The sequence below is a fragment of the Patella vulgata genome, chromosome 8, assembly GCF_932274485.2.
Source record: "Patella vulgata chromosome 8, xgPatVulg1.2, whole genome shotgun sequence".
Lineage (NCBI taxonomy): Eukaryota > Metazoa > Mollusca > Gastropoda > Patellidae > Patella > Patella vulgata.
The window spans coordinates 7,895,260-8,017,155 of NC_065886.2; the positions used below are offsets into that span (position 1 = coordinate 7,895,260).

At 38.4% G+C, this 121,896-nt stretch overlaps 5 protein-coding genes and 1 long non-coding RNA gene across 8 annotated transcripts; 2 read left to right on the forward strand and 4 right to left on the reverse strand.

The window, feature by feature from the left end:
- Nucleotides 1-53,259: 53,259 nt before the first annotated feature.
- On the reverse strand, nucleotides 53,260-58,054 carry LOC126831012 (uncharacterized). The gene is made up of 2 exons (XM_050561637.2): nucleotides 57,841-58,054; nucleotides 53,260-54,804 (listed from the first exon to the last, which is right to left on the reverse strand). Exons 1-2 carry the CDS (start codon nucleotides 57,954-57,956, stop codon nucleotides 54,531-54,533), a joined length of 390 nt encoding a protein of 129 aa, XP_050417594.2. The 5' UTR covers nucleotides 57,957-58,054; the 3' UTR covers nucleotides 53,260-54,530.
- Nucleotides 58,055-58,215: 161 nt separating this feature from the next.
- On the forward strand, nucleotides 58,216-82,844 carry LOC126831001 (transmembrane protein 272). 3 transcript variants are annotated; one of them, XM_050561618.2, is made up of 8 exons: nucleotides 58,216-58,362; nucleotides 60,598-60,914; nucleotides 61,729-61,839; nucleotides 62,820-62,879; nucleotides 63,887-64,105; nucleotides 79,448-79,609; nucleotides 81,181-81,360; nucleotides 82,160-82,844. In XM_050561618.2, exons 2-8 carry the CDS (start codon nucleotides 60,719-60,721, stop codon nucleotides 82,378-82,380), a joined length of 1,149 nt encoding a protein of 382 aa, XP_050417575.2. In that variant the 5' UTR covers nucleotides 58,216-58,362; nucleotides 60,598-60,718; the 3' UTR covers nucleotides 82,381-82,844. The 3 variants fall into 3 exon arrangements, with proteins under 3 accessions (XP_050417575.2, XP_050417576.2, XP_050417577.2); XM_050561619.2 differs by lacking the exon at nucleotides 79,448-79,609; XM_050561620.2 differs by lacking the exons at nucleotides 79,448-79,609; nucleotides 81,181-81,360; nucleotides 82,160-82,844 and adding an exon at nucleotides 66,181-68,636.
- On the reverse strand, nucleotides 71,441-76,865 carry LOC126831019 (uncharacterized). Its single transcript, XR_007684092.2, has 3 exons — nucleotides 76,705-76,865; nucleotides 73,670-73,873; nucleotides 71,441-72,094 (listed from the first exon to the last, which is right to left on the reverse strand). It is a non-coding gene; the product is annotated as an uncharacterized LOC126831019 (long non-coding RNA).
- A 1,574-nt stretch (nucleotides 82,845-84,418) lies between the features above and the next one.
- Nucleotides 84,419-85,843, reverse strand: LOC126830581 (neuronal acetylcholine receptor subunit alpha-6-like). Its single transcript, XM_056102809.1, has 2 exons — nucleotides 85,676-85,843; nucleotides 84,419-85,528 (listed from the first exon to the last, which is right to left on the reverse strand). Exons 1-2 carry the CDS (start codon nucleotides 85,841-85,843, stop codon nucleotides 85,001-85,003), a joined length of 696 nt encoding a protein of 231 aa, XP_055958784.1. The 3' UTR covers nucleotides 84,419-85,000.
- An 11,959-nt stretch (nucleotides 85,844-97,802) lies between these two features.
- Nucleotides 97,803-121,200, forward strand: LOC126831011 (transmembrane protein 272). Its single transcript, XM_050561636.2, has 7 exons — nucleotides 97,803-97,862; nucleotides 106,636-106,677; nucleotides 112,357-112,486; nucleotides 113,583-113,693; nucleotides 115,899-115,958; nucleotides 118,162-118,380; nucleotides 119,678-121,200. Exons 1-7 carry the CDS (start codon nucleotides 97,809-97,811, stop codon nucleotides 119,857-119,859), a joined length of 798 nt encoding a protein of 265 aa, XP_050417593.2. The 5' UTR covers nucleotides 97,803-97,808; the 3' UTR covers nucleotides 119,860-121,200.
- LOC126818136 (uncharacterized) lies at nucleotides 100,808-105,446 on the reverse strand. The gene is made up of 2 exons (XM_050545357.2): nucleotides 103,603-105,446; nucleotides 100,808-101,891 (listed from the first exon to the last, which is right to left on the reverse strand). Exons 1-2 carry the CDS (start codon nucleotides 103,990-103,992, stop codon nucleotides 101,055-101,057), a joined length of 1,227 nt encoding a protein of 408 aa, XP_050401314.2. The 5' UTR covers nucleotides 103,993-105,446; the 3' UTR covers nucleotides 100,808-101,054.
- Nucleotides 121,201-121,896: the final 696 nt, after the last annotated feature.

The window sequence follows — 121,896 nt, forward strand, 5'->3', positions numbered from 1 at the left end:
TCTTTTTGGGGTCGGTTATAGGAAGGCCTCTTTTTGTTGGGCATGTTTCAATTGTTGCACCACAGTAAATCCGACACCGTAATGGAGTCCAACGGGCTCTTTGTTTATCTTTTTTTATTTTATTTGTTCTATTTTTCTTTTCTTTTTTTTACTTAATGGTCAGTCTAGAACTTGATCGAAGGTTGTATGAGTATTCTAGCTTTTAGATACATCAATGACTGTTCTGTTCTGATACAGACTCTTTCTTCTATACTGGTAGAGCTTTATAACTCAGGTTATTCTTAATGGCGGTGATTGACTGAAGGGTTAGAATAACACACCTGAATGAAAAGAAGAGAATTGTCCAGGTATCGAGTTTTTACCTGTCTGTAAACTATGTTATTTTTACCTGAAGAATCGAGAACCTTTTAACTGATTCTCAATGAAAACAGGTATGTTATAGCTTTAGGTTAGAATAGTAACTTTTATTGTAGCCAGGTTTTCTATTTTCTTAACTTTATGGTAGCTAATGTTTTAGTGGTTATTCGAGTAGCGGAATACACAGGTCACAATTATATGAAATACAATTACTGGAGCGAATTGTCCAATAGGCGGGGAGCCACGATGGCTCAGTGAGTAAGACGCTGGCTCGCTAGCCTGGAGATTGCGGGTTTGCTCATTGTCATTTCCCGGTGTCTAGTCGTTTGGATAGTACGAAAAACCGAGGTCCTTTGTACACATTGGGGTACACGTAAAAGATCTCTTGTTGGTTGGAATTCGATATAAGAGTAGGCCGTAGCGCCGTTTTCCGGGTACATTTCCCTCATAGCACATTGCATGGCGTATGCCCGTCTTCATTATCTTCAGTTGGAGTAAAGCAGTAGGACGTTAAACCCCAATTCTTTTCATTGCATTTCGACTAGGCGTTACAATTCATTACTTAACACTGTTTGATAAAGACAAGATAAGTCTAGTAGAAACGTCACTCAGTAATAAACAGAAATTGTATTCCATGGAATATAAAAATTCATAGATACTGAACAATCCATCAGAGATACGGAATACCTGGACATTGCAAGCAACACAGGTATATTATCAAATCAAATGAATGGATCCGGTGATCGCCTGTAAGCGCTCAAAGCCCTAAACGGTTCCGGACCTTCATCCCAACCAGACGTATAGTTGGAATCAAGATCTGTGCACTGCAGTTCACAGTCCTAGTGGAATATCACCTCCTTTGATCTTGTTGTGGTTTCAGGAATTGTTGTTATAGTTTTCTGTATAAATTAGCCTCATTATTTTGTATTACTGTATTAGCTTGATAACGTTGAGAGAATACTCTACGAAACGTCGGCCAAATAAATAAGTAGCAGCTGTTTTTCTATACGTATGAGAAGAAATTTTAAAATGTTTAGGAGCTTTTGTATACATTTCGTTCATGTCTTTAAGTTGTGTATCTTTGTATAATTATGTACATGTATCCTTTGTTTGTTTTATGTATATTTCTATTATTTTTTATTTGTATATACACATAAACTTGTAAGGTTTTTTCATGCAATAAACTTTCTTCTTCTTCTATAGTTTATTTTATCATTCGTTCCTCGAAAAATATCCTTGATTCAAAATCCATTTAAGGTTACATTCCGTCTACAAACATTATATTTTAACACCATTAATATTGTATATTTTGTCAACAGAGTATTACACATGTATAAACATTCTTTCATCACCATAATTACCAGTTTATCTCTTCTAAATAAAGTGCATGGTGGCTGAAACGGAATGTGTGAACAATATGTAATCGAGTTCACGTAATTATAACTACTGTCTGGACGACTGTGTCTATCTGCTGGTCTGGTGGAATCTGACAAACTGTAGGCGCCGTTGACTACTGTCTGGACGACTGTGTCTAGCTGATGGTCTTGTGATGGAATCTGACAAACTGTAGCACTTTGCGAGACAATGTTGATTAACAAGAAAGTCTAAGAAAGGCTGATCTGTGATGGATTCTGAGAGAATGTGGCACTGTTTAACAACAAAGTAGACTTTGAAATATTAGAAATTATTTTAATTTTGACAGAGATGTAAATCATAAAAACTGCTTCCATTTTTTAACGTCTAAAATCAGCCTTGAAACAGTTGTTTGAAAACTGATGTTGAAAGTTTGTTTGACATAAAGATTGTCAGGTTGATGACGTAAACGTGTTCTTTAGATTCAGATTCATAGAAGAGTTGACATTTTGTAGCCCCAAACCTCCCTTCATGCATTCATCTACCCACCCATCCATTCATCCATCTCTTGACAATATATGGAAATTTTAAACTTTGAAAGAACATTCCCACCATAACCTCATAGAGATATTTTTAGAATCGGAATGCGTGAAGACCTTGGCACCTTGTTAGTATTATTACCAACACGTCACCGTGGCTCTATTACAGTATTACATATCTTATATACCCTGGGAAACACGCTCCAGGTGGAATATACACCCGTATGAACTTTGACCTGTCAATCATTAACACGTCATCTGGTGGAAGGGAAGCTAGAACACGTCTACTGCTGAAAGACAGGATCGCACCAAGGTTCAAATGGCGTCATCTGAGATCTGATGCCTTGCCCTTTTTTTCTCTCTAAACTGCTCCAATCTTTTAAAACCAACCACGCCCATATTATGGTCATCTACAAACTATATAATCCACAAATGCATCGTTTGAAAACTCGAATTCTTAAATTGGTTTTCCGGCGTGGTTTCCCCTTGTCAGTGATGCAGGACGGAGGGCCTGACAAGGACAGCTGTCTAGTCGTTCGGATGGGACGAAAAACCGAGGTCCTGTGTACATATTGGCATGCACGTAAAAGATCCCATGGCAGTTGGAATTCGATATAAGAGTGGGCCGTAGCGCCGCTGCCTGGGCAAAATTTCCCTAATAGCACACTGTATGGCATATGCCCGTCTTCATTAGCCCAGTTTATGAGCAGAACAGTAGGACGTTAAACCCCATTTCATTTCTTAAATTGGTTGACTACTAAAATAAGGTTTGTTTACAGGAAGGGATCTGGTATTGTCGCTTTAACTATTTAGTAAGAACGCAATCTCCGAACAAAATGAAATAAGATTCTTCTTTGTAAGTCTCACTTTTGACACTGGACACATTGGGTTCAAGGTTCAAGGTTCAAGAGTCGTAATCTGTTTGTCGGGTGTATCGGTTATAATAATTACATTCTCTTCAGTTAGAATTAAAACTAAGTAAATGACTCCAAGAAGACAGACATGAGAGACGGCGATGATAGACATACCCACACCAGACCTTCTAGATCTGTTTTATCAACTTCTCAAACAATTTGTCATCCATATTGTTGTCTATTGAAATTTATCTATCTTATGTTACCAATATAATCCTGCAAACTGACATAATGTTTCATCATTAAAAAGTTCAGAAAAGTGAAATTCTCTTACACATTGGTTCCTGGGTTAATGCATTGTTACGTTACAAAAGCTGTGGGATTGTTTAAAATAGTGATAGACGTATTTCCTTTCTTAAAATGTGTCATCTAATTTCAATAGAGCGTCTTTGATATTGTCTCGCGACTAAAGGCGTGGTGGCATTAAAACAAAGCATCGAGATAAATGGGATTTAACTTCCACTCGACACAAACTAGGTCATTTCGGGACTAACACATGGTTCAATTTTATTTCAATAATTCGCTTGCGTGTAGGGTCTTTAGCAGTGGGAGGAAACTGGAGGACCCGGAGAAAACCCACGAGGTTGGACAGGCGACCCTACTCCTTGTCACCGGGGAATCGAAACCACACCAGTTAACTCAATGACAGGCCTTATGATACAGCCCCTTATGATACGTGCTAACCAGTCGGTCATCCCCCCCCCCTCTCCGTCCCCTGCCACAAAAACCACCTACTACACTGTAGAACATATGCTTCTTTGTTATTTAAGATTTTTGAAAAATAAAAACGTGAGTAAATCACTGGTAACTATTCCAGGAAATCTAGTCAAAAGAAAACTGAACATGTGGGTTGGGTAGCCGAATGATTTAACCTGCCGCCTGTCCAACCTCGTGGATTTTCTCCGGGTCCTCCGGTTTACTCCCACCGCTAAAGACACCTACGCGGCAAGCGAATTATTGAAGTGAAATTGAACCATACATAAGTCCCTAAATTACCAAGTTTGTGTCGAATGGACTTTAACCCCCCCCCCCCTCTCTCTCTCTCTCTCTCTCTCTCTTTGGGAACTGCGAAATAAATTAAACCAACAAGTCCCTAGAAACAGATACCTAATAAACCTTTCCACCTCATCAAAGTCGTAAAAAATAACGACTTGAGACAGCTCCACCTTTTTATGGCAGTATTAAGCCTTTTTACGGCAGCTAATTGGGTGATAAGGATGAGAGATGTAAAGTATTTATCTGACGTGAGTGGCTACTAGTAGGGGACTAGTTGGTTATTATCATCATACAATCAGATCTTCTCCTATCATCTTTATACAGGTTGGTATATGGCAAAAACTTACTCAACACTGTAAAAAACATATTGTTTAGGAAATAAGAGAGAGGGGGTTTAACGTCCACTCGACACAAACTAGGTCATTTCGGGACTAACGTGAGGTTTAATTTTATTTCAATAATTCGCTTGCGCGTAGGGGTCTTTAGCAGTGGGAGGAAACCGGAGGACCCAGAGAAAACCCACGAGGTTGGACCGGCGACCCTACTCCTTGTCACGTACAACCGGGGATTCGAAACCAAGGAAATGATGATTTTCAGTAATACGAAATGAAATGAAATGGGGTTTAACGTCCTACTGTTCTGCTCCTACTAGGCTAATGAAGACGGGCTTACACCTTAAAGTGTGCTATAAGGGAAATTTTGCCCGGACAGCGGCACTACCGCCTACTGGTATATCGAATTCCAACTGTCAAGGAATCTTTTACGTGCACGCCGATGTGTACACGGGACCTCGGTTTTTCGTCCAACCCGAACGACTGACTAATAGAGGTGACCATACGCCATGCAGTGAACCGAGGGAAATTTCTCCGGCAGCGGCGTGTCCGTCAAAATTTCAATTGCCTCTTGTATGCCCGTCTTCAGTAGCCCTGTCGGAGCAGAACAGTAGGGCTAAATCCCATTTCATTTTATTTCATTATTCATTTTTGTATTCAGCAACCACAGATAAAATGAAATGAGGTTTCACGTCCTACTGTTCTGCTCTAATGTAGACGGGCATACGCCATACAGTGGGCGATGAGGGAAATTTTGCCCGGGCAGCGGAACTATGGCCTTCTCTTATATCGAATTCCAACTGCCAAGGGATCTTTTACGTACACGCCAAAGTGTTCACGATGCCTCGGTTTTCCGTCCCATCCGAACGACTAGACAGCTGACTTTGTCAGGCCCTCCGTCCTGCACCACTGTCAAGGGGAAACCATGTTGGAAAATACCGATGAACTTTCTTGGCTAAAAAACAAACAATATTATGTATTTTAATACATAAATAATTATATATTGAAATATATAATTATTTAGTTATGAACCCTGAAGGAAGTTTAAAACAAAATTCCGTGTAATTTGACATGAATTATTTCTACAGTGTAGACGATAACGCGGCTAATTCTATCATATCAAATCTGTTGTAGATCATTTTTAATTGGTTTATTTGAGAAGCTTATATGATCTGTTAGCTTTCTTCTCAATCTGGATTCAGTTTCATGATCAAATAAAATAACAACAACCCGAGACGATTGAAATAAATTTCTTGTTGATTTATTTTAGGTACTAGATCATGCTATTCGGCCATTCTCTGGTCCGATGTTTCTATGTATTCCATCCCAATGAGTGGGTTGGATGGCCGAATGGTTCGCACGTGCGTGCTGTATTATGAGATCTGTCATTGAGTCAACTGGCGTGGTTTCGATTCCCCGGTTGTATTTGGCAAAGAGTAGGGTCGCCTGTTCAACCTCGTGGGTTTTTTTCCAGGTCCTCCGGTTTCCACGCACTGTTAAAGACTCCTACGCGCAAGCGAATTGTTGAAATAAAATTGAATCATGTGTTAGTCCCGATATGACCTAGTTTGTGTCGAGTGGACGTAAAACGCCATATCTCTCGATGCTTTTTTTAAATGCCACCACGCCTTTAGTCGCGAGACAATATCAAAGACGCTCTATTGAAATTAGATGACACATTTTAAGAAAGGAATGTTGCTATGTATTTCATTTGATTGTCTTACTCACTGATTCACCGTGGCTAATTGAAACAGAACTTAGTTAAAAACTGGTAAACGTAGGAAATAGTAAATCAAACATGGGTAACTGATATCAGGAAGTAATATGATCGTGAGCAGATTAGTATATTAAGGATATGAACATAGGTAATTACTGTAAGGGTATTTAAAGGGATTAGATAGGGGGTGTATATAATGATCATTTATTATAGATAACAATAGTAAACAATAAGATAGGGGATTATACAGTTAGGGTATAGAATATATATGTTTGTGTCATGTGTCAAGGGTTTTTTGTTTTGTATGTTTAAATGACTCGACATGATAAACAACCAATTATTATAACTAGAAATGTTAAAACTAACAATATATCATGCTTCTCTTTCTTTTACAAAAACACCCATTCTACAGCTTATTTGCAAAAACAGGGATTTTAGAAAACACAATTTTTATGGGAAACAATCACTGGTTTTGTTCTAAAAGTACGACGTTTCGACAAATATCCTTTTTTTAAAATTTTATTACGGGATTTTAGAGTCTGTCTATAAAAACAGGAATTATATATATAGGGTTGATTTACTAGCAGAAGGTGTTGATTTACAATTTCCTCTAATACAACAGTTTCGTACACTCTACAAATGGAAGTCGTATCTGGTATTCCAGGAAGAGTAACCACATCCTGCCCCATTCACGACACCCGTCTCTATTAAGATGGACGAGTTTGGCAAGGAATATCGTCTAGTTGTTCAGATGGGCCGAACGCCGGTTTTTCCTCCCATCGGAACAATTAGACACTGCTTTTGTTGCCAAGCTCACAGGCTTCCCCATAGAACTAAGAACCGTGTTCTGCCCAAATTCCAAAGCGAGATTCGAATCGGGGACAATCTAGTCAAGGGTCCAGTCCAGTGTCCATGCCGCTCGATTAGTCCCTTTTTTCATAAGCCGGAATCCGCGCGTGTAGATATATAATACATGTATATAGTATAATAGATAATAAAAATTTGAAGACCTCGATATATAAATGTTTTTAATAATAAATCATCATAATTTATATCGGGTATTGAATTTAATTTTTTAATTAAAATATTCTACACCGACTTAATATACAATAAATAATAATACAAATTTACAGACAACGATATATAAATGTTTTTGATAATAAATCATCATAATTTTTATCGGATATTGAATTTAATTTTTTAATTAAAATATTGTGCAATAAAATATTTGAACAATTATAAAAGACGATATTGCTATCCGTGAAGTTTGTTATATCAGTTGATTTGATCACATTAGTCAGAATAACAATAGAAGTTAGAACTGTATTAAAATATGTTATGTCAATAACAATAGAACTGTATTAAAATATAGAACTTATCGACCATCGTAACCTGTTTAATATTCATAGATAAAATAATCTCGATCTACCTGAAGTTATTTATATAACAATAACACTCTCATATTTCATATCGTATTGGGAGTCGAGGTGGCTCAGTGCGTAAGATACTGGCTCGCAAGCCAGGTGGTTTCAGGTTCGCCCTCCCGATGTGGTATCCGTGGGCCATGAAGTAAGACCTGAGAGAGAAAGAGAGAGAGAGAGAGAGTTTAAAGTCCACACGCCACAAACTAGAGAGAGTTTAAAGTTCACTCGCCACCAACTAGGTAATTTAGGACTAACGTATGGTTCAATTTTACTTCAGTAAGGGTTTTTTAGCGGTTGGAGGAAACAGGAGGACCCGGAGAAAAACGCACGAGGTTAGACAGGCGACAGGCTAAACCATTCGGCCACCCATCCCACATGTTCAGTTTTCTTTTGACTAGAGTTTGGTGTTGGTGTTGAATAAGAAAGTTCATCAGTATTTTTCAGTCGGAATTCCCATTGTCAGCGGTGCCGGAAGGAAGGCCTAGCAAAGAAAAACGTCTTGTTGTTCGAGTGGGACAACATACCGAGGTCCCATTTACACATTGGCGTGCACGTAAAAGATCCCTTGGCATAGACGTAAACCCCCGATGTCCGTACAGACCTGTATTCAGACTTTAATCTGTAACTAGAATTCAGCCGCCTTAACTAAATTTCGGCTAAATAAACGCCAAACCCTTAAAAGATGTGTACTTGAATAAGGCCCGGCAAATTTTTTGTCAGGATATCTGAATGGAACTTGGTAACGGTGCGTAAGACGCTGGCTCGCTAGTCTAGAGGTCGGGTGTTCGATCCCTGTATTGGCCGAGAAAGTTCATCCAGATTTTCCGGCGTGGTTTCCCGTTGTCAGTGATGCAGGACCCTCCTGAAAAGGAGAGCTGTTTAGTCGTTCGGATAGGTCGAAAAACAGAGGTCCCGTGTACACATTGGAATGCACGTAAAAGATTTTCCTCATAGCTCACTGTAAGGCGTATGCCCGTCTTCATTAGCCGAGTTCGGGACAGAACAGTAGGACGTTAAACCCCATTTCATTTAATTTCAGGGATTTGGGAAACAGGTTTAGCCTATGTAAAACCCCTCTCCCGAAATAAGGACCGATACCTGCATTCTTGTTAAACAAACATGCTACGAATGTTAATATTATACCGACTAGTGAATTGATGATGATGCTAACTGGTCATGTATCACAATTAACAAGCGGTAAACACTATCTTTATATCCACTGATAAATCGTTATTTAGTTCGATACACTTAATAAGACCCTCTTTCAAATCATCTTTAGGGTCATGACCTCCAGGTGTAAACCAAAATGACCTGCCTAATTATAGGTCCGGGGTTTCTGGTATTAGAGAGATGTTGTTGATGAGTAATTATTTGTGTCGACACCGCCTCGGTTGCAGAAAGTAAATTGCCGTCCTACGATTACTGATGTATCGTTAATTCCGGTTTAACCACGAGGTAAAGGTTACCGGACACCGGTCAGCTGAGATTAGAGAGTCGGTGATGAAAGTCTGGATGAAATTAATTCCCTTTTTAAAAACAATTAATTCGAGTTAGAGGTAAGGTGATGAAAGCCCATCTTCTCTCATCTTCAATTACTGACAAAAACTACAAGTAGAAAAAAAAAACGGGACAATGGAATTAAGTGTGATGAGGGACTAAGATGGATTAAGGCCAGGAAGATTAATCTACCTAAATCTGATAGCCTACACCTAAGTGGATGGTATAAATTTTAGCACACAGTATACAGCTGTCACACGATTCAAGATTGTAATTTAAAAATTAAATTAAAGGGACATTATGAGATATTGGATAAAGAGTTGACAGTTCTCGCTATACTAGATAAAAATAGATAACGTAAATAGAATATGCTGAAAATTTCAGTCAAATTGATCCACTCTGAACCAAGATATTAGCTATTGAATTTCAGGCTAGCTTCGATCATCATTACTAAAGTCGGTACGACAAAAAACAATGTCTCGATTATTCATTTTTACGTTTAAGTATTTTTTTAAAAAATCCGCTAAATAGCGCAGGCTAGCGATGACATCGGGTGTTGATTACAGTCTGGATAAGTTAATAAATGTATGTTTAATAATTTATATAACATTTGAGGCCTAAAGAAAGACCTGCAATTGGCAGATTTAGCTCTTGCATAATGTATGTTTAATTACGGTGAATATTAACTAGTACTGTAAGACGTAATAGCAGGTGGAAATCAGTCGTGTAAGGATAAAAAAAACTACGAATCACTCTCGGATTTATCAGTCTTTTGTCAACACTTTAAATATAAAAAAAAAGTTGTCTAAATCTATCCCAATTAATACCCAGTACTATATAATGGGGCGGTTAACGTCCGTTTTCAACTAGGATATCTAGACGTTCGGATGGGACAAAACGAAATCGCGGGTCTGTGTAGATATTGCCGTGTACGTAAAATATCCTCGAGAACTGGAATTCGATGAAGAGTAGCCACTGTCCGGGCCAGATTTCAACTATAGTACCCTGAAGGGCGCATACGTCCACTGTCTTCATTATCCCGGTTGGTGCAAAAACGTGGGGACGTTAAACCCCATTTATGTCTGTCCTGTTCTTCTCCCAACCCCCTCTCGTGTCACCCCTGTTCTGTCACCCATATCTATGACAAATAGCAATTCTAACAATTGAGCCAAATCAATTAGTCAAAAGAGACGCGTGTCAAAACATTTTTCATATCACATCTGACAGTTGACGACAAAAAAACACGGCAAATCTTGTTAAACAAACAGCCGAGGCACCTGCCCGCCATCTTGGTTGCTATGGTATGTAGCAGATCCGCACCAAATATACAAGAGAACAACTGTCTCGCAGCTAATAAAAAGGCATTGATTGATTGGAAGTAAGACTTATTGTGTTAATTTGATTGACATGTGCCAGGCTCGAATTTCTAGTTTCAACCTGCAAAATAAACAAAGATTCATTTTTTACAAACAAAGTGAATAATGGTCCCATTTCTTTTATTCGTAATCTTTTTGTTCCCGAGTGATGGTTGATACTTCTTGTAACAAATCCTTCTAATGTTCATTTATTTTAACTGCAAATATGTTTTGAAAATTAAAGTAAATATTTAGAAAATATAGACAGAAAGTCATTTATTTGTGGTGAGATTGTGTAAAAGTAAATAAAAACCGTGTGTTGTCATGGCAATACAGTATCTAATGATAAGTTGGTGGACAAGGCGGTCTTTATATTTCTCTATCAGAAATTATTCAAATATCGTAGACATTGTTTTTACACAGTTATAACAAGAAACACCCTGTTAAAGAAACTGATAATCAGGATCAATGAACTATACTTAAGGACGAACAATTACTCAAATATTTTAAACATACATTATACAAGAGCTAAATCTGCCTTTTACAGGTCTTTCTTTAGGCTTCAGATGTTATAGAAATTATTAATTAGACATTAATTAACTTATCCAGACCATAATCAACTCTAGATGGTATCGCTAGTCTGCGATATTTACTGCATTAGGATCCGATTTGCTACTCAACTTTCATTCATGATTAAATCATGAAATGGATAATCGAAACTAAGTTTTAGTAATGATGATCGAGACTAGGCAGAAAATTCAATCCCTAAATTCTCGGTTCAGAGTGGATCAATTTGACTGAAATTTTCAGTGAGAACTGCCAGCTCTCTATCTAATCTCCCATAATGTATCTTTAAGCGACGTATTCACGATTAACACACGGAACTTAAATTCTATCTAAATGTTGGTTTTTATTTTATAATACACTAAAAAGTAAGTAAACAATACTGGGATAATGAAAACGGGCATACACCATATACAATTTCCTATTGGGGCAATTTTGCCAGGGCAGCGGCTCTATGGCCTACTCTTAATATCGAATAAACAATACAAATCTATCAAGATAATTAATGAATCTAGTATTCCACTGTTAGGTATAAGACAGTTTAAAATAGGCACACTTGTACAAACAATTATAGGGCACCATATCTGAGTAGATTTGAGTTGACTGTGCAGACAATCATGGCACTATCCTTTCAATTTGAGTTGACTGGCAGTTCAAGCTGTAACCCTTTAAAGACGACCACTTGAATGAGATCCCTGGTAAAAGTCAATCAATGTTATAATAAACTGTCTGTTTAAACAGTTCAAGACCTCTATCTGATCCCTACATAAAACCCTACTTCACTTGCAGGCTCCGGTTAAAGAGGGCGGATTCTATAATTTAAGATAAGAGAGAGAGAGAGAGAGAGAGAGAGAGAGAGGGGAAATGGGGTTTAACGTCCACTTGACTCAAGCTAGGTCATTTAGGGACTAACATATGGTTTAATTTTATGTCAATCAATCGATTGTCCGTAGGGTCTTTAGAAATGGATGGAAACCGGAGGACCCGGAAAAAATCCACGAGGTTGGATACATGTAACCTTTACTCCTTGTCACGTACAATCGGGGAATCGAAACTACACCACTTGACTCAACGACAGACCTTATGGTCTAAAGAACACGCGTTAGACCACCCAGGTTCTGTACGTGGGTCTATCTGTATTTACAATTCTAAAAAATTATTAACTTGCCTGTTTTTAATTCAAAATATTTAAGACATGTATGAGAGAGAGAGAGAGAGAGAGAGAGAGAGAGATCCATTTTTTGCCCCATCCGAACGACTAGACGCTGCTTCATGCCACGCCGGAAATTCCCATTTTTATGTGCCAACACGGGGAGAGAGAGAGAGAGATGAAATGAAATGAAATGGGGTTTAACGTCCTACTGTTTTGCTCCGAACTGGGCTAATGAAGACGGGCATACGCCATACAGTGTGCTATGAGGGTAATTTTGCCCGGACAGCGGCACTACGGCCTACTCTTATATCGAATTCCAACTGTCAAGGGATCTTTTACGTGCACGCCAATGTGTACACGGGACCTCGATTTTTCGTCTCATCCGAATAACTAGACAGCTGTCCTTGTCAGGCCCTCCGTCCTGCATCACTGACAAGGAGGAACCACGCCGGAAAATCTGGATGAACTTTCTCGGCCAATGCAGGGATCGAACACCTGACCTCCAGACTAGCGAGCCAGCGCCTGGAGAGAGAGAGAGAGAGAGAGAGAGAAATGGTGTTTAACGTCCACTCGACACAAACTAGGTCATTTCGGGACTAACATATGGTTTTTAATTTTATTTCAATAATTCGCTTGCGCGTAGGGGTCTTTAGCAGTGGGAGGAAACCGGAGGACCCGGAGAAAACCCACGAGGTTGGACAGGCGACCCTACTCCTTGTCACGTACAACCGGGGATTCGAAACCACGCCAGTGGACTCAATGACAGACTTTATGATACAGTGCGCTCATGCTAACCATTCAGCCATCCAACCCCCCAAGACATGTATGAAAAGCCGTTGATGGGAAATATTCGGTTTATTATTCATTACATAAAAAAGCTATACCAACGGAAGCTCGTACAAAGTACTTTACTTAAAGGGGCATTATGTAAGCTTTAAATACATAGCTGATTCGGATGGGACGAAAAACCGAGGTCCCGTGTACACATTGGCGTGCACGTAAAAGATCCCTCGGCAGTTGGAATTCGATATAGGAGTAGGCCGTAGTGACGCTGTCATTAGCCCAGTTCGGAGCTGACACGTCTCGCTAAAATAGGAAAATATAGATACTGGAAAGGGAATAAGCTGAAAATTTCAGTCAAATTTCATTTTTATCGGCGTTATAAAAACAGTTTAGTCTCGACTGCCATTGCTACTGTTGTTACAATGATAGATAAACAAAGTCTCGATTATCCATTTTTAAATTAAACTATTAACCGTCAATCGTATTTAAATCTGTTGAAAATCTCGGGGATCCGATGGCATCGAGGGCTGTTTATGGTCTTTGTAAGTTAATTAATGTCTAATTAATAATTAATATAATATTTAAGGCCTAAAGAAAGACCTGCAATAGGCAGATTTATCGCTTGCATAATGCCCCTTTATAATAGACCAAAAGAATATTTTAAAATACATTTATTGTCTTTCTGACAGCGATAACGCCACTTCAAATTGATAAAAATAAATTCTCTTGAGTTTAAAAGCAAATTGAATTCAGTGCCTGAAAAAATAAATTTACATTATATGTCACGAATATTCTGGAGAGAAGCATCCATTGTCTTTTATAAATGATTGGCCTTTGACAAATTATCATCCCATCTCTCCACTTGAACTCATAGATCCGTCGCCATTGATAAAACCAAATTGACAGGAACTAAAATAACTTGATTATTTTAACAAATCTCGTTCTGTTGAAAGACTTGAAGGAGTTCCTTCTCGTAAAATCAAGGGGCCAGATGGTCATTGAAGAAGACTGACCATCAGTCATATGGTCAAGACATGCCCCTAATTAACAGACCCTAATTAGTCCTTTCTCAATTAAACATTTCACATGATGGACGAGCTGCCATTTTGTTTCCAATCTCGTCGTTTCCACCTCATTCATCAAGTTTCTATAATTATATCCTGATGTTTATCAACATCAATTTGTAGCCAGATGAAATTTGATAATTTATGGTATTTCGTTTGTGTTTCTTGGTATTTGTCATCCACCCACAACATGTGGAATCTAGAATTTGTAATATTCTCGTATCTATGGTAACGCCGTCTTGACAATTACTTTGATGCCGGTGACGTAATGGAGACACATACATTCCTTTTGTAGACATTGATAATTTAATTTGGGATATTTATTGTCTAGCAACAGTTTTCCCAGTATATCATTATGTACTAACTATCTGGTTCCAGCAGTGTCATGGTTTGGCTAGGTATAAAATTTAATTTAAAAGATTTATTGTCTAGTAACAGTGGTCCCAGTATATCACTGTACATGGAACCATTATGTACCAACTATCTAGTTCCCCAGTTATATTTTTAGGTCTACTTTGGTTTCGCCTGTCCAACCTCGTGCTTTTTCTCCGGGTCCTCCGCTTTACTCCCACTGCTAAAGACCCCTACGCGCATGCGAATTATTGAAATAAAATTGAACCATATGTTAGTCCCGAAATGACCTCGTTTCTGTCGAGTGGACGTTAAACCCATTTCTCTCTTTCTCGTTCTCTCTACTTAGGTCTGTTGGGCATTTACTGTAATTTTATTTATTAATAATTTTTAAGTTTTGGTCACATTTTTTGTAACTAAAAAAAAAATAAGTTACTGAGACGATACACGTTCTTATAACTACTGTTACTTGATTTTTCAGATTTTGTCTACCAATTATATTATTGTATGTTTATATCTCTGTCTACCTACATATGTATATATCTTTGTAGAAATATTAAAATATTTAGAAGATTATGTATATATGAATTATTTATGTCATTGTAAGTGTATATCTCTGTGTATTTATGTTTGTAGAAATATTAAAATGTTTAGAAGATTTTGTATATCAATTATATCGATTATTGTAAGTGTATATCTCTGTGTACCTATAATTATGTTTGTATCTTTGTAGAATATGTTTATAAGATTTTGTATATCTATTATGTAATCGTAAGTTTATATCCGTGTACCTCCAGTTATTTTTGTTTGTTGTATTGTTTATTATTCATATATGGACATAAACTTGTAAGGTTTTATATATGCAATACAGTTTCCTCTTTCCTCATTTTTTAGATTTTGTATATGTTATTGTAAGTTTATATCCGTGTGTACCTATAGTTATCTTTGTTTATTATTCATTATGCACATAACCTTGTTAGTTTTTATATGCAATAAAGTTTCTTCTTCCTCACTTTGTCTGCTTACTGTATTATTCATATATTTACATGTGTATTTTATGCAATAAAGTTTCTTACGTTCTTCTATATGTCTATGTATATTACGTGTCATGTCCGGAGGTTTCGTTTGTGTGTGTTGCGGTCCTCCTGTTCTTACTAATAAAGTAGACAAAGATATTCCTTTTGTAGACGATGGAATTTTAATTGGTGAGTTACGGTCTACTGACAGTACTCTCGGTATATTACAGAATTACTGTAACAGAAACATTTATAATGGGTTGCTATAACGCACATAAATTGAAAATTGAAACCGGGAGATATTTAAAATTAGATGTAAACGATCGTCTGTGTAATATATTCGCACGTCAGGAGGTAGAAGACGAAAATCATTTTTTAACACTGCTAAAGACACCTACGGGCAAGCGAATTATTGAAATAAATTTGAACCATATCTTAATCGATTGGACGTTAAACCCCATTTCTCTCTCTCTCTCCATTCAGTTTTGTACGGCCCATCATCAATTTTATAATTCAATATGCAAATTCGCCAACGGTTTGAAAGTAATATCAACATCAGTGGTAGTGTCTTCAGTTAAATAACGATCATGTAAATCAAGTTTACGTGACATGTATTGGTCGTATTTAATGTTATTGTTCTGAAGACCAATTAACATTATAGACGGGGGTTAGGACAAGTCATACATCATTTATATGGACGTGTAAATTGACTGTCTATAACTGTAAATGACTGTACTTAAACCAAGACACGATTTATGGGGATTTCGACGGATTTAATTTAAGTGGTTTACTTTGCTCTGAACAAGGGCAATAACTGTTCAAGCGATTTAACCTAGAAGAAGAAGAATATGATTGGTATACAAAATCTAAGAATTTTAATATTTCTATATTTTTATTCTGCATCAATATTTTTAATTGTTTGGGAATCGTTTCATTCACAATCTAATTAAAACACAGATCTATATTTCGTTTCGTTTTTTATACTTTCGATGGCCTACACTACATGAAGATCTGACAAGTTGTACTATAAGGTCGTGTCAGGGGTCGTACGAGCGGCTTTTGACCCTACGACGTTAGACATTGATTAATCAATCAGCGTTGACGTTTCTAGTGGTTAACCCACAGTTCCGTGCATGGCACCCCAAGAAGTCACCGCAACAGTCCGTTTCATTGGTTATCCCTCACTTCAACCAGAACGTCGGTAATATAACAACTCTTCCAGATCCTAGTGTAGTAAAGACAAGTAAAACGAAATTTTGTACTATAAAAAAAGAAATGAAATAAGATCTGTATTTTAATCAGATTGGTTTAATTCGTTGAAATTTGGGGGGGGGGGGGGTGGATGGCTGAACGGTTAGCGTGCGCGCGCTGTATCATAAAGTCTGTCATTGAGTCGACTGGCGTGGTTTCGAATCCCCGGTTGTACGTGACAAGGAGCAGGGTCGCCTGTCCAACCTCGTGGGTTTTCTCCGGGTCCTCCGGTTTCCTCCCACTGCTAAAGACCCCTATGCGCAAGCAAATTATTGAAATAAAATTAAAACCATATGTTAGTCCTAGTTTGTGTCGAGTGGACGTTAAACCCAATTTCTCTCTCTCTCTCTCTATTAGTATTTATATAGCTTTCTGCAATGTGCTTCGATGGCAAGTAAATGAATGTCAGTTGACAGCCTGGAATAATAAATTGGTTTTTCAATTAAAAAGAAAACAAAAACAAACAAGAAACTACAGCTTAATTTGATCGTCTAAAGTTAAAGGAGCGGTTTTTTCATAGTTTTGGATGCTGTGCACTATAAGATGGCCTCTTGTCGTATGATTTAAAACACTTTATTTTAGAGACATCTGTATGGTGAATACAATATGTCATCCACTGTAGAACATTGATTAGCTTTAAGTAAATGTTTTAATTTCGAGATTCATTTGTTAATATTTAAATGGCATGGCACCATATTATTTAACTGGCCAAGACGTGGTAGGTTCGATCCCGATGTTGGCCGAGAAAGTTCCTCAGGATTGTACAACTTGATTTATTCTCAACAGTGCGGTGGGCCTGACAAGGAACAGCATCAAATCGATGGGAGGTCCAGTACACGTTAAAGACTCCCTGGCAGCTGGAATTCGATATAAGAGTAAGCCGTATAGTGCCGCTGCCCGTGCATAATTTCCCCCAAAACACCCTGTAGAACGTTAAACCCAATTTCAATTGATTTCCTTTCCATCTGTTAGATATTCTAACTTTAAAAGAAGAAGAAAAAAAGAAGTGAAATGTGTTCATGTCACGGGTCTGAGTATTTACGTTTGATATGATCTACGTGACAATAAATTAATAAAGGTGTCGAATTAAAGGTATGACTACCCATAAATTGACACCTATCAAAGTAAATGTTAAGATGTGTGAAATTATAATAGATCTGTCATGTCCAGTTTCTTTCTAATGTCCATCTTGTAAATAATACATGGTCATTGTCCATTAAATAATCATATCTTCACATTGTCGTGGCCATGTTCATCTTAAATATTTTCACGGTTCTTTCACTCACAGCCATTAATAGGCCAAAATACAAGTTGGTCTTGTTTCGTTTTGTTCACTAATGGCGATGTCGTCTGCTAGACTAGCCAATATTTCTTAATGTCATTTCTGGTTGGTCAGCGCCTTTTGTCACGGCGTAGACACTGATGTACAAAGCCCCTACATGGCTCCCTACAGTTAAACCCTTGAGGCTGATATTATATCCGCTCCGCCTCCTGCCGGTAACCTTAAAGCCCTCTTTGTTTGGGTAGGGATTAGCCCTTTAGAAGCGGTAATGTGTGACAAATGAAACCTCTCCAGCCCCCTTTAACAAATCATTCCGATCTTATAACAGATCAAGCGATGACATTTGATCAAGTTTAAGTGATGTTCGGGGTCGTTTCAATTCTTCTTCTTCGATTGGGAGCCACGTTGGCTCAGTGAGTAAGACGCTGGTTCTCTAGCCTGGAGGTCACGTGTTCGATCCCTGCATCGGCCGAGAAAGTTAATCGGGATTTTCCGACGTGGTTTCCCCTCGTCAGTGGTGCAGAACGGAGGGGCTGACGAGGGGAGCTGTCTAGCCGTTCGGATGGTACGAAAAACCGAGGTCCTGTGTATACATTTGAATGCACGTAAAAGATCCCTTGGAAGTTGGAATTCGATATAAGAGTAGCCGTAGTGCCGTTGCCCGGGCAAAATGTCCCTCATAACAACTGTATGACGAATGTCCGTCTTCATTAGCCCAGTATAGGAGCAGAACAGTAGGACGTTAAACCTCATTTCACTTCATTTCATTTCATTTCTTCTTCTATTAGTGTTCAACGTCCGCTTCCAACGAAGGTGATATCGCAGACAAGTTGTCTTCTTTCATTATAATGCCAGAGTAACCAGAGTAACCACACGCGATTGAGAAGGTGCCCCTACCTCCAGGGATCGAAAAAACGACCGCAAGCCACAGGTGACCAGCCAGCTAGCCCTCGAAGCGTATAGGCAAAATAGTGTAATCAGAATATGGACTGTTCACCATATACAAAATACACGACAAACAGTGGTAACAGGTGTCCGGAAGAGTAAGCTTACCCTGCCCCCACCCCCATCCCCGACTTATGAATTCATATCTTTGAAATTGGATACCCTTGAACCTACTCCCCAGGTATACACAGGTGTACATATAATATGAAAGACAATTGATGGGATGTCTGATTATCATACACAATAATTCAGGTAAATGAAAAGATTTACCTTTCAAATATATTCAAATTCATTCTAACTAATCACACGGATTATTCACCAGAAGTCGGCTCGTTTGTAATTCTGTGTTTAGTCATGAATATGTAAATTATGATCACGTGATTTTGATTGATGGGGTGTAATTTACTATGTTTTAACCAGTTTTTTATATTTATGAATAGAATATATCTTTGAATATCGCACGGGATTATTTAAATGATGAATTTATATATTAATATTGTATTGGATTGTTTAGTTGATGGATTGGGTTGATTTGTGATGTTTGAAATCTAGTGGTGTTTTTCCAGTGATTAGATGCGAACAGTGGGTGTAAATAAAGTTCCGTCCTTTGATCTGTAGAGTCAGGCCATGTTGATCACATCGGGGGGTTTCCTTTCAGCGAGTTCGATCTCCTGACGTTAAAATGTCATGGCTACTTTGATATGCCTTTTAGGACACAGAGTGATGTTTTTATGCTATTTTGACTTGCAGGGATCATCGGAATATTAGGGAGAACAGCTTTAATCGTTTTTGTTGAGAAAGGCGAGAGTTCAATGGGAGATAAGATCAAGAGCTGACAGTTTTCACTATAATACTTAAAAACGCGATAATGTAAAGGGAATATTTCAATCAAATTGCTCCATTAAGCCGAGAAAACCTTAGCCTCGATTGTCATTGTTAACGCTGTCACGAAAAATAACAAAGTCTTGATTATCCAGTTTTGCGTTTAATCATCAACGGACGTTGAACAGTAGATCAGAGTCAAATCCAATGAAAATCGAACAGATTAGTTTGAATCGAGAGTTGATTATGGTCTTTTCATGTTCATAAATGTCTAATTAATAGTTTATATAACATTTTAGGCCTAAAGAAAGACCTGCATTTAGCTCTTGTGTAAGGCGTATTTAATAAACAAGTAATTGTTATTCCATAATTGGATTTGAGTGAGCTTTAATTGTTAAATGGTTGGAAATGGGAAAACAAACATCTTATCGGAAGGTTGACACCAGATCTTCACAAAAGGAGAAAACATGTACTGCAACTGTAGCCGCGAGTGGTCTTAGAATACTCATGATATGCCCTGATGAGTTGCAGTAGAACTATTTCCTGATCAAATTCCACGAGAAGTTTGATTATAATATACACAGTGTAACCACGAGCTCAGAAATGAAATGACAGTGGCAGTACGACCTACTCTTATATCGAAGTCCATCTGTCACGGGATCTTTTACGTGCACGACAATGTGTACACGGGAAATCGATGTTTTGGCGCCGTTGCTTGCCATTACCCCTCCCCCCTCCCCACACACACACATACAGACCCTTGGATAACACATAACAAGCATGGGGACACCAACCTGGAAAATCTCGAGGAACGTCCTTGGCCAACACGGGACGTCCTTCTCAGTGCGTCAACTCCATAAACACTTAATCTGGTTAAAACACAGATCCTATTTTGTTTCGTTTTTATAGTTCAAAATTTAGTTTTACTTGTCTTTACTACACTAGGATCTGGAAGAGTTGTTATCATTGACGTGTTCTGGCTGATGTGAGGGATTAGCCAATGAAACGGTCTGTTACGGCGAGCCTTTGGCCTTTTGATGCACGGAACTGTGGGTAAACCACTAGAAACGTCAACGCTTATTGAATAATTAATATCTGACGTCATAGGGTCAAAAGCCGCTCGTATGACGCCGGGTGCGACCTCCCACTACAACTGGTCAGATCTTCGTGTAGTGTAGGCCATCGAAAGTATAAAAAATGAAATGAAATATAGATGTGTATTTTAATCAGATTGATGAACACTGAGCCACCGTGGTCCCCTCTCAGATTCAGATGTAGTCAGACATATTCAGATTTCTATTCCAGATTTAAACATATATCATACCACGATGTGTTATTAATGTATTGTTTTCACTGGACGAACACCAACAAGATGTTTTAAACAGAACACAGAGCAGAGGTCATCAATATTGGTCCAGAAAGGGGTCAGCAATAATCGTTTTCCGCTTCGTCAGACGTCTGGACCCCAGGTGGTCAGACAAACTGACCAGATCATAACAAATAAAAACAGGATAAATTTATATTTTATTATAATGGGTTTGACGGGTGGTCAGTTAAAATAAATCAGATCATCAAAGTTTCCTTTTCATCTGTGTTGTATTTTGTATAACATGCTCTTTTGAACCCCTATTTGTACCTGTCCCCTATTTATCAAACCCCGACATGCTTCATACTATTGTTGTTATCATGATAGCCATGATCATTCGACTTGAATCGGGAGGGTGGGTGGGGTGGATGGTTAGTGCGTGTGCGTTGTATCCTAAGGTCTGTCATTGAGTCAACTGACACGGTTTCGATTTCCTGCTTGTACGTGACAAGGAGTAGGTTCGCCTGTCCAACCTCGTGGGTTTTCTCCGGGTTCTTCGATTTCATCCCACTGCTAAAGACCCCTACGCGCAAGCGAATTATTGAAATAAAATTAAACCATATATTAGTAAACTCCATTTCTCTCTCTCTCTCTCTCTCTCTCTCTCTCTCTCAAAGAAAGGTCTAACAATCCGAAAACAAAGAAATTTGGTGTAAGACGATACTGTAATTGAAATAAAATTGAACCATGTGTTAGTCCCGAATTGACCTGGTTTGTGTCGAGTGGACGTTAAACCCTCTCTATCACACACACACTCTTTCTCTCTATCTCTCTCACAACAAAAGTAAGGGGAAATCATATCAATCCCGATATTATTAACGACAGTTGATGACAGTTTACAATTAACTATATATAGAATCCTTATCTGACTGGGATTTAACCAAAACACGGATTGTGTGGAAGGACTGTCCTGATCATTTTTAAAAGTTCAAAGTAATAATGTCAGCTTCAGAAAAGCTTTCACTTTCTTCATTTTCTAAAAACAAAAATTCTTTATTGGCGGAAACAAATCTCATAAAAGGCCACCGACATTTTACAAGAATCTCCCCTTAAGCCCTTCGTCAATCTCCTAACTCATTAGCCATAGACAACAATCGGTATTCATATCTCATTAGCATCTTTTACTTTCAATTTAAACCGTTTTAAATCTGTCTCGACAAACAACACAGATCGGGGTGTATTCAATAATTCACGGTGTATTCAACGACAGATATATTTATAATTTATAACCCGTGAATCTCACCTGTCGATGTACACCTTATACAATAGACGAGATGTCATAACTCATCTGTCCTGTCAAACATCCCAGACCGTCACCATGGAAGATTTATATTTATCATGCATCGAATTATTTTTTTTTTAATCTGGAGGTTTAATAGAAAGAGAAGGGACTAAAATAAGGATAACTTCAAACACTTTTTATATTTTAAAAGTTCATCAAAAGATTAAATTTTCTGTTGTCGGCTTCGGTCAGAATTCTTACAAATCGTTGTCGGCTTCGGTCAGAATTCTTACAAATCGATATTTAATCCACCTGAAATATTTGAGTCTTTAGATGAATTTAAATAAAGGGAAGAGTTTTGTTCTGGAATAGCCGATTCATAGATGTTTAAAATGAAATGAAATGGGGTTTAACATCCTACTTGTCTGCACGAACCGGGATAATGACATGAGACAGTGTGTGTTATAAGGAAGCGTCTGTCCTGACAGCGGGTCTACGGTCTGCTCTTAGTTCGATGTCCAACTGTCAGGGGATCTTTAACGTCCTGCCAATGGTTTACACGTTTTTGCGCTTCCCTACCTATCCCGGCAGAAGGCTGGGTTATCTAGTAATTTAACGCGTGTGCGTGAAATCATAAATGCTGCCATTGAGTCAAGTGGCGTGGTTTTGATTCCCTGCTTGTACGGGACAAGGAGTAGGATCGCCTGTCCAACTTCGTGGGTCCTCCGGTTTTCTACCACTACTAGAAATAAACAAAATTGAAACATAATGTTAATGTCGTAATTACTAAAGTTGTTTCGAGTGGACGAAACAGATACCATTCAGGGGAACATTCTCGGCCAAGACCAGAATTGAACCTGGGCGCACCTCCTGGTTAGTTAGTCAACGCTAGTCCTCAAACCACTTTGGGCCCATAGAAGTTTAAAGCAGTGGCACGCTAATACGTATTGTAATTGTACGACGCAACACGTTTTTTAATGAGTACAAATTAAACAACAATAAGTGTATAATGTCTGAAACTGGTGTTGGTGCAGGCCTTTGATCTTGTTGTTGTCAAGTATGGTTTCGGTTATGTTGTTGTATTTTGTCTATATATATTTGCCTCATACCTGTTTTACTGTATTAGCTTGATAACGTTGAGAGAGAATAATCTTCGAAACGTCGCCTTAAAATACACTAGTAGCTGTTTTTCAATAAGTATGTGTTTTTGTTGATAGATGTCTACCTAGGGTATAAAACATCGGGGTATATTTGTGTAATGCGTTATTTTCAAGTGCTTTTGTCGGGAATATAGAGAAATATGCCTCTTCATTGTTTTGACAAACAGATGATCTGTTAGAAATCATAATTAAAAATATTGAACATCGAGTCAAGAAGAATCATCTCAAATAGACAATAAAACTTTTAACGAGATCAGATAAAAATACATGGACAGCCGGTCCTTCATATTCCATCAAATCACATCTTAAATACAGACAATTATACTCAAGGTAAATCAACTGAAAACAAAACACAAAGACACCGCACAAAATACAAAAAAACAAGTGTCCAGAAGTCATCACTACAAAACAAAGGAGTCAGTTTGTGAATTCCCAAAGACAAGGGTTTAAAAAAATATGAATCAATTTATGAAAAAATTGAGGAGCGTGAAACAGGATTATTTTGAAAACAAATATAAATGTTATGGACAAAGGGAAGACAAGTCTCGAGGGCCAATAAAGGGGGGTAATTAACAGATCTGTTCTTGTGTGAAAGAGGTACAAATGGTGTTAATAATGCGATCTTTGGTCTCTAGAGGTGAGATTGTTTGATAGAAGCAGATGGTTTTAAGTGGACAACTTGTTGATTCGCTGGTTCGTGATAATTGTCCTCTAGAATTTGCTGAATGGCGATTGATATGTAAGCCATTATCACTTGTTCATGGAAGTAATTAAAAGAAATAAACTGCATGCAATATATTACTTCGAAAATGAGTTTATTATTTCTGGAGTTCGACTTTTATAACGTCGTCCTTGTATCAATCGGAGGTAGACCTAATGTTTGTTGTAGGTGGAGCTACGATGACTCAGTGTCTAGGGTGCTGGCGCGTTAACCACGAGAGATCTCAGAATTGCCCAGTCTGGTTTCCCCCTCTGTCGTTCGGATGGGACGCAAAATCGAGGTCATGCATATAAGTACCGCAGTGTAAACCGAACGTCTTTGCAAAAGCCTTACGCCGTTTCGACAAGCTACTCGGCTCCTCGTCACCATGGTAGCAAATGTTGTAATTAGATTTCTGTTGAACTAATTATAAATCATTATCATTGTACAAATCATCTGTTGACCTCTGACCTGACACGTCAACAAGTCATCACCTACGTCATCTGAAATATCGACATTGTATCAATGTTCACTTCATTTCATTGGATAAGTAGACAAGCACCTGCTGCTGTGAAATAAACATCCGATATCCGATAAAATGAAACCCTTTGATCTTTTACCGCCCTCACGTGACTTATAGTTTTAAATCCATGATGGCTGTTATCACCTCACGTGCACTTCACTTTAATCTTTTTAAATCTTATTGTCGAGTGTTTTAAACTTGGGGTCGGCATGTTCCTAAAGTTGTAAAGATCTTGAGAATCAATCCACGGTATGCATCTAGTCATGTTCAAGTTTGTCTTATCTTGACGAGTTCTTGTTAGTTGTAAATTATTTGAAATAAGAAGAATTCGACAATCCTAAAAGATGATAAAATGCTGATAATGAAGCCATGAAAGATAGAGTTGGTATACTGGAAGAATTAAAAGCGATTAAGGTTGTCCAACTTTCAAGGTAGCGGAGAAAATATGTACGTGTCTGAGAAAAACATATTTAGCCCCCGCCCCCCCCCCCCACCCCACCTTCTCTCACACCTGTACAAGGCCATAAGGACTATAACATAGACTACAATACATTTATGTTTAACAATCTTTCTTAATAACTGAAATATGCTTACTCGCACTGCCAGAGTAGGGCCTGGTCGTATTATTTGTAGTAAGCAACATCCCTTAATAGCCTCTACGAAGCTGTTCTTCAAAGGTTTGAGCGCGGTGACTTACCGTTTCGTAGAATTGAAATGGAGTTTAACTTCCTTTTCTGCACCGACTGGGATAATAAAGACGGGAATACGTCATACGGTTTGCTATGAAGGTCACCTCACCTAAACAGCGGCGTTTTCAAATGCTAATGGTTCTAGCTTTTACGTGCACGCCAACATGTACAAGGGAGCTAAGTGAGAGGGACGCAATGACGCCCTATGCTTCATGGTTTTGAGTTTTTGTGCCGTCTTGAGTTTTTGTGGCCCAGTTGAAAATCGCAAAAATTACGCAGTTTCAATGCGGGTTTTAACATTATAATCATAATCATAATGCTTAACCATTGTCAAACATATACCGTGGGTCAGTCGTTATGCTATAAGTCGACTCTAGCATGTTCCACACAGCCCAATATTACTCGGCGGCACTGGGAGCGGCCCTCCCCTTCCCCGCATACACATATAAATATTGTTTTTTGGGGCCCGGACCGGTTCTTATTCCTCATGCAACTTCATGGGTCACCACGTCCCCAACCCATTTTCTTCACTTTTCCACTTGTCAGGCCCTCCGTCCCACGCCACTGACAAGGGAAACCAGGCTAGAAAACCAGAACTATCTGGGTCAACACTGAGATCGGTCACAGGAACTCATGGTTAATGTGCCAACGTGACTCCTCGTTTCGTAAGCTATTAAACAGATTGACGCTGTGGTTCAGTGAGTAAAACGTTGGCTCGCCAACCTTGAGGTTCTGTGTTCGACCCCTGAGTTGGCCAAGAAAGTTCATCTGATTTTCTGCCGTGGTACCACCTTGTCAGTTGTTCAGGACGAAGGGCCTGGCAAGCACAGTGTCTAGTTGTTCGGATGGAACAAAAAAACCGAGGTGTAAGCAGTTGAAATTCTGAATAAGAGTAGCCGTAGCACACTGTATGGCGTATACCCGTCTTCATTAGCCCAGTCGGTGCAGGAAAGTAGGGAATTAAACTCCATTTCATTTCATTTCATTTTTATTGAAAAGAGAGGGATAGAAAATGAGGTTTAACGTCCACTCGACACAAACTAGGTCATTTCGGGACTAAACCATGGTTCAGTTTTATTTCAATAATTCGCTTGCGCGTAGGGGTCTTTAGCAGTGTCAGGAAACCGGAGGAACCGCAGAAAACCCACGAAATTGGACATGCTACCCTACTCCTTGTCACGCACAACCGGGGAATCGAAACCACGCCAGTTGACTCAATGATAGACCTCATGATACAACGCATATGCACTAACCATCCGACCCTCATTTTTATTGGACATTCTTGTGATAAGACTGGCCCGTCAAGTTTGAAGTTATTCCTATAAACCGTTTCACAACTACGTCTTTATTTTTATGACTTAAAAGACAAACGAATCTTCTCATAGTAAAACAAACACATAAAACGCTGCTGTGGTATAATGTTGTATAACACATAGATAACAAAACAAACACATAAAACGCTGCTGTGGTCTAATGTTGTATAATACATAGATAACAAAAGTATTTAAATCATTTAATAGGTTTATGGTAAGTATTTAAACTTACAAAAAACCATGGATATATAGATTTACTGGCGACAATGAACCTATATAAAAATAAACTGGGTCATTAGTAAATATATTAGTGAACTCGTTTCCCTTCCATTTGGAGGCAGACCATCAATATAGACAGAGAAACAAATGGTCATGTCTTTGCACTAAAATTTGTGTGAGGTTGACAACCAAACAAAAGTTTGAGATATACAAACTTGAAGAAGCATACTAAAAACATAGAACTATTCGCCGTACCAACCTGATAACTCTTTTATCCTTCCGCCTCAAAATCCTGAGTATTTACCAAAACCTTAATACCAAATGTTAATTCAAACCCTTTCCGTCCATTTTAGACCCGTGTCAGTGGCACCAGTCGGGTGTGGGAATGTTGTGGAGTTGGAGGGGGGGGGGGGCATAATTCGGATGGGAAGCCAACCCGAGGCCCCGTGTACACATTGGTGTGCAAGTAATATAATAATTGCCAGTTGAAATTCGACAGAGAATAGACAGAAACGGCGCTGTCCGGAACAATGGCATTTAGTAATTGAACCTTATATACATACATATGATATCCAATTATATCTGGGGGAGTTGGGTGGTCGAATGGTTAGCACGTGCGCGTTGTGTCATAAGGCCTGTCATTGAGTCAACTGGCGTGGTTTCGAATCCTTGGTTGTACAAAGATTAGGGTCGCCTGTCAAACCTCGTGGGTTTTCTCCGGGTCCTCCGCCCCCCCCCCACACACACACTGTACGTGACAAGGAGAAGGGTCGCCTGTCCAACCTCGTGGGTTTTCTCCGGGTCCTCCGCTTTCCTCCCACTGCTAATGACCCATACGTGCATGCGAATTATTGAAATAAAATTAAACCATATGTTAGTCCCGAAATGTCCTAGGTTGTGTCGAGTGGACGTTAAACCAAATTTCTCTCTCTCTCTCTCTCTCTCTCTCTCTCTCTCTCTCTCTCTCTCCCCAATTATGTCTGTGCGATAGAACTATATATCTGTAATTATGATACACAGGTACCCATTATATGAAATATAATCACTGTTTATTACGCGAGAACACTAGGCCAAACGTTGCTCAGTAATAAACAATAATAGTATATTCCATATTCTTGTGTATCATAATTACAGATACCTTATATATTTGTATGTATACAGATACCCAAAGGACCAGGCCGAGGAAGTTCATCGAGATTTTCCGGAGTGGTTTCCCCTTGTCAGTGGTGCAGGACGGAGGGTCTGACGAGGACAGCTGTCTAGTCGTTCGGATGGGACGAAAAAGCCGACATCCCATGTACACATTGGCGTGCACGTAAAAGATCCCTTGGCAGTCGTAATTCGATATAAGAGTAGGCCAGGTAATATTTCCCTCACAGCACACTGCATGGAGTAGGTTCGTCTTCATTGGCCCAGTCGGGGCAGAACAGTAGAAAGTTAAACCACATTTCATTTCATTTCCAAAAACCAATTTTTCAAAATCCTTAATTAAATTGGGGATATATATATTTCGGTCATTTCTCGCCGTATTAGATGCATTGGAATATATTTCATTTTTTAAATAAAGTCACTGGCAACCTATTACGGAAACCGAGATCACATCGGTATATTTGGTTTTAATGAGAGGACATATAATTTATTGACACAAACAGGTATTCTTAAACCAACCCCAACAGATGTGGTACTTTATTAACGTCAGTGCCTCGTGGGGCTGAAGATTTTTAATAGTCAAGTTTTATTTACTAAGGATGACCGGCAAATTAACCCTTCAGAGGACATAACACTTCACAAAAAATAGGAAATAAAAAATACCGAACGCCCACCAGGAGGCCTGATAATGGGTGCTATACCTTTTTAAACCACAGCTAGCGGCCATTAGTACAGAATTAACCCCTACTGTGTAATTACAAGCCTATAAACCATGTCCATTTCACGATAAGTTACGTCACAGCATGGATGACGTGCAGATTGAAAGGGTTAATAAGAGTTTATTTGGACATATTCGTCACTTCTTCTATCCTCATTAGGTTTGACGGTCATTGTTGTTTATGAATGAAAGTACTAACATCAAGGGTATTAATTTTACGACTAGAGCAGGGTGAGAAAATTAGTGCTTTAATATGACTCACATAAATCAGTGGGCCCTTTCCTGCCAGTGACTGGACAAAGACCACCATTTATACACAACCAGAGATATACGAACTTTAACAACAGATTAAATTGATGGGGGTCAGTCATCAAATATATTCATATTCCGTCCAGAGAGAATGACTAGACACGCCAAACTTAATGCATAATCATAATCAATAATGGTCACCTGTGTATGAATACATTTTGCTCCTGTGATTTACCAGTAGAAGCAGGGTGTGTTTGTGTGTGTGTGTGGGGGGGGGGGGGGTCATATTATTTTTGATATTCACGAATCCTGTCGTATGAATGACATACTGGGATAGATGGGTCAGGGTTTGATGAGTGAGCGGATGGGAATAACGTATATCCGAAAGTTTTAAAGAAGGGGTCATATGTCGAGGTGTTCATTTGTGGCGTATGTACTTGTTATACGCGAACAGGAAGGTGTAGGTGTTTAGTTTGTCTTTCGCGGATATAAGATAGAGTAAATACAAATAAGTATGATCGCACTATGGACCAGGAACTGACCATGTTTTTGGATGAAATTCAAAAATCTAATTGACCAAATCGATACAGAATTGTTCAAAGAAGAAGCATGCCAATTTTCATGCTGATCGGGCTTGAATTAGCGGAGCTTTAGGCTTTTTCGAAGAACAAGAACAAGATGAGCAGCCATAATGTTAGCTGTTTAATTTTTTTATTTTTTATTTATTTTTTTTGTTGTTGTTTAAATCACGTTTAACCAAACTGTATTTTTAGATTCCTTCCTTCCTCTTTATTTTATCCCGGGGGCATTTACACTTGGGATATAAATTACTACAATCGGGTATTTGCCTTATAGGCGATAGACGATCTTAGTCCTTGGGACTCAGTGACAGGTCACCGTAAGATCCATGGCCCATGCATAACCGATACCCCCCACCCTCTTTCGCATCATATATGTAGCGTATGCTGTTTTCCTTTCAATGAGTCTGTTATGGTGCATATATTGTCCACCTAGCCCCCCCCCCCTGTGAAAAAGTTGTCGACCATAACAATAGATATACATTGTCCGTCAATTTTACAGCACCCTTGAGAGCACCCCCCCCCCCCTAGTTACGGCCCCGTGTCCACCCAAGTCCAATTTCTCTCGGTTCAAAACAAAAATAGGTACGCGCACCAAGGACATTCACATATACACATTAACAGGTTGTGGGTCAGGCCTATTGTGGTATTTGGGGATAGGAAAATTAATTCTACAGTGATGACGAATCGGAATATCTTTCCGCTACTTCTTAAACCATGAAAACACCTTAAATAAACATTGAAACTAAAGATAAAATTATCCACATGAATTACGAACTAATTCCTATCCAAGTCTGACCTCCATTAAATTAGTCGATTATGCTTTGTGCGTCTTGGACGGCCATCTTGCCCGAGGCTGTTAATCTGAACTGGGATTGTGGGACGGGTCAACTAACATTGTACATATTAAATAAATACAAGTTAGAGTTTCTGTATGATTAATTTCGTACTATTGTACCTGTTTATTTAATTAATAAATCAACCAGGTACAAAATACCAGGTAATACCTGTACAAACAAAGGTCAAGGTTATAGAACGTCATCACCTTCAGGCAATGTTAATTATCCCCCTTGTTTTTGTAAGAATTAATGCGTTGGTGTAATATTTGGCACTCAATCACATAAATTTGTATGCGAATAAAATCAGAGAACCCAAATCATGACTTTATCCAAGAATCTATGTTGGAATTAAACGCCCAATAATTTTCTGTGAACCTATGTTCGACCTTAACCCAGTGTTTCTCCAGGAATCTATGTTCAACATTAAAGCTTTTTTTTGGGGGGTATCTATGTTCGGCATTAGAGAACCTAGTGTTTTCTCTGGGAACCGTTAGTTCCATAAACTAGGAAAATTCCCTTCGGATTGGACCAGAAACGGGGGTTAACACTGACGTACGCTTGAAAGAACGCTTGCCATTTGGAGTAAGAAGGTGATAGTGTGGAAACATCGATGTGCCGACAAATTACTACCACGCTGCATTCTATACCCATGCTACATAAATATCAAGTCATTATTTTAAGGAGCGGAAAATATTAGACATTAAACCCCGTCCCTTTTCCCTTTCCCTCGATTTCCATTCCCTCCTCTACTTCCCCATTCACCCTCCCCCTTCCCTTTCATTTCCATTCCCTCATCTCCTTCCCCTTCCCTTTCCTTTCATTTCCATTCCCCCTCCTTCCCCCTTTCCTTCCTTTCTTTTTCCTTCCCCGTCGTCCCATACCCTTCCCTTCCCTTCCATTCTGTACCCACGCTATATAAATATCACTCTACAAGACACTATTTAAAGGAGTAGGAAATATTTTCCCATATTCGTTAATTAATTGAATCTCTCTCATATAGTTTTATTATTAATATCTGTTCAAGTGGTCAATTATTGTCATTCAGCTACCCCCTTTTTTACACCATTTTCTGTCTAAAATCCATCCGAGTAGGATCAAAGCCTACTTAGTTCAATGATGCGTACATAAGATAAATATTATAAATGTTATAATCATTTTACTTCAAAAAACATGATCGAATATTTACCTTTAAGATTATAGCGCAGGTGTTTAACTTTCGTGGTATTGAACAAGTCCCGACTTGTAAGCAAATACTTAGGATCTTTATTTCAACAAACTGAGATAAATACATATTAGTATAAATTAATGACGATAATTGTGTTCCGGACAAGGACAATATAAATTAATAAATACAGTGCCAATACTTAAAAGATAATAGATACATTCGTCTCCCTCTACACCGCCTACAAGGTAAATACTCGACCCTAGCAATTTGTATCCCAAGTGTATATGCCCCGGGGTAAAATAAAGAGGGGTTAAGAAATCTGAACATATAGTTTGGTCAAAGATCATCATATTTTGTTTTTAAATGAAGCATCTGATATTCTGAATAGTATTCCGACTAATGCTCATCTTGATACAGAATTATTATTAACTGTTTGAATGAATGGAAGAGTGTTGGGTGGCCGAATAGTTTAATGTGTCCGCTTTAGGTCATAAGGTTTGCCATTGAGTCAAGGGGAGGTGTCCTCCCAGTGCTAAAGACACATATGAGGAAAATGAATTATTTAAATTAAAAAGGAATCACAGGTTTGTCTGGAAATGACCCCATCTCTCTTTTCGTCTCACCGTGTCTCAATTGCAGTCCGGAAAAAATATCCCGCAACCCAATAGCACACATCTCATCTCGACTCATCTCGTCCGGAAAAATATCCCTCTCCCTCATAGCACACTATATAGCGCATGTCCGTCTTCATTATCCCGGTTGGTGCAGAAAAGTAGGACGTTAAACCCCATTCCATTTTTATTGGATATTCTTGTGATAAAATGGAACCGTCAAATTAAAGTTATTTCGATATACGTCTTTATTTTATGATCAGTAGTGGAATACCACGTTTTATCAGTGAAATAAAAGTGTTATTCCACTGGCTAGCTGTTTTTACCTAAAATGATTGTAAAATCATAAAATAAATAGAACATTTGTCGTTTTGTCGTGAATAACATATTTTATTTCATCTCTAAGCAAGAAAACGTTTATATTTTCACTCATGCTACGCATTCGTGACAATATAAGTTTTCTTGCTTCTCGATGAAATAAAATATGTTATTCACTCTAAAACGACAAATATCCTCTATTTATTTTTAGGATTTAAAAGACAAAAGAATCTTGCCACAATAACATTGTAATACAAACACATAATTCACATATCCACCGATACTAAATAATGAACTGTTGTATAAGGTCTGTCATTGAGTCAACTGGAGTGATTTCGATTCCCGGTTGTACGTGACAAGGAGTAGGGTCGCCTGTCCAACCTCGTGGGTTTTCTCTGGGTCCTCCGGTTTCCTCCCACTGCTAAAGACCCCTACGAGCAAGCGAATTATTGAAATAAAATTGAACCATGTGTTAGTCATGAAATGACCTGGTTTGTGTCGAGTTGACGTAAAACCCCATTCTCTCTCTCTCTCCCTCTCTTTCTCTCTCTCTCTCTCTCTCTATGTTTAAGACAGTATGATATCTCAAGTCAAGAAGGAAGTATTCTCAGATCTTACTGAGGTGAATCCTAGGTTAAAGTCAAGAGTCTCACTTCACTTCAAGGATTCTCAGATCTTTGAAGTTAAGAATACAGATGGGAGAATCAAAAAACCCATTTAGCTTCATTTTCGCCTGTTATCTTGATGTTGAATTTGTTTAGATCGTACAGATTCCTGATAATAGCAGATATATTAGGGTATGGGTTCGGTTATTCCTGATAATATCAGATAATGAAGCACTTATACCAAGGTATATCCCTGCAAATGTGATTTGTTTACTGGGTCGTTCTACAACACTGACAAGCGGAAACAACGCCTGAAAATCCGGAGGAACTATCTCGGCCAACATCGGAAGCGAATTCGGGACCTTCTGGTTAGTGAGTCAGCGTCACTGACTGAGCCACCGGTTAGATCTAATTGATAAGGCCAACTTCAAGTTTGGTCAAAGGTCACGAGATGTAAACAGGGCTAGCGCTAATCCCAACCCTAACCCTGGACCTAACCCTAATACTCACCCTAACCCTAACCTACAATCTCGCCAACAACCGCGTGCCCATCTTTATTTACATCTCAGCGACCTTGACGAAAATTGAACTGGCCTTAACAAATAGATTTAGCCTTATGCCACCGCTTCTTCCAACATGACGTGTATAGATTGCTTATGGTAATTCTCCCATTGGAATATTGATAAAAGATTTTGTAGAATTTCCTTGATTTATCTTAAAATAAAATTCATACAATAAAAAATACTAGATTAAATGTAAATAATGAAATATGTTTATGAATTAATTCCAGGCCTTTTTGTGAAAGATATGAATGCTTGGATGTGTCCATGAATAAATGGCGGATCTATATGGTCGTTTGGTTCGTACGGCCATCAATAAAAACACTATGTCTCTATTGCTGTTGATGTTGACACAACGGATCATAGAAAAAAAATCAAAGCTTGTTCATATTAATCTTCTGATGACCCTTTGAACAAAGGTCGCCAAATAATTTTGAGGAGACTATTTGAAATAAAGACAGGGCGAAATCTATTATCGATGATATCAAACTTTAACAGAAAAATCACGGAGATATAATTTATAGGAGGTAAAGCTCTTTAAACATACATTATGCAAGAGCCAAATATGTCAATTTCAGGCCTTTCGTTAGGTCTGAAACGTTATCTAAATTATTAATTAAATATTAATTAACAAAACAAGACCATAATCAACTCTAGATGTCAACGCTAGCCTGTGATATTTATTGGATTATGATCCGATCTGCTGCCCAACATTCATTCATGATTTAATTATGAAATGATAATCGAGTTATTAGTAATGATGATCGATGTTATGCTAAAATTTCAATCACTAAATTCTCGGTTCACAGTGGATCAATTTGACTAAGATTTTCAGCAAATTCCCTTTAGATTGTCTATTTTTTACCTATTATAGTGAGAACTACCAGCTCTTTATCTAATCTCCCATAATATATATTTAATTAAGTTCAAAATAAAGTATTGAATTGGGTTGATTTGATGTCTTATTTCTATTAGTGATGGGACAAACTCTTTATCATTCAATTTTTGGAAGGATTTTTGGATTTGTTCGACAGAGTAAGCGTAAGTCGGTTTATTTACTACTTTAAATTATGGTGCTAGCTGTGGACACATAATAAAACCACATATATTTTGAAGCCAGGGTGATATCAATTAACGATACAAAGAGTCTTTGTAAGCGCAATAATTTGACGTCATGGGGGCAATGGGTCAGATACATTCTTGAAAAAGTTACATATTTTACTGTCAACAATGTGGAGGCTTTTTAAAATTCAATAAATTTGTGGGTGATCATAATATAATATGTTCTAACTCTCCGGATAAAACCAAAATTCGACGTTGTTGGTTTTTATAAATTAATAATAAAATTGACCCTTTAAAAAACCTCAAACGTTGCAAGTTTATAAAAAAACAATTTTTAAAATTTTCCATGGTATTTTCTGACAAACGGTTTTAAATTCCTGTATTTATCATTACCTGTAGATTGTGTTCAGGTGTCTATCTTGTGTACCTATAGATTGTGTTCAGGTGTCTATCTTGTGTACGAATATCTCTAGAGAAAATATTAGTTTAAACTATATCAGAGTTTCCTATTTGTTTTTGGTTTCTAAAATTCCCCTCATAGCACACTGTATGGTGTAGGCCCGTCTTCATTAGCCCAGTCGGTGTAGAAACTGTAGGACGTTAAACCCCATTTCATTTTTTTATTTCTGGAGAGTTGATAAAAATACAGAATCAAAACACTGATTCATTAACTTTTCTCGTTTTGCTTTTCACGTTTTGTTTTGGCTTGGGCCATTTTGGAACTAAATGAATAAAGGCAAATAAATAACGAGAAGTTTCAGATATGAAATAAATGAAATGGGGTTTAACGTCCTATTGTTCTGTATTTAACACGTAAATAAATAAAGGCATGCAGCGTAGAATTTAGGCAATGATACCGAAATGAAATTAGGTTTAACGTCCTACTGTTTTGCTCCGAACTGGGCTAATGAAGACGGGCATACGCTATGAGGGAAATTTTGCCCGGATAGCGACACTACGGCCTACTCTTATATCGAATTCAAACTGTCAAGGGAATTTTTACGTGCACGCCAATGTGTACACGGGACCTCGGTTTTTCGTCCTTGTCAGGCCCTCCGTCCTGTGTCACTAACAAGGGTGAACCACGCCGGATGAACTGCAATGATACCAAAATTTCAATCTGATTAAAATACAGATCTATATTTCGTTTCGTTTTTTTGTATACTTTCGACGGACTATACTACATGGAGATGTGACCAGTTGTAGTGGGTGGACGCGTCAGGGGTCAAACGAGCGGCTTTGGATCCCATGACGTCAGACATTTGATTAACCAATGATCGTTGATGTTTCTAGTGGGTTGCCCACAGTTCCGTGCACCTCACGCCAAAAACTCGCCGTAACAGACCGTTTCATTGGCTAATTCCTCTAATCATCCAGAATGCAGGTTATATAACAACTCTTCCAGATCCTATTATAGTAAAGACAAGTAAAACGAAATTTTGAACTATAAAATACGAAACGAAATAGGATCTGTGTTTTAATCAGATTGCCAAAATAGATAAATTTGCTAAGTTCTGGAAATGATCATTATTCCGTCCCGGTTTTCGATAAGCAAGTTATGCGTCTCTCCGCTCTGCTTTAACAACCATATGGAACTAAATATCCGCTGTTGTACACAGACGTAATATAAACCTTTAGTATGAAATGTAGGAAGGAATAAGCGCCACAGTCCGAACAAAAATATTTTCTTCTCCACACCGTCACCTTTACAAGGTAGAGGACTTGGCAACGAACAGTGTTTAGTCTATCGGATGGAACGACAAAACCGAGATTACGTGTACACATTGGAATTCGAAAGCAGACCGTAGCGCCGCTGTCCAGGAAATGGACACGTAACCATAGTAAATGGACACAGATCACCAAATATTCCTACGAAACAAGGGCCAAAGCTATTTTTAGTCTTCCTCTCCCTTTTCCTTTTTCCCCCTTTTGCATGGCGATTTTTGTTGACTTTTTGGTGTAGAATTGAGGAAAAGGGTTTGAAAATACATTTTCTGCCAGGTTTTGGTGAATATTCATAATTTTGATGCGGAAGGATACAAGAGTTGAGAGGTTGGTTACGTTGAAATGTAGGGCCTGAAATTGCATGTTTACTTGTCTCTACTTCCAGCTTGTGTATCTCAAGTTTTTCATGAAGAACCTCATACGTGCTTTTGGGCAAGTGGTTGCCACATGTTGCTCCATCTGTGGTAGAAAGCGTTCCACCCAACGAAAATTTGGGAAAAAGTTAGAGCCGGTCTAAGATACGAGAATTAACATTGGAGTCAATGGGGAATCTTTAGTGATCTGTGTCCAAATAGAACATAACGTTTGCTAGTATCCTCCTTCCCTTAGTGTATCTTAACCAAATGTTTTTCTAATACACTTTGACCTCGGGTCATACATAGAACAGAGGTCAGAGGTCAGTGTATAAATAAACCGGGCGAACATAAATTAAAACTAAGCGACAAGATTTTAAATTTTTCAACAGAAGGAAAGTAGATTGAGGATATATAATTTATAAAGTAAACATGTATATATCATGATTTATAGAAAGTACTGGACAATATAACTAACTAGTTAAACATATTTATATCAACTATATCATGGTTTATTTTAATATAAATAAATCACCAGTTAATTAATTGACTAGCCTAGTGAAAGAGAAATTGAGAGATAAAAATATTTCGAGACTAACATATGGTACGTGAGTATTTTCCTGGTCCTCAGGTTTCCTCTCCCTGCTAAAGACCATTACGCGAAAGTGATTTTTTTAAAATAAAAACTCAACTATATATTAATCCTGAAATGAACTATTTTGTGACGCCTTGACGTTAAACCACATGTTAGTCCCGAAATGACCTGTTTGTGTCGAGTGGACATTACCCCCCCCCCTCTCTCTCTCTCGCTCTCTCTCTCTCTCTCTCTCTCTCTCTCTCTCTCTCTCTCTCTCTCTCTCTCTGTTTATTTTTCGTTATCTAATCGTCCAAATTACTTTCTAATGAACATTTTTCAGTCTTATTTTTGCGGATGGAACAATGTTTATTGCTTCGTGAATGTTTGGTTTCTTTTTTAGAGTTATTCTAACTAGAGGCATAACAACATCAAATTAAAACAAAACTTTTTCCAGAAGCATGTCCTAAACAAACAACCTCTTCAGTATATCACATTATAATCCGTGCGTAAACAAAGTAAAGACAGAAATAAAATACTGCTGAAATTTACCATTTCAAATATGAATATTTGTTGGGAGTTATGAGCCTTAAAACAACAATGGCGGTACAGTTAAATAAAAATGGCGGTAGACAGATTGAAATGCTGTAAAATACATCAGAAGATGTGATAAATGTGACAAGTGAATTTTAAACCTGTTAAAGATGGGTTTTTTTTTATGGAGTGAAACTAGACGTTACGATAAGTGTAGTAGATAGGGGATTTTAAACAAGCAGCCGCAAAATTTACAACTGATTCCCAAATTGAATTCTCTAGACTTTAAAATAATGATAGACCGTTGCCATTTTAAATGTAATCATTACAATTACTTTCTCATTTTAGCAAAGTAATTAATTACCATTAACCTACACCTTTATTAATTAGTTTTATAACAGCCTTACTTTTTACCTACAAAGGGGGGGGGGTGACTGGCCGAATGTTTTAACGCATGCGCATTAAATCACAAGGTCTGTCATTGAGTCAAGTAGCGTGGTTTCTACTCCCCGCTTGCACGTGACAAAGTATAGGGACATTGCCTCACTGCAAATGAGGCCACCGCGCAAGCGAATTATTGATATAAAATTGAACCATATGTTGTCCCGATAAGACCTAGTTTGTATCGAGAGGACGTTAAACCCCATTTCTACCTATACCTTAGATTAGTTCGCAGAAGGGCAACTGACCTAAAAGGCATTAATGGTGTGATATGGTGTGGTGGGGTGTGTGTGTAAAAACAGAGGATGTGCCTTTGGAGGTTGCACCCCGCCCCACCCCTACCCACTAATTCCAAATTAATTCACCAGCGCATGTATTGCATATTATGGCACACGGATTCTAGAAAATTCGACTGTAGTCACGTTGCCGCACCCTTAAAGAAGTAAAATATTAAATATAGTTTAAAAACATGTTGTTTGTCATCTCAATATGTGAACTATGATTTATATAAACCAATAAATCTCTCAGTGTTGTGAAAGTTAAATGTGTATTAAACATACACAGCGTTACAATAAGCTCTTAAATATTGACATAGAAAACAACAAGAATTCAATAATGGCTCATGTTTTATATTTTACTCCATTTTAGGATATTTTTAAATCTAAATAAACACGAGAGACGTTGATAAAATATCATCAAACATCTGTATGGATGAAATATAAATTACATGGATTATTTGGGTATATAGGAGTCGATAGCCTCTTTTTATAGCTGGAGAAACGGGGGCTAAGTGAGTAAGACGCTGGCTCGCTTTCTGGAGGTCGGGGGTTCGATACCGGTGTTGGCTGAGAAAGTTTATCGGGCTGTTAGTGGTGTAGTACAGCGTGCCCGGCAAGAAAACTGTTTAGTCGTTCGGATTGGGCGAAAAAACGAGGTCCTATGTACATATTGGCGTGCACGTAAAAGATCGCTTGGCAGTTGGAATGCGATATAAGAGTAGGCCGTATCGCCGCTGTCCCGGCAAAATTTCCCTCATAACACATTGTATGGTGTATACCCGTCCTCATTAGCCCAGTCGGAGCAGAACAGTAGGACGTTAAACCCCATTTCATTTCTATCAAGAAAACCCACGAGGTTGGATTGGCGACCCTACTGGGAATCGAAATCACACCACTTGACTTCATGATAGACCTTATGATCTAAAGTGTACGCGTTGAACCATTCGGCCACCCATGCCCTTTTGATGAATGGCTGCTGTGTATAAGATTAATAGAATGTTTTATCAATCAAAGTTTTATATTACTTAAAAAAAAAAACAATCTACGAAGAATGAACAAATGGATGAAAACAAAAGGTTATTGTGTTTTCTATAGAAAAATCTTAAAACATCCTTTTCGTTCATTGCGTTTAATCTGATATATTTTGTGAAACAGAGAAGAATTATGAAACCTTGTCTTGTGTGGTTGTATCTAAGCGACAGAATAATTAATTCTGAAATATGCCATCGAATTATATGGATTACCAATAGGCACCGGCTCTTACCCCAACCCTTATGCTTCTATGGACAACCAACCAAACCCTACGTCTATCCCTTATGCTTCTATTAACAACACCACCTAAGCCTAACCTAGCCCTAAGCCAAGCCCTTTTGTCCCTATAGACAACCCCACATTACACTAACCCTGACCCTTTTGCCCCTATAGACAACCCCACCCAAACCTAACCATAAACCTAATTCTATTGTCCCTACAGACAACACCCACCTAACCCTCACCTAAACCTAGCCCCCATGCCCCATATGAACAACCCAACTAAGATACAAAACAATGTATGAACGCGTATTTGTAGCGTGCTCACAAGTTTTAGCAGTCAAGATGTAAAGGTGTCCATGCAGTGTCTGGACGGTGGCGGCGCAGTGGGTTGCTTCAAAGGCGTTTATTAGAGGCCCCATCTACATACAACGTGTATACGTAAAATATTTCCAAGAAGGGTAGGTGGAAACAGCACTGTTCGGTCAAAATTCCCCACGTAGTATGCATGGCGCATGTCCGTCTTCATTTGCCACAGTTGATTCCGAACATCAGGACGTTAAACCTCATTTCATTTTATTTCATGTTGTGTAACATGACAATAAAACAATCAGATTATTCCTGTGTGTAAAATGATAAAAAAAAAATAATGAAAGAGTGATATTCAAAGTTTTAACATCCAAATAATTATTGACCTTTGACATTTGACCCTAGTTATACTCAATCCGGGGTTATCTTTTTCTATTTAGTATCAAGAGTGACCGTTTTACGTTCACTTGACTTCTGACACCACTAAAACTTTAAAACATGTTTCTTTGTATTTCGTTTTTTAACGATTGCTGTGCAATGTAAAAGTAACCCATTGTTTTATTTTGACAAGCCAGTGGCGATATTTTCATTGTTATTGCCCACTTCATGTTACCTTTGTGAAATTTTATGATCTGGAAAGCCCTGTAGTTAAAATGCATTTTGATTTCTCGCGTTGATATTATTATGTGGTTTTAAATGTTTCGTGTTCGAGTAAAAAACAAAACAAATCCTGTTATTTAGAAAAGGCCACGAGCGATGGTTTTATGGTCGTGGCTCCTCACTTAAACATTTTACGACTTCCTCAACCAAGCAATCAATTTTGTTAAATTTTAAATGAATTCTCTTATCTTAGCTTAGAATTTTAAATGAATTCTCTGAAAATTTTAAATGAATTCTCTGGGTAAATGAATTCTCTTAGAATTTTAAATGAATTCTCTGAGAATTTTAAATGAATTCTCTGAGAATTTCAAATAAATTCTCTGAGAATTTTAAATGAATTTTCCGAAAATTTCAAATGAATTCTTTGAAAATCTCTAATGAATTCTTTGAAAATCTCTAATGAATTCTTTGAAAATCTCTAATGAATTCTTTGAAAATCTCTAATGAATTCTCTGAGGTTTTCAAATGTATTCTCTGATAATTTATTTTTCTTGTGAATATTGGCTATATTTCTTTGCATCCGCACGCCTGGACATTTTCTTGTCCTCTGTATTTGATCTCTGGCTTGGAATCCAGTGTCCGAGCTGAACAATCACAGCGGTACCCTTTCTGAAGAAACTAGAAAGGATTTAGCATAGTTACTATCGAATGATCTAAATGCATACAGCGCAATCAAATTAAACTAATAATATATCCCCACGTTTGACAGCAAGCCAACGACATAAAAAATGTTAACAACTATTTTAGTATTTATTTTAAGCGGCCAGAATAGTTGGAATAATAAATCTTTCAATCCCACGACATGAGCCACTTGAAAACTTTTCTAATAATTCATGTATTAACACGAGAAGCGTCCATTATCTCCCACTTACCGGTTTTACAACCCGAATAATGTTCTAGCTTATTGCCGAACTTTAACCTCCACTCTATTCACAAACAGAACAGCGAAATCGCTTAAAGCTAAATCTGGATTTTTTTCTTTTCATTTATTGGACATCCTCAATGAGAGATGCCGAACTTTGACCTGGATAAAGCCTGCTACAAAGAGCACACCGAGCCTTTAAGCCAGATCAGGACTTTGACGCTGTCCGCTGTATTTCATTTATGACCAGTTTGTCCCCTGTAGGCGTTTTAACGGCCTACCCGATGATTAGAATCATTGTTGTCTGTTTTTATGACCACTCGTAGAGTTTACCCTAGTGAAGGAGAAACAGATTGTCACTATCGTGTGTGTAGGAATACAAACAGATATAAAACTAACATTGAATACCTGTAAATATAACCTTTATATCTACCAATCATTACGATACAATGCAGCAGGTGCCCGTTCCATACAGGTAAAACTATCATAAATATCTGTATATTACATTACAGGTAATAGCATGGTCATTATGACATCAAATGAAGCGTGGTTTAATAATAGTGAAATGAAATGAGATGGGTTTAACGTCCTACTATTCTGCTTCGACTGGGCTAATGAAGACGGGCATACATAGTGTGCTATGAGGGAAATTTTATCCGGACAGCGACTTTACGGCCTAGGCCTACTCTTATTTCGAATTCCAATTGCCAAGGGTTCTTTTACGTGAAATGTCCATGTATACGCAGGAATGACTATACCATGGGCCTTATAATACTATACGTTGTCATTTGTCAGATCCTACGTCCTACGCCACCGAGAAGGGGGAACCACGCCGGAAAACCCCGATCACCACAGAGATTAAACACGGGACCTCCAGGTTGGCGAGCCTACGTCTTACTCACTAGAACTTGAGGTCTATATACTCAACCTGCCAAACCTATAGTTAAATCCGGTGGGTCAACTATTCTGAACACGTAGGAGATATTAGAGAATATTCGATTCCACAAATTTAAACAATGTGTACAATTGAAATGACACGACGATCAAGACTAATGTATTTATATTAGTCCAATTAGTAATATCTAATAACACAGGCCGCAGATAAAACATCGCTTAAGTGACTTTTCATGTTTAATTTTCTGATTAGCTTTTAAATCTGTCACTTGATATCCGTGACTAAAAGGATTATCTGTGGGGGGTTGTCTACTCTTTTCGCCACCTAGTGTTAGAAGAGGCGCTAAGTGATCAGAAGATTTGATAAAGTCTGATTCGGTTAATATCCATTAATGACTTTAATTCGTTTGTTTTAGACGCCGAATCTGTTGTTCGCTTTGTTATTGATTTACGGTCCTGGGTGCTTTATTCCGATTCTTCCTATTCTGATCGCAGCCGCGGTGATTCAGTGGGTAAGGCGCTGACTCGCCAACCTGGGGTCCAACCTTGTGGGTTTTCTCCGGGTCCTGCGATTTCCTTCCACCGCTAAAGACCCTTACGCGCAAGCGAATCATAGAAATAAAATTAATCCATGTGTTTTTCCCGAAATGACCTAGTTTGTGTCGAGTGGACGTTAAACCCCATCTCTCTCTCTCTCTCTCTCTCTCTCTCTCGCCAACCTGAAGGTCCCCTGTTCGATCACGATGTTCATAAGTATTTTCCGGCGTGTTAGTAGTGTAGGACGGAGTGTCTGGCAAGGAAAAGCGTATGACGAAAAAAGAAAAGAACTGTTCAGATTAATTCTAGTTCGAGAACCAATTTTTTATAAACTGAATGATTTACAACAATTTAAAATACTGATATAGAATAAAAATATAGAAATTTTAAAATGTTTAGGAGCTTATACAATTCGTTCATGTCTTTGTAAAGTTATGTATCTTTGTATAATTATGTCCATGTATGTATCCTTTCTTTGTTTCATGTATTTTTCTATTATTTTTTATTATATAGATCTATATACATAACCTTGTATGGTTTTTTTATGCAATAATGTTTCTTCTTCTTCTTCTTCTTCTTCTTCTATAGGACGAAAAACCGAGGCCCCGTGTACACATTGGCTTGCACGTAAAAGAACGCTTGGCACTTTGAATACGATATAAGAGTAGGCCGTATCACCGCTTCAAGGCAAAATTCCCTTATTATATATATATATAGCAAACTGCATTCGCCCATCCCCATTTCATTTTATTTCATTTACAAATTCCAAGCACAGGTATTGTATGCAGCCGCGTCTGACCTATGACCTGAAACTTAAATAAACAGTATTTGGTACCAAAAGTTGACCCACGAATCTTATGGACACTGAAAACAATGTCCCCATTCACTAGTCCAGTTGACCAGAGATGACCCAAATCCGACCTTAAATCCTTTAATCTGTGGATACGATAATCCGTCTTCTGGTCTTCATAAGATCGATTTATCAAAGGTGTTTGTGAAAACTCCTCAAAGAGAGATTAGCCATTTTCTCTTTCAGCTTACACAGGAGGCTTTAGAATCTTGTAATTTGTGTATAAAACGGCGGGAAATTGGAACCCAGGGTGGTTAAAAGATTTTTCTAGTTTTATTTTCCAACAAAAGAGACAAGTGATATCAAGTACTAATGGATTATCGTTAATCTATGATAATAGACATGTTTGTCTTTTAATGGATTATTGGGAATTATATTATTGGGTATTTGTATATAGTTGTCTATATATGGCGACGTTAAACCTACCCTTTACCTACAGGTACGTATAGTAATGTTAGGTTCCCACTGTCTTGTACGTGCAGATACGTTCGGATACGTTTCGATAGAATCAACTCGATTGCTACGACTGGCCTCAACATATGATACGATCTGATAGGATTACTCCACGATTCCAATCGTAGCACGAATCGTGATAGTGTAAACCTAGCATTAACCATGTATTGAACAATGCCTGTACTGGAAGGGCCATGGAAGGAATTCAGATATAAAGCAACACCTTTTGTTTAGATCGTCTTCATTCGCTCAGTCGGGGCAGAAAAGTGGGATGTTAAACCCAATTTCATTCTTTTTCATTTATTCTTTAGAATTTGTCACATCACGTAATTTAAACGGTCGTTCTATTACTTAATGGACATGAAATAAAATTGGGTGGGGGGGGGTAATGGCGTCCACTCGACAAAAACCACGTCATTTCGGGACTAAAATGGTTTAATTTATATCCGTAGGGGTCTTTAGCAGTGACGGGAAACCAGATGGCACGGGGCAAAGCCATGAGGTTGGACAAGCGATCGTACTCCTTGTCTCGTACAAACGGGTAAAGGAAACCACGCCACTTGTCTCGACGGTAGAGCTTATGATCTAAAGCGCGCGCCTTAAACCATTTCGCCACCACCCCACCCCGAACATTTTGGGCAAGGTTTACAACGCCAATAATCTTTCTTTCAGGGTGCATTATGGAATCTGACAGTTAACAAATAGATAACGTAAAGAAGATATGCTGAAAAATTCAATCAAATTGCTCCAGATATTAGCTTTTGAATTTTAGGCTAGCCTCGATTATCATTACTAAAATCGGTAGATAAAAAAAAAACGTCTCGGTTATCCATTTTTACGTTTAATTATTTTTAAAAAATGTATAATGTATTCTAATCCGCAAATATCGCAGACTAGAGATGGTATCGAGAGTTGATTATGGTCTGGATAAGTTAATAAATTAATAATGTATAATATAACATTTCAGGCCTAAAGAAGGGCCTGCAATAGGCAGATGTAGCTTTTGAATAATGTATGTTTGATTATCTATAACTATATACAATCATCTAGAACCTTTCTGGGCGTTGGTTAGCACGTGCGCGCTGTATCATAAGGTCTGTCATTGAGTCAATTGGCGTGGTTTCGAAACCCCGGTTGTACGTGACAAGGAGTAGGGTCGCCTGTCCAACCTCGTGGGTTTTCTCCGGGTCCTTCGGTTTCCCTCCACTGCTAAAGACCCCTACACGCAAGCGAATTATTAAAATGAAACCATGTGTTAGTCCCGAAATGACCCATTTGTGACGAGTGGACGTTAAACCCCATCTCCATCTCCCTCTCTCTCTCTCTCTCTCTCACTTCGTATAGTATAATGAAACTGGTGTTGACATGTCATTATGGCATCCTGTTATTTTAACGATAACATCTCAACTCAGCTTTGACCATACGTCCATCTTGAACCCTGACCCGACCGCCAGATGTCACGGCCAGTTCACCACCATCTTTATTTCCGCCAAGGTTCCAGCGATTCCGGAAACCCCCGAAGATATCCTCATGGATATCCTGCACTCTTGAACCGAACACGAGAGTCTTGTGAAACTCTGATCCCCGTAGCCTCGAGTGATAAGAAACTTCAAAACGTTTTCAATCAATGAATCTATTGTGAAGCTTTGATCTTCTTCATGTCAGCCTTCTGGACTTGTAGAGCGGATCAACCAAGCTCCTCACTGCAGTCAACATGGGTTCAATGACAGAACAACCAAGCTCCTCTCTGCCGCATGCACGGGTTCAAGGGTTTCTTCGACATTGGCCTTGGGGATCGCGTCCGTCCTGCAACTTGACGTTCAGAATATTCTAAGCCGCGAGCGGAACGAAGGCGTTCTATCTGGCACTACACTTATAGCCCCAGGGTGGATTTTAAATGACCGTAATTTTAAATTAAGGAGAAAATTTGAAACGTCATCAGCGAGCCCCGAGAGATGTCGAACCGAGGAACAATATGCATTAATGGTCATTATTATTCGACAAATTTAAGTTGCAACAATTTCCATTTTCCTCAGGGGGGCGTATTGACGAAGAAACAGTATTGACTACCACTTAGTGTGACCAAATGACTACCAAATAATGCCTCCCGCAATCCCCAAATTATATCCTGGACAATCTGTTGGAATAATCTTTGATATAAATGAAGACCTCATCTTTAAGTGGCTAATTGCTAACCGAACGCCACGTGCAAGATCACAGTGACTCGGGTTGTGAACATGGCCACGCGTATTAAGGACTAATTTAAAAAAAACATTTATTTATGCTTTAGCCTGAAAATATAAAAAAAAAATCCTAGTGCCTTCTTTTTATGATATTTATGTGAGTTTGAAGGATCGGTCGATTTTGGTAAAGAGAACTGGCGATTTTTAGATTCGCACATCCAGAATTGCAGACGTCACGTGATCCAATCTCATGCAGCCCGGACCGTTTGGATTCCCCGCTTGTACGTGACAAGGTGTAGGGTCGCCTGTCCAACCTCGTGGGTTTTCTCCCACTGCTAAAAGACCCCTACGCTCAAGAGAAGTATTGAAATAAAATTGAGCCATATGTTAGTCCCGAAATGACTTAATTTTTGTCGAATGGACGTTAAACCCAAATTCGCTCTCTCTCCCCCGCTTCGTCGTGACCACAATATCCCACTATCAATTTTAGACTAATATAACACATCTCTAATATGTATACCTGAAATAAAAGATGTCATTGCCTAGCAACAGAAATAAAAGCACAAATAAGTCTATGTAAATCAGAATAATTAATTAATCGTACCAGTTGTTAATATTAATTAATGAATTCTAATAGTTTCAGCTCCGGTACTATATTGTTGAATAATGCCCATTGTTTATGTCTATATGACGTCACTTACTTTTTACAAACTTTGTTTTATTCTGGTGGTCAACCGATCTAAGAATACGAGTTTCAAACGTATTAATCTGATCTATATTTCTAGATGTTATTGGTGTATTTATCTAGTGTGTATCTCTTTGTGTTATTGGCATATTTTATGTGTTATTGGTGTATTTTATGTGTTATTTGTGTGTCTTATGTGTTATTGGTTATTGGTGTATTTTATGTGTTATTTGTGTGTCTTATGTGTTATTGGTGTATTTTATGTGTTATTTATGTCTCATTGGTGTATTTTATGTGTTATTGGTGTGTCTTATGTGTTATTGGTGTATTTATATGATATATACTTCTTTGTGTTATTGGTTTATTTCTATGTGTTAATGGTGTATTTTATGTGTTATTGGTGTATGGTATGTGTTATTGGTGTGTCTTATGTGTTATTGGTGTATTTTATGTGTTATTTATGTCTCATTGGTGTATTTTATGTGTTATTGGTGTATCTTATGTGTTATTGGTGTATTCATATGATATATACTTCTTTGTGTTATTGGTTTATTTCTATGTGTTAATGGTGTATTTTATGTGTTATTGGTGTATTTTACGTGTTATTTGTGTTATTGGTGCATTTTACGTGTTATTGGTGTATTTATATGTGTTATTGGTCTGATATATATATATTTCTTTGCCCGGACAGCAGAGCTACGGCCTACTCGTATGTCGAATTTCAGCTGTCAAGCGTTCTTTTACGTGCACGCCACGCGCTAACCATTTGGCCATCACAAACCCCTTCCCCCACCCCCACCAATCCTCTAACGATCTTGAGGCATCTTTTTTCTTCATATTTTTTGCCGGATGTTAAAAACAAGTGAATTTGATTCTCTACTTCCTGGCATTTCTTACATAAACGATCCGTAACATCTAATGTGATATATCTTCCTGTTGTAACTGGTGTGAGTTGTGTATATTCTGGTAGGTCTATTGGTTAAGATATCAACCAGCATCCCCTTGTTTTATTGTACAGACAGGTTAAACAATGTTGATTGTTTTACCAGATCAAACACCAACACAAGTGGAACAAACATCAACTCCTTAAAGAGACATGCTGTTCATATTTTCTCAACATCAAACAGAAATGAAATGGGGAGAGAGAGAGAGAGAGAGAGAGAGAGAGAGAGGAGAGAGAGGGTTGGGGTTTAACGTCCACTGAAAATAAACTAGGTCATTTTGGGACTAACATACGGTTTATTTTTTTTATTTAAATAATTCGCTTGCGCGTAGGGGTCTTTAGCAGTGGGGGGGGGGAACCGGAGGACCCGGAGAAAACCCACGAGGTTGGACAGGCGACCCTACTCCTTGTCACGTATAACCGGGGATTCGACACCACGCCAGTTGACTCAATGGCAGACTTTATGATACAGCACGCACGTGCTAACCATTCGGCCATCCACCCTCCTGAAATGAAATGGAGTTTAACGTCCTACTGTTGTGCTCCGAACTAGGCTAATGAAGACAGGCTTACGCCATACAGTGTGCTTTGAGGGTAATTTTGCCTGACCTACTCTTATATCGAATTCCAACTGCCAAGGGATCTTTTACGTGCACGTCAATATGTATACACGAGACCTCAGTTTTTCCTCCCACCCGAACGAAAATAATTTCTACACTAACCGAAAGTGAAATGAAATGGGGTTTAGCGTCCTACTGTTTGACACCGACTGGGAATAAAGACGACTGGTATACGTCATACAGTGTGCTATCAGGGAAACTGCCCCTAGACAGCGGCACTACTGCATGCTCATATTCTACCTCTTTTACGTGCAAGCATAGGCGTACGGGGAAATTTTTGACTGGGGGGGGGGCGGTGGTGGTTGGTGCCCAAAATAAGTATGTTACATAATAATAATAAATTTGCTGTTAAATTGGACACATTCAAGAACACAATATTTTTTTATACAACTGTGTGCCCAAATTTTCCCAGCATTTGGTGCCCAAAATGGGAGTGCGGCCGCCCCCCCCCCCCAGCTCCTACGCCTATGCGTGCAAGCCAATGTGTACACGCGACCTCGGATGTGTGTTCCATCCCATCTTTGTCAACCCCTTTCGCCCTGCACTACTGACAAGGGGAAACCACACCGAAAAATCCCGAAGAACATTCTCGACCCACACCGGGAAGGAACCCGAGACCTCCAGACGAGCGAACCAGCGTCTTATTCACGGAGCCACTGCGGCTAGGAACTATAACGGCTTACTAGTCTTTCAATTTCCAACTGTCGGGAGATCGTTAATGTGCTCACCTCGGTTTTACGTACCATAACAACAACTATACCGTTTGCCATACCAATGTATACACGAAACCTCGGATTTTTGTCCCATCCGAACGACTAGACAACTGTCTTGCATCTCTGACAAAGAGAAACCACGCCGGAAAAAAGGCTTGATCTTACTTTAACTCCGTACATCTTATCAAGATGTTGTAAATCCCTCAGTCGTTGCTTCGAGAATATGGGTCATGCTCGGATTTATCAACAGGCACAGTAGGTCATTGACCTAGGGCCCACTTGTCTGGGGGCCCGTTGGGTTTAATTTGCCACACAGCGTGCCAGCGTATAACTTTGTGTCACTTGTACACCAAAGGGGGTCTCTACAATAAATATAGGGCTCGGAATATGGGTCCCAAATACAATGGGCATAGGCCCACATTTCTTTGAAGATGGGAGGTGAGGGGGGGGGGGGGCGTAATGACCGAATGGTTAGCGCTTGTGCGTTGTATTAAAAGGTCTGTTATTGGGTGAATTGGCGTGGTGTCGATTCTCCGTGACTTGTAGAAAAAGTACGGTTCGGTGTCTCTTTAAAGAAAGCGAATTGTTGAATCTCGACAACATAATTTACAGTTGTTAAAATCACTCACGCTCTATCTTTCTCTTCTCTCGACAAACAATTTCTCTTTACGACATAGTTCGGCAGGTGGAGGGTTTTAACTCGTAACACAGTGATACAGTTGCACAATATACAAACGGCGTACAGTTAGGCAATTCATACCATCATGGTGTTTCATTCAGCAAAAGAAATGAAATGGGGTTTAACTTCCTACTGTTCTGCTCCGAACTGGGACTAACATATGGTTCAATTTTATTTCAATAATTCCCTTGCGCGTAGTGGTCTTTGGCAGTGGGAAGAAACCGGGGGACCCGGAGAAAACCCACGGCGCTGGATAGGCGACCCTACTCCTTGTCACGTACAGCCGGGGATCAAAACCACGCCAGTTGACTCAATGACATGCAACGCGTTAACCATTCGGCCACCCCCCACCCCCCACCCCCAGTTTTCCGAAAGGCCATGACAAACAATTGACAGGCCTACTATTTTAAATGCTGTATTTTGATTATCCAGTGTCGATAATAAGCCCTGCGAATGATCTGTGAAACTTCAATTCATCAATAAACTTATTTTTGTAATGGGGTATGAAATAATAACAAATAATTGGGTTCTCAAAAGAATAAAATTTATTATGAATGTAATTTTACACTCATCATGGACACTGGCATTCTAATTAATAATTAATTTTATTGATATGGCAGGTTTCCGTGCAAGGATCAAAGGTAATGTATTTTAAACGAGAACGTAAGACAAAAATAATATTAATATTTCAGATCCAATTCCGTGTGAAAACAACCCGTTACATAGTCTGGTATAAATCTCGTATTAATTAAACTCTGTTTTATCTCAGGAGATGGATAATTAGTCGATATAGCATTGGGCGTGGGGTGTCTGTTTTTCGTCTCATTCGACAGCTATATGGGAGAAAAAAAATATTGAAAATAGAAAAATTACTTTTTCTTTTCATTTGGCTTGAGATGTGAAATTTGATTTTTAAATGAATTTTGCTTCAATTGATGCTTAATTTATTGGAGGTGGCCGCGGTGATTCAGTGAGCAAGAATCTGGTTCGCTCCCGGTGTTGGTCGAGAAAGTTCCTCGGTTTTTTTTCCGGTGTGGTTTCCCCTTGCAAGTGATGCAGGACAAGTAGGCTAAATCTATTTGTTAAGGCCAGCTCAATTTTTGTCAAGTTCGTTGAGATGTAAATAAGGTTAGGGCACGTAATTGTTGGCGAGATTATAGGTTAGGGTAAGCATTGAGGCTAGGTCCACGGTTAGGGTTAGGGTTAGCCCTGTTTACATCTCCTGACCTATGACGAAAAATTGAGCTAGCACTAACCGGGACAACTTTATATTGGCCTACAATACGATCTATGTCCTACCGGGGCCCTCAGTGGTATTTGATGCATTTTATTACCCATTTTGTTGACATTCATTGTGGGATGGGATTGTTGATGCGCCTTAGATTTGACCCCCCCCCCCCCATCCTTCCCCTCCATTCACAGCTTCTAGATCCGCTGCTGGTTAGACCCCAAATGTATTGGATTCTTTATCTTTTTACCTGGGCACGATGCACACTTCCTTTCACTTATTCGGAAATCTTAAGCCTAGCTTACGACCCACCGGACGTGCTTCTACGGGCAGTCTATACGCGGCACTTGCGTGTGTTCGGCACCATAGAAGATCGCAGATTGGCCGTAGAGACTTTTGGTACTGCACTAGTTCAGCTCTGAACGTAGGTCTCATAAACAGCCAAAAATCTTGATGTTCTATCTGAAATATGGTAGTCGGTACTTACCTATAGTGTGATCCATGATGATGGTTATTTGAAATTTAAAATGGATGATATCCTAAATTAATATTAATTGTAGGCTCTCATACTATGAGACCTACGTTCAGAGCTGAACTAGGACTGCACATACACGTACAAAATTTACACCCAGTTTCTTGCGGCTGGTCTGCTAGCTATACCAAACCCTACAACACGTGCGTGTTTAAAACATATATGACAGATTGTGAGCTATAATGTCGCTGACCGTGTTTCAATTTTCGGACAATATCTTAATTTTTTACGGCATAATCCACACTTAACTTCATTATTTAAAATATAATTAAGAAGACAAAATTAAAATATTAACGGCAGATCATCTTTCGTCTGGAATGAAATGAAATAAAATGGGGTTTAACGTCCTACTGTTCTGCTCCGACTGGGATAATGAAGACAGGCATACACCATAAAGTGTGCTATGAGGCACTATCGCCTACTCTTGTATGGAATTCCAACTGGCAAGGGATCTTTTACGTGCGCACCAAAGTGTACCCAGGACCTCGTTTCTCGTCCTATCCCAACGACTAGACAGCTGTCCTTGTCATGCCCTCCGTCCAGCATCCTGGATCACTGACAAGGTGGAACCACCCCGGAATACTGGTAAAATAATCAAAGTATTAAACTCCTGGAAATAAGGTGCCTGTCACAGACATTCCAAATCTAGGGCCACCCCACAATGAATGTCAAAGATCGTATTGCCTATACAGCTCTTCGTCAATCGTCATCTCGCGGGAAAGCAATTTGATGCAAGTTGACATTTTGAAAATTTGAATTAATTTCCTGGCATTTGAGGTCATTGCTGGGAGGTACGGAAATCGAACAGAATCGCGAGGTCTGTCCCACACCATTAAATCCAGGCCTGGCAACAGATTTGTTTGCGAGGGATTCAAAATCCTCCCAATGACGGATCATATCAGATAGTGGTATAGGGGAGACAACTCCATTCAAGAAACTAACCCCCTACAATTTGAATTGGGCCATGCCCATACTGTTTGAAAGACCAAAAAACTAGTTCATATTTCACTACGGTCACGTTGAATCTAACAAAGTGCCTGTTTTTGTTAAAATATAAAAGGCAAAATGGCCATTCTTTGATATTATAAAAGGCTTGTGCAGGCATATTGCACTTTGGAGGTAGGCCTATTCATAAAACAAGATGAAAAGGGGTGTAATATCATATTGTTTTGCGTTACACCACTACCAACACAATGTAATAATATAAACTTTATTTTCAAAGGTAGAACGATACAAGTTACACTGTGATTTCACATGTTACAAGAAATCAACAACCGACAGAGACAATAATAACTTAACGTAGGCATTGCACAATTTACTATAAATCCACATACAATTATAACATATATACAGGCAAGCACTAAAAGATATAATTACATGTAACTACCCACTCACTGATGCAGCTATAATTTACTCTGAATTCCCAGTGGCATAACATTCAAATAAGATGAAAATGTGATCATACCACGCACAAGGCTTTCATATAAAAACATATGTATAATCCATGCCCTAAAGTTCCTAAATCAATGAACATTATAAACGCCCCAGTCCATTTTAAGCAGTAGGGAAACCTGAACCCGTTTACAACACACACCCCAATTTTGTAAAAAAAAAAAAGAAAAAAAAAGAGACCCCCCCCCACCCCTATGGAATAAAACAGCAGTACAATAGCGACAGGAGAAAGGGTAAAAAGTGTGAATCAAACAAAGAGGACAGACCAAGAGAAAAGACAAGAGTAGGAGACACCAAAAAAGAGGTCAGACAAAAGTCTAAGGGAAAAGGAAAGAGCAGGAGAATCTGTGCTCTAAATTTCCTAAATCAGTAAACCTTATAAACCACCATGTCCATTGTCAGCAGTAGGGAAACCAGGACCCGTTTACAACACATACATGTACCCCAATTATGTAATAAAAAAACAATAGCAGAAAAAGGGGGGGGGGCAGGAGAAACGATGACAAAGCTCAAAGAGAAAAAGAAAGGGAGACACAGCAAGAAAGAGGACAGACAAAGCTCAAAGAGAAAGAAAAGGAGAAATAAAAAAAAATAACAGGGAAAATCAGAACAGACCAGTAAGAACAGCCTACCCCAAAAATTATTTTCCCCAAACTAAAGATAACGAAATTACCTAAAATAACAGGGACTAGAGGAAAAACAACTAAAAACAAAAAAACAAAAAAAAATGGAGACAGTTATAAGAACAGCCTCTACACAAAATTGCCCTTAATTCTGATTTCATAAAATTGTCCTTTCTCCAACTATTCCACAACAAGCTCTAGGCTATTCCGAATAAGTTAAGTGCCAGTTAGCATTGGTCTCCCACTCGTCAAGCTTTCCACAAATTCCTTTGAGTGTCTGTCTTAACATTTAGAACACGTTGAGTGCCAGTCATTATGGTAAGTTTTTCACAAAACGCTGTGGTATTCCAAATTTCTAAATACTTGATTTAGAATAAGTTCAGTCACTTGTTATAATTTGATATCTTGTTTAAGAAATCGTCTCTGAGCTTGGATAGCTTGATTATATAGAGATAGATCCAAGCCGTCCACACATCGAACAACTCGAGCTCGTAAAGTGACATCCAGACTCCTGTCAACACCTTCTAGCTCCCCTATAAACTGAAACAGACTACCCAGTTTTTCTGGAAAGGGTTCAATGAGTCGAGTGTCTATTAACAAGCTTTTATTGGATCTTGGATCAACTAAAACAGCTGTACTCGACTCAATGTTGTGTCTTTCGAGTCTGAAATGTAAAAATTATTCAAGTCATGTTTTTAATTAGTCAATAACTGTCAATCTGATTAAAACCCAGATCCTATTTCGTTTCGTTTTGTTTTTAATAGTTCAAAATTAGCCACTGAAACAGGGCTTGCCACAAGCAAATTGGAGGCGAGTAGATGACTACTCACGCAAATATAGACTTGCGCGAGTGAGGCGAGTACATGTATTTACTCACGCAGAATGATGTGCGTGAGTAGCCATTTAAATTTCATGTGCCTAATGGCAATGCTCTTGTCACTTCGGTGGAAGCGGACGTTGAATAAAGCTATTTCACACACAAAGGCAATGCATACTCTTTTATTTCCTTGGCAGTAATATTATCTGTAAATCGTCTTCCCATGACAATAACGTTGCAAGGAAAACTGGGTTTCCCTTTGCCATCGTTGGCGTGCTGAGGGGATTCAGGTAAAGCTTAGAAAGGTAAAAGAACAGGCAAAACAATTTCAATCCCATCAACTTGTAGAAAAGATGCGGGATCGAAAGAATTGCTATTAATAGAAACGACAACATCCGCTCAATGTTTGATTATCCAGACACGGCAAAGGACATCGGCTTAAAAACCGCCTGGCAGTACGCGTCTCAAAGTATTTTTAGTAACAACAGTTGGCACTGGAAAGAGACGCCGCGTGCGCAATAGTGCATCGATATGAAGGCATACAAATTGTTTACGGCTTTTTATATTACGATATTCAATTATTTCTGATTAAATTATTTTTTATATTTGCGCGAGTACTTAATCACTCACATTACTCGCGTCTCGTGGCAAGCCCTGCTGAAACGGTCTGTTATGGCGAGTTGTTGGAGTGCTGTGCACAGAACTGTCAGTAAATCACTAGAAACGTAAAAGCCGCTCGTATGACCTCCCACTACAACCGGCCTGATCTTCAGTGGAGCCCTTCGAAAGTATAAAAAAATGAAATGAAATATAGATCAGGAGGGCCTGACAAGGACAGCTGTCTATTCCTTCGAAGGCCCGTGTATACATTGGAATGCTAGTAAAAGATCCTTTGGCAGTTGGAATTCGATATAAGAGTAGGCGATAGTGCCGCTGCCCGGGCAAAATTTCCCTCATAGTACACTGTATGGCGTATGCCCGTCTTCATTAGCCCAGTATAGGAGCAGAACAGTAGGACGTTAAGTTAAACCCATTTCATTTCATTTTTGTATTTTAATCAAATTGCAATAAATGATATACAGAGAGAAATGGAGTTTAATGTCCACTAGGTCATTTTGGGACTAACATTTGGTTCAATTTTATTTCAATAATTTGCTTGTGCTTAGGGAGTCTTTACACTACAACAGAAGTTTAGCAAGAATTTCTGTACATGTATTTAAGGTTTTGTTTCAACCCATTATTGGCAAATTGTTCAAATTCACAAAAAACAATTCAGTTTGTACTATCTTGTAGTTTAAACTGGTCTGTCTAGATTAGATGAGGAGTGTCGGATTCACAACTTTCTTTAGCAGTGTTCAGTAATTAAAGCGATAATTTCATATTTTCTAAGAAAGTCAAAACATAATTATTTCTATGTCTTTTGCTCAATAGGTTGTCAACTCACTATTAACAATCATAGGTATTATTCTCCCACTTAAAAATCCTTTGACCCCGGAAATAATAACACAATTACCTCCCTTGTTTTTCTATTTCCCCCCATGGAATAGCTATCTTCAAACGTTTGAATTTAAAATTGAAAATGATATTTTTGCCAATTTCTCAAATGGCAATAATGAATTATAGGATTAATAGGATTATTCTTTAACAAGGTAGGACTGTTTATAGATATCATCTATTTTAAGGCTTTATTTTAATAAATTTTAAAAATATAACTTAAAAATACGAAAATGCAACTTTAACAGATTAATTTACTGGTAACTACCACTGCTAATAAAGATGGGCATATTCCATACAGTGTGCTACACATTTTTTGTACCACCCAAACAACTAGACACTGTTCCATCCAGACCCGTAACTTGGCCCCTCCCCCCCATGCAAAACATTGCAAACACCCCCGGGGCTCAACCCGTGAAAAAACTGTCGACCTTAGATATACATTGTCCATCAATTTTACAGCACCCATGAGAAAACTTTCCGTCCCCGCCTCGTCGCTCTGAGCTAGTTACGGCCCTGATTCCATTCCAGGCCCTCCATGCAGCACCACCGACACTGTTACTGTGGGAAACCTCACTAGATAAATCTTACGATTCCTGATCAACCATCCATCGCCTTTCTCACTGAGACTCCATGGCTCCCAAGTCTACTGATGAAGCCAGTGGCAGTATTGACTTTACCACTCACCATTCTTGTTCGATCTTGTTGGTTTCCACGTCTGTTGACGCACATAAAAGAACCAATAACAGTTTAAATTAGATATAAGGGTAGGGCCTAGTGTCACAGACTGGGCAAAACTTCCCCCATAGCACACTGTATGGTGTATGCCTGTCTTCATTAGCCTAGTCGGTGCAGAAAATTAGTCAGCCAGCGTCTTACTCACTTAGTCAGAGGCACTGTGACCCCCGGGAAATGAAATGGGGTTTAACGTCCTACTGTTCTGCTCCAACTGGGCTAATGAGGTAAATTTTGCCCAGGCAGTGACACTATGGCCTACTAATCTTATATCGAAATCCAACAGCCAAGGGATCTTTTACATGCATGCCAATGTATACAGGGGACCTTGGGTTTTTCGTAAAATCCAAACGACTGGACAGTTGTCCTTGTCAGACCCTCTTTCCTGCAACACTGATATTAAGATGAACTTTCTCGGCCAATGAATGTTAATGTAGAGATCGAATACGCGACCTCCAGACTAGTCAGCCAGGGTCTTACCCAGTGACTTGGCCTTATCATTGTGATTGTCCGTCAATTTTACAGCACCCCAGGCAGAGAACACTTCCTACTCCTACCCCCCCCCCCCCCCACAGCGTTGCTCTGAGCTAGTTACGGCACTGCTTCTGTGTTAATTGCTATGTTAGTATATTTATAGAACTACTATATTTATACCTTCCAGTAACCCTGACGGATTTCCCATCTACAGAACTATTAGCCATAGAAATTATTTCATGTATTTCTTCAATAAAAAGAACTTTCCCGCAGGGAGGAATACTTCGATCGTCCATCGTTTCCCGCTGGTTGCGTCAAGCATCTGCAGCATATACATATTCCGAAACGAAATTAAACATTAACGGCCAGTAAATGCGATAATCTGCCGGCCACTAAATTTCTTCCACTGCAAGTTAAATAAAATGAGGTAGATTTGAGAAAAACAAATTTTGGATGTGAGATTCTTAAATTGTTCATGAAAATCTATTGCCGCAATGTTGTCTAACTGGTAGTTCAAGTCTATGTTTATCGAAGAAGTTAAGCAGCGCCCTCTGTAAACATTCAGAAAATTATACCCCCTGAAAATAGCAGGAATTTGAGCGATTTTCTTTTAGAAGATCTACAGATGATAGAATTAAACCAGTTAAATGAGTTTTGTTAGTCAGCAGTATAAATATTAGTGTCTACAACTACAAGATCAAGGTAACCACAAGGATTAAGCTGACATTCACAGAATTTATAATTCATAACTGGCATAATAATAATAATAATGAAGTTTTATATAGCGTCTTCTCCATGTTGACACATGCTCAAAACGCTTTTTGTAATGGCTCTACTGGTAAAACTGTTGAAACAGGAAAGTCTTTAGTGCGGATTTAAATTGATTAAAAGTTTGTTGATTCTTGATCTGTTGTGGAAGTTCGTTCCATAATCTAGGACCAGCTGAACTGAAAGACCTATACCCATATGACTTCAAATTATATCTTGGAACAACTAGTGACTGTTTATTTTGAGAGCGAAGTGATCTAATAGGGTTGTAGTCATATAAGAGTTCAGATAAGTATTGAGGAGCTGCATTATTGCGACATTTATACACTAATGTTAGTATTTTGTATTTGACATTGTCACATAATAAATATAGTCATGAGTCATAAGCACATATTAATTGTGACATGATATTGAGTGAGAGAGAGAGATAGAAATGGGGTTTAACTGGACACAAACTAGGTCAATTTTATTTCAATAATTCGCTTGCGCGCACGTATGGGTCTTTATTAGCAATCGGAGGAAACCAGAGGACCCAGAGAAAACCCACAAGGTTGGACAGGCGACCCTACTCCTTAATTGTCACATACGATACAACCGGGGAAGACATGATATTGATGTAAAGAAGGGGGCTGTGGGGGCTCAATAGGTAAGACGCTGCAATGGTAAGATTTTTGTGCCTAGTGTTAGCCGAAAAATTTTCTCTTGGTTTTCTGGCATTGTTTCCCCTTCTCAGTGTCAAGTCTTTCGGAGGGGATGGATCCAGATGGGGGGGGGGGGGGTGCCCCCCTGCTCAGCTACATATTTTTTATTTTGTAAATCAACACTTTTTATATACTAATTGAGGTGGGGTTGGTGCAGGGCTGCCGACAACCAGTATCGCAGCGCAATTTGCGATACATATTTTGTCCGTTGCTAATCAAAAATTAAAATCTAACGTTTTTGATTCGCAGTAACTGCGAATCATTAATATGCCTGTCATTTTGGATATTGACACAAGGATAATCCACTTTCAACGTGTATAAAATGCCGAATAAAATTTTATAAACAAAACTGAATTCTCCGTGTGACATTTTCTTCTCGAACTACCCAGACACAATTCATTATACTACATGTATATAATAAAAGGACATAACTCTATGAATAGCGACTATTTAACCGGAAATAGGGAATCAAGTTGTACCACTCACGTTGCGGGACATGTCAATTTCAAGTAATTATATCAGAAAACATTTTGAAAGAAATAAATCCAGTGTATGCCCGCGTATTGTAAATAAAATTTATAAAAATAAATACATCTTAACGTATTGTAACATGATAAATCAAAGTAAGAATTCCCGTAAAATATTATTGTTCATATCGCGTGTGTCTAGTTAATAATAATAAAGGTGCGCGCGATTGAACCAAAATAGTAATACACGATAAAAAGCTGACGAAATTGTTTTCTAAAGAAGATTTCTAACGTAACAAAGAAATAACAATTAAAATGAGTAGGGCTTCGGAAGTCACTCCCAAGATTTGGCTTCAGACATTCACATTCACAAACTGTCACAACTACATGTGGCAGTGCTAAAAAAAATCTAAGAATGAAATCTAATCATCATATTTGTTATGAATTAAAGTAATTTCTTGTTATTTAGGTGTTTTATGGTGAAACTGAAAAACTGCTAATCAATTTTTAAATTTGCTAATCAAATTTGGCGAAATTGGACTTTTTGATTAGCAGTGCTGCTAATCAACTGTGAAAAATTACCGACAGCCCTGGGTGGGTGGCCGAATGGTTAACACATGTGCGATGTATTAGCTACATATTTTTTATTTTGTAAATCAACACTTTTTATATACTAATTGAGGTGGGGTGGGTGGCCGAATGGTTAACACATGTGCGATGTATCAGAAGGTCTGTCATTCATTGAGTCAAGTGCCGTTGTTTTAATTCCTTGCTTGTACGTGACAAGAAATAGGGTCGCCTGTCCAATGTCCGGTTTCCTCCCACTGCTAAAGACATTTAAGTCCTAACAAATTATTGAAATAAAATTTAATCATATGTTAGTCTGGAATTGATCTAGTTTATGTAGAGTGGACGTTAAACCCCATTTCTCTCTCTCTTTTCTCATTAGCCCAGTCATGCAGAAATGTAGTATGTTAAACCCCATTTCATTTCTTTTAAAGGAACAATCCAAGATTTCTCAGCAAATGCACTGTTATCGCTTCATAATAGAGTATTACTGGTGACGCCATATCCAATTTGGTTCACAAAAATGAAAAGACCTGCTGACATTACATATCTGTAATGGAAACCCAACATGAACAGTGTGATGTCAGCAATGTCGATTTACCACCAACTTATCAACAAGTTTTACAAAATGATATCAATGGACCACCAAAGAACGATGATGATGTCAGTGGACCACTATGCGGTGATCCGAAGAGCGAGGACGATTTTCCACTACCACCAACGTATCAACAAGTTTTACAAACTTCCACAGGTATATTCACCTGGTAGTTTTAAGGGGCTAAGTAGAGGGATGCAATCACAAGCTTTGTGTCATGGATTTGAGCTTTTTTTGCATCCCCTTGAGCTTTTTTGCCCCCACGCAAATGGCAAAAAATCATACGGTTTCAATGCGGTTTTCAACATTATAATCATATCACAATGCTTAACCAGTGTCATAGATATAACTTGGGTCAGATATGCTACAAATCGTTTCTAGTATGTTCCACACACCTACCAACACACACATATAAATATTGTTTATTGGTGGGACCTCATGTAAGATCTGGCCAGAACAGAATGGAATGGATTTCCCACCAACATGGCCTACATGAATCAACAAGTTCTACAAAAAGTCCACTAGACTATTCACTTGGTTGTATTGTTTTTTATCTATGTAGTTAGGCCAGAGCGAGACATGGAGTTAAATGTCCACTCGACAGAAACTAGGTCATTTCGGGACTAACACATGGTTCAATTTTATTTCAATAAATTGCTTGCGCGTAAGGGTCTTTAACAGTGGGAGGAAACAGGAGGACTCAGAGAAAACCCACGAGGTTGGACAGGCAACCCTACTCCTTGTCATGTACAACCGGGGAATCGAAACCACGACAGTTGACTAAATGACAGACCGTATGCACATGCTAACCATTCCTGGTTAAAACATTTTTAGAGGTTATTCCCATTTTCTGAGGTTATTCTTCGAGTTTAAACATTTTCTGAGGTTATTCTCTGCGTTAAGATGATGTTTTAGAGGTTATTCTTTGTTTTTAATGTCAGCAAGTTTATACAAATGTTTTTGATTACAGAACCTCCGCCTTCGTATGAAACTTTATTTGGTAAAATAAAACAAGCCAGAGAAGAGTCAAATGGTAGAGTCGATTTTGTAAGAAAAGTTCTAGATATTTTTACAATCAGAAGTAAGTATATATTTTATAAAGAGAAGATAGATTGCTTGTCTGCATCAGTAAATTGTTTGTTTAATTCTTTAACTGTTCGTCAGAATAATCCAGCATTGTTTCCCCTTATCAGTGGTACAGGATGGAGGGCCCGACAAGGACAGAGGTCTTGTGTATACATTAGCTTGCACTAAAAGATCCCTTGGCAGTTGGAATTCGATATAAAAGTCGGTCATAGTGCAGCTGCCCGGGGAAAATTATCCTCAGCCATGATGGGTCAGTGAGTAGGGTGCTGGCTCACTAACCATGTCTCAGGTTCAGTCCTGGTGTTAACTGAGGAAGTCCCCTGAGATTTCACCGCATGTTTTCCCCGGGGTTCGTGGCAGGAGAGAGATATGGGGTTTAACATCCACTCAACACAAACTAGGTCCTTTCAGGACCAACATATTATGGACAATTATGGTTCAAGTTTATTTCATTAATTCGCTCGCACATAGGGGTCTTTAGCTGTGGAAGGAAACTGGAGGACCTGGAAAAACCCACGAGGCTGGACAGACGACCTTACTCCTTGTCACATACAATCGAAACCACGCCAGTTGACTCAGTGACAGACCTTATGATACAATGCGCACACGTTAAACTTTCGGCCACCCAACCCCCCTTGGGCCTGGCAAGGAACAGTATCTAGGGACGACAAACCGAGGTCATGTGTACACGTTGGCGCGAACTTAAAAGAACCCATTGACAGGTGAAATTCAAGGAAATAATAGGCAGAAATGCTGCTGTGCTGACAAATTTATCTCATAGAACACTAGTTACTGTATGCTGGTCGTTAAACCCCATTTCATTTCCTTAAGATGAGTCATGTAATATGTTTTATAATGGTTATAAATGTAGGCCTACTGAGCTAAATTGTACATAGAACACTATATGCCACTTCTTATTCAGGATAACAAACTATCTATTCTCATAGATAACAAACTATTATGTTATATTTACAGGGTGCATAACAGTATTACTGGCTGTTATGATATTAATACCAATCTCTATGGTTGTTATTGGTGAGTATTACTAGCTGTTGTTATATTAATACCAGTGTCTATGGTTGTTATTGGTAAGTATTACTAGCTGTTATTATATTAATACCAGTCTCTATGGTTGTTATTGGTGAGTATTACTAGCTGTTGTTATATTAATACCAATCTCTATGGTTGTTATTGGTGAGTATTACTAGCTGTTGTTATATTAATACAAATCTCTATGGTTGTTATTGGTAAGTATTACTAGCTGTTGTTATATTAATACCAATCTCTATGGTTGTTATCGGTGAGTATTACTAGCTGTTGTTATATTAATACCAGTCTCTATGGTTGTTATCGGTGAGTATTACTAGCTGTTATTATATTAATACCAATCTCTATGGTTGTTATTGGTGAGTATTACTAGCTGTTGTTATATTAATACCAATCTCTATAGTTGCTTTGGGGGAAGGGGAGGGGGGGCTGAATCCACCTTTCACAATATTGAAGTTTACAAGTGATTCCTAAATTCCTCAAATAACATTCAGACTTTAAGATCATGGAAATGTTATAGGCGTTCTAAAAATTATAGACCAAAGATATATGAAATTAACATTGAGGTCAGCAGCAAATGGTATGAACAATTTTTTATTTAGTAATTTTGCCAATTTCAGTTTCCAAATATTCAGTGTATTGAAGATGGTATGGCAAATGTTTTGTAACGAAAGTGGGGTTACAGGGCCGAATGGTTAACGTGTGCGCGCTGTATCATAAGGTCTGTCATTGAGTCAATGGCGCGGTTTCGATTCCCCGTTTGTACTTGACAAGGAGTAGGATCACCTGTCCAACCTCGTGGGTTTTCTCCGGGACCTCTGGTTTCCTCCCACTGCTGAAGACCCCTTCCCCCAAGTGAATTATTGAAATAGAACTGAACCATATGTTAGTCCCGAAAATGACCTGCTGTGTGTCGAGTGGACATTAAACCCATCTCTCTCTCTCTCTCTCTCTCTCTCTCTGTAATGAAAATATTTGATTTGTATGTCTTTTAGGTGTGCAACATTTGTCTGATTGTCCTGTTCAGCGTTTTATTCCGATGTATCTGATCGTAGGAGGAAGTTTTGCGTTATTTCGTATTATAACGCGTTTCTGTTTACCACGTGGTAAAAAACATTCTGGAGACGAAGAAGAAGAAGAAGAAGCATCATGTGGAAAAGTCTGTTTAAGTCTACATTTGATTGATTTCTTTCTGATGGCCTGGTTTATTGCTGGTAAGATAAAAATTAAATGGGGTTTAACGCCCTACTGTTCTGCTCCATCTGGGCAAGGGGTTCTCAACCTTTTTTTGCCAACGTCACAACTTGGAACACATAAATAAATAGTGGCACACCTGCTTAAATAAATATGAAAAATATTTGAATTTTGCAAAAGAAAAACATGGTAAGCCAGACTGAATACAACCGTAGAAAGAGACTAGTCAGAGAAACATAGAATGACTCAAACTAAATAAAAAAGAACACAGCTATGAACACCAGTGAACACTCAATTGGGATCACTGGTTTTTCGCATTTTCTTAGTTTGCCGTTCAAAGTTCCGTGGCACACTTAGGAAGATCTGGTTGAGAATCACTGATCTGGGCTAATGAAGACGGGCATACGCTATGAGGGACATTTTGCCCGGACAGTGGTGCTAAGGCCTACTCTTATATTGAATTCCCACATGCCAAGGGATTTTTTTTACATACTCGGAACCCCGTTTTTTCATCCTATCCCAACGACTAGACAGCTGTCCTTGTCATGCCCTTCGTCCAGCATCCTGGATCACTGACAAGGGGAAACCACGTCAGAATGCTGGTAAAATAATCAAAGTATTAAACTCCTGGAAATAAGTTACCTGTCACAGGCATTGTCAGACGTAATCCCTCTGGTGCCTGAGAGGGGGGATGGATGGTCGAATGGTTAGCGAGTGCACGTTGTATCATGAGGTCTGTCATCGAGTCAACTGGCATGGATTTCGATTCCCCGGTTGTAAACCTCTAAAAATGTTTTAACTGGGAAATAACCTCTAAAAATCAGAGAAAATTGATGATACAGGTTTATATATTTCTGGAAGAAAGGGTATTGGCACAACATTCTAATGTCTACTCCATAATAGACCTAGGGGGGTTGGGTGGCCGAATGGTTATGCTGTATCATACAGTCTGTCATTGAGGCCACTGGTGGGGTTTCGATTCTCTGGTTGTATGTGACAACCTTGTGGGTTTTTTCTGGGTCCTCCGGTTTCCTCCCACTGCTAAAGACCCATATACGCAAGCTAATTATTAAAATAAAATTGAACCATGTGTTAGTACTTAAATGCCATTTCTCTCTCTCAACTCCGATGCCTGAAAGACCTTCAGGATTTTTCAAGCCTTTTTCTCACGGGTGTCACCTGTAGGGCTGACAACAAAGGTGTGCTGTGTACTATTAGGGACATTTTGCCCTTACAACGACCTTATCTGTGCACCAATCAATATACATGGGCGTCCGTCCAACTAGAGGTTTTTCCAATATTAAACCCGACACTCTGTCTACAACCAGCTCCGCTTGAAAACAGACACTAAGCTAGTTGGCCAACATTTTATGTCCTAAATCGACGATTTTAGTTTAAAAGACCAAGTATATTCCGAGAATTTTGAGTTTATAGTTTGCTTTCTTTTAATAAAATTGAAAAGGTTTAATTAATCTTATTTGTGTATAACAGATGTGAACCAGAATAGGACCACATTACAAAACGGTATACTAATAGTTGGATATGGCGGCCATTTAGGACAGAGATCTATTCTCGAATAGAATTTTCCTTGCCATTCCTTCCGTTATTCACCATTCACAAGGGGACACTAGGCTTGGTAATCATATAAATAGAAAGATTTCTGCTCTAAACTGGGCTAATGAAGGCGGGCATATGCCATACAGTATGCTATGAGGGAAATTTTGCCCGGACAGCGGCACTATGGCCTACTCTTATATCGAATTCCAACTGTCAAGGGATCTTTTACATGCACGCCAATGTGTACACGGTACCTTGGTTTTTCGTCCCATCCGAACGACTAGACAGCTGCTGTCCTTGTCAGGCCCTCCGTCCTGCATCACTGACAAGGGGGAACCACGCCAGAAAATCTGGATGAACTTTCTTGGCCAATGCAGGGATCGAACACCTGACCTCCAGGCTAGCGAGCCAGCGTCTTACCCTATTAATATCTTGTAGCTGTCTCGTCTTTGAGTACATACATTGTCTACTGGACTGCGGCTGCCCCTATATTTAACACTGGATGTAATTACTATGAAAATAGTTTTGTTTATTCCAGGCAATGTTTGGGTGTATAAACTTCATGGTAAATTTAACTCGACTGATGCATCAAGCAGCTCATATTGTCATCCAACTGTATATTATTTTACCTACTGGTTGTTAACTTCTGTTTATATTTTGATGGCACTCATATTTATTTGTATTTGTGGTGTTTTTTGTGTGGCTGCATTTGCCCTTGGACCTTAAAACTCAGTTGTCTGACTCCTTATGTAAGCCTACTCTGTACTAGAGGTACTTCCCATTTGTATTTGTGTTGGTTTTTGTGTAGCTGCATTTACCCTTGGACCTTAAATCTCAGTGTTACTTCCCATTTGGATTTGTCATGCTTTTTACTTGGCTGCTTCTACACTTGGACCTGAAGTTGTCTGACTCCAGATATAGGCCCACTCTATAGAGTTACTTCCCATTATACTTTAAATGGTTTCCTACTGAAATCTATGTTCACCTAACCATGGACCTTATAATACATTATTATAAGGTCCATGACCTAACTACAGAACCCACTAGACTACAAGATGTAAGACTGAGTGGTATTGAACACAAAATGTAATGGATGGACCACTTTCACTTCAAAATGTTGAGGATGCTCGACTGAATGTTCCGGAATTGAATTCTCTCAATCAAACAGTGGGTGTTGGATGGCCGAATGGTTAGCATGTGCGCTGTATCAAAAAAAGGCCTGTCAGAGTCAACTGGCGTGGTTTCGAATCCCCAGTTGTACGTGACAAGGACTAGGGTCGCCTGTCCAACCTCCAGGCTTTTCTCCGGAAAATCTGAATGAACTTTCTCGGCCAATGCTGGGATCGAACATCCGACCTCCAAGCTAGCGAGCCAGTGTCTTACCCACTTAGCCACGTGATTCCCCCCCCCCCACCTCATAGTGCACTGTATAACTTAGCCCATCATCAGTACAGAAATGGATGACGTTACACCCCATTTCATTTCATATCTGACATTTCTTCAAACATTTTCCCCGGTTGTACGTGACAAGGAGTAGGGTCGCCTGTCCAACCTCGTGGGTTTTCTCCGACTCCTGCGGTTTCCTCCCACTGCTAAAGATCCCTACACGCATGCAAATTATTGAAATAAAATTAAACCATATGTTAGTCTCGAAATGACCTAGTTTGTGTCAAGTGGACTTAAACCCATTTCTCTCTCTCTCTCTCTCCACCACAAGCAAATTATTGAAATAAAATTAAACCATATGTTAGTCCCGAAATGACCTGGTTTGTGTCAAGTGGACGTTAAACCCATTTCTCTCTCTCTATCTTTCTTTCTCAATCCAACAAATTGTGACTATCGAGTGAAACGGGGGATTTGGGACTAGAGCGCCTGCACCAACAGTATGAGAAAATATCTCAACCAACCATGCAGCCGAAACATATTCGTTGTGTTTAATTATGTCACGATTCTACTCACACCACATCAGTTGTCGTTACTGACAGAACTATGACAGGACTGAATTCTGTGTCACTCGATTGTAATTCTGTCAGTTCGGAACGTTCCTGTCTGACAATCAAGAATCTATGGTGGCTGTTAGCGGCCATTCAAATGTCATCTAAATCGTCGCCTTATGAAGAAGGCGACAAGTCGACGAAATCAACCCACCAACGTGACAAAATAACCTGACGATCATCGCCTTCATTTCGTCGACTTGTCGGGTCAATTCTGTCGACTTGCCGCGTCAACTTATTCACAACCCGACATGTCGACAAAATACAATTATTTGGACTTGTCGTGCGGCGACTTGTCGCCTCGGAAGTTAATCTGTGCGCATGCAAGTTATCCAATCAGCAAATGCGCAAGCTCGAGTTTGACTTCCGAGGCGACAAGTCGCCGCACGACAAGTCGAAATAATTGTATTTTGTCGACTTGTCGGGTTGTGAATAAGTCGAAGGCGACAAGTCGACAGAATTTGAATTGCCGCTAACAGCCACCATAAGAATCCCCTATGTAAACGATCAGGCGATAATTTTTTAGGTATTTTGTTTATCTTGGATTTACAAGATATTGCAAGGCAGCAAATTTTAGCTTTTAGCCTATACAAGGCAGCATTCTTAAAATATTTTAGTTTAAGATTTCATGAATAATTGCCTTGAACCACAGTGCTAGACTAGATATGATATACCTGTTACACCCTTAAAACTCTAGTGCTAGACTAGATATGATATAATTTTTATACTCTTGAACCCTAGTACTAGACTGGAGGTGATATAATTGTTATACCCTTGAACCCAAGTACTAGACTGGATGTGATATAATTGTTATACCCTTGAACCCAAGTACTAGACTGGATGTGATATAATTGTTATTCTCTTGATAAAGGTGGACTGATCTGTGATATTTATTATTACATATAGATATATATATTTATAATCCTGTGATAATTAACACTTTTTTTTTATTGTGAAAGATATTTTTCTATTAACTTAATAAACTGTTTGTAACCATGGCGACCTACCCTAATATTTGTTGTTGTCCCCCGCCTTTCGAAGAAAGCAGGGGACTATTAAAATGGGTTCGTCCGTCTGTCTGTCTGTCCGTCTGTCTGTCCGTCACACTTTTTGGGACACAATAACTCTCTTCCTAATTGAGCTAGAATGTTCAAACTTGGTGTATGTGTTTATTAGGTCAATGCCTTGATGGAGTTCGAAGATGAGCATTTTCCGCTTAGGGTAAGCAGAGATAAGCAATTTGATTGGTTGATGCTTTGGGACACGATAACTCTCTTCCTAATTGGGCTAGAATGTTCAAACTTGGTGTATGTGTTGATTAGGTCAATGCCTTGATGGAGTTCGAAGATGAGCATTTTCCGCTTAGGGTAAGCAGAGATAAGCAATTTGATTGGTTGATGCTTTGGGACACGATAACTTTTAATTAAGCTAGAATGTTCAAACTTGGTGTATGTGTTTATTAGGTCAATGCCTTGATGGAGTTCGAAGATGAGCATTTTCCGCTTAGGGTAAGCAGAGATAAGCAATTTGATTGGTTGATACTTTGGGGCACGATAACTCTCTTCCTAATTGAGCTAGAATGTTCAAACTTGGTGTATGTGTTAATTAGGTCAATGCCTTGATGGAGTTCGAAGATGAGCATTTTCCGCTTAGGGTAAGCAGAGATAAGCAATTTGATTGGTTGATGCTTTGGGACACGATAACTTTAGTTCTAATTAAGTGAGATTGATGAAACTTGGTGTATAGTTTCATTACAGTAATACCTTGACTAAGTTTGATAATGAGCATTTTCTGCTCAGGGTAAGCAGAGCGATACGCAATTTGATTGGTCGAGACTTTGGAAAACAATAACTCTCCGTCTGTCTGTTTGTCTGTCTGTCCGTTCCGCTTATTTGTGATAAATTTATATGTGTCCTCTAATTATTTTCCTATTTCGGCGGGGGACATCAGCCTCACTGTTGGCTTGTTTTTTATGGTATAGTGTTGTCACCGGTGCCTGTCAATCACAGTGGTTTAACTAATGCTCTTTAGATCAGGGGGTGTTGGATGGCCGAATGGTTAGCACGCGCGCGCTGTATCATACGGTCTGTCATTGAGTCAACTGGCGGAGTAGGGTCGCCTGTCCAACCTCGTGGGTTTTTTATCTGGGTCCTCCGGTTTCCTCCCACTGCTAAAGACCCCTACGCGCAAGCGAATTATTGAAATAAAGTTGAACCATGTGTTAGTCTGCCGAAATGACCTAGTTTGTGTCGAGTCGACGTTAAACCCCACCTCTCCCTCTCTCTCTCTCTTTAGATCATAGGGTCTGTCATTGAGTCAAGTGGCATGCTTTCAATCACAAGCTTGTACATAAACAGGAGGAGGATCATCTGTCCAACCTTGTGGCTTTTCTCTGGTTTCCTCCCGGAGAGAAATAGTGTTTAACGTCCACTCAACAAAACCTAGACCATCTCAGATCTAACATTTGGTGTAATTTTATTTAAATAATTCGCTTGCATGTAGGAGTTTTTAGCAGTGGGATGGAACCGGAAGACCCGGAGTAAACCAACGAAGTTAGACAAGTAAATATAATATTGAAAATATAATTTATATACAAATAATACAAGTTGATAGCAGATAAAACTATCAAGTCTGTTACCGGTAGTTTCCTTTAATGCACAATAACCAGAAGCCTTTTATGAAGCGTGTTTTACCAGTGTCCTCTTACCAAGATAATCTAAAAATATCAGATAAATTTAGACATAACGTTATACCCTGTTTAATATAAAAACGTATTTAGCAGAACAGTGTTGCCCCAGTTTCATATTTGATGTCATAGTGAAGTGATATTGGCGTCATATTAAAGTCTGTGCCAAAGCCAAATACTTAAGTCCATAATTGCACCAGCGTGAAGTCCAGGATTGGAGGACTGCAACAGAATAATACACGCCAGTCATACCTGGATGATTCGTGCCAAAACAAAGAATGTGTAGCAGGGATAGTATTCGACCGACTATGCCGCACTTTATATTGATGGTTAGTGCTAAATGTTAAGGCCAGCTCAATTTTTCGTCATAGGTCACGAGATGTAAACAGGGCTGGACCTAGCCCCAATGCTTACCCTAACCCTAATCTACAATCTCGCCAACAATCACTTGCCCTAAACCTTAATTACATCTCAGCGACCCTGACAAAAATTGAGCTGGCCTTAACTTTTAGATTTAAACGAAATATTAATACATTATAACGTAATATTAATTCGTTATAACGCAATATTAATTCGTTTAATTAATACGACAACAAGCCTTGTCAGTATAGGTGTGTCAAATCCCATTTCTTAAGGGCAACATGATAAAGCTAAAATACTCTCCGGATTTGAACTCTTAGCTATAGGAATGGCCGCACCGTTAAAATACTTTAGTTTAAACATACATTATGCAAGAGCTAAATCTACCATTGTAGGCCTTTCTTTAGGCCTGAAATGTTATATAAACTATTAATTAGACATTTATTAACATGAAAAGACCTTAATCAACTCCAGATGGCACTTATGTGTCGGATTTTCACCGGATTTAAATCCGATCTACTGCTCAACGCTCATTGATGATTCAATTCAAAAATAGATAATCGAGACTATGTTTTTATCGTACCGACTTTAGTAATGACAATCGAGGCTAGGCCTAAAATTCAATCGTTAATATCTCGGTTCAGAGTGGAACAATCTGACTGAAATTTTCAGTATATCCCCTTTACATTATTTTTTTTTTCTAAACATTATTTATTCAAACAAACTAGATTGGAGAACAAACATAAATAAATATTGAAAAGATGCAAAAAAGATAAATAAAAAGAAGAAAAGTAAGTAGAAGAACAATTCAATTATAAGATGGCTAAATAACAATATACACACTATATACACAATATGTACAAACCACAATCAGAAAATTTATATTTCATACATTTTCATACAGAATTTTTAAAATCTTTGGAAGATGTCGAGGAAGTTATAAACTACAGAAAAAAACATCTTCAGAATTTATTTTGAGAAATTTGATAAAGTTGTGTGAGTTTTGATATTGTCGCAGATCGTGCATCTGAATGTAAGGGGCTAATTACATGATCTAGTTTTTAACTATTATAGTGAAACCTGCCAGCTCTTTATCTAACCTTCCATAATGCCTCAGGGCAATTGGAACTCATGGAATGTAGCGATACACAATGATGAAATGTAGCGATACACAATGATGCAATGTGGCAATACACAATGATGAAATGTAGCGAAACACAATGTAGCGATACACAGTGGTGAAATGTTGCGTGAAAGGGTAAAAAGCTAAGATTCGCGACAACAAAAGTCAGAACAAAAACTGGCCACTCCCGATAGAAAGTAAATCCCGTTTAGAATCCAGAAAGCTTGCTTACTACGACCTAGATAAGAAATGTTGGCTACGTCATACATCTGATATTTCCACACACAACCTGTAAAACAAAACAGAGAAATTATCAAACCGTCCAGCAGTTAATGGGGCTTATTTCGTTATTTAGGAAAGGGGCACAATTCTTCCTTGACTTTAGCTAAAATGTTCCATGCGCCGAAAATCAAACTTGTGTTCTCCTAGGATTGAAACCAGGCCGCGAGTTTACAAAGCATTCTCAGACTTAAACATGCATTATGCAAGAGCAAAATCTGCTTATTACAAGTCTTTCTTTAGGCCTGAAATGTTATCTAAATTATCAATTAGACATTAATTAACCTATCCAGACCATAATAAACTCTCGATGTCAAGGCTAGCCTTCGATGTTGGCTGGATTAGATTCCTATATGCCGCTTAACGGCCATTGATAATTAAATCAAAACAGTGGATAATCGAGACTATGCTGTTTATATTAATGATTTTAGTAATGATGACCGAGACTATGCGAAAATTTCACCCGCTTCGTTCTCGGCTCATAGTGGATCAATTTGACTGAAATTTTCAGCAAATTACCTTCACACTATCTAGTTTTTAACTATTATAGCGAGAACTGCCATCTCTTTATCTTATCTCCCATAATGTATCTGTAAGTTAAGAGTTTACTCAAAATTGTTTGTCTTATTTTAGCTAAAATATAGCCCTTTATAAAACTTTTGTTGTTTTAATGTATCAAATACATCAATAAGATACTATGTGCAAAGTTTTGTGTTTCTGGATCAAAGATATTTTTTTATGAACAGTAATTGAAAGTTGAGTACATTCTTAACTTAAGTCTAAGAATGATTTGTAAACTCTGGTCTAAAGTGTACATCCTGCAGACCACTTGACCACATACATAGGCCTACATACACTGAACCAGTGACAGCCCTTCTGGTCTAAAGTATCCACCATAGAGACCACTGGACCACATACATACAGAACTAATAAATAGATCATCGTGTAATGGCACAGGCTTTAAATTTACTCGACGTTATTTCAATTTTCGCTACATACTTTTGAATTTGTCATCATTTAAATTTACAGACATTTAATGAGGATGCAGTAGTAGAATTATGATTATTATTTATTATTATTATTATTATGATTATTATTCTGAATGTCACAAACTGTGAGGTCACGCCCAGTATAGTTGTATGCGTCACCTCACATCATGATCGATCGTTATAGCCACGCCCATTATAGTTCTACGTGTGACGTGGCATGACGTAGAATATTGGAATGATAGAGACGAAACTGAATAATCGTCCGCAAATTGGTTAGTGTGCGCGCATCATGGACTATATTATTCGCGCACTAAGGTAACCGGAAATCGCTTACAAATTGGCACGATACTAGATCTTTGTATACGATCTGGAAAATATCTTTCCGTGTTTATACCCACAATTCTAACCCTAACCCTTCAGAATAGTTTTACTCACAATTCACCGTTGTTACAGTTTCAATTTGTACGTTTGACATGTAATATGTAAACCTCACCCTAACCGTAGAGAGATATTTTCCAAATCGTACAAAGATCTAGTATTGTGCTACAAATGGCCCACGAATGCAAACCGTACGGTTTTTCGCACGAGAAACTCACCGGTAATAAGCATCGTCAACGTTGTAACAGTAATCAAAATGGTTGGAATAAAACGCAGTAACTCTTTTCTATCACTCAGTCCGGTAGTTCTGTACAATCTTGCAACAATGCAGAACAGGGAAGCAAGAATTCCGAAACTACCTGTCACGATCAGATAAATCGAAATACACTTCTCCGTCCCACAGCCTGATAAAAACATTGTACCTTAAATAGAATTATTTAAAACATTAAAAATATTTTATTGAGAAATATCAAAAAGATTTGGCGGAAAAATAGAAAAAATATAGAGTAGGCCTCGTCCTTTCCTAACCATATAATAATAGATAAATGAAAGCTATCTTCATTAGCCCAGTTGGTTACATCATAAGGTCTGTCATTGGGTCAACTGGCGTGGTTTCAATTCCCCGGTTGTACGTGACAAGGAGTAGGGTTGCCTATCCAACCTCGTGGTTCCCCCCACTACCAAAGACGCCTACACACAAGCAAATTATTGAAATAAAATTTAAGCATTAGTCCCGAAATAACCTAGTTTGTGTCGAGTGGACGTTAAACCCCATTTCTCTCACCCTCTCTTGCAATATCACTTTGTCTAAGTGCTTACATGCGGCAATCCCCTTGACACGTCGCGTTTGGTTCATCCTTGTGTTCGTCATGTAAGCATGTGTTCACTCTGGATAAACTAGCACCCCTGAGAGAGGGAGAGAGGGGTCTTTGCAGTGGAAGGAAACCGGAGAACCCGAAGAAAACTCACGAGGCTGGAAGGCGAACCCTGCTCCTTGAATCGTACAAGCGGGGAATCAAAACCATGAGACTTTACTCAATGACGGAACTTATGATCTAAAGCGCACGCTTTTATAATCATTCGGCCAGCCAACCGGTCAGAAATAGAACTCATAAATTTTATCATTACGTTGTACTAGAGAACATAATATCAACATACAAAACCCAGTCAAGTCTATGGTGGCCCATGGTCGCAATAGCGTTTTTTTGGTTATTTTTTTGTATTTCATTTAAAATAATGAAAATATTAGTAAAAAAAAAAGAAACATTTTTTTTTGTTTTGTTTTACAAAATAAAAAAAAAAATTTTAAAATTTAAAAAAAAAAAATCTTTTTAAAAAATTTAAAAAAAAAAAATCTTTTTAAAATTTAAAAAAAAAAAATCTTTTTAAAATGAAAAAAAAATCTATATATATATAAAAAAATCTATATATATATAAAAAAATAAATATATTTTAAAAAAAATAAAAAAGAAATAATATTTAAAAAAAAATTAAATTAAAAATAAAAAATTTAAAAAGAAAAGATAAAAAATAATTCCCGACGTGGCCCATCGTCGCAATAGTGTCTTGAGTATCCAGACCCAGTATACAGCTATCATTAGACTAGAGCGACCAGAAACATTTTGTGGCCCATTGTTGCAGTAGTATCTCGATTATTATGTGTGGGATCTATGAAGAACTCGAACGACAAGAAACGAGTCTGTAGTTATCTCACGTCAACATAATTGGGCCACGTGCAGAATTCTTTTTTTGATTTTTTCTATTTCACTTATTTTTTTTTTTTTTTTTTAATTAAAATGTTATTTTTTTTATAGATTTTTTTAATCTTAAATATTTTATTAATTTTTTTTATATAGATTTTTTTTATTTTAAAAAGATTTTTTTTTTCCTTAAATTTTAAAAAGATTTTTTTTTCTTTTTAATTTAAAAAGATTTTTTTTTCTTTTTAATTTAAAAAGATTTTTTTTTCTTTTTAATTCAAAAAGATTTTTTTTTTCTTAAATTTTAAAAAGATTTTTTTTTTATTTTGTAAAACAAAAGAAAAAAAAAATGTTTCTTTTTTTTTACTTTTATTTTTTATGATTTTAAATGAAATACAAAAAATAACCCCAAAAACGCTATTGCGACCATGGGCCACCATACAAGTCTATATTTTCATTGTATCATCCCAATGGTGCATGTATATATCTCATTATATTTTCATTTCATTATATCATGTTATTCCATGTATACATGTCATGTATATTGACGTATAAGTATGTTTTGTATACTGTTCATAATGGGCGTAATATGCAAATATAAAAAGTTGAAAGTTGAAAAGGTCGTCAATTATTTAACTTGACCTAGATCACAGCGATCTACCTATATTACCTGTATTATCAAGATTGTCTTACCTTACCGTGTGATTTACTCGAATCGCTCAATGGTTCAGCTGATCTATTTACTAAACGTCCTCACTACAATGTTTATGTGTAAATTCGGTAATGCAATGCGGGTGTGTTATAAATACACCTTGGGTTGGGAATAGTAGACACTTTCCCCAAGAATTGCCTTATTGTGCAATATTATTTCAGATAAGCAATTTGAATAGCCGGATCTACCACTAACGGGATCAAAATAATCACGTCAAATGTATGTTGTTGTACTTAGTGTTTAACGTCCACTTCCACCGAAGGTGATATCGCAGACAATTTGTCTTATTTTCATTATCTTAGCGCACGCGCAGGGGTCTTTCCTGTGGGAGGAAACTGGAGTACCCGGAGTGAACCCACGAGGTTTAGCAGGCGGCCCTATCTCCAAGCCGCTTACGCTCACACAATGGATCGAAACCACAATCGCAAGCCAGAGGTGACCGGCCAGCTAGAGGTCGAAGCGTGACTCTCTAGACCACTAGGCCATCCCAAACCCCCACGTCAAAGGTAAACAGTCGTACATTTAAGTAGTGAAGTCGAATACGATGCGATATGTGGAAACGTCAATTATTTGATCTGATCTAGGTCATAGGGGTATATTGCTTCAATGACATTTAGCAATTGAACTGGAATATACAGGTCACAATTAAATGGAATACAATTACTGCTTATTACTGAGCGACGTTTCGACCAGGCTTGTCATATATTCATATTTTATCATTGCTTGATAATGACTAGAGAAGCCTGGTCGAAACCTCTCCCAGTAGTAAGCAGTAATTGTATTCCATAGGATTGTGACCTGTACACATAGAGGTTTAACTGTATCATTAAAATTGTCTTACCGTGTATTGGTTCGATGACTCAATACTGTGTTGGTCTTTCGATGGTGTCACAATACTAAACCTTCTCACTACAACCTGTATTTTAATGTAAATTCAGTAAAGCCGGATACGATGTTATAAATACACCCTGGCTGGGTGGGGCATATATTGACATTGTATACGAGTAGTTAAAGGATTTATTTGTGCAGCGAAGCAATTAGTAGTATTTCAATTGAGGTTGTTATTGTACTGTTATAAGAATTTGTGCAGCGAAGCAATTAGTAGTATTTCAATTGAGGTTGTTATTGTACTGTTATAAGAATTTGTGCAGCGAAGCAATTAGTAGTATTTCAATTGAGGTTGTTATTGTACTGTTATAAGAATTGCGATATTTCGCAATATTATTTTTGACAGGAAGCAACACAAGAATCTACTACAAGCGTGTCTACATTAAAGATCGATTATGTAAGAGCTAAATCTGTCTATTTCAGATCCAGTCGTTGTTGTTTGTATTTTAGAGGAGGGAACAGTCAGTCGTTGTTGTTTGTATTTTAGAGGAGGGAACAGTCAGTCGTTGTTGTTTGTATTTTAGAGGAGGGAACAGTCAGTCGTTGTTGTTTGTATTTTAGAGGAGGGAACAGTCAGTCGTTGTTGTTTGTATTTTAGAGGAGGGAACAGTCAGTTGTTGTTATTTGTATTTTAGAGGAGAGCCGAAAAATGCTCCCCTTAATCAACAAATTGAAAAATATCGCTCCCCTAAAAAAATCTCTGCCAGTTTCGTTAACAAGAATGACTTAGAAATTAAGGAGAGTGATCTGATATTAAGGAAAGTGATTTGTTGTGTGTATGAGAAATGGTTCTGAAGATCAATAACTGCATGTAATGGGGTCATTCCTGATTTCATAAATGATTTCAATTTTAAGGGGAGGGAGTAGAACCTCCCTTAAGCCCTCATTGAGGTGAGCGACATGCACTTGAGAGCGATCGCTCGCCTTAAAAGACAAAAACTGCAAACCTTTCTTTATGTTTCAAATATAAATTATTGATTAGACATTAATTTATTCACATGACAAGCCCATAATCTACTCTTTAAACCATCGGATGGTGGCAATTTTGAATGGATTGAAACTCGATCGCTATTTCATAATTTGATTTTAAATTGGTTAATCGAGTCTTTTTGTTTATTATCATAACAACGGCATCAATGAACATCGATCGAGACTACGCTATTCTTCAAACATTCAATACTTGGGTCAGAATTTAAGTAATTTGACTGACATTTTCCATGAATTGTTTTTTCGTTATCAATTTTCGAACTAGTATAGCGTGAGTGAACTGTAAGCTGTATAGCTAAATCTTACATAATGCGTCTTTAATGAAGATCTAACAAAATATAGGTCATATATCTATAGTCTAGCAAGAAAGGCTTACATATCTATTTCATATTTACCTTTATTTACTGTAGGCCTATTCAATGTTTTACTTCCTTGATCAGTCTGCGTAAAATTTTCCTCATAGCACACTGTATGGCATATGCCCATCTTCATTAGCCCAGTATAGGAGCAGAACAGTAGGACGTTAAACCCCATTTCATTTCATTTCATTTTATTTACTGTATTAACTGTTTTACTTTACCGGCCCACGACTTGCGTTAAACTGGTTTCACGGGTGAAATAAACATCAGTCCACGACTTGGGTTAAACTGGTTACTTGGGTGAAACACGTTTTATTTGCGCAATTAAATCGAATTATTAAATATATCAATTTATGAAAGCACGCGAGTGTGAAGAGTTAACATAAAAGATCACCTTTTTCTTACAGTAGAACAAAGGATATCAATTGATCACAGAACTACTTTAGAAACAGGTCGTTACTTTCAGACAAGTATATAATATACTCAAAAAGTAGTTCGTCTTCGATCTGTCCATATCAAGGACTATTAAAGATGGCGAACAATTGGCCTGTAGTATCACTTGAAGCACAAAGCTACGAAAGATAAATGGCTATTAAATTGAAATTATTGAAAAAAATGAACACAGTATTATGCGGCTACCGCTTTCAATTCCATCAGTCCTACATTGATATATTAATAATTCGATTTATTTCATAATTAATTGAGCAGCGGCTAAAGGTGCTTGTATTAGGTCTCCATTAATGTTCTTGAAGCCGGTTGCCATTTCACCAGAGTAACAAACCAGTCTGAAACAGAAATGAAATGGAGTTTAACGTCCTACTAGTCTGAAACAGAAATGAAATGGAGTTTAACGTCCTACTAGTCTGAAACAGAAATGAAATGGAGTTTAACGTCCTACTAGTCTGAAACAGAAATGAAATGGAGTTTAACGTCCTACTAGTCTGAAACAGACTCTCATTTGACAAGTGTAGTCTAGCGCTTTTTTATTTTTTTGTATTTTGGGGTTTTTTGTTTAAATTTTACCGTGAAACCACTTTAAAACAAGCGAGAAGTAGAAGGAGGGGGTTTTATTTCTCAACTGAAACCAGTCCAAGACAATTCAGAAACAGTGTTTTGATTATTTCACCAGATAACTTAACTATTCTGTTTGTTTGAAGGAAATTAGACCCATTGTGTATGGCTACAAATTTGAAAGTGTTTAAGAATAATTTATATCTATGATGGTGTCCAGAGGATATGTAGTTTTTCTGGTGGTGCTGTTTTCGTGCGTGTCCGCCTCTCTAACGAAGGACACATTTTACAGTAAACTGAATCTGGATAATCCAATCACGTTGTATTATTCTATTTTAGTAAGCGAGACAACTCTGTCACAATGCGGCATGACATGCGTGAGACTCACAGGATGTAAATTATTCCATTTTAGTTCCAACTCGTGCTATATTCTCAATATGGTCACAACTGGGATAGGATCTGTGAATTTAAACAGTATCCATGTTGAAGAACAACTGAAAGGTAAAAATACAAGTTCCGTCATATCGGCCTTTAATTTGCATGGATACACACCTTAAAGTCTCGGGGTCACGGTGGCTAAGTGGGTAAGACGCTGGCTCGCTAGCCTGGAGGTCGGGTGTTCGATCTCTGCATTGGATGAGAAACTTCATCAAGATTTTCCGACGTGTTTCCCCCTTGTCAGTGATGCCGGAGGGCCTGATAAGGACAGCTATCTAGTCGTTCGGATGGAACGAAAAACCGAGGTCCCGTGTACACATTGGCGTGGACGTAAAGATCCCTTGACAGTTGGAATTCGATATAAGAGTAGGCCGTAGTGTCTCTGCCCGGGCAAAATTCCCCTAGAGCACACTATATGGCGTATGTCCGTCTTCATTACAGCCCAGTTCGGAGCAGAACAGTAGGGCGTCAAACCCATTTCATTTCATTCAAGTCTCATTGGTTCGTTATAGCACAATAGGAATCCCATGTAAACTACAATATTATAAAAGTTGTATCTCTAATAACAATATCAGTCCACAAATAGTTTAATTCCGTTCCAGAAGTACATGGATAAGTTGAATTAAAAATTCATCGAACTACGTTGTTGGCTATTAATGAGCCCGCCGCCATTTTGTTGTGGGCGAACAGAATTGGTAGGCCTGTTTTAAATTGAATCGGTGCCGTTATCTAGCTTTGGTATTTTGATTTTGTGTTCTTAATTAAATGTTTTAACATAATAAATCTGGGTACATATTAGCGTGAAAAATATTTTATATATAGCGTCATTACTTTAAAGTTACTTGTAGGCCTAATTTGACAAACTGATAGTAGTAAATATTCGCTTTGTCACCAATATCTTGGCCACTCAACCCCTTAACACCGACCAAAATTTTTCCCCAAAAACTCGGCGAGTCGGCGATATGGGAATGAACCACTGAGAGGGATTTCATCCGGGCGAGTTAATTAGCTCTCAATATTAACCCTTTTTCTTCAGCAAATTAAATTCTAAAACCATTTTGGAAGTGAATCTGGATTAAAAAAAAACAAAAACTATTTAGTGTAAATAGATACTAGTACATAAAATTGTACGCCAAGACACAAAATGAGTAAACGACACCAATTCTGCCTGGGCCACTTTGTTTTACTAGCTGCGACGTAAACAACACACAGGTTATCGACGCCGTATGATATGACGTCACACGTAGACCTATACTGCACGCCAACATAATTCTACAGAAATTATACCGCTGTGAAAGAAAGAGAGACGTGCAATTTAACGTCCACTCGAAACAATTAGGTCATTTCGGGACTAACATATGGTTGAATAATTGCGTTTGAGTAACTCGCTTGCCCGTGTCTTTGGCAGTAGGGAGATGCCCCACGTGGTTGGACAGGCGGCTCTACCCCTTGTCAGACACATGCTGGAAATCGAAACCACGCTAGTTGACTCAATGACAGAACTTTTCCTGTCTCTTATTTTGCAGTCTGGATGTTTTGGTCTTGTGTTCGTTTGATTTTAAAGTTGTAGTTTCTGTGTTTTACGTGTCTCTTTGCTTGGTATTGGAAAGTCATCAGTTTGTTTTTGTTTTCAGAGATCTGTGTATCAAAGGGATATACGCCTCTTTTAGGCGGAATATTTTGTGTGAATATGTCAAATTATCAACGAACATGGTCAGAATCCAAGATGGATTGCGAACAGGAAGATGGTCGTCTTCTTATCATTCCAAATATGGTATTTAGTCTTAAATTGAAGGCTGTAACCGCCATGACGAGTAAGAACTTTCACAATATTTAACAGGTCTTAGGTCACAAACCTGGAGGCTTCTCGTTCGCGCCCAGTGTTGGCCAGGATAGTACCTCTGGATTTTTTTATTGTGTTTTCCCTGTGTCAGAGTTTAGTCATTCAGATGGACCACGCGCTAACGATTCGCAACGCCCCCCCCCCCCTCCATCACGTGAGTGAAGATTTATTTAAATATATATATGAAATACATTTTTACCTTAGCATAATTGTCACAGTCGAATGAAAGGTGAAAGTTTGGGGGAGGTCGGGGACCTTTAATTAGCTTGATTTAAATTTGAGTTTTATAATGTGGGCTTTTGGGACAATGACTTGCCCATTGACTTCAATGTTAAATGGCTGTAACATCACAGGCTGTGGCTTTTTGCTCAACATTCCGTTGGTTCCAATATTTATAGGCACGATGGGGACCACATTTGGCAATCTCCTCATCATAATTTTGCAGAGGGTTGACTGTTTAGATTTGTTGCTACGGGGATTTGATGTTGACTGGGGTGAAAATCTCACTTCCGATACAATGATTGCTCTGCAGAAAGACACTTTACACCCCCTATTCCTCCGCTGTAATATCATCAGTATTACCCAAAACTGCTATAAAATTGCAAATTTGATTGGTTTTCTCCAACTCTCGACCAAAAAGTCAACCAAAAAATGCAGGAAGAGGAGCGAACAAAATTAAGGGGAAAATTGTCTATTTATAACTGGCACTACATAATTACTAGTCTTAACCCGACTGGACCTTAATCATGCTTATTTGTATTACATTTTAGCACATGATAAAATTTGGATCGGAGGAGATGACCGAGTTACAGAAGGTACATGGGTGTGGTCAGATGGATCAAGTGTTACTGGTTGGCCTCCAGGACAACCAGATAATACTGGAGGCGTTGAAGATTGTCTTCAACTAAGAGCTACTATAAACTTAAATGACGCGCCATGTTCAATGCTATTTTATTTTTTGTGTGAAAAGCCATATCCATTTGTATTTTAAAGATGTATGCATATTTTATACTTGGAAACACATTTTAAAAATGTGGAGAAAAATTAAATTTGAATGCACATGTTAAAGTTGTATACACATTTTAAAGGAAACGCAAGTCCATTTTAAAGTTATATGTGCATTTTAAAGATGAATACACATTTTAGAGGGGGGTTGGATGGCTTAATGGCTAGCACGTGTGCGCTGTATCATAGAGTCTGTCATTGAGTCAACTGGCGGGGTTTTGATTCCCGGTTGTGCGTGACAAGAAGTAGGGTCCCTGTCCAACCTCGTGGGTTTTCTCCGGGTCCTCCGGTTTCCCCCAACTGCTAAAGACCCCTACCCCCAAGTGAATTATTGAAATAAAATTGAATCATATGTTAGTCCCGAAATGACCCAGTTTGTGTCGAGTGGACGTTAAACCCCATCTCTCTCTCTCTCTCTCTCTCTCTCTCTCTCTCTCTCTCTATATATATATATATATATATATATATATATATATATATATATTATATTTTATTGTATAGTGTATCCGACCATGTTGAACGCTATATAAATACACGCAATAATAATACAAATAAATAGCAATATCGTAAATATCAATTATTGTGTATTAATTCTGAAAAGTTCTGAATAGGATATGCCACTCTAATTGGTTGCCCGGGGCCACGAAAAAAACGATGTCCCGTGTACACATACGCGTGCACGAAGATCCCTTGGCAGTTGGAATTCGGGATAAAAGTAGGCCATAGTGCCGTTGCCCAGGCAAAATGTCCCTCATAGCACACTGTATGGCGTATGCCCGTCTTCATTAGCCCATTCGGAGCAGACAAGTAGGACGTTAAACCCCATTTCATTCCATTTAAACCACAGTATGCATGATCTATTGAACAATCTTTTAACTATTCGCCGCTAGCTTGAGGGGATCACGGTGGCTAAGTGGGAAAGACGCTGGCTCGCTAGCCTGGAGGTCGGGTGTTCGATCCCTGCATTGGCCGAGAAAGTTCATCCAGATTTTCCGGCGTGGTTCCCCCTTGTCAGTGATGTAGGTCGGAGGGCCTGACAAGGCGGCTGTCTAGCCGATCGGATGAGACGAAAAACCAAGGTCCCGTGTACACATTGGCGTGTACGTAAAAGATCCCTTGACAGTTGAAATTCGATATAAGTGTAGCACACTGTATGGCATATGCCCGTCTTCATTAGACCAGTTCAGAGCAGAATAGTAGGACGTTAAACCCCCATTTCATTTCATTTTGCTATCTTGATAGGATTGATGATGGGACTAATGAGGAAAAGCTCCAGTTCCACGTATTGTGAACTCAATCGATTGCATGTACATGTACTGTTTGTGCTTCTGGCGAGACGTCGAGGGGAGAGAAATTTAGAATGCCAGAACGCGAAGCAACAAGGTGCAAAGTGGGGGATCTTCAAACGAGAGAATTCGAGAAGTCTGCTCGAGATTCTCGATATCTCGTGCCGCTTTCCGGTGTTCTCGCGCCATCGCGACCTCGCCCGCGACTTCTCATCTTTTCGAATTTCCTTGCACAAAAAGTCATCTGTCACAACTCTTAATTTCAGTGACGCCACGTTGGACGCGAACGTGAACTTCAATATGGACTTCACGTTGTGTTCGTTTAATATTAAAACTCGAAACACCGAGTTGTTCCATATACGTTTTTATATAGAAGAATACATCACTATTAAACATACATTATGCAAGAGTTAAATCTGTCTATTGCAGGTCTTTCTTTAGGCCTGAAATGTTTTCTAAATTATTAATTAGACATTAATTAACCTATCCAGACCATAATCAACTCTAGATGGCATTGCTAGCCTGTGGTCCTTAGTGGATTATGAGCCGATGTACTGCATAATTTTCCTTCACGATTTAACGATTAAATGGATAGTCGAGACTATGCTGTTTATCGTACTGACTTTAGTAATGATGATCGAGGCTTGGCGGAAATTTGAATCGCTTAGTTCTCGGTTCATAGTGGATCAATTTGAATGAAATTTTCAGCAAATTGCCTTTACATTACTATTATAGTGAGAACTGCCAACTCGTTATCGAATCTCCCATAAGGTATCTTTAAATAGTGTTCCATAAAATATAGGTGTTTATATAGAGCATATTTTGAATACGTGTCGCCCTTTATAGTGACGCGAGGATGTTCATCCAGATTTTCCAGCGTGTTTCCCCCTTGTCAGTGATGCAGGATGGAGGGCCTGGCAAGGATAGCTGTCTAGTCCTTCGGATGAGACGAAAAACCGAGGTCCCGTGTATACATTGGAATGCACGTAAAAGATCCCTTGGCAGTTGGAATTCGATATAAGAGTAGGCGATAGTGCCGCTGCCCGGGCAAAAGTTCCCTCATAGCACACTGTATGGCGTATGTTCGTCTTCATTAGCCCAGTATAGGAGCAGAACAGTAGGACGTTAAACCCCATTTCATCACCTTCATCATTTATAGTGACGATGATAGTAATGCTAAAAGAAGTAGCAAAGACCATTAGACAAATATAGACACTGAACAGTGAACACGCATAGCCTCAGTTGGTGATGCAATCTGAACGACAGATCCACCCTAATGCAGAGAAACGAAAAGCTAACTACCATTTAATTTTTCGTATCTTAGTTACGTGCGTTGGTGATGGTGATAGCAACGCCAAGAGAAGTAGCAAGCACCAACGAGGTTGACAGATATAGACATAGCTTATCCAGCGCTTCACTAACTACTTTCCAATTTATCTTTGCGTCCTCGTTTAGTGGTTGAATTCTGTCCCTTGGTTTCCTGCCGTTCATACACACAACCAGAAGCTTTAGAGGTTTTGGTACCGGTCGCGATTCTGGTCGGTGGGCCACGCTCATGATGTAAACGGTTAGAAGCGCCGAACACGTGCTGAAGCCTAGAAGCGATGACAGGTAGATGGTTAGAAGTGGGATGGTGGTCGAGGTCGTTGGTAACATACCGCCGACAATCGACATGAATACTGCAAGAGCTAGCAGCACTGTTAATACGTAGCTGAGCTTCTCGCCAGAATCAATGGGCACTCGGAAGACCGCTACATTTAACAAAGATAAGACTGCTATGGGAAGACAGACGTTGAGCACGATGAACGCTGGTCGACGAGCGAGTATCAGTGTGACACCCACCCTTGACATGGTTCGTGGGTGAATGGGTTTTGGGAAATGTGTCCCATATGCCCCAGCAATTATCCACTCGCCATTCTCCTGGGCATACTCTAGCTTGATAGGATCAACGACGAATAGCTGAAGTTCATCGAAAATGAACTCAACCGGTTGCACGAATATTGTGCACCTTTGGACATCAAAAGGGAACTTGGTCATATCCAAATTGCAGTAGGTTCTAAAAACTGCCGTAGGTGTCCAGAACACTGTTCCGTCCCATTGGACGATATACGGATGTAGTTCATCCGAAAACACATCACGTTTGTCAACAGAGTTTAGGATCATTAATCTGGGCTTCCATCTCTTGTCAGCAGTTGGGTGCATCAGCTTCAGTCCACCGTAATCGTCGGGATTCCAAGTCAAAAGTTCATCTTGCCATTTCACTGCAAAGTCTACATTAACCAAGATAGTTTCCTTGACTTCATCTATCTCCAAAATGCCGTTGACTCGAAAATCAAGAAATACCGCCATTGAGTTTGTCTGGTAGATTATCGGGCGGATCGTATCACTGTAGTTCGCCAGAAGATCATTCTCCAGTTTTCGGGTGGTTTCGTAAGTCGCTGTCTGATTGGAAATAGGTAGGGGGTTTATGGGCTGATTGGCTGGAGGTAGAGACGGAGGGTGTATCGGCTGATTGGGTTTGGGCGGTGGTTCCAGAGTCCATAATGGCATGACAGTGAATACTAGTGTTAGCACAAAGACCAGCGTCGTCATATCTGGAAAGTTTGTGAATGATTTTCCAACTTGGTGAGATGCTTTTCTTTGTTTAATCTACCCACTGCTTGTTCAGAAGACTCTTAAGACGCCTTACGACGTCAAATGAAATTCTAAAAAGTAGTGTACTTCGATCAGGCAATTTAATAACGCTTGGAATTCCAGTTAACTATCCTACACATGGATTAATTTAAAAGTTTAGGTTTCTGAGATGGATGTAAAAAGTCACAATTTCCAATTCTCTGAATACAGTCATGTACAAATGCAGAACATGGAGTACGTCTAACGGGCCATTCAAGAATCCCTGGAATTCCGGCAAAATATCTTCAAGTATCCTACACGTAGATCAACTTTAAGGGTTTCTGAAATATAAAATTCTTGAATTTGAAAGACTTTGTTCAGGAGTATATTTCACACTGAAAATTCCGGCAAAATGTCATCTAGTACCATACACGTGGATTAACTTAAATGATTATGTTTCTGAGAAAATTTCCAAGACTCTGCATTTAAGGTACTTTGAACGATGAACAATATATCACTTAGAAGTCCGGCAACCCACCTTGCATACACACTAAGTTAAATGTTCAGGTTTCTGCAATGTACAAAACACAATATACAAAACATTCATATACATTTCTGAAATGCGAAGTACATTGGACAGGAAAATGTTTAACATTTTGAATCAACCTTACACGAATATAAAGTTAAATGTTTAGGTTTCTGAGACGTAAAAAGCACATTTTCGAATACTCTGAAACTCAGGCATTTAAAATTCTGGAATTTGTTGGTGCTTTGAACGGAAAAATATTTTAAAACACTTTGAATTTCGGCCACTCACCTTACACCAACTTTAAGTGAAATGTTTAGACTGACCACAATTTCTGAAACAACCTCCGGTAATCCGCGTGTCTTTGGGTATGCATCTGTCGTTAGATTTATATATCCTATTCCAACTACTTTGTTAACAACGACAAAACAATATACTAGCCAACCCGTGTCAAGCAATCATTAAGTCCACATCGTCAATGTTCTCTTTTTATTATTCAAAGCAATGTGGTCAACTGAAGAGACAATAAGCTGAAAATAAAACCATAATTTCCGTGTTAGTCCAATCTGATGAAATCACAGATCATGTTTAGTTTAACATACATTATGCAAGCGCTAAAACTGTCTATTGCAGGTCTTTCTTTAGGCCTGAAATGTTATCTAAACTATTAATTAGACATTAATTAACTCGTCCGGGCCATAATCAACTCTAGTCTGCGATATTTAGTGAATTGGAATACATTTTTTTTTGCAAAATCGAGACTTTGTTTTTTAGTAATGACGATCGAGACTTGCCTATAAGCCGGTTATTGGTTTGCGCGTCTTTCCTTGAGTTATGTGTGGTGGTTTCGATTCCCCGCTTATACATGTTGTGACGGACACTTTATTTTTAACGAGCTCGCCAACGTGTACAGGAGATCTCGGCTTATCGTCCGAACTACTGAACGTTGTCCTCTCCTCTCGTGTGAGGGAGTTGGGGTGTCTAACACAAGTAGTTATCTTTTCTTTATCAGCCTATTGCATATCCAATTTTAAACTTTTTAAACGTTTTATGATTTATTAAACATACATTATGCAAGCGCTAAATCTGAAATGTTATCTTAATTTTAGGCCTGAAATGTTATCTAAATTATCAATTAGACATTAATTAACTTATCCAGATTATAATCAGCTCTCGATGTCATCGCTAGCCTGCGATATTTACTGGATTAGAATCATATCTGCTGCTTAACGCTCGTTGATAATATAATCAAAAAAATGGATAATCGAGACTATGTTTTTTTTATCGTGCCGGCTTTAGTAATTATGATCGAGGCTAGGCCCAAAATTCAATGGCTAAAATCTCGGTTCAGAATGAATCAATTTTTAGTTTTCAACTACTATAGTGAGAAAGGCCAGCTCTTTATCTAATCTCCCATAATGTATCTATAATTGGGCATTCGATTCTCTAGAATATCGGGTGGCCATAATATTGAATGGATTATAACACAGGCGCCATTTAATAATTTAACGTTAAAACGGCTAATTGTGTCTATGTTTATTATCGTAGCGGGGGGCTGGATTGCCGAATGGTTAGCGCGTGCGAGTTGCATCATACGGTCTGTCATTGAGTCAACGGGCGTGGTTTCGATTCCCCGGTTGTACGTGACAAGGAATAGGGTCGCCTGTTCAACCTCGTAGGGGTTTTCCGGATCCGCTGGTTTCCTCCCACTGCGCGCAAGCGAATTATTGAAATAAAATTTAACCATATGTTAGTCCCGAAATGAAATAGTTTGTGTCGAGTGGACGTTTAACCCTCCCTCTCTCTCTCTCTCTCTCTCTCTCTCTCGCTCTCTCTGTTATTATCGTAGCAATGGTACATGAGAATCGAGACTATAATGGCAATACTTCAGGTACTAATAACTTCGCCTAGAAGATAGTAATTCGACTGAAACTTGCAATATATTAATTTTGAATTATCTATTTTTGAACTATTATAGCACGAACGGTCAGCTCTTTATCTAAATCTTTAACCCAAAATGTCCCCTGTCTCAAACAGCGTAATGTCTAAATTCACCTGTGTCTGTGTTATAAAGACGTTATAAATCCCAATTCATTTTTATTAAGCTAATTTTTCCCTTTAAAAGTGTTTCCAATAACAATAATTCGTTATAATCCTGATATAAGCACCATCAACTTATTAATTATTAATTATCATCCCTATTGTGTTTTATGTGTGGGATATATTATTCTGGTATTGTTTCTCCGTGGCGCTTACAATGACTCTTGGTGATCGTTGTCATACATAGGCCTATTCCAGGCTTGTACTATGGATTTATGAACTTAGGCCTATTATTATGATCATTTTTCTAATCAGAGATTGGGTTTAACGTCCTACTTTTCTGTTGTGTCTGTGTAGTGGTTAGAAATAAGTAGGTTCATGCATATTAATTAGCAGGTTTGTAACTAGCTTTACAAGATGCCACTTGTAGGTTCATGCATATTAAAGTAGCTAAGTCTCTAACTCAATATCATCCAAAATCTTCAACATTGAAAACACAAATTATTTATCAATTTAAATCAACATTGATGTTGTGATCTTGCCGGGAAGAGATGGGCTTCTGATATCCAATATTAAAGACAAAATAAACATTTTACCACTGGTACACGATTCGTGTATCATAATGCGTTTCAGCATCATCGGACTTGAAAAACGAGGCTAGGCATAATCCACAAGTCAAATCAAACGGTGACATCATATTCTTATCTGGAGAGCATGTGCAATAAATACTATCGGTGTAGACTGGAATAACCAGGCGCTAGAGATTGCCATTCAATTGAGACTTCTGGCGTATTTCGCCGAACATAAATGATTAGAAATTACAGTGAAAACAGAAATGATTGAATGTAAATCAGTTTATATACATTCAGATTACATTATTATATGCGTTGCGACCCATTATGTCGGGGATCACGGTGGCTAAGTGGGTAAGACGCTGGCTCGCTAGCCTGGAGGTCGGGTGTTCGATCCCTGCATTGGCCGAGAAAGTTCATCCAGATTTTCCGGCGTGGTTCTCCCTTGTCATTGATGCGGGAAAGCTGTCTAGTCGTTCAGATGGGACGAAAAACCGAGGTCCCGTGTACACATTGGCGTGCACTAGGATCTGGAAAAGTTGTTATATAACCCGCGTTCTGAGGGATTAGTCAATGAAACGGACTGTTGCGGTGAGTTCTTGGTGCGTGATGCACAGAACTGTGGGTATCCTACTTGAAACATAAACGTGGATTGGTTAATCAAATGCCTGACAGCATAGGGTCAAAAGCCGCTCATAATGCCCGTGCCGTGACCTGCCACTACAATAACTGGCCAGATCTTCATGTAGTAGAGGCCTTCGAACGTATAAAAAAAACGAAACGAAATATAGCTCTGTATTTTAAATAGATTGATACACAATCCTTATAAGACATATAGAAATAGATTTCACTAAAAATAAAATACACTTATATGGATATACTACTTCTGAATTTATTAACATGCTACGTTTCGATACACATACAGATATCGTTTTCAAGCAAATAATGATCATCAACAATAAATGTGGTACAATATATAGGTAACAAGTGGAAACCATTTAACAGAATAATCAATACTATCAACAACGCATTATCAAGATCAAAGAAGTTATATGAATTAACATGATGAAAGAATAACACTAATAATACAAAAGGAAGAGATTAGAGGATAATTGACTACTAATAATACAAAAGGAAGAGATTAGAGGATAATTGACTACATGAAACCGTAACATCAAGACGCTAATTAACTATATGAAACCATAACTATAAGATGAGTTGAAATTCAGAGATAGCAATTGACTTTTGGTTGTCGAAGCTAGAGGTCATAAGAAGTGTTCAGCTCGTGCATTGTGTGATTTTTCTCGAAGTACTCAGATCAACTTTGTGTTCTCAACTACTTGGGTGAACTATCACAGTGTTTTTTGGAATCAAGCTAGGATATACCGGCCTACGAGTGGCATTTATTACTGCTCTGGTAATTATACCTCTTTGTGGACCGAGATATTGTTTTATATTTTATATTTTATACTTTTTAGGACGGAAATTGACTTGGCGTGGGTTTGGCAGCCATCTTGAATTTCTGAAAATCAAGTACAGGTTTTGAACGGACTTAGCCAGATCGGACTAAGTTAGTGATCCTCATTACCTGGAAAGCTTTTATAATTCACTAAGGCTACCCCCCAATCAATTTCAAACGAGTGGGTACTCGTATTTTTATACTTTTACATTTTTTGTACGGAGACTGACTTGGCGTGGGTACGGCAGCCATCTTGAATATTTCACAAACTTTTTTCAGAATTTGTTCGAACTCAGCAGTCTCTGCCTGAGTTAGTGATCCTCACTTTCTGGAAATCGTTTGTGTTTCATTGCGGCGGTCCCCCCAATCTTTCTCAAGCGAGTGGGTACTCGTATTTTTATAATAAAATAAATTTATTTTTATACTTAGGTAGCACGTCGGTGGCGGTAGAGAAGTTTTTTGCTTCTCGCTTCTCAGGCAAGACTTTGGACGAGAGTTTACGGGGGTCCTCCTATTTGTACATAGCGAGGATAACACGGTTCCCAACTCTCGCCTGACTTCTGTGTCTGACCTGCCTCTGACCTGCTTATTTATTTATTTATTTATTTATTATTTTGGTCGAACGATATCCGGCAGCTATGTCCAACACTAGCACCGGCATGGACGGGATAGAGGTCCTTGAAGGTGGGGTCCCCCCACCAGTCTCGCCTCTCAAGCGCTCCTTTACGGACGTCTTAAAAAGCACGCCACCCCCGGCTGCTTCTCGCCTTCGGATCGTGCCCGCTCTCTTGCCTGGGGCAGCTTCAACCTACTCTGTCGTGAGTGGAGGGAAGAGAAACTGGTTACGGAGGATACTGAAAAGTATGCCACGAACGTAACCAGTGCTATAATAGAGGCAGCTACGGCCTCTATCCCCATGTCAAGCTCCAAATCTGTTAAGCCTCGAAAACCTTGGTGGTCCGATTCTTGTCAAGTCGCAGTACGGGAACGTCGTAGATGCCTTCGCAAGTGCCAACGCCACCTCTCTCCGGCCACGTGGTCCGCATACCTAAAGGCAAAGTATGCGGCAAGAGACGTCATAAAACAGTGTCAAACCCAACATTGGCACGCCTACTGCGAGTCACTGAATGCAAATTCAAACTCTAAAGAGGTGTGGCAGAAGATTAATGCTATGAATGGTAAGACTAGGACGGCTTGCCCACCGACTCTCTGTTACAAAGCAGAAGTGGCCCAGAACTGCGCAGAAAAGGCCGAACTTCTTGCTAAAACATTTGCTATGGCGAGTAGCAATAACAACCTTACGCCCGAATTTAGCAACAGGAAAAAAGACTTCGATCCGCAAAAAGAAAAGTTTAAGCCGAAAGGCGGAGAACTTGTTGGACGCTCAGATCTGAACGCCCCTTTTTCCCTGAGAGAATACGAGAAAGCGCTATCTTCTAAAAAAGACAGCGCCTCGGGGCCGGACGGGGTCAAGTACTCTATGCTAAAAAATCTGCCCGAAAATGCTTCGAAAATTGTCCTTGACCTCTTCAACCTCTCTTGGCGGAAAAGTGAGATACCCTGTCTGTGGCGTACGGCTACGGTGGTTGCAATCCCTAAGGTGGGAAAAAACCCAAAGGAAACGGAGTCTTATCGCCCGGTAAGCCTCACGTCTACGCTTTGCAAAACTCTTGAAACCCTGGTGAACGATAGGTTAACATACTACCTAGAGAGTAACCAGCTGCTAGACAAGAACCAAAGCGGCTTCCGCCGAGGCCGCTCGACATTCGATCACATTGCCAGACTCCAGCATGCCATGGTGACAGCCACGAGAGGCGGATCCTACCTCTGTGTCATCTTTGTTGATCTGTCAAAGGCCTTCGATCTTGTCTGGACAGAAGGACTGTTACACAAACTGTCCTTGGTAGGCGTGCATGGTAACATGTACAACTGGATCAAGAGTTTTGTCTCAGACAGACAAATCAGGGTTACAATCGGCAAATACCTCAGTAAAGAGACCGGACTGGATAACGGAACTCCCCAGGGTTCCGTTATAAGCCCAACATTGTTCAATATTATGGTGAATGATATCAAAGAATATCTCGGAAAAGATATTTCGCTTGCTACGTTTGCGGACGATAGCACCCTGTGGACCAAGGGTAGTCTATATTCGCAGGTGCAAAAACGTATGCAAGGTGCCTTGGACGGATTCACCTCTTGGGCAAATGATTGGGGATTTCAGATCTCGTCACCGAAAACTGTAGGTATGCTAGTATGCAGGGATCCCGAGGTCTCCCGGATGTCCCTGCAGCTCAATGGTCAGTACATAGAATTCAAAGACGAAACCAAGTTCCTTGGTGTAATCTTTGATAGGAAAGTGACATGGCGACCGCACATCAAATATGTGGTAACACGTACTCAGCGCATCCTGAACCTTATGAGGAAAATAACGGGACGTGAATGGGGAGCAAACCGAGTTGCCCTCATGATGATCTACCGTTCTCTAATACGTCCTGTATTAGATTACGGCTGCATGGCTTTCTTAAATGCAAGACCCGTTACACTAAGCCAGTTGGACACGATACAATACAAAGCCATTTGTATTACCACAGGCTGTGGCTTAGGTGCCAAGCGCGAGTCGTTACTACAGGATGTCGGCGAACTCCCTCTGGCATTGGGCCAAACTAAGCCGATTGGGTGAAAGGTGTCCAGCCTTAAACGAAATCTCGAGGTTCAAAAGAGTCAGGGACCCCACCAAGAAGTCATACGGCCAGGCAGTCGGCGAAATGGTTAGGGACTACGGTCTCGATAAGCTCACCATTAAAGGTATAGAGGATACGATCAGGGCCCCCTGGACCCTCCCAGTACCCCCGGTAGATACCACCCTCGTCCTGAGGGTAGACAAAGGGAATAACCCATTGGCGGCCAAGCATCTCTCTTTAGCTCATATTGAGGATAATTGGTCAAAATGGACTCACATTTACACGGACGGATCGCACAACCCCGAGAACGGTACGACGGGCTTCGGGATTTATATCCCGGGGAAAGAGTTACAGGTAGCAAATAGACTACCAAATATGTGCTCTGTGTACACCTCGGAAATGTATGCGATCAAAGAAGCCGTAGTGTGGATATCCAGCCAAAGAAATGCAAACTATGTTGTCCTCAGCGACTCACTGAGTAGTCTGGAATCTATAAGAAATCAGAGGTCGGACGCCCGTCCCGAACTGCTGACCCAGATCTACCTAGCGTACGAAAAGTCTCTGGCAAAGGGCAACCAGATAGTATTGACATGGGTCCCGTCGCATATCGACCTTAAGGGGAACGAAGAGGCGGACAGGCTCGCCCTAAAGGGGTCACAATTGGAGAAACCTAGCGTCGAGCTCCCTTATAGCATCAACGAATTTAAAAGCATGGTCGAGTTACGCGTCAGCTCTGAATGGGAAAACTCCCTCGTGGAACTCGACACCTTTAGATTCAGATCCGATGAGTCCTTAAAGGCTAAGTTATCAGTAAATCATCCCAGCAGGAAAATCTGCCGGTTAATAACAAAGCTGAAGGTGAAAGAAACACTCAGATATCGCACATTTAAGCCTATAAGGTGCAGCTGTGGCTCAGACGTGTCTCCTACCCATATTCTAGTAGACTGTGCTCGCCTCTCAGCTGAAAGGAAACCTCTCACGGATAAACTGAGTTCCCTTAACACGGCTCTCAGTGTTCCGAACTTACTTTTTCCAAAAGTAAGCAAACACGAAATCTATGAGTTAATCTACGAATTCGTGTGTGAGATCGGTATCATTGATATGATGATGTGACCCCGCAGAGACGAAAAGAGTGTTCTACTCTGTGAAGATTTGGGGGCCCACCCCAAGACCCAACGGACGGGATCCATAAGTGATCATCCCGAGGGCTACTGCTAGTCGGACGTCCCTAAGTGAAGGGATGTCGGGTATCCTGTGGGGGGCCGTTTTTTGTCTTGGTTCTGGTCCGGAGGCATCGCTGCACCCCTGAACCTAGGTCGGACAGGCGGCGGGGCCCTTGGGCCCGGCTGACAGTCCTACCTACCCCTACCCACCCAAAACAACGATCGAAACATTTATGGCCAAGCGGACCAGACTGCGCCCGCTCGCCACCCCTTTTCTACCCCAAAACTTTCTCCGCTCCTTTCGATGAGATTTTTAACTTGGGCATTCCCTGCTAAGACACTATGTCTCAAATTAAACTGGACCAAAGCTTAATCCATACGGCTTCCTCCAGTAAGTTTCCTAGGAAACATCCTTGTCTACGATATCACCTTAGGTGGAAGTGGACGTAAAACCCCAGAAACGAACGAAAAGAGATAGCAACAATCATCGCAAGTGAAACCTTAACTACAAGATGAAATAAGCTGCCTTAAAGACTTCACCCATCCTACCTAAAACATGGATTAGAAAAGTTGATGATGTATTTGCCATTTTGGAACTAGGTCAGAATCCACAACACCTTCATGAACACCTCAACAGTATCCACCCTCGAATGAAATTTACAGTAGAATTAGAAAAAGACAACCAATTACCATTCCTTGATGTATTAGTAAACAACTCCGCAGATTACCTAAAAACCACTGTTTACCGCAAGCCAACCCACACTGACCAATACATACATAATAGTTGATTTATTTAATTCTTAATCAGTGTGTGTTAGTGATGAGAAGTGTCTGTGGTCATAAGTGTATGACCCCCCCCCCCCTTTATTTCATCTTGTAGTTAAGGTTTCACTTGCGATGATTGTTGCTATCTCTGACTTTCATCTCATCTTATAGTTATGGTTTCATATAGTTAATTAGCGTCTTGATGTTACGGTTTCATGTAGTCAATTATCCTCTAATCTCTTCCTTTTGTATTATTAGTAGTCAATTATCCTCTATTCTCTTCCTTTTGTATTATTAGTGTTATTCTTTCATCATGTTAATTCATATAACTTCTTTGATCTTGATAATGCGTTGTTGATAGTATTGATTATTCTGTTAAATGGTTTCCACTTGTTACCTATATATTGTACCACATTTATTGTTGATTATCATTATTTGCTTGAAAACGATATCTGTATGTGTATCGAAACGTAGCATGTTAATAAATTCAGAAGTAGTATATCCATATAAGTGTGTTTTATTTTTAGATTGATACACTATCCTAAGAAACAGTAGTGTGTGTATATCCTTTAAAGCGAGAATTTCAAATTTTTCTAAGAAAGTCAAAACGTAATTATTTCTGTCTTTTGTTCAATAGGTTGTCAACTCACAATTATACGATCATAGGTGTCATTCTCACACTTAAAACTCATTTACACAGGAAATAATAACACAATTACCTCCCTTGTTTTCTATTCTCCAACATGGAGTGGCTTTTTTCAAATGTTTGAAAATGAAGAGGAAAATGATATTTTTGCCACTTTCTCAGCTGGCAATAGTGAATTATAGGATTAATAGGATTATTCTTTAACAAGGTAGGACTGTTTATGGATACCATCTATTTTCAGGCTTTATTTTAATAAATTTTAAAAATATAACTTAAAAATTTGCAATTTCCGCTTTAATGGTCACAGTTTTAACACCACACACCGCAGTGGTCACTTACGGCTGACCACCGGGTCCATTCACTTGAACTGAGATATTTGTTGTTTATTTCTTGCAATGTCTGTGTAGTTTGTCTTGTCGGTGGGTTTGTTTTATCGGGCTAAGTAGGTAAGACGCTGGCTCGCTAGCATGGACGTCGGATATTCGATCCCTGCATTGACCGAGAATGTTCATCCAGATTTTCCGGCGTGGTTCCTCCTTGTTAGTGATGCAGGACGGAGGGCCTGACAAGGACAGCTGTCTAGTCGTTCGGACGGGGTGAAAAACCGAGGTCCCGTGTACACATTGGCGTGCACGTAATAGATCCCTTGAAGGTTGGAATTCGATAGGCCGTAGTGCCGCTGTACGGGCAAAATTTCCCTCATGGCACACTGTAAGGAGCAAAACAGTAGGCCGTTAAACCCCATTTCATTTCATTTCTGTGTTTTATCGGTTTCGTTTTGCGTGCGTGCATTGTACGCACTATTAATGACTAGTTCCTTTTGGATCGATCTCTGACCGTTTCTATTCGCCCCTTTTAAGCTGAAATATGAAAATACCGCCTTTCCTACCTCTGTTCTGGGGCTATTTTACTGGAAAATAGATAATAGTGTTGAGTTATTATAAATTTGTGTCAGATGTGGCGAAAAATGATTCCTTTTGGCGAACAAAAAAATTAAAGAATCACGGTGAAAATTAGAAGGTAAGGATTCCAAAAATAGCCCTAGAACAGAGGTAGGGGAGAGCGGTATTTTCAGATTGCAGCTTAATAGGGACGGATAGGAACTGTCAGAAGACAGCGTCCGATCACAGACCGTTCTTGATGTAATTGTATTAGTGACATACCATTACACCGGTCTAATAAACTATGTACATATATAATAACTTAGATCTGTTTGTTGCACATATTTCCATTTATAAAATACATATATATATATAAAGAAAAAAAAATGTTCAGAAGTAAACAATATCAATTTTGCAGTGATACAGAGTGAAAAAAATCATTAATTTTGAAACAATTCCCATCAAAGTCAAACTTTAGGATTTTCCTCTTATGAAGGAATAGAGATTTACACTACGTATCTGTGCCTGCAGAAATTATTTTCTGGGTTATTGTCTTTGTTCTAAAAACATTTTCAATAGGCCTATTTTGAATTTTTTTATGAAATTTCTTGTAGGGAGAGGCGTACTTTTAGTAATTTCTGCCTTTTTATGGAAAATATATAAAACGGGATTTCTATGGGGCACGTTTATATAGTTGACCTGAAGGACGACCTATCTCATTTTTTTTTCACATTGGTAGTCTGTATCCTAAGTCTTAAATAGAGTTTCCTCCCTTAGTAAAAATGGCGTCAAATAAGGAAAGGGAAGCATTTTCCGAACCAGAGAGAAAATTAGAGGTAATTTTATATAGTCCTAGGTAGTGATTCGGTCACAATGAGACGACCCATGTTTAAAGAGAACCCAAAGTCAATTTGATTTGTTCTCATCCTTCCGAAGCAAGCTCAAAAATTTGTGTAGGCCGATTTTCTCGGCCAATGTTTACCTTTTTTTCTATCATCACATTGACATATTTTTTTTTGTTTATGTTGTCAGAATTGTAAACAACTCTCAGAATATGTTGGATTAAAATAGAACAATACTTACAAATGACTTAGTGAGATTTACGTTATGAAAACAAATTTAAGTTTATATAGGGGCTGACTTAGTCAGTTAGTGGAAGAACAATGATTTCAACAAGCTTTTCCTAAATCGTAAAATATACGTATTCAGAAATACTCCCACTTGTAATACAAACAAGCAAAACGTTTTTGTAATGTAAGCGAGAAATTAATCTTTATTAAAACGAAGTGGATATTTAACCGTATACGGCAAAGTACATGTATCTACTTCCGCTATTTTACCTTACATCATTTCGGCGCAGAAGCACGATTTTATGGGGAAAACATAAACCACTGACAGTCTTAGTATCTAAATTAAAACCAAAATCCGCAGAAATGTGCCCTCGACCAAAATAGAATAATATTCTAAATGCTTTTCTACAATTTACATTTATTATCTTTTCTTTTAAAAATAATTCTCCAGTTTCTACCATAGAAATTCAAGTATGGCTATTTCGTTCCTTTATAAGAAACAGAAAAAGAAGCAATGTTAGACAAAGAACGAATAGAACTGTTGGGTTAGGGTTAGGTTTTGGGTTAGGGTTAGTGTTTGGGTTATGGGTTAATGTCAGACGCCAAAGCGAAAACTGCGAAGTCCAGGTATCAGAGAACTGTGCATGTTAAACGGAAGCGTACGGCAAAATAGTAAATAAAGTAAAGTGCCGTATACGGTTAAATATCCACTGCCTTATTAAAACAGGAAGTGATGTAATTGGTTCAACACACTTGCTAGTCCCTACAGTAAACATACAGATAAGGCATAGGGGTACTGCTGTCTTTGTTCATGCATTGTCGATGGGCCAAAAATCTGATCAAATGGGCTGTTTATTAGGATATAATAAACACAAAATTATGTTCTTCACTTTAATAAATAAAGCAGTCGCATAAATTCCCCCATACTAAACATTACGCTGTGTCTGTGACTCAATTATGGCCAATTGTTTAGACCAGGTGGTTTGTTTGACAGCTTGCATGTGACAGCTATTTTGTCTGTTTCGATGTTCTTGTGCTTGCTGACGGTGTTTTTTAACATAAACAGACTAAAATTATGGGCATGTGTGACGTGCATTGTGGTACATAATGTCGATTTGAACGACTTTTCCCTTCTTTTTCTTCCTGGGCTCGAATCTGTATACGGCATTACTGTAGACTCATAGAAGAGATACAACATATTCCGATGGGGAGTTGGATGGCTGAATAAAGTCTGTCATTGAGTCGACTGGCGTGGTTTCAAATCCCCGGTTGTACGTGACAAGGTATAGGGTCGCCTGTCCAACCTCGTGGGTTTTCTCGGGGTCCTCCGGTTTCCTCCAACTGCTAAAGACCCCTACGCACAAGCAAATTATTGAAATAAAATTAAAACCATATGTTAGTCCCAAAATGACCTAGTTTGTGTAGAGTGGACGTTAAACCCCATTTCTCTCTCTCTCTCACATATTCCGATACATTGGTGTGTGACATTGATATAATTTGGAAATTTATTTGAATATACAGTCTGGAGTTTGAGACTAGAAACACCGAACACCGTGGAAAAACACTCTATTTCACGGTGGAATCTCGGAGAATCGCTAGCGAAACGGCAGCTTGCCAAATCACCGCGAAATAGGGTGTTTCACGGTGAATTATAGTGTTTCGCGGTGGAACACGGTGAATCGCTTGAGTGCCGATATCATCCCGATGTAAGCATGTTGACGGAAAATGTAATTTATTTAAGTTGAATACAAGATATGTTAACCGTTGGCGAGACAGCTACGGTCGTATTTTTTTTATTTCTAACACACTGTACATGTATAACGTGGTGCCACCGTGTACGGCGTATGTAAACAATGAATAACTTACAACGTATCATTTCATCTTATTGGCTGCTACCAAATCCAAACTTTGAATTATATACGATGAGATTTTACACACTACTTCATTACTCGCAGCTTTAGTTAAACTAAATCCATAAAGCACAACGCCATAAATCACTTCCGCAATGTGGTTAACCGTTAGTCACGTGGTCTGAAACGCGCGAAAACATGAGATGTTGGGTTCGACACGGGGACTATATTCTTAGCAAATCTTGACTGTCACCGGTACATAATAACAATGTATTATGACGCATTAAAACAATATGGGTGGGAAGGGGTACTGTGACAATATACATCTACTGGGTGCCCCTCATTTCATTTCGGTAGAAGCGGATATTAAATAAAGCCATTTCACACAGACGCGTACATGGCATATATTTATACAATGGCCACACGTGTGTTAATTCTCGTCATCACCCCGTTATAATTTACTTATTTTGAGTACACTTCTGAATGATTCCATTCCTTCGTACGTTCAACTTCCCGATTTTCTACTGCATATACATATCAGCAGCTCAAAAGCTATACTAGACGGTGTAAGCGCAAGTTTCGTGATTGAACCTGCATCGATATTGCATAATAAATCCATAACCGACAATTAAAGAGATGTTTTGGGTAGCATTTTATTCTTTTGGTTCCATTGTCATGATTTTTATTGAAAATCGAAAGTAAGTTAATCATGTAATACAAATGTACAACGTATACAAATCATAATATTTTACAGTCAAAATTAAATAATCATACAATATATTCTTTTGGTTCCATTGACATAATTTTTATTGAAAATCGAAATTAGGTTAAACATGTACATGTAATACATATGCACAATGTATACAAATCATAATATTTTACAGTCAAAATTTAATAATCATACATGCACTAAAAGTGAATTCATTTTTTATTGCAGTTAGTACATGTATTTACTCACATAAAGTCTTGACACTTGGTAAACAATGTATTCAAATCCATCGCAAACACCTTTTTTTTCTTCTTTTTAAAAAATATTTTGTCTACACACACACATAAAATGTTTGTTTTTTTCTATTTAAAAATTTTTTTGTCTATACACACATAAAATTCATTTTCGTCTTAGAAATTCGTTAATCTTTACGACCACGCGCTCTTGCCAGGCATGTTTTTCTTGCACTTGAGGATAATGATGTAAAACATATCTTACGACGAATGATTTCCGTCGTGTATCGAGTTCTAGCTTATTGCATCTACCCCCACCGAAATACGAATATTTCTGCCGTAAGTTGTCGGGTCCGGTCAGTTCCGGAAAAAGTCTTTGTACTATTTTAGTTGCGAAATGGCCGGCATTAAAAGCATGGAGGTGCATGGCGTTCAGATCTTCAGCAGAAATACGAAATTCCGGTGGGATATCACCAAATTTTGATGTGTCAGTTTCAGGCGTTGGCAGCGTCTGTGTGGCGGGCTGGGGACTAGGTACTGGTGGTATCTGCTGATCTTGTCCCTCGCCATGAGGGGGGAGTCTCTGTAGTATCAACAAAACAAGATTATTCATATCCTTTAATTCTTGTCGCAGTCCCTTGACTTCTAGTTGTAGTTCATGCTGCTTTTTATTCATTGTCTTCATGTACCTTTCTACTGCTGAGAGTGTTTTCTGCCTGTTCCTATTAGGTGTCCTAAAAAGCTGCCTACATGTAATTTCACAATCTTGTAAATCTGGCAGGGCTTGCAGGAGGGACTGTTCTTCAGACGTAGAGGGCGATTCGACATCTCGGGGTACTGTTACACGTACGGGCACTGGTATTCTTGATGATGCCTGGAAGACTGATTCTGGTGTTGAGCTAGTTGAATAGGAGCTCGAGGATACATTAGAAATTGACAGATCACGTGGGTCATTGGAACTGAAACTTTCTAGCGTCGTTCGACGGATAACTGATGCCATTTTCTGAAAAGACAAGAGAATAAAATATATTTATTTTTATTCATTCAACAACACTTCAATATTTTGAGGGTTAAAGAATTGGACTTTTAATATTTAATAATGACATCAGATGAAAAAAAAGACAAATAAGTTTGAACTGCTTGTCTCAGATGCACTATATAAATCTGTACTACATTGCTATTATGGAAAATGGCTGCGAGTTTTAATTTTAAAATATTTTCCAAAGTACTCGCTTGTTTTCTAAGCTGAACATGAAATTAAGAGACTTGGGTTAATTAATTTACTGATAAGAACTCTAACACTTAGCAGTAACTTTGTGTCTGACCTCAGCCATTTCTTAATTTGTCACACCATGGAATAGACACGGCACATTGACATGTCACTTGTTAATTAGACTGAAACCATTTGAATATATAAATATGATGACACGTGTGCGCATGTATATTTTTTGCATATCTGTTCATGTGTATTGTCGTAGTCGATTCCTCCATAAAACCCAAGAAACCAGTAGCTCAATTCATAAAAATGCCTGCTACTCGTATACCACACTTGGATAAATTAAAAATTGTTGAACTCCACAAGAAAGACTGGAAGTGTTCTGCTATACATAGATACCTTAACCAATCTAATGTGAATGTGTCTTTGTCCGGTGTAAAATATACGGTAACCGCATATATTGAAGGACGATTTGACAACAAGTGCGTATTGACTGAAAAAACCCACCATTTTAACAACTTGTGTTCCGATGACATAGTATTTATTGATAACGAATTTCAACAGAACCCAGCACAGTCTGCCAGGGATATCCAGAAAACACTTTCAGCACACGGCACAGACACCTCGATTAGTACAGTCAGACGCGCCATTGATTTTGCCGGTTATACATCAACGAAACCACGATATTGTCAACTAATCAGAGACCAGAATAAAGAAAAAAGGGTTGAATTCTGTAGACATTTATTAGAGACCAATGACCAGTTTGATAATGTGATATTTACAGACGAATGCTCAATACAACTACACGATAACAAAACAGTTGCATATAGACAAAAAGATCAGAGAGCACCACAACAGTGTCGCCCAAAACACCCATACAAAGTTCACTTGTGGGGGGGTATTAGTCGTAAAGGAAAAAGCCAACTTCTTATATTTGATGGTATTATGGACAGTGTTTTCTATACAGAGGAAATTTTAAAAAAAACTTTACTACCATTCATAAATAAGAGATTTCACGATGGACATCGCTTCCAACAGGATAATGATCCAAAGCACACATCCCGACTTGCAAAAACATTTATGGAGGACAATAACATTAACTGGTGGTGCACCCCCCCCCCCCCCCGAAAGCCCAGACTTAAATCCAATCGAAATGGTGTGGAATATGCTGAAGCGCTACGTATCGAAAAAGAACCCCACCACAAAAGAAGAACTCTGTAATTACTGCCAAGACTTTTGGTACAACGTGCTTACGCGTGACATATGTAATCGCTTTATTGATCACATGTACAAGGTTGTTCCGGTTGTTGTGGTGGTGGGTGGGAAAGCCACGGCTGATATGCCTAAAAGACTTTTTGGGTCCGAACGTTCATTCGGGAAGGACAGTAATCATTTTAATCAAAAACTCCTAAACGACCCTAAAGTCAGAAAACGATTGCAATAAAATTATTAAATTGTTGTATATTTTTGTTATGTTGTTTTTGTGAAAACTATTTACCTTTCTTTTCGGTTGGGGTAAGCGACTCGTCGTTAAGGTACGCTTTGGTGTCGGGATTGTACTGGGGTTCTTTTGATGCTCATCTTTCTTCTTTTGTCCCATCTCCCTCTTTAGCCTTGACAATGTCAAGTAGTCTCCAGTCTTTATAATAACAGCGTCAGACACATCTTCGGGTTTGTTATATTGCACCTTGTACTTCCCATTCTCCGCAATCCTACCCTCTTCTAATATCCTACTTCTGGGAACAATCAGTAAGCCACCGTCGTCAAACTTAACCAGATAATGCGAGTACTCCTTGGTTTGATTTCTCCACATGATGCCGTATTGAATTAATGATAACCTGTCGTATTGAATAATCTCGAAATAAACCATTCGACTATAACCTGCCATTTATACGTACAAGGTATCGGCAAAAGTTCTTTGATTCTATTTACTCCAATTAATTTTATATAAAACAAACGATAATACTTCTCAACCACCAAGCTAAGAGACAAAGGCTTTCGACAAATCTACAGGAAGCCATGTCATTGTTTAAATTTGACCCATTCAGGTGGTTAATACAATGTAATCATCAGATTCAAGCTCTTCTATATACAAACAAAGTCTGGCTCCCTAAGAAAACATCTTGGTTTTGCTTCATTGTGACAAAATACCACGGGTAATACATAACACTTTATTAATTCAAAGAAAACAGATACATATTAAAACACAATTATCAATTTATTAAAACAACTCTTTATTATTGGTTCGAGTAGTCCACTACTGATGTCTTCCGTTTTGCTAGAAAATACAGAATAACTGTAACATAATTACTTATTTCCACGCAAACTGTCATCATTTTGTAATTAAACCTAATTTTACTTGCTCAAAGCCCCGAATAGAGTATCAATTGTAGCCGTGATTAAGAATTATTGCAGCTATTAACACGGATGAGTACAGATAATACGAATTAATCACTACTCAGTTATCGTTGTTTTAACTGATTGTCTTTGATGTGCTTCATGGTGAATTGTTTTAATACGTCATAATACATTGTTATCATATACCGGTGACAGTCAAGATTTGCTAAGAATATAGTCCCCGTGTCGAACCCAACAGCTCAGGTTTTCGCGCGTTTCTGACCACGTGACTAACGCATTGCGGAAGTGATTTATGGCGCTGTGCTTTATGGGGCGTTGATTTAGTTTAACTGAAGCTGCGGGTTATGAAGTAGTGTGTAAAATCTCATCGTACAAATATATAATTTAAAGTTTGGATTTGATAGCAGCCAATAATTGGTGGGTTACATCTAAGTTATAGACGAAGATGTAATGATACGTTTAAAAAATTGTAAGTTGTTTATTTTGGCATACATTTTCGCCGGCGTTATGTATGTACATGTATACAGTGCGTTGGGGAAAAAAATCCTAACCTATACAGAATGCCGGTAAATGTCTCCCCGAGATTACCTAACTCATTTGTTATTCAAATCGGCCTGTACTTTAAACATATTCCCGGGAGCATTACTATATTACAACCCCTTCAATTTACAAATGTATTATAGACAATATTAGTTCGACCCTAGCTTAAGGTAGGCTCGCAAATTCCTTGCGGGAAGCACGGCAAAGCACGATGTACTTTTACCGAAACACGGTGAATTCCTAGAGAAACACGGTGAATTCCTAGAGAAAACACGGTGAATTCCTAGAGAAACACGGTGAATTCCTAGAGAAACACGGCGAATTCCTAGAGAAACACGGCGAATCTTAGAGAAAAATCGCCGCGGAATTAAGCGAAATTTCACCGTGAAATCTAAGAGAATTCGGAGTGTTTTTTTTCGCCGCGTCGGCGCGATTCTGGTCTCAAAAATTTGGTAGGAACTGTATATGTACTATAAGTCTGTTAAAATATATAAAAACACTGTCAGCATGCACAAAAGCATTCAAGAAGATGCAATATCTGTCACTTGCCGGCAAGCCTGGAAATAAGGCACCTCTCATAGACAATGTCAGGCACAGATTCAGGCATTGTCAGGCACTAAACCTCTGGTGCCTGTCATTTTGTCCAGCACTGATTTGTCTTTTTTATTGATTAATATCATGTCTGGCACTAAGTTGAAAATGTCAGGTACTATTTGATTTTCATTAGTGCCTGCCATTTTGTCAGGTACATCTAAAACTGTTATTTCCAGGCCTGCTTGCCGGGTTCAAACAAACCATGTAATGTAAACATTAATTAGCCCTGTGACATGAATTAGGCCACATCGTACTGTTCAGTATGAGTGAATTTATGTGTCAGATTTGTCTTTGTGTATGAAAGATACATTAGTTAAGAGTTTAATAAAGAGTTGGTCATTCTTGCTATAATAATTCCAAAATAGATGATAAAAAAAAGAAAATATTGAAAATTTCATTCAAATTACTTCATTCTCAGCCAAGTTATCATTGTTTGTAGTTTTGACAAGATGTGTGCTTTGTGGTAACCATAATCGGGACTTAGCCTCGCTTTCTCATTTTTTAATTAAATTTTTAAATGGCGAACCATTTTAATATAGTTAAAATCTTGAGTATCCGATGCCATCGAAAGTCGATTATGGTCTTGTTTTGTTAATAAATGTCTAATTAATAGTTTATATAACATTTCAGGCCTAATAAAGGACCTGCAATAGGCATATTTAGCTCTTGCATAATGTATGTTTAAACATGATCGCATATTTATAATATCCCAATAAACAGTCCGTTTAATCAGACTTTAATCTAAACGACAATGTTTGAACATAAAAGAGCACTAAACCATCAATTCTGTATGCTTTCTATAGAGGGACCAGAGAGCGTCTTGAACCAATTACATCACTTTTTAATAAAAATGTATTTCTCGGTTACAAAAACTTTTTTGCTTGGTTTACAGAGGACATTATTTATCAATATATATTTCAGATTTATTGAAAGCTTGCAGATCTTCATTTAGTGTAGACCATCGAAAGTATAAAAAAAAATGAAACGAAATATAGATCTGTATTTTAATCTATGAGTGTTGTAATAATTTGATTTTCAGCCACCAGTTGATACGATGTATAGATCTACTGATTCTAACCAAGTATGTTACAACTCTGTCCTCCACCATAAAACATATTTTTACTCAACACGAAACTTGCTCCACCTTCAACCTCTTGTAGAGAAATTAGGTGGCTGAATAGATCAACATGTGTACTTTAGATCATAAGGTCTGTCATTGAGTCATGTGACTTGGTTTCGATTCTCTGTCAGGGAGTAGAATCACCTGTCCAACCTCGTGTGTTTTCTCTGGCTACTCCAGTATACTCCCACTGCTAAAGATCCCTGTGCGCAAGCGAATAACTAAAATAAAATTGAACCATATGTTAGTCCCCAAATGACCTAGTTTGTGTTGAGTCTCCATTGTGTTGTTTACCATTGTCAGTGGTGTATGACAGAGCGTCTAATTAATTCGCTACTCTAATAAACAATCTTCCTCGGGATTATCCCACCTAGTTTCCCATTGTCTTTTGTGCCAGATGGAAGACCAGCATTGCTGTCTAGTTCACTGGAATGAACGAAAAATGAAGTTTTGTCTAAACTTGCTCTTGTTTCCCCTTGGCAGCGTTGCCTGATAATAAACGGCATCTATTAGTTCAGATGGGACAAAAAAAAAAGTTTTGTGTACGGTGTATGCATTTGAATGCATGTTCAAGCACTTGCAACAGGTTGGCAAAATATCCCTACATGGCAAAATATCCCTCATATCACTGAAAATATCTTTCATATCGCTAAAAATATCCCTCATATCGCTAAAAATGTCCCTCATATCGCTAAAAATATCCCTCATATCGCTAAAAATATCCCTACATGGCATAAGCTTATCTTCATTATTCTGGTTGGTGAATAGAAGGGGAGAAAGAGAGACATTTTGGGACTACAGTAACAGATGGTTCAATTTTATTAGAGAAAACCCACGAGGTTGGACAGGTGACACTTCTCCTTGTCAGGTACAACCGGGGAACCAAAACCACGCCAGTAGTAGATCGTTAAAACTCATTTCTTATCAGTTGATTTCACAAAATGTACTAAACTAATATATGAACCATATTTTTATATTATTCCTCAGTATATATTACATGTACTTAGGCTACTGTTACCACTAAGCTGAGTAAAAATAAGTTTTATGATCTCCCAGTGGACATATTTACAACTAATATTTGACTTTAGTCCTTTCATATCTCTGGCTTTTAGCTCTTATTTACAGGGTTTACGGCTCATATCATATCTAGCTTATAATCTGTATCTCGCTAATATCATATCCGACTCTAATTAATTTAGAAATTTTATTTGCTAATATCAAGTTAATATAAGGTACATCATATCCAACTCTATAACGTAAATATAAGGTACATCATGTCCGACTCTAATTAATATTTAGAAATTTCATTTGCTTATATAATGTAAATATAAGGTATTTTTGAAATGAAAGAAGAGGAGAACGCTGCTGCCTGGGAACAATTCATGTCTCTATTAATTAACAGGTAACCATAGCAATAATGATCACTATGTGTTAGTCTAGTATTTTGCCTTATTACACTATTTTGCCTATACCGTTTTTTTAGGACTTCGAATTTTGTTTAATGGTTTGGATTGTTCGTACTTGGTTTTATTTTATTTATGTATACCCTGTTAAAATGAACATCAATCCTGTTACCATGGAGGAGCAAGCCACGGTGGTTCAAGGAGTAAGATGTTGGCTCACTAACCTGGCTGTCCGTGTTCGATTCCTGCTATGGGTGAGAAAGTTGATCAGGATGTTCCGAAGTGGTTCCCCCTTGTTAGTGTTTTAGGACAGAGGGCCTGGCAAGGGACAGTGCAAAGTCATTCGAATGTGACAGAAAACCCAACGCCTTGTGAACAGATCGGCGTGTATGTAAAGGAACCCTTGGCAGTTGGAATTTGATATAAAAGTAGGCCATCTGTCTGTTTGTCACACTTTATAGGACACAATAACTCTCCTCCTAATTGAGGTAGAATTTACAAACTTGGTGTTTATTAGGTGAATCAGTTGGAGTTTGAAGATGAGTATTTTCAGAGATAAGCAATTTGATTGGTCGAGACTTTGGGACATAATAATAACTTTGGTTCTAATTAAGTTCATCACATCAGTACCTTGAATAAGTTTGATAATGAGCATTTTCAGCTCAGGGTAAGCAGAGTATTGAGAAATTCGATTGGTCAAGACTTTGGAGCTCTCTCTCTCTCTCTCTCTATCTCTCTCTCTCTCTCCCTTGGTCCTCCGGTTTCCAATTTGTGTGGAGTGGATATTAAACTAAGTTTGTTGTCTACAGCTTGCAGTGTGTGTGTGTCTTGTCCGCTGTTGTTTCTCTTATGTGTTTTATTTGTGTGTGGTGCAGTCCTCCTGTTCTTACTATCATTACATAGTAAGGCCATTTATTTGATATCCATCCAACCATTTAACAATGTAACAGAGGTTATTTATTGAGATAATCAGCTTAGTTTTATAATAGTACATGTGTAAGTGTTTTGTTCTATTCTATTGATAACACGTCTGGGATTAGTATAGTAATAAAACCGTGACTAGCTTATAATGAGACCATTACTTCCATTAATACACGATGTAAACACTGTTTAGTAAACAAAGAAGGTATAGAGTTGGAAATAGATATAGTGCATGATTCAAGTCACTCAGTACTCGAGAGAACGGTAAATTGAACTCACTCACTTCCCAAGAGAGAGGATCAGAGTTGGAAATAGACATTATTGTTATTATTATTATTACAGCATATTTATAGTGCGCCCTTTCATAGAAATCAACAACAAGATTATGGACATGTTAACGATTGTATACAGAGTCAGTTAAAAGCCTGATTAAATAAATGTGTTTTAAGTTGTTTTTTAAAAGAATATATTGCGTGTTTCAAGTCACTTAGTACCTGAGGGGACGGTAATCGAAGTCACTCACTTCCCGAGAGAGGACAGTGAATTGAAGTTGCTCAGTACTTGATAGGACAGTGAATCAAAGTCTCTCACTTCCCGAGAGAGGGGATCGAAATCGAAGTTGATCAGTACCTAAGAAGACACTAGACCCTCTAAATCCTGACTTCAGCAACACATGCTCTTTGATTCTGTGCTGTATCCGAGAGGACATTGGATCTCTGTGCCATATAAATTCTGACTTTAGTACCCGAAAAGACATTGGATCGCTGTGCCACCCTGGCTTAAGCAACACTGTATACTCTTTTATCTGAATGTTGGAGATTCTGTCGTTAACATCAACCTCCTCCTCTCTACTTATTATGGATTTATTAGATCGTAGTGTAAGATATCGTTTTATAAAATAAAGTATCTCTGAATACCCACTTTAAAAAAACAGACACTCAATTGTTAAGCAAATAATTAATGTCATAGGGTCAAGATACGCACTTATGATCCCTTAACGCAACCTCCCATTACACCCACAGTGGACTGGAGACTATCGAAAGTATATAAAAAAAAATGAAACGAAAAATAGATGCACAAACGGGTCAGATCTTAATGCAGTTGAGGCCATCGAAGCGAAACGAAAAATAGATCTGTATTTTAATCAGATTAGGATCGAGTGAACAGAAATCAGATCTAAGACAGAATTTTCACATCATTGACATCTCAATCATGTTACTATATGACTGGCACTGCACGATTCAAGCCGAATGCTTGAATGACAAGGAGTAGTGGCACCTGTCCAGCCTTGTGGTTTTCTCCAGCAGCTAAAAACCACTACGCGCAAGCAAATTATTGAATAAATATAGTTTGAACATATGTTAGTCCCAAAGTGACCTGTTTTGTGTGAGTGGTGTTAAGCTCTCTCTCTCTCTCTCTCTCTCTCTCTCTCTCTCTCTCAAAAATCTTCACAAAAATAATAAGTTTTATATTAAATATATAAAAAGTTTCATTATTGATAACATTATTGATAACATTATTTTTATTGCTTACTAATTCCATAACCAAAGAATTATTGATAATAATTTAACAATATTACTTTATAACCAAAACTCAGTCAGCTTATATACATTATAATTAATGGCTTTTCAAATATTCAATCTAATTTTTATCCTATTTCTTATTTATGTTTTATTGATAAGAGTTTATCATTGTGTCTTTTTATTTCCACATTATTTTATTTTAATCCTTATAAGACATATAGAAATAGATTTCACTAAAAATAAAACACACTTATATGGATATACTACTTCTGAATTTATTAACATGCTACGTTTCGATACACATACAGATATCGTTTTCAAGCAAATAATGATGATCACGATATCTGTATGTGTATCGAAACGTAGCATGTTAATAAATTCAGAAGTAGTATATCCATATAAGTGTGTTTTATTATTATTTTATTTTGTCCTAGAATTTTATTAAAACTTCAATCGGATTTATTTGAAACAAGCAGGATACACGGCTTCGCTCGGGAGTCATAACTCCGAAATTGGAAGTGGTAGACTAACGCCACCTGGCCTATGTTACTCCCCGGTCCGAGCTACCCCTATACCCCAAATTTCAGACTCTGGGCAGACCTAGTGTAGCCACCAACCCCAAACAGACAGACAGACAGATACCCGGCTTCGCTCGGGGGTCATAACTCCGAAACCGGAAGTGGTAGACTAACGCCACCTGGCCTATGTTACTCCCCGGTCCGAGCTACCCCTATACCCCAAATTTCAGACTCTGGGCAGACCTAGTGTAGCCACCGACCCCAAACAGACAGACAGACAGATACCCGGCTTCGCTTGGGGGTCATAACTCCGAAACCGGAAGTGGTAGACTAACGCTACCTGGCCTATGTTACTCCTCGGTCCAAGCTACCCCTATACACCAAATTTCAGACTCGGGGCAGACCTAGTGTAGCCGCCAACCCCGAACAGACAGACAGACAGACAAACGACAGTCACAAATATATATATAGATTGTACTGTGATACTGTATCTAGCTACAGATATATATTAATAAAGGGAACCATGGTGGCTGAGTGGGTAAGACGCTGGCTCACTAGCCTGGAGGTTGCGTGTTCGATCCCTGCATTGACCAAGAGAGTTCATCAAGATTTTCAGATGTGTAGTTTCCCCTTGTCAGTGATGCAGGACGGAGGGCTTGACAAGGACAGCTGTCTAGTCATTCGGATCAGATGGAAAACCAAGGTCCCATGCATTCATTGGAGTGGGATCCCATATAAATATGTCCCATATAGACATATCTACCATATGACTAGAGTGGGATTCCATATAGACATGTTTGTCATATGACTAGAATGGGATCAAGGCTATATGATTCCATGTAGGATTCCACTTTACATATGACAAGGCTGTATAATGATATAATATGGCCTCGGTCACCTATGGCTCCCGGGCGTGGTTTTGATACCTAGTATGACCGTACATGTATGAGGGCGTCTTCTCAACCTTGTGGTTCCGTGTACTCCAGTTTCCTCCCACAAGTAATAAAAATAAGATAACTTATCTGCGATATCACCTCGGTGGGAGCGGACTTGAAACACTAATAGAAGGAAGAAAATGGCCTCTGTAACATATGTTTGATCGGTTTGAGCTTGATCTAACCAGTTAATACTCTTTCTCCTAAATTAATGAGGCTAAGCTCCTTTAATAACGACATATTATACATGTATTTGTATTTTGATGCTTTTTAGCCTACAGGCCCACCACCAACAGGTAATTACGACCTATTATATATGTATTTTTGCTGGTTTTTTTAGCCTACAGCCCCGCCACCACCTACAGGTAATGCAAATGATATTGAAGCAGCACCACCTTATGATCCCAGTAAACCCCAGGAATATGACTCCGAATTACCCACCTATCAACAAGCCTTACATGATCCTACAGGTAGGTTATAAACAAGCCTTACTTGATCCTACAGGTAGGTTATAAACAAGCCTTACATGATCCTACAGGTAGGTTATAAACAAGTCTTACATGATCTTACAGGTAGGTTATAAACAAGTCTTACATGATCCTACAGGTAGGTTATAAACAAGCCTTACATAATCCTACAGGTAGGTGATTATACATAGCTGCTTAAATGTGGTGGGGGGGGTGTCGTCTATGCAATGCAAGTCATGGATGGTTTGCCAGGTACCTGGCAACTCATCTTTAGAAAATTTGCCGTGGATGTTCATATCAAAATTCAAATATTTTCTATCAACAACTGTCTCCAAATTTAATGTTTATGCAGCAACCGGGATAAAAGACACAAGTTTATGTCAGTGTTCGCACCAACTGGGCAAATGGACACAAGCTTACGCCATATAGTGTGTGCACCAACCAGGCAAATGGACACATGCTCACATCATGCAGTGTGCACCAACTGGGCAAATGGACACAAGCTCACGTCATGCAGTGTGCACCAACCGGGCAAATGGACACAAGCTCAAGTCATGCATTGTGCACCAACCGGGCAAATGGACACAAGCTCACGTCATGCAGTGTGCACCAACCGGGCAAATGGACACAAGCTCACGTCATGCATTGTGTGCACTAACCAGGCAAATGCTCTAAACTGATCTATTAACAGCTACAAGAACAAAAAAGTTATTACAAGAACAGGATACAGAGCAGGGCTTCCAATTCAAAATTTTCCCAGCCGATCATTTTTCACACGATGAAAGTGGTGCTGTTTACAATCTGTTTACAATCTGTTTACAATCTGATTAAAATACAGATCCTATTTCGTTTCCTTTTTTATAGTTCAAAATTTCGTTTTACTTGTTTGTTGGCCATCGAAAGTATAAAAAAACGAAACGAAATATAGATCTGTATTTTAATCAGATTGTGCTATTTTTAGCACATAATAAAATGCCACAAAACAGCATTTTCAAAAGCCCTCGGTCCCGGCCAGCATACCCAGCCGATATGGAACCCAGGAAACACAGATTCAAATGTCTTTTTTTATCATTTACAAGTGTAAATTATTTGTTTTCAGTACCTCCTCCGACGTATGACTCTTTGTACGGTAAAATAAAAGATGTAAAAAAGAAATCCACCGGAATTGCTGATTTCCTCATGAAAATACTTGAAACTCTAGTCAGTACAAGTAAGTATTCATGCTCCAGATATATGATCATATTAAAGTCAAACATTCTAGATAAATGGTTTTATATAGAGCATCTCCTACGAGTCTTTTTTGATATCAAAAAATATCAGCACAAGTTGATAAAGTGAAAAAAATACCAAGGCTCTGCCGAGTGTTGATATTACATGCACAAATAAATAAATCTAATTCTTTGCTGTAGATTTCACTTTTACTGAACCTGATTACATTACGGCGGCGTAGTGATACATCATTTTTTAACAACAATTCAACCATTGCAAATTCTTTATATTGACCCAGTGTTTCCATCAAGGTCAATTAAATAACAATAGTTCATTTTTAATAAAAAAAAAATGTGACTTTTAATAAGAAATAAACTGTTCTTTGAAAATAAAAAAAAGTAGTTCCTTTTCAACTGACCAATCAAACTCATGTATCTCCTTAGGAGAAATCGCAGTAGATTATGAAATTTATCACACAAGTGATATCTACTGTAGAATGTATTATTGAGTGATATATGATAATATTAAAGTCAAATAGTCTAGATAAATGGTGTTAAAGTCTCGTAGCATAGGAATCTCTTTCAAACTTCAATTTTGTGCAAGATAAATCTCTAAGAAGAATATCATTCCAAAAGAGTGGTTGGATGGCCGAATGGTTAGCGTGTGCGCGTTGAATCATAAGGTCTCTTATTGAGTCAACTGTCATGGTTTTGATTCCCCGGATGTAAGTGACAAGGAGTAGGGTGGCCTGTCTAACCTCGTGGGTTTTCTCCGGGTCCTCTGGTTTCCTCCAACGGCTAAATACCCCTATGCGCAAGCGAGTTATTGCTATAAAATTAAACCATATGTTAGTTCCAAAATGACCTAGTTTGTGTTGGTGGATGTTAAACTCCATTTCTCTCTCTTTATCATTCCAAATATTCTTCAATTCTGTTTAATATTTACAAAGATATGGTGAATTGAAATTTGGATGATCTGTACTACTCGCTATGTAATGAGCTTGCTACCATTTTGTTTTTTGAGAACTTAATTTGTCGATGAATTTAAAAACGATTGGACTTTATCTAGCATTTGTATTTTGATGTTGTTTTCTCAATTAAATATTAGATAATCAGTCTGGATACATATTAACGTGGGCTAAGCTGTGAGAAATCAATACAATTCAAATGAAACAATGAAACTTTAAGGTGTATATTAATAATAATAATACAGGATTTATCCACATCACTAAGAGTTATGGTCCAAGCTTGACACAATTACTACATCAGATGATTACCTCCCTTTACTCCAGAGATTTTGATTTTTACCTTGTGTTTATATTTCACTGTAAAGTTAAAAGCTGAACTCTGATTACAAAACTACAGAAATAATTAAATTAAAAAAAAGATAATGCCCTAAACAATCTTCAAAATTGTTTTCAATTTGTAGAACAAAAATGGCGATTGCTTACGGCATAGGGGATCACGGTGGCTAAGTGGGTAAGACGCTGGCTCGCTAGCCTGGAGGTCAGGTGTTCGATCCCTGCATTGGCTGAGAAAGTTCATCCAGATTTTCTGGCGTGGTTCTCCCTTGTCAGTGATGCAGGACGGGGGGGGGGGGCCTGACAATGACAGCTGTCTAGTAGTTCGGATGGGACGAAAAGATGCACGTAAAAGATCCCTTGACAGTTGGAATTCGATATAAGAGTAGGCCATAGTGCCGCTGTCCGGGCAAAATTTCCCTCATAGCACACTGTATGGCGTATGCCCGTCTTCATTAGCCCAGTTCGGAGCAGAACAGTAGGACATTAAACCCCACTTCATTGCATCTCATTTTGCTTACGGGGTACAAATACAGAGGCAGGCCACGCCCACATCCAGTATATGCCTTGCCAAGCACTGTATCCACGTCCAGCTAGCTATACAATTACCAATTACCTGTTGACTGATAGAAATTTTTTCACTATCAGCTAACTGAAAATATTATTGCTACACAATTATTATGTCTGATCAGGTACATATTATTTTACTAATTAGACGAAATAAGACTACCACAATGTACTTTGGCTCTAAAAAGAGAAATTATTTCTGTAGTTTTGTAATCAGAGTTCAGTTGTAAGTTATCATGCCAAATCGCTAGGTCTTGCCAGCCGAATATGTGTAGTCCGTTTTCCTTTCATTACCTGTGAGAATTGATACGATTGTATATTTTTTATTTTTTTTTTCAGTGTGTTTTACGATTCTTCTTGGTATTGTTATTGCTATACCTGTCAGTATGATCGCAATCGGTAAGTTTCATGTAGAGTTTGAAACAATCTGATTAAAACACAGATCCTAATTCCTATTTCGTTTCGTTTTTTATAGTACAAAACTTCCTTTTAAATGTCTTTACTACACTAGGATCTGGAAGAGTTGTTGTCATTGACGTATTCTGGATGATGTGAGGGATTAGCCAATGAAACGATCTGTTACGTTGGGCTTTTGGCATGTGGTGCATAGAATTATGAGTAATCCACTAGAAACATCAGTGCTGATTGGTTAATAAAATGTCAAGAGCCACTTTTATAGTTCAAAACTTCCTTTTAAATGTCTTTACTACACTAGGATCTGGAAGAGTTGTTGTCATTGACGTATTCTGGATGATGTGAGGGATTAGCCAATGAAACGGTCTGTTACGTTGGGCTTTTGGCATGTGGTGCATGGAATTATGGGTAATCCACTAGAAACATCAGTGCTGATTGGTTAATAAAATGTCAAGAGCCGCTCGTATGACCTCTGACTCGACCCCCGAAAACATCTTGTCAGATCTTCATGTAGTGTAGGCCATCGAAAGTATAAAAAAACGAAACGAAATATAGATCTGTATTTTAATCAGATTAAATTTGAAAGAAATCGGCCAGAATTTGGTCAAAATAGGTCCGGATTGGAAATAGGGTAATTATAAGCTCCCATTCCCGTTAATATATCCAGACTTCAACAAAAATAATTCTTGGTAATTTTTTATGCAGAATGAAACTTTCATGTATTACTGGTCATTTGTTTAAACAATCTATTTAAAACACAGATCTATATTTCGTTTCGTTTTTTTTATACTTTCGATGGCCTACACTACATGAAGATCTGACATTTTGTACTCGAAGGTTGTGTCAGGGGTCATACGAGCGGCTTTTGACCATATGACTTCAGATATTGATTAATCAATCAGTGTTGACGTTTCTAGTGTTTTACCCACAGTTCCTCACTTCAACCAAAACGCCAGTAATATAACAACTCTTCCAGATCCTAGTGTAGTAAAGACAAAGACAAGTAAAACGAAATTTTGAACTGATGGCAAGGGCATGTTTGTTGGTCCATACATAAATTTGAATATCAGCAAATTTTAAGAGGTGAGGCTACCGGAAAAATGCTTTCTGAAATTCTAAAGCTAATGAATTGAAGATTGCACAAGTAGTTAGGAACTGTACTGAACAAGGCAAAACTAACATTAAAATGAAAGAAAAAAAAAGTTGTTGCCAGGGTAACACTTTTTGGCTGGGAAAAAGTATGAAAAACGTAGGTACACCATATCTCTGGCACTAATAAAGATAAATTTCTCATTTTAGGGCTGCATATTCTTTAATGATAACCCCAAAACCAGACGGAGAGTTTGTCTCTATAATTTTTATAGTTTCTTGGAAAATGGTGTTTAAAACATTTGCCTCACCACAATATTTTGTCTTTAGATAACTTTTGAAATATTAATGTTAATTCAAATTGCTTTCTGTCTGATTCTTTGGTAGATATTAGTTTATATACCCTGCAAATTTGATGAAGATATCTTAATTAGTTACAGAGATATAGTGTACCTACGTCTTTCATAATTTTTTCCCAAAAATGTGTTACCTTGGCAACAACTTTTGTTTAATGCTAGTTTTCCCTTGTTTATTACATTTCCTAACTACTTGTACTATTTTCAATTCAATAGCTTTAACATTTCAGAATAAAAAATTTCAGATAGCCTTCCCCCTTGAGAAAAATATTCTGCTTCTTAGATTCTCCTGCGTCACTTAAAATGGCATTATGGGAGATTAGATAAAGAGCTGTCGCCTGGTTCTCACTATAATAGTTAAAAAATAGATAACGTACATAGAATATGCTGAAAATTTCAGTTAAATTGCTCCACTCGGAACCAAGATATTAGCGATTGAATTTTAGGCCAAGCCTCGATCATTTGATCATCATTACTAAAGTCGATACGATTAAAAAAAAACAGTCTTGATTATCCATTTTGACGTTAAATCATCCATTACAAAATTTAATTAAATCCAATAAATATCGCATGCTAATTAATAATTTAGATAACATTTCAGGTCTAAAGAAAGACTTGCAATAGGCAGATTTAGCTCTTGGGTAATGTATGTTTAAAAAGAGTTGCATGTATGTTTTTATTTAAAAAAATGAATTTCCACAGTTAAATTTGAATGAGTGACATATATTCCTATCTATTATTAGGTTCCATACACATATCCAACTGCCCAGCAGAGAGATATATTCCTATCTATTTGATAGTAGCAGGATGTTTCGGTCTGTGGCGAAATTTAACGAGCTTCATTCCACGATTCTGTAAGGACGACAAAGAAGCAAAAGGTGAAGAAGAAGGAGAGAAAAAGTCTAAGAGTGGGAGATATTTACATCTAATCGATTGCTTCCTGTTGGCGTGGTTTATTGCTGGTGAGTTTACTTGATATATATATATATATAAGGAGCAATGGTGGCTCACTAACCTGGAAGTCCCATGTTTGATCCATGTGTTGACTGAAAGAGACTTTCTGGCATGGTTTGGATCCACACTTGTAGATGACAAGGTATAGGATTGTCTGCCTACCCTCGTGAATTTACTCCGGATCCTCCTGGTTTCCTTCAACGGCTAAAGACCCCTATGTACAAGAAAATTCTATGAGAACAGCACTGGCTCACTGACCAGAAGCTCCTGGGTCTGGTCCAAGGATCTTCCCACCTAGTGTCTGCTAGGCAGAGGTGCAGGATGGAGGCCCGGGCGAAAACCAGGGTTCTGTGTATAATAATTGATCATTTATGTAGCGGCAAAAATCCACAAATATTGCACTCGAAGCGCTTGACAAAACATAACTACATAAAGTCTTTTGCTCAGACGAGTTTTTAAAGGTTTCTGGAAGGAAGTGCATTATACCACTAAAGTTCACCTGGCACTTTAAATTAGTGCTGGGTGTTGCCTCTGCAGTCACGATACAATACATACTGCGATTCAGTTCCTACAATATAATTTGTGACATGATTCATAATCAGGTCAATATATACCAAGGATAAATGATTAATTGATATTTTTAGTCCTGCCAGTATCGTAGAAATAAAACTGTTTTATATCATGATATTGATGTGGATCAAAATAAGGACCCAAACAATGTGTGATGTGGATAATTAATAGTGACAGGTTACTTACTGAAGCCACAAAAAAACATCAAAAATGAATTGCGATACACCAATTCAGTGTCTTGCGATTCAATACACGAATCGTGAAACGCGATACATCCAATCAACGATATATCATGCCACCACTAACTGAAAATCAGTGTATGAGGAGGCTGTAATCACTGCTGTTAGGGCATAATTCGCCTGATAGGGTGTTTTCGCCGTTTTATTTTGATTCCAGGCTTATAAATGATAATGAATCGGATCACCTGCATGCTCGTGCATGTTTTCTCCCTCCCATTTTTAAAGATCCCTGCATGCAAACAATACTATAACACAAAAGGGTCTCAAGGCAAATTAGCCAGGTAATACCCTCTCCCTCTCTCTTTTTTTTTTCCTTGGTTGGGGTAGGTGGTCCCGAATTTATTTGGTTTGCGTTGAGTCGAGGTTAAATATATCTCTCCCTTAGCTTGTGTCCCATTATCTAAAGGTTTGGCCTGATGGATTTTGTTTGTATGTTGTGTTGTCGTCCTCCAGCTACTATTATATCAGTGACAGAGAATTTTATTCATTTCTTCAGGTAATGTTTGGATATATCAAATCTATGGTCATATTGACTACACAGATCCAACCAGCAACGATTATTGCCATCATACTGTGTATACCTTTGCGTTCTGGATAACCACGTCCGTTTATATTGTGATTGGTTCCATGTGTTTCTGTATCTGTTGTGGTAGCTGTGTAGCCTTCTTCTTGGGTTAACATCCAGACTGATGGACGTCACCAAGCTGTGTGGCCTTCTTCTTGGGTTGACATCCAGACTGATGGAAGCTGTAATGTGTCTTTTATTTTTTATAAAACTCTAAAATTTTGGCCACGTAATTTTTTGACCTTCCTGGCAATCAGATTAAACTACAGATCTATATTTCGTTTCTTTTTTTTATACTTTCGATGGCTGACACTACATGAAGATCAGACCGGTTGTATCGATAGATGACGTCAGAGGTCATACCAGCGGCTTTTGACCTATGACGTCAGACATTTGATTAACCAATCAGCATTGATGTTACTAGTGGATTACCCACAGTTCCATGGCCTAAAGCTCGCTGTAACAGAAGGTTTCATTGGCTAATCCATCACACCATTCAGTACACGTCAATGATAACAACTCTTCCAGATCCTAGTGTACATGTAGTAAAGACAAGTAAATCGAAATTTTGAACTATAAAAACTAAACGAAATAGGATCTGTGTTTGAATCAGATTGACCTTGCTGGTCAAATACTTGTAGAATTAAAGCTTCCTATTTTCTTAAATGGAACAGAAAAAAAAAAGATTTATTTGTCAGATTTGAGATCTTTACTTGCCCATCAATAATTATATACCATAAAGTTACAATTTCATATTTTCTAAGAAAGTCAAAACATAATTATTTCTATGTCTTTTGCTCAATAGGTTGTCAACTAACCATTATACGATCATAGGTTATCTTTCTCACACTTAAAAATCTTCACACCGGAAATAATAACACAATTACCTCCCACTTACCTCCCTTGTTTTCCTATCCCCCACCATGGAATAGCTATCTTCAAATGTTTGAATTTGAAGTTGAAAATAATATTTTTGCCAATTTCTCAACTGGCAATAGTGAATTATAGGATTTAATAGGATTATTCTTTTATAAGGTAGGACTGTTTATAGATATCATCTATTTTAGGGCTTTATTTTAATACATTTTAAAAATATAACTTAAAAATATGAAATTGTAACTTTAAAATAAATTTTAAAATGTTCATTCTCTTACATTAAAGGGACATTAACGTTGTTTACTATCTTTACAACGGTAACAATGACAATCGAGGCTACAGTATTATTAAAATGAGTATTTCTCGGCTCACAGTGAAGTAAATTGACTGAAATTTTCGGCATATTCCTGTTACATTATATATTATTTTAAGTATTATAACAAGAACTGTTACCTCTTTATCTAATCTTCCATAATGTATCTTTAAGTTTAGAATTTACTCAAAATTGTTTAGTTTAACTAAAATATAGCCCTTTATAAAACTTTAGTTGTTTTAGTGTATCAAATACATCATAGGTTATGCCTGTTCCTCAATCTCTGCCAATTTCTAGAATAACATTTTGTTTTAAAAAAAAAAAAAATGAATAAAGCAAATTTGATGTTGAGTTATGATTGATTTGAATAGAATTGTAATTTTGATGTTGTATTTTAAGGTAAAGAGTTCCATAAAATTGCTGGATCATATTCATAATGTAGCATCTCTAAGGAACCCCTTGTCTCTTTACCTTAAAACTGAATAAACCTTAACTTCATTCAAATCAAACTTATTAGGGTTGTTTAATGTTTTGTGTTCTTTAATGTGACGTGTAATGTGTTGTTGTTGATGCTTAGACGTAGATTATAGCGGGCAATATAAAGTTTCATATTACTATTATATGTTCTGTCTTAAAGATACATTATATAAGAGCTAACTCTGTCTATTGTTGGTCTTTATTTTGGCTTCAAGTGTTATATCAATTATCAATTAAACATTTATTCACATAACAACCCCATAATCAACTCTCTAGACTGTCGGTTGGCAGAGATTTAAACGGATTGAAACATGATTGTCATTTAATAATTTATGCCACTTCTTGTATTAACTTCAAACAGTGATAACTTGGCCCAGAATAAAGTAATTTGAACAAAATTTTTGATATATTCATTTTTTATCTTTTATTTTTGAACTATTATAGTGAGAACTGTCAGCTCTTTATCTAAATCTCATATAATGTA

Excerpts from the sequence above, each read along its gene's own strand:
- LOC126831012 (XM_050561637.2), bottom strand. The coding sequence starts at position 57,956 with ATGGACGATCGAAGTATTCCTCCCTGCGGGAAAGTTCTTTTTATTGAA. Across the intron at positions 54,805-57,840 it reads TCCGTCAGGGTTACTGGAAG|ACTCGAAAGACACAACATTG; the intron begins GTATAAATATAG and ends TTTACATTTCAG.
- LOC126831001 (XM_050561618.2), top strand. The coding sequence starts at position 60,719 with ATGGAAACCCAACATGAACAGTGTGATGTCAGCAATGTCGATTTACCA. Across the intron at positions 62,880-63,886 it reads AATCTCTATGGTTGTTATTG|GTGTGCAACATTTGTCTGAT; the intron begins GTGAGTATTACT and ends TATGTCTTTTAG. Across the intron at positions 81,361-82,159 it reads GGCTGTAACCGCCATGACGA|CACATGATAAAATTTGGATC; the intron begins GTAAGAACTTTC and ends ATTACATTTTAG.
- LOC126830581 (XM_056102809.1), bottom strand. The coding sequence starts at position 85,843 with ATGATCCTAAACTCTGTTGACAAACGTGATGTGTTTTCGGATGAACTA. Across the intron at positions 85,529-85,675 it reads TCCAAAGGTGCACAATATTC|TCAAGGGTGGGTGTCACACT; the intron begins GTGCAACCGGTT and ends CCACGAACCATG.
- LOC126831011 (XM_050561636.2), top strand. The coding sequence starts at position 97,809 with ATGGCGTCAAATAAGGAAAGGGAAGCATTTTCCGAACCAGAGAGAAAA. Across the intron at positions 97,863-106,635 it reads AACCAGAGAGAAAATTAGAG|CCACCAGTTGATACGATGTA; the intron begins GTAATTTTATAT and ends TTTGATTTTCAG. Across the intron at positions 113,694-115,898 it reads TGAAACTCTAGTCAGTACAA|TGTGTTTTACGATTCTTCTT; the intron begins GTAAGTATTCAT and ends TTTTTTTTTCAG.
- LOC126818136 (XM_050545357.2), bottom strand. The coding sequence starts at position 103,992 with ATGGCAGGTTATAGTCGAATGGTTTATTTCGAGATTATTCAATACGAC. Across the intron at positions 101,892-103,602 it reads TACCCCAACCGAAAAGAAAG|AAAATGGCATCAGTTATCCG; the intron begins GTAAATAGTTTT and ends TTGTCTTTTCAG.